This window comes from Panulirus ornatus, chromosome 50 (assembly GCF_036320965.1).
Source record: "Panulirus ornatus isolate Po-2019 chromosome 50, ASM3632096v1, whole genome shotgun sequence".
NCBI lineage: Eukaryota > Metazoa > Arthropoda > Malacostraca > Decapoda > Palinuridae > Panulirus > Panulirus ornatus.
Genome location: NC_092273.1, coordinates 15621042 through 15765220, shown reverse-complemented (window position 1 = coordinate 15765220; position 144179 = coordinate 15621042). Strand labels below are relative to the sequence as shown.

The 144179-nt window shown below is 40.3% G+C and overlaps 3 protein-coding genes across 12 annotated transcripts in view; 2 read left to right on the top strand and 1 right to left on the bottom strand.

The window, feature by feature from the left end:
* LOC139764642 (cyclin-dependent kinase inhibitor 3-like) overlaps nucleotides 1–59119 on the top strand; it is a 1341657-nt gene extending 1282538 nt beyond the window's left edge. For 3 of the 7 annotated variants that reach the window (XM_071691493.1, XM_071691495.1, XM_071691499.1), the window contains 5 exons: nucleotides 17870–17943; nucleotides 29016–29116; nucleotides 42952–43174; nucleotides 49089–49224; nucleotides 57796–59119. In XM_071691493.1, coding sequence (XP_071547594.1) covers nucleotides 17870–17943; nucleotides 29016–29116; nucleotides 42952–43174; nucleotides 49089–49224; nucleotides 57796–57876 — 615 coding nt within the window. In that variant the 3' untranslated portion in view covers nucleotides 57877–59119. Of the gene's footprint in view, nucleotides 1–7516; nucleotides 7635–10812; nucleotides 11008–11462; nucleotides 11836–17869; nucleotides 17944–29015; nucleotides 29117–42951; nucleotides 43175–49088; nucleotides 49225–57795 lie in introns of those variants that run through there. The other 4 variants (XM_071691494.1, XM_071691498.1, XM_071691497.1 and 1 more) reach the window with 4 other exon arrangements.
* Nucleotides 59120–67459: 8340 nt separating this feature from the next.
* Nucleotides 67460–139394, top strand: LOC139764643 (meiotic nuclear division protein 1 homolog). Of its 4 annotated transcripts, none has more exons than XM_071691500.1 (6): nucleotides 67460–67716; nucleotides 113505–113614; nucleotides 117698–117834; nucleotides 124010–124115; nucleotides 124489–124635; nucleotides 138799–139394. In XM_071691500.1, exons 2-6 carry the CDS (start codon nucleotides 113525–113527, stop codon nucleotides 138931–138933), a joined length of 615 nt encoding a protein of 204 aa, XP_071547601.1. In that variant the 5' UTR covers nucleotides 67460–67716; nucleotides 113505–113524; the 3' UTR covers nucleotides 138934–139394. The 4 variants fall into 4 exon arrangements, with proteins under 4 accessions (XP_071547601.1, XP_071547603.1, XP_071547604.1 ...); XM_071691502.1 differs by lacking the exon at nucleotides 67460–67716 and adding an exon at nucleotides 107749–107870; XM_071691503.1 differs by lacking the exon at nucleotides 67460–67716 and adding an exon at nucleotides 111365–111383.
* Nucleotides 67732–104357, bottom strand: LOC139764645 (uncharacterized). Its single transcript, XM_071691504.1, has 3 exons — nucleotides 102983–104357; nucleotides 83973–84118; nucleotides 67732–74418 (listed from the first exon to the last, which is right to left on the bottom strand). The coding sequence occupies exon 1, from the start codon at nucleotides 104012–104014 to the stop codon at nucleotides 103667–103669; it is 348 nt and encodes a 115-aa protein (XP_071547605.1). The 5' UTR covers nucleotides 104015–104357; the 3' UTR covers nucleotides 67732–74418; nucleotides 83973–84118; nucleotides 102983–103666.
* Nucleotides 139395–144179: the final 4785 nt, after the last annotated feature.

Here is a 144179-nt window from a genome sequence, read left to right as displayed (position 1 = left end):
ATTCTGTACTCAGTCTCTCCTGGTACTTCCTCACACAAGTCTCCTTCCCAAGCTTACTTACTCTCACCACCCTCTTCACCCCAACATTCACTCTTCTTTTCTGAAAACCCATACAAATCTTCACCCTAGCCTCCACAAGATAATGATCAGACATCCCTCCAGTTGCACCTCTCAGCACATTAACATCCAAAAGTCTCTCTTTCGCGCGCCTGTCAATTAACACGTAATCCAATAACGCTCTCTGGCCATCTCTCCTACTTACATACGTATACTTATGTATATCTCGCTTTTTAAACCAGGTATTCCCAATCACCAGTCCTTTTTCAGCACATAAATCTACAAGCTCTTCACCATTTCCATTTACAACTCTGAACACCCCATGTATACCAATTATTCCCTCAACTGCCACATTACTCACCTTTGCATTCAAATCACCCATCACTATAACCCGGTCTCGTGCATCAAAACCACTAACACACTCATTCAGCTGCTCCCAAAACACTTGCCTATCATGATCTTTCTTCTCATGCCCAGGTGCATATGCACCAATAATCACCCATCTCTCTCCATCAACTTTCAGTTTTACCCATATTAATCGAGAATTTACTTTCTTACATTCCATCACATACTGCCACAACTCCTGTTTCAGGAGTACTGCTACTCCTTCCCTTGCTCTTATCCTCTCACTAACCCCTGACTTTACTCCCAAGACATTCCCAAACCACTCTTCCCCTTTACCCTTGAGCTTCGTTTCACTCAGAGCCAAAACATCCAGGTTCCTTTCCTCAAACATACTACCTATCTCTCCTTTTTTCACATCTTGGTTACATCCACACACATTTAGACACCCCAGTCTGAGCCTTCGAGGAGGATGAGCACTCCCCGTGTGACTCCTTCTTCTGTTTCCCATTATAGAAAGTTAAAAATAAAAGGAGGGGAGGATTTCTGGCCCCCCGCTCCCGTCCCCTCTAGTCGCCTTCTACGACACGCGAGGAATGCGTGGGAAGTATTCTTTCACCCCTATCCCCAGGGATAATATATATATATATATATATATATATATATATATATATATATATATATATATATATATATATATATATATATACATACACATACATACGCACATACACACACACACACACACACACACACACGCAAACACACACACACATATACATATATATACATATGAAAAATGTAAGAAATAATTTAGGAAACTGAAACTTCTAGCTTGAAATGAAATGAAAAAATGAATGTCACATAATGGTTCAACCTCTGGCTATATATATATATATATATATATATATATATATATATATATATATATATATATACATAGCGTTATGGGGATTGCCTTGATTAGGGCCTCAGCTGCCCGTACTGTCTCAGCTAACATAAAAAAAGTATTACCGCTACCAGAATCCAGCTTTCCATACCATTGGCCCAAGGAAACTTTCATAACAGCTAGCAATTCCACTACAATCAACACTCCATCTTTCCGTTAGAACTATGATTACAGTGTACCGTATTGGCATTGATACTACCATCATTTTGTTAAACTCGATGTCACATTGTATGAATATTGCATGTAATATCCAGCGGTGTCCATTTTAATATTCAGGACTGGACTGAGTAACGGGGGAGTAGCGCCAGGAATGGATGAAGGCAAGCAAGTGTAAATATGTACATGTGTAGATATGTATGTCTTTGTATGTGTATGTTGATATGTATGTATATGGGCGTGTATATATATATATATATATATATATATATATATATATATATATATATATATATATATATATATATGTATATATATATATATATATATATATATATATATATATATATATATATATATATATATATATATATATGTGTGTGTGTGTGTGTGTGTGAGTTGGGTGGCGCATTCTTCGTCTGTTTCCTGGCTCTACCTCTCTGATCCGGTAAACAGCTATTGAGCATGTATATATATATATATATATATATATATATATATATATATATATATATATATATATATATATTCTTTTCTTTTCTTTTTTTGCTTTGTCGCTGTCTCCCGCGTTTGCGAGGTAGCGCAAGGAAACAGACGAAAGAAATGACCCAACCCACCCCCATACACTCGTATATACATACGTCCACACACGCAAATATACATACCTACACATCTTTCCATGGTTTACCCCAGACGCTTCACATACCCTGATTCAATCCACTGACAGCACGTCAACCCCGGTATACCACATCGATCCAATTCACTCTATTCCTTGCCCTCCTTTCACCCTCCTGCATGTTCAGGCCCCGATCACACAAAATCTTTTTCACTCCATCTTTCCACCTCCAATTTGGTCTCCCACTTCTCCTCGTTCCCTCCACCTCCGACACATAATAGTGAAATTGGAAAAAATGTAGCTTAGACATTGAAGCTTATTGATACAGTGGTTAAATTGATGAGAACTGCTATTGACGTTTGTGTAAATAAATTATACATTTCCCTTTTCCATAGCCAGAGGTTGAACCATTATGTGACATTCATTTTTTCATTTCATTTCAAGCTAGAACTTTCAGTTTTCTAAATTGTTTCTTACATTTTTCATATGTTTATATATGTATATGTGTGTGTGTGTGTGTATATGTGCGTATGTATGTGTGTATATATATATATTATCCCTGGGGATAGGGGTGAAAGAATACTTCCCACGCATTCCTCGCATGTCGTAGAAGGCGACTAGAGGGGACGGGAGTGGGGGGCCAGAAATCCTCCCCTCCTTGTACTTTTTGATTTTCTAAAATGGGAAACAGATATATATATATATATATATATATATATATATATATATATATATAGGAAGAGAGGAAAGTGATTGGTTCTCAGTGAATGTAGGTTTGCGGCAGGGGTGTGTGATGTCTCCATGGTTGTTTAATTTGTTTATGGATGGGGTTGTTAGGGAGGTGAATGCAAGAGTTTTGGAAAGAGGGGCAAGTATGAAGTCTGTTGGGGATGAGAGAGCTTGGGAAGTGAGTCAGTTGTTGTTCGCTGATGATACAGCGCTGGTGGCTGATTAATGTGAGAAACTGCAGAAGCTGGTGACTGAGTTTGGTTAAGTGTGTGAAAGAAGAAAGTTAAGAGTAAATGTGAATAAGAGGAAGGTTATTAGGTACAGTAAGGTTGAGGGTCAAGTCAATTGGGAGGTAAGTTTGAATGGAGAAAAACTGGAGGAAGTAAAGTGTTTTAGATATCTGGGAGTGGATCTGGCAGCGGATGGAACCATGGAAGCGGAAGTGGATCATAGGGTGGGGGAGGGGGGCGAAAATCCTGGGAGCCTTGAAGAATGTGGAAGTCGAGAACATTATCTCGGAAAGCAAAAATGTGTATGTTTGAAGGAATAGTGCTTCCAACAATGTTGTATGGTTGCGAGGCGTGGGCTATGGATAGAGTTGTGCGCAGGAGGATGGATGTGCTAGAAATGAGATGTTTGAGGACAATGTGTGGTGTGAGGTGGTTTGATCGAGTAAGTAATGTAAGGGTAAGAGAGATGTGTGGAAATAAAAAGAGCGTGGTTGAGAGAGCAGAAGAGGGTGTTTAGAAATGGTTTGGGCACATGGAGGGAATGAGTGAGGAAAGATTGACCAAGAGGATATATGTGTCGGAGGTGGAGGGAACAAGGAGAAGTGGGAGACCAAATTGGAGGTGGAAAGATGGAGTGAAAAAGATTTTGTGTGATCGGGGCCTGAACATGCAGGAGGGTGAAAGGAGGGCAAGGAATAGAGTGAATTGGATCGATGTGGTATACCGGGGTTGACGTGCTGTCAGTGGATTGAATCAGGGCATGTGAAGCGTCTTGGGTAAACCATGGAAAGCTGTGTAGGTATGTATATTTGCGTGTGTGGACGTATGTATATACATGTGTATGGGGGTGGGTTGGACCATTTCTTTCGTCTGTTTCCTTGCGCTACCTCGCAAACGCGGGAGACAGCGACAAAGCAAAAAAAAAAAAAATAAGTATATATATATATAAGATAATCAGCAGGTAGATAATTCAAATATATTTTTTCTGTTGTATAATTATATTTTATGTTACTCGTAGGTAATAAATATCTTGTTTCTAGTGAGGTGATAAGCATTTCAGAAAAAAGAATTACGCCATAGGCTAATCTACAGCAGATTTAAGCACTGTAAGCCTAGCTGAAACGTAGATTTAGGAGTTGATAGATGTACGAAAAGCCAAAGGTTTATGAAGTGACAGGTTTAGAACATCTAAAGGCATGTGATTTGCCGATTAGCATGTTTGTAGAAAATGACGAGACAGTATTTTCATGATATTTTGAATGTTTGCAGAGAAGTTAATCCTAGCCTCCGTAGAACTAAGGGTTTCGGTTCTACCTAGTTTTCAAACTTTGTTTACATCACCTTACGCCATTCACAAAAACACCCAGAACCAATGGCAATAAAGCTAGCAACACTCCATCAGTACTAGCACGGCCATCAGTTACCCTAGCACCATCACCAACATATTCCTCACTAAAAGTATCAGCGTCTCTCGACCAGGAACTAAGTCTGACATATCAGTTCTCCAATACCTGTGAAAGCTACAAGGAAATTTCCTTACCTTATACCCTCTCTGATATTGCAGGTTATGCTGAACATTTATCTCAAGTCAATAAGGAGTTCAGACAACTGGTAACACAGATATTGGGGAAAATTACGAAAAATTAAAAGACAAGGAAGCGCTGCTTGCGTAAGAAATCAATGTTTGATTTACCAACGGATAGGTTAGCTTGATCGAGGATTTGATAAGACTGCCCATGCCAAGCAAGCAAGCTGGTGAAGCAGCTGATATTAAGAAGGCTAGTACGTGTTGTAGTATAATTTCATTGTGCAAAAGCCATGTAGCCAACTTGGTATATTCATAATGCTGTCATGTTATGTACATCCGTTATGCCCCAATATGTTGTGGCAGCTGTGGTCGTTTTCCATTATTAGTACACAGCGATCTAGCCACCTGACTTAGCAGTTGGAAATATTTGCCTGAGTTACGTACCACTGGATTTCTTGAAAGGCTTACCTGAGTGGTACTGCACTTCCACCACCTGTTTGTGCCAGTTTCAGTAACGAGTCCACTTACACTACCGCAGTATGAGCATGTCTAGCGAAATCTCATTTACACACGAGTAATGAAGCTCCGGTGGGCTTGTTTTACTTGTCGTGTCTGTCTACTTAACTTCGTCTCCTGGCTGTTTTTTTTTTTTTTTTTTCGAGAGAAGAGGAATGTAAGAGAGGAATAGACTTCGTGAAAAGCAGTGGATGTAGTTGGTGACACAGTGACGACTTTTTGAAGACTGGAGATCAACTGCAGAAAAAAGTATTCAGGGGTTATATTCATAAGTGTACCGTATGGCTTGAGAATTTAGGTATCACGGTAGAAAAACTTTGAGTAGCCTCAAGGTACAGAAAAAATGAGGTTGCCAAATGTGATGGTAAACTTCCGAAATACTTTACGGGTGTAGACGTCATTATTCTGGTTTAGACTTTCGCCGTACAGAACACCAACGTCTGCCTTTTGCTGAAGTATATATCTTTACTGTAGAATGGAGCACCATGAAACCTGCCGTAGAGAAATACAAAAACATTCTAGATATTAATATGACTGAGAGTGAGGCAGAGTGTCTTGCATGGAAACAGATATGGATGAAAAAAAAAAGAAAAACATTATTGGAACTCTTCACGCTCGTTCCCGTTCTTGCTTGCTTGCCTGTGACAGCCGCCAAAAAAACAAAACGTGTCCTTTCGAAACTGTTCTCAATTCCATTCGCGACACCATGATAATCGAAGTTTGGAGTTGAACCGCTTTTTTAGGGAAACTTCTCTCTCACTACGAGGATTACCGACACAAACTATGCCTGACAAATTCAGACGCAGTGGCTCTCGTCCTATGGAATTCAAAATAATTCTTGAGTGTTTGGTTGTGTAAGTTAGCTAGAAATTCTATTCGTTTTAGAAGAGGTACGAATAATAATTCAATATTCTTTTGATATCTAAATATTGCTCTGTTCGGATTACTAAGATTTGTTTATATTTATATAGGTATAGTACAATAATCTGCCTTTAATTTCTTAATAATTGTCTGTAGTATGTACTTATATGCTATGTAATATTGTTGCAGAGAGGGGGGCTCAGTCCTCGCTAATGCGAGAAATGGCGAATGTGTATGAAAAAAGAAAATGGTCATGGCTGCTTGCCAACCTGCAATTTTTTTTCTACTTTCATCGGTTACTTATGTTTCTCTTTTTTTTTTTCAACCTCCTTAAGTCACATAACATGAGCTGTATTCGTTATATCTTACTGTAATTGCTGCATTTTATAAAATCTTATGTTTCTTTTTGTATCTGCTAATTTTGTCAGGTGGGTTGATATAGGCTAAGGCAATAAGATCAGAACCCATTGGGATCAGTAACCAATTACTTCTTTTTTCCCCCCCAAGTGTATCATGCCAAACATTAAAAGCCGATCATTCCATAATGCACAGATGTGTGGAGTTCCAAGTTTCGTTTCCAGTATTGTGTAGCAACGTGTTACTCCCCTCCATCTCGCAGATTGCCCTAGTATTGCATACTCCATGCTCAGGCCGTTGAGCAGTGTGGCTGTGTGTAGTGTGAAGCTTCTAGCATATCTGTGTTCATGGCCTTCCATTCTGCTTGGAAAGGATAGGGGACGCACACGGCGGCACAGAAGCTGTCATCCTCAGAATTGAAAATCCCTGTAACTTGTCTGACTTAATGACCCATGTGGCAGTCGGCAGACATTAATCTGTCTTGACCCCATTTTTTTCCAGCTATCTCTTACAGGGATGATGAGCGTAACATAGTTTGTGGTACATGATAATCGTATGTTATCCTTGTGACAAATGTCGATCAGATGTTTTATATCGTTTCCGAATCATTGATAGATAAATAGATAAGTATATACAAGTCCCCTTTCCCCTCATAGCATTACAGGAGAGTTTAAATCCACATGACCGCCACCGGTAGCCTAATATTCCAACATGAAGTTGGGATTGTATGACAAGGAGCCTGCCTCACACCACGCATCCCAGCGTCCAGCCCACCACCAGGAGAACACTTAGAGGGATACACATACAGTGATCCCTTCCTTCTCCACTAGGTTGACGAGTGATGAGGAGGAGCCGGCGGAGCCGTGTCCAGCACATCAACTTACTCCTGCAACAGAGAGAGAGAGAGAGAGAGAGAGAGAGAGAGAGAGAGAGAGAGAGAGAGCTCTGCTTGATCCTCCCTGATAATGGAGCAAACGCTCGTTAAGGATGTTACAGGCAGCATTGTTAGAGCAGCGATCGTAATTACAGAGTGAAGAGCGTCTGGCAGATCCATTCTCCCACTGAGTAGTTGGTAAGCGGCTTTCGTGACCTCACTGCCAAAAAGTAATTGCTCTCCAGATTGCCCCCATTGTACCCTTCAAGGTTGTGTTGGAGTTTGGGGCTGTACCAAGGCTGGCGAAGAGACACTGAGGTTCGCCCGATGTGAAGGAAGCTTCCTCCTCCATCTGCCGGAGTTAACACAACATGGCCATTCCCGAAGTGGAAAGCAGTTGGCATAAACATCGGATCAAGGTATGTCGGGCACAGAGCAAGGCATATGAGATGCATGTGTACTGTTCACTCCATTTCATATTGTTCACCAGCTCACCCCATTGGTATTGATTACCATATAGTGTTTCCCAAACTTTCTTTGGACGTGACTCAAACACACAATTTTTTTTTAGGCCTGGCCTGGCGACCCTCAGGCGGAAACATAGTTTCAGTGTGTCTTCATTGTGTTTTGTCCAATGAATTTTACTGAATTTTACTTTAATTTAATAATCAGCAAAGTTCGATGTTTCTTACGTCGATCGAAGAAAATGGAAGGCACAATTTCTTGCAAATGTAATTTGTTGCAAAATTAGGCGAGCAAAGAAAAACAAATTTTTGCCTGGCAACTATGACATTGCTTCATGAGTGAGCCCGGCCTTCTGACTATTAATTCTTGGCTTATAAATCTATAGTAAACAAAAGTTGTGGTTACCATGATGATGCTTTTCTGTGATCACACAAATGACAAGGCATTTGATCATTTCTTTCTTCAAATGGACTTCACGGCAAAGAATTTGAGAGGAAGAAAATATTTAGTATCTTAGTGGCTACCGTGATGTTCCTTTGTTTTGTGGGCGAGTTCTTCCAGATTCGGCTTCACGTTGGTAGATGGAACACAGCGCAAATCAAGCCGAGGATGCAGACGGTTCCTTGCTTTAGTCCTGATCGTCACAAGAGCCGAGAATCCTTGTTCATATGGTTGGAAAAGACAGAAAAGCCTTTTCAGCCCCACGAGTCAGAATAGGCTTATCCTTGAGTTGAGCTTAGAATTCAGTGTACCACTTCGGCTTCTTAGCAACAGGCAACACACAGTCGAAGGAAATGTTGTTTGAAGAGAGAGGGGAACGAAGTTGTCAGTCTACACACACGTTTCCAGCGAAGGTTCGTCAGTCGCACCTTAGGGATGTGTGACATTGTTTTCGTCTCGTTGCTTCAGGATATCGAGGCCCTAACGTGACATCAGAACAGAGATTTGGTTATATGGACAGACGAAGACATGGAATACGACATGTACGGTAAGATATACAACACAATCTATTGGAATGTCTGAAGGTAGAGATATTGCTGTCATGGACCCTGGACACGTTCCCAGATGTTGAGATAAACATGAAAAGTCCACGTACTTGAACTTTTAAACAAACAAAGAGAACTACCAGCGTGTGCCGGAGTAAATAACAAGTAGCCATCTAACAGAACCGTAGCTTGCTTCCGCAAGATTTCCCGTGGTAAGAAAAGATGGCATAACACATGCAAACTTCTGTACTGTGACGTTTCCTTTTTGTTTTACCTGAACAAGACTACCTCTCAGGGGACTGGAGAGCTACGAGATTAGGTTTTCTGTTGTTTCCCGTGGAGGAGTCCCACAAGGGACTTCGCTGCAATATCAGCAACTGGACGGCGAGTTGTTTTGCGATACCCCACCAGCAGAGCGGAGGTGTCGTCGCTGTGGACGACTCGAGAACTCTCTCTCTTGTGCCGAATCCAGTGGTCGAGCCAGATCAGACGTCGTCGCCTGGTAAAGTGTATTTGCTCTGCAGGAGTCGCTGGTCAATACAACCGATACTCCTGCGGCATCTGTCACCCACGAATAAAAGCATATCTTACACATCGGCTCCCTCGTATCTTCCAGCCGTCAACGCTGCATAGATGCAGTCAGCACCCGACTGCTTTAATGTGCCCACGCCTTCTGTCGTCTGCCGGTAAAGAGATGGCTTGAGAGCACTTCATTTTTCTCTTAGGGACCAGACTTGGAGCGATGTCAGTATTTCTTTGGCCTCAACGTAATTCATATATCCGGAGATGAACTCATTATATACACTCGGTGAAACCTAGTCTACATCCGGAGATGAAATTATATACACTCGGTGAAACCTAGTCTACATCCGGAGATGAAATTATATACACTCGGTGAAACCTAGTCTACATCCGGAGATGAAATTATATACACCCGGTGAAACCTATTCTACATCCGGGGATGAACTCATATACACTCGGTGAAACCTAGTCTACATCCGGATGTGAACTCATTATATACACTCGGTGAAACCTAGTCTACATCCGGAGATGAACTCATTATACACTCGGTGAAACCTAGTCTACATCCGGAGATGAAATCATACTTTCTGTGAAACTTAGTAGTTAGAGGGAGCACGTTTAACCAGTTGTTGAAGGTACAGTTACCAATACTTAGCCGAATGGCTCGTGTTAGGATCAACTTCATTATAGGTTCCAGGAGTAACTGGTGCAGAACTGTGCCCCATCCACGAATTCATTCGTCGCGTGAATAGATTTTTGTACATACTAGGATACTTAAAGCTTTATTCAAGAGAAATCAAACATTTTTGATGACTGAAAAAAGAAGTGATGAATAGCTGTGCAGTTACATTTACCCGTACATGAAGTATAGTTTTTAAAGATTTACAAATTTTTCATCAAAACATGTATTACAATCGGTCTGCAATATAATATTAGCCATTTTAAAAAGCATGATTGCATTTAGCATAGTTTCACTTTACTTTCATTTTCTCTCATGTTTTGATTAGAAGAAAACTTGAAAATTTGTGGATTTTGCCGTTTGGGATTTTTATTTTTTTAAGATGTACAAATTACGAATAGCAGAGATGAGATCATTCGTCTTATGAATCAAAACGAAATCAGATTATTCTTAAGAAAAGGAGTATTCTTATATATCAAATGAATATTCACGACATCAATTCATGTCGGTTTCTTTAATATTCTCATAAAAAGGTAGAAATTTGAAAGTTGTTATACAGTTGTCAGCTCCGAGAATGCTAATTAAAATACGTTATAATACAATTAATGAATATGGTGGGGATTACCTACTGACATTTGTAAACCTTCATTGATGATGTCAATCTTCTGAGGCATTGCCCTGAAAAGTACTGATATATTGTGGTCAAACTCAGATGCTGTGACCCAAATCCAACTTGAATAGCCTCAGGTTTAGTATCTCATGGATAATATAATCGATATGTTACTGTGCACATTATTTGCCTATTGATATAACGCGATGGTCAAAATATAGAGGTACTGTAAGAGTCTTTAACCCTTGTGGGGGCATAGAAGGAACAGCTGATGGGTGTGCACAGAAAACGCATGTTTACCAACATGGCCGACGGATGACAACGTGTACACATCTTGTTTCACACACGTAACGGTACTTGCACCAGTAATGGGTGCGCCGTGATTCTTAAAACGTTGTTTAAAGATGAGCGCACGCGCAGGAAATTAATGGGGAGGCAAGAGGTGTCTTTCACTCTTCTAAAAGATTATCTGGAGACTAGAATCACCGCCTCCACTTGTGCCTAACCCAAACCCCTGTTCCAACGCAACTGTAAGTGATACACAGCATAGTATAAGCTGCCACAGCAATAGATTTGTAATAAATCTACAACCTTCAAAAAACTTTAAAAAAAAAAAGTCATCCTCGGTGCCAGTACGTGCTGTATTGAGCATATGGCATTGGAGTTACACACGTTTCATCAGTATTACGAGTTCAGGTTTATTTCCGTATATTTTCATATCTTTAGAACCACAAGTCATCTCATATCTTTGGTTATTATTCAGTTTTCTGTTCATCTCATCTTCAAATGTTTGTTAAACGAAATTGGGCCATTGTGTTCTCGTATAAATCTCAGCCAGAACCAGGATTTTAGGTACTAGTATCCCAAATGTAATGCTTAGAAATATTGGGTGTTAATAGATAGTATTAGTGATATTGTGTACAAAGGAATGGATGAGAAATGTGTGTATTTAGCTTTGAATTTCCAATTTCTTATACATAATCTCCCTGGAAGAGAGAGATGGGCGGCATCGATCAGCTGCTTTTGGCACTTAAGGTTGTTGACGTTTTGTGTACTGTTTACACTGAAAGCTTCCTGGAAACTCAGGTTTGAGTTACCCTTTACCGGAGGGCAAACCGAAATAAAGGGGATAGATGCAGTAGTCGGAGACAAACTTTTGAGTGAAATACCCAACGAAAAGGGCGAGACTTCGCTGAGAAACGAGAGGATCTGGCATGAAGTGAAACTGACCTTTGAGTCATATGCGGTCCATGATATTTATGTAAATATATTGACGTTTGAGGCAACAGTTAAGGCTTATCGTACACAAAGACTTGCACATCAAGTTCATTTTGATATTTTGAAGTGAGGTAACTAAGGTTTGTTTTTAGATAAACATCGCCATTTGTTCTTTTAATATAAGTTGATTATTCATGTTCCCGGACTCTGTCTACTCGAGGTTACACTCGAGTCACCTTTAGCAAGACTGTGTCTTTATGTGTCTTTGAGAGTACAGTCTTGTTACTGGACTTATCACTCCAGAGGAGTCCACCTGTTCCTGCAAAAAAAAAAAAAAAAAAGCACACCCTTATCCTACAGGAGCCTTTGGGAAAGAAAATCATGGCTAACCCCGTGTCTTTTTTTTAAGAAACTGATCCTGGGATAATTATATCTGATGGAAGCCACATGTATAGTCTAATGTGCTGTACTACAATGATAACAGTGATGTAAGGGTTGGGCATCTTAGTCATCAGGGACACATGATAAAGTTCTAGTTAAGAGGCACCACATGAATAACATGGATATTTCTGGTATATTTTGACAATAATATTGAAAATTAAGATCTCAGCTGCTGTTGGAAATTAGGAGTGGTTTCCATTGGTGCTGTTGATTTTTTGTAACTGTTTCACCTACTTTCTTTGTAACCCCACATTTTCCCTAGTCTTCATAGCATTCCCCCCCTGCTGTCTATCTCTCTGACACCTGTGTCAATTGGAACTCCCTCAAAGGGGGTGGCCTCGCCAACTCTCCATAACTGAAAAATTCCAGTCCTGCTTCTTAGCCTTTATTCCTCACCCTTAACAGGCCACTGGCAGCGGGCAAGTCTAGCACAGTGTTTGCAGAGGCTCCTATCAAATGCTACTTATGAGTACTTCTATCTAATGCTCCTACCTACTGCTTCTACCTAGTGTTTCTACACTTTAATCCTGTCTAAATGGTCCTACCTACTACTTCTTATTCTGCCTCTACCATTTTACCAAAAGGCAGGGATAGCAGGAAAATCCAGAGTTACAAAGAATGAGCTGCATGAGTTAAGTGTTGTCAAGATAAGATAAAGATACCCCTAATTGGTCATTACTAATCTAATTCAACATTATTAATTATAAAGAGTCCAGTGATATACATTACCAATTATGAAGATATTTTTTTTTATTATACTTTGTCGCTGTCTCCCGCGTTTGCGAGGTAGCGCAAGGAAACAGACGAAAGAAATGGCCCAACCCCCCCCCCATACACATGTATATACATACGTCCACACACGCAAATATACATACCTACACAGCTTTCCATGGTTTACCCCAGACGCCTCACATGCCCTGATTCAATCCACTGACAGCACGTCAACCCCGGTATACCACATCGCTCCAATTCACTCTATTCCTTGCCCTCCTTTCACCCTCCTGCACGTTCAGGCCCCAATCACACAAAATCTTTTTCACTCCATCTTTCCACCTCCAATTTGGTCTCCCTCTTCTCCTTGTTCCCTCCACCTCCGACACATATATCCTCTTGGTCAATCTTTCCTCACTCATCCTCTCCATGTTCCCAAACCACTTCAAAACACCCTCTTCTGCTCTCTCAACCACGCTCTTTTTATTTCCACACATCTCTCTTACCCTTACGTTACTCACTCGATCAAACCACCTCACACCACACATTGTCCTCAAACATCTCATTTCCAGCACATCCATCCTCCTGCGCACAACTCTATCCATAGCCCACGCCTTGCAACCATACAACATTGTTGGAACCACTATTCCTTCAAACATACCCATTTTTGCTTTCCGAGATAATGTTCTCGACTTCCACACATTCTTCAAGGCCCCCAGGATTTTCGCCCCCTCCCCCACCCTATGATCCACTTCCGCTTCCATGGTTCCATCCGCTGCCAGATCCACTCCCAGATATCTAAAACACTTCACTTCCTCCAGTTTTTCTCCATTCAAACTCACCTCCCAATTGACTTGACCCTCAACCCTACTGTACCTAATAACCTTGCTGTTATTCACATTTCCTCTTAACTTTCTTCTTTCACGCTCTTTTCCAAACTCAGTCACCAGCTTCTGCAGTTTCTCACATGAATCAGCCACCAGTGCTGTATCATCAGCGAACAACAACTGACTCACTTCCCAAGCTCTTTCATCCCCAACAGACTTCATACTTGCCCCTCTTTCCAAAACTCTTGCATTTACCTCCCTAACAACCCCATCCATAAACAAATTAAATAACCATGGAGACATCACACACCCCTGCCGCAAACCTACATTCACTGAGAACCAATCACTTTCCTCTCTTCCTACACGTACACATGCCTTACATCCTCGATAAAAACTTTTCACTGCTTCTAACAACTTGCCTCCCACACCATATATTCTTAATACCTTCCACAGAGCATCTCTATCAACTCTATCATATGCCTTCTCCAGATCCATAAATGCTACATACAAATCCATTTGCTTTTCTAAGTATTTCTCACATACATTCTTCAAAGCAAACACCTGATCCACACATCCTCTACCACTTCTGAAACCACACTGCTCTTCCCCAATCTGATGCTCTGTACATGCCTTCACCCTCTCAATCAATACCCTCCCATATAATTTACCAGGAATACTCAACAAACTTATACCTCTGTAATTTGAGCACTCACTCTTATCCCCTTTGCCTTTGTACAATGGCACTATGCACGCATTCCGCCAATCCTCAGGCACCTCACCATGAGTCATACATACATTAAATAACCTTACCAACCAGTCAACAATACAGTCACCCCCTTTTTTAATAAATTCCACTGCAATACCATCCAAACCAATTATGAAGAGTCCAGTGATATACATTTCTTTCAGATCCATGAGTTATGTCTGGTGCCTCCCAAATTAGAATTTTGTTAATGGATATTGCCTCATGGGTTGTGCTTGGTACCAGTTGGTAGAAAGAATGAGAAGCACTGTTGGGATATTATCTTGTAATTCAACAAAGCCTATCATGACATTGATTATCCCAAGTTAAACATGCTGAAAATCTTATACTATTATGTATGAAATTTTGATCATGCTGTGTGAAACACTAGTCACTTTGTAAAACTTTACCAAAACATCTTAGCCTGACTAAATTAAGATTCTGGTTTTCTTCACTAGATGTGTTGAAAACTGGAAAGCCTTAACCTAAAGTGGGTTAGATTCATAAATAGCAGATTTTAGTATTGAGCCCAGTAAATCTGGTCATGTTTTACTTTCAACATGCTATCATATTAACAAAAGATTCTAAAATTGTTTTTGATTACTTAGGGTTTGTTGTGGAGATTGAATGAAGACCAGGAAGTGCAGTATTTTTTTTTTTTCTTTTTTTGATTCATCAGCTTTCAATGCATTAATAGTTGTGAGGGTTTATGAAGAGCCGGGAAAGCATTGGGTTGATTAACATTAAACTTGTTGATACTTTTCTGAAAATCACTAAGCCTGTGAAATGCCACCTGTATACCACATCTCCCCAGTTAATTCTTATCCTTTGTATGCCTTACACCATCCAGCATGTTAAGCCCCGAGCACTGAAAACCTATTTAATACACTTTTTCCTTCCTTGTCCACTTTGGTCTCTTTTTCTCCTTTTTCCCTCCACTTCTGACTTATATACTGTTCATCAACCTCTCTTTTCTCATTCTCTCCATATATTCAAACAGTTTCAGCACACCCACTTGGCTTGCCCAATCATATTCTTATTACATCTCTCTCTTACCCTGTCATTTTTTACTTGATCAGCTCTTCACACCACATATTGTCCTTAAACATTTAATTTCCAACACATTCACCCTCTTCCATACTTTCTCATTTAGAGCCCAAGCCTCATATCCATGTGACATTGTTGGGCCTGCTGTTCCTTTAAACATGCCCATCCTTGTCCTTACAGAGAGTGACCTCTCTTATAAGATATTCTTTCACTGTGCTCAGGACTTTCATCCACCCTATGACTCACTTCATCCCCCATTTTCTTGAAAACATTACTACCTCCAAGTTGTCTTCATTCAAACTCACACCCCACTTAACTTTGCACTGCTAAACCAAATTACCTTGATTTTGTCCACTGTACTCTCAAATTTCTTCTTTCACACACACTCCCAAACTCAGAAACTAGCTTCTTCAGTTCCTCACTCAAAACTGCCACCAGCACCATGTCATCTGTAAACATCAACCGACTCGCCTCCCAAGCCCCCTGATCCTTGACAGGCTGCAGATCTACCCCTTCCTCCAAGACCCTTGCATTAACCTCTCTCACCTCCCCATGCATTAATAGGTCAAACAACCATGATGACATTACACACCGTTGCCATAGGTCCACCTTCACCTTGAACCATTCACCCTCTTCTATACCTATTCACACACACACACACCTAACTCTTTTGATAAAAACTCCTCTCTGCTTCTGATAGCTTGTCTCATACATCGTATATTTATAACACTTAGCACAAAGCATCTCTATCAACCCCATCCTGTGCTTTCTCAGGATCCATAAATGCCTTATAAATCCTGCTGTTTTCTTGGTATTTCACACAAATTCTTCAAAGTACATCCTCTGTCACTCCTTAAATTACATTGTTCCTCCTCAATCTGATGCTCTGTACATACTATCACCCTGTGAGTCACCACAATCCCATACAACTTACCAAGTACACTTAACAAACTTATACTCTGTAATTTGAACATTCATCTTTGTCTCCCTTTATATAATGGCATTTTTCAGTCATTCCACCACTCCTCAGGCACCTACTATGATCCATACATACATTGTAAATCCTAACCAACTATTTACAGAGTCACCCAATTTCATAAGAAATTTGACTGTAGTATCATCCACTCAAGATGCCTTGTCACAATTTATCTTATGCAAGGCTTTTACTACCTTATCTCTCTTCACCAAACCATTTGCCAAGATGCACATCACATCTCTCCCTGATCCAAATGCCCCACATCTGCCACCTTATTTTGAAACATATTTAAGTCATTCAGAATACTCACTCCCTGTTTTCACTTCATACAGCTGTTACCACTTTTTCATTTATTCTCCCTATTGTCTCAAATCATTAACCTTCATGCAAAACATTTTCTTATTCTCCCTAAAGTTTGCTGATACTTGCTCACCTCAACTTTTATTTGCCTTCTTAGTCAGCCCCTGCACCTTCCTCTTGACCTGCTTCTTGCTATTGTACATCTCTCTATTACTTGCATTCTTTTATTCAAATCTTACCCATACATCTCTCTTTTCTCTTTCCATAGCAACTTAACTTTGTTATCCCAGCACGCATCACTGTTTCCCACATTTCCACCTCCCACTTGCCACACACGTGTAAGTGGTACTTCACTAGATACTCCCCATTCACCACCCTTTTTCTTTCCTTATCATTTTTTAAGCTTCTACAAACCTTCACCACCGGCTTCAACAGGCAGTGATCAGACAAATCACCAGCTTCCCCTCTCAATACAGTCATATCCAAGAATCCTTCCATTGCACACTTAACATTCATCATAATTTAAATAATCCAATATTGCCAGTTTTCATCACCCCTGCTCATCCTTGTATACTTATGTAAGTCTCTCTTTTTAGACCAGTTATTCCTAATTATCATTCCTTTTCAACACTTACCCTATGTGCTTTAATTAAAAGTTTGTTGATATGGCTCATAAGTGAATATTAAGTAAAACTTTGCTCTTATGTCCTAAGCAACTTATATTGAGCATTATAGTTTTCAATGCCTTTATTGTCATTTATCAGTCGGTCATGATGTGCAAATATTCTACTTGTTACCCAAAGTAAATAACATAAGTATTAATTATGTTTGATGCCCAGTCCTTCTGGGATCTCCCATCAAGGGATGGCCATGGTAAAAGAATCTCCACTTATCCCAGTCCTTACATACCTCCCTTGCTGCTTGCACAACTCCATGCATTCTTCCCCCATTTCTTTTCTTCCAGTGCTCTTGCACTCTATTACCCCATGTCCATAAGATGCTAATTCATAATCACCTCTCAAACAATTGCCTGTATTGTGTTCTTATTTAGGTGGCAGCATTGGTGTCATTCAGTGAAAAGAACAAGATTATGTAAAACTGTTTAATCTGCATTTGATTAATATTTCCAGGAAAAAATGTTCGACTCATCAGATTCAGATGATGAATCAAGCCAAGCATCAGTTCAAGCACTTAAGATAGATTGGTAAGTAAAATACATTTATATTTGATAAATGATAGTTACAGGCAAACCCTACAAATCCAGCACCCTTGGGACTTGACAGTAGCTAGTTTTTGGAAACCTAAGCCAATTGCCTATTTCCATGTATAGTCTGTCATTCCATAACATCATATGTTTTTGTTTTTGCTCATTACATTATGTTTCTTATTTCTTTTTTTATGGTGGCTGAGATGGCGCAGGCAATTCTATGCCTATTTATTGTATTAGTTACTTTCAGCCTTTTTCACTGAAGCACCTGAAGAATTTATCACATGTTGTAGAACCCTTCTCCCATTCTTACCCCACTTTGTGCACCCCAGTTACATATTATATTCCCAAGACTTTTTATGATATATATCGTTGTAGGCATTTTTAGAATTATTTATCTGGAGTACAGGACTATATTGATATATCGTTGTAGGCATTTTTAGAATTATTTATCTGGAGTACGGGACTATATTGTAGCACCCTTATCCCATATTTGCCTCAGTATGTGGGATCTGTATTCCATATTATATCCCATAGACTTTTTATGATTTACATCATTGTAGGCATTTCAAAATTATCTATTTGAAGTATAGGACTATTTTTATGTAGTATCAAAACAAACTACTGTCAGATATGTGCCATAATGTAAAAGAAAACCATTATGTCACTGTATTATGATTTATGAGTGGATATTTTTGTGATCAAAACTACTAATACACTCACTCAGCTGCTCCCAAAACACTTGCCTCATGATCTTTCTTCTCATGCCCAGGTGCATATGCACCAATAATCACCCATCTCTCGCCATCCAATTTCAGCTTTACCCATATCAATCTAGTTTACTTTCTTGCACTCTATCACATACTCTTACTACTCCTATTTCAGGAGTAGTGCTACTCCTTCCCTTACACTTGTCCTCTCACTAACCCCTGACTTTACTCCCAAGACATTCCCAAACCACTCTTCCCCTTTACCAATGAGCTTCGTTTCACTCAGAGCCAAAACATCCATGTTTTTTCCTCAAACATACTACCTATCTCTCCTTTTTTCTCATCTTGGTTACATCCACACTCATTTAGACACCCCAATCAGAGCCTTCGAGGAGGATGAGCACTCCCCGCGTGACTCCTTCTTCTGTTTCCCCTTTTAAAAAGTTAAAATACAAGGAGAGGAGGGTTTCTAGCCCCCTGCTCCCATCCCCTTTAGTCGTCTTCTACGACACGTGAGGAATGCATGGGAAGTATTCTTTCTCTCCTATCTCTAGGGATATAACGAGACCGGATTATAGTGATGGATTTTTGAATGCAAAGGTGAATAATGTGGCAGTTAAGGGAATAATTGTTGTACATGGGGTGTTCAGTGTTGTAAATGGAAATGGTGAAGAGCTTGTAGATTTATGTGCTGAAAAAGGACTGGTGATTGGGAATACCTGGTTTAAAAAGAGAGATATACATAAGTATACCAATGTAAGTAGGAAAGATGGCCAGAGAGCATTATTGGATTATGTGTTAATTGACAGGCACACAAAAGGGAGACTTTTAGATGTTAATGTGCTGAGAGGTGCAACTGGAGGGATGTCTAATCATTATCTTGTGGAGAAGGTGAAGATTTGTAGAGGTTTTCAGAAAAGAAGAGAGAATGTTGGGGTGAAGAGAGTGGTGAGAGTAAGTGAGTTTGGGGGAGACATGTGTGAGGAAGTACCAGGAGAGACTGAGTACAGAATGGAAAAAGGTGAGAACAAAAGACATAAGGGGGGTTGTGGGGGAGGAATGGGATGTATTTAGGGAATCAGTGATGGCTTGCGCAAAAGATACTTGTGGCATGAGAAGCGTGGGAGATGGGCAGATTAGAAAGGGTAGTGAGTGGTGGGATGAAGAAGTAAGATTAGTAGTGAAAGAGAAGAGAGAGGCATTTGGACGATTTTTACAGGGAAATAATGCAAATGACTGGGAGATGTATAGAAGAAAGAGGCAGGAGGTCAAGAGAAAGGTGAATGAGGTGAAAAAGAAGGCAAATGAGAGTTGGAGTGAGAGAGTATCATTAAGTTTTAGGGAGAATAAAACAATGTTTTGGAAGGAGGTAAATAAAGTGCGTAAGACAAGGGAACAAATGAGAGCATCAGTGAAGGGGGCTAATGGGGAGGTGATAGTAAGTAGTGGTGATGTGGGAAGGAGATGGAGTGAGTATTTTGAAGGTTTGTTGAATGTGTTTGATGATAGAGTGGCAGATATAGGGTGTTTTGGTGTGCAAAATGAGAGGGTTAGGGAGAATGATTTGGTAAACAGAGAGGAGGTAGTAAAAGCTTTGTGGAAGATGAAAGCCGGTAAGGCAGCAGGTTTGGATGGTATTGCAGTGGAATTTATTAAAAAAGGGGGTGACTGTATTGTTGACTGGTTGGTAAGGTTATTTAATGTATGTATGACTCATGGTGAGGTGCCTAAGGATTGGTGGAATGCTTGCATAGTGCCTTTGTACAAAGGCAAAAGGGATAGAAGTGAGTGCTCAAATTACAGAGGTATCATTTTGTTGAGTATTCCTGGTAGATTATATGGGAGGGTATTGATTGAGAGGGTGAAGGCATGTACAGAGCATCAGATTGGGGAAGAGCAGTGTGGTTTCAGAAGTGGTAGAGGATGTGTGGATCAGGTGTTTGCTTTGGAGAATGTATGTGAGAAATACTTAGAAAAGCAAATGGATTTGTACGTAGCATTTATGGATCTGGAGAAGGCATATGATAGAGTTGATAGAGATGCTCTATGGAAGGTATTAAGAGTATATGGTGTGGGAGGCAAGTTGTTAGAAGCAGTGAAAAGTTTTTATCGAGAATGTAAGGCATGTGTGCGTGTAGGAAGAGAGGAAAATGATTGGTTCTCAGTGAATGTAGTTTTGCGACAGGGGTGTGTGATGTCTCCATGGTTGTTTAATTTGTTTATGGATGGGGGTTGTTAGGGAGGTGAATGCAAGAGTTTTAGAGAGAGGGGCAAGTATGCAGTCTGTTGTGAATGAGAGAGCTTGGGAAGTGAGTCAGTTGTTGTTTGCTGATGATACAGTGCTGGTGGCTGATTCGGATGAGAAACTGCAGAAGCTGGTGACTGAGTTTGGTAAAGTGTGTGAAAGAAGAAAGCTTAGAGTAAATATGAATAAGACCAAGGTTATTAGGTACAGTAGGGTTGAGGGACAAGTCAGATGGGAGGTAAGTTTGAATGGAGAAAAACTGGAAGAAGTGAAGTGTTATAGATATCTGGGAGTGGATTTGGCAGCGGATGGAACCGTGGAAGCGGAAGTAGATCATAGGGTGGGGGAGGGGGCGAAAGTTCTAGGAGTGTTGAAGAATGTGTGGAAGTCGAGAACATTATCTCAGAAAGCAAAAATGGGTATGTTTGAAGGAATAGTGGTTCCAACAATGTTATATGGTTGTGAGGCGTGGGCTATAGAGTTGTGCGGAGGAAGGTGGATGTGCTGGAAATGAGATGTTTGAGGACAATATGTGGTGTGAGGTGGTTTGATGGAGTAAGTAATGAAAGGGTAAGAGAGATGTGTGGTAATAAAAAGAGTGTGGTTGAGAGAACAAAAGAGGGTGTTTTGAAATGGTTTGGTCACATGGAGAGAATGAGTGAGGAAAGATTGACAAAGAGGATATATGTGTCAGAGGTGGAGGGAACGAGGAGAAGTGGGAGACCAAATTGGAGGTGGGAAGATGGAGTGAAAAAGATTTTGAGTGATCGAGGCCTGAACATGCAGGAGGGTGAAAGGCGTGCAAGGAATAGAGTCAAATGGAACGATATGGTATACCTGGGTTGACATGCTGTCATTGGATTGAACCAGGGCGTGTGAAGTGTCTGGGGTAAACCATGGAAAGTTCTGTGGGGCCTGGATGTGGAAAGGGAGCTGTGGTTTCAGTGCATTATACATGACAGCTAGAGACTGAGTGTGAACGAATGTGGCCTTTGTTGTCTTTCCTTAGTGCTACCTCGCGCACGTTTGGGGGGAGGGGGATGTTATTTCATGTGTGGCAAAGTGGCGATGGGAATGAATAAAGGCAGACAGTATGAACTATGTACATGTGTATATATGTATATGTCTCCATGTGTATATATATGTATACGTTGAGATGTATAGGTATGTATATTTGTGTGTGTGGACGTGTATGTATATACATGTGTATGTGGGTAGGTTGGGCCATTCTTTCGTCTGTTTCCTTGCGCTTCCCCGCTAACGCGGGAGACAGCAACAAAGTGAAATAAATAAATAAATAAAGGTGTCTAAATGTGTGTGGATGTAACCAAGATGTGAAAAAAGGAGAGATAGGTAGTATGTTTGAGGAAAGGAACCTGGATGTTTTGGCTCTGAGTGAAATGAAGCTCAAGGGTGAAGGGGAAGAGTGGTTTGGGAATGTCTTGGGAGTAAAGTTAGGGGTTAGTGAGAGGACAAGAGCAAGGGAAGGAGTAGCAGTACTCCTGAAACAGGAGTTGTGGGAGTATGTGATAAAATGTAAGAAAGTAAATTCTCGATTAATATGGGTAAAACTGAAAGTTGACGGAGAGAGACGGGTGATTATTGGTGCATATGCACCTGGGCATGAGAAGAAAGATCATGAGAGGCAAGTGTTTTGGGAGCAGCTGAATGAGTGTGTTAGTGGTTTTGATGCACGAGACCGGATTATAGTGATGGATTTTGAATGCAAAGGTGAATAATGTGGCAGTTAAGGGAATAATTGTTGTACATGGGGTGTTCAGTGTTGTAAATGGAAATGGTGAAGAGCTTGTAGATTTATGTGCTGAAAAAGGACTGGTGATTGGGAATACCTGGTTTAAAAAGAGAGATATACATAAGTATACCAATGTAAGTAGGAAAGATGGCCAGAGAGCATTATTGGATTATGTGTTAATTGACAGGCACACAAAAGGGAGACTTTTAGATGTTAATGTGCTGAGAGGTGCAACTGGAGGGATGTCTAATCATTATCTTGTGGAGAAGGTGAAGATTTGTAGAGGTTTTCAGAAAAGAAGAGAGAATGTTGGGGTGAAGAGAGTGGTGAGAGTAAGTGAGTTTGGGGGAGACATGTGTGAGGAAGTACCAGGAGAGACTGAGTACAGAATGGAAAAAGGTGAGAACAAAAGACATAAGGGGGGTTGTGGTGGAGGAATGGGATGTATTTAGGGAATCAGTGATGGCTTGCGCAAAAGATGCTTGTGGCATGAGAAGCGTGGGAGATGGGCAGATTAGAAAGGGTAGTGAGTGGTGGGATGAAGAAGTAAGATTAGTAGTGAAAGAGAAGAGAGAGGCATTTGGACGATTTTTACAGGGAAATAATGCAAATGACTGGGAGATGTATAGAAGAAAGAGGCAGGAGGTCAAGAGAAAGGTGAATGAGGTGAAAAAGAAGGCAAATGAGAGTTGGAGTGAGAGAGTATCATTAAGTTTTAGGGAGAATAAAACAATGTTTTGGAAGGAGGTAAATAAAGTGCGTAAGACAAGGGAACACATGAGAGCATCAGTGAAGGGGGCTAATGGGGAGGTGATAGTAAGTAGTGGTGATGTGGGAAGGAGATGGAGTGAGTATTTTGAAGGTTTGTTGAATGTGTTTGATGATAGAGTGGCAGATATAGGGTGTTTTGGTGTGCAAAATGAGAGGGTTAGGGAGAATGATTTGGTAAACAGAGAGGAGGTAGTAAAAGCTTTGTGGAAGATGAAAGCCGGTAAGGCAGCAGGTTTGGATGGTATTGCAGTGGAATTTATTAAAAAAGGGTGACTGTATTGTTGACTGGTTGGTAAGGTTATTTAATGTATGTATGACTCATGGTGAGGTGCCTAAGGATTGGTGGAATGCTTGCATAGTGCCTTTGTACAAAGGCAAAAGGGATAGAAGTGAGTGCTCAAATTACAGAGGTATCATTTTGTTGAGTATTCCTGGTAGATTATATGGGAGGGTATTGATTGAGAGGGTGAAGGCATGTACAGAGCATCAGATTGGGGAAGAGCAGTGTGGTTTCAGAAGTGGTAGAGGATGTGTGGATCAGGTGTTTGCTTTGGAGAATGTATGTGAGAAATACTTAGAAAAGCAAATGGATTTGTACGTAGCATTTATGGATCTGGAGAAGGCATATGATAGAGTTGATAGAGATGCTCTATGGAAGGTATTAAGAGTATATGGTGTGGGAGGCAAGTTGTTAGAAGCAGTGAAAAGTTTTTATCGAGAATGTAAGGCATGTGTGCGTGTAGGAAGAGAGGAAAATGATTGGTTCTCAGTGAATGTAGTTTTGCGACAGGGGTGTGTGATGTCTCCATGGTTGTTTAATTTGTTTATGGATGGGGTTGTTAGGGAGGTGAATGCAAGAGTTTTAGAGAGAGGGGCAAGTATGCAGTCTGTTGTGAATGAGAGAGCTTGGGAAGTGAGTCAGTTGTTGTTTGCTGATGATACAGTGCTGGTGGCTGATTCGGATGAGAAACTGCAGAAGCTGGTGACTGAGTTTGGTAAAGTGTGTGAAAGAAGAAAGCTTAGAGTAAATATGAATAAGAGCAAGGTTATTAGGTACAGTAGGGTTGAGGGACAAGTCAGATGGGAGGTAAGTTTGAATGGAGAAAAACTGGAAGAAGTGAAGTGTTTTAGATATCTGGGAGTGGATTTGGCAGCAGATGGAACCGTGGAAGCGGAAGTAGATCATAGGGTGGGGGAGGGGGCGAAAGTTCTGGGAGTGTTGAAGAATGTGTGGAAGTCGAGAACATTATCTCAGAAAGCAAAAATGGGTATGTTTGAAGGAATAGTGGTTCCAACAATGTTATATGGTTGTGAGGCGTGGGCTATAGAGTTGTGCGGAGGAAGATGGATGTGCTGGAAATGAGATGTTAGAGGACAATATGTGGTGTGAGGTGGTTTGATGGAGTAAGTAATGAAAGGGTAAGAGAGATGTGTGGTAATAAAAAGAGTGTGGTTGAGAGAACAAAAGAGGGTGTTTTGAAATGGTTTGGTCACATGGAGAGAATGAGTGAGGAAAGATTGACAAAGAGGATATATGTGTCAGAGGTGGAGGGAACGAGGAGAAGTGGGAGACCAAATTGGAGGTGGGAAGATGGAGTGAAAAAGATTTTGAGTGATCGAGGCCTGAACATGCAGGAGGGTGAAAGGCGTGCAAGGAATAGAGTCAAATGGAACGATATGGTATACCTGGGTTGACATGCTGTCATTGGATTGAACCAGGGCGTGTGAAGTGTCTGGGGTAAACCATGGAAAGTTCTGTGGGGCCTGGATGTGGAAAGGGAGCTGTGGTTTCAGTGCATTATACATGACAGCTAGAGACTGAGTGTGAACGAATGTGGCCTTTGTTGTCTTTCCTTAGTGCTACCTCGCGCACGTTTGGGGGGAGGGGGATGTTATTTCATGTGTGGCAAAGTGGCGATGGGAATGAATAAAGGCAGACAGTATGAACTATGTACATGTGTATATATGTATATGTCTCCATGTGTATATATATGTATACGTTGAGATGTATAGGTATGTATATTTGTGTGTGTGGACGTGTATGTATATACATGTGTATGTGGGTAGGTTGGGCCATTCTTTCGTCTGTTTCCTTGCGCTTCCCCGCTAACGCGGGAGACAGCAACAAAGTGAAATAAATAAATAAATAAAGGTGTCTAAATGTGTGTGGATGTAACCAAGATGTGAAAAAAGGAGAGATAGGTAGTATGTTTGAGGAAAGGAACCTGGATGTTTTGGCTCTGAGTGAAATGAAGCTCAAGGGTGAAGGGGAAGAGTGGTTTGGGAATGTCTTGGGAGTAAAGTTAGGGGTTAGTGAGAGGACAAGAGCAAGGGAAGGAGTAGCAGTACTCCTGAAACAGGAGTTGTGGGAGTATGTGATAAAATGTAAGAAAGTAAATTCTCGATTAATATGGGTAAAACTGAAAGTTGACGGAGAGAGACGGGTGATTATTGGTGCATATGCACCTGGGCATGAGAAGAAAGATCATGAGAGGCAAGTGTTTTGGGAGCAGCTGAATGAGTGTGTTAGTGGTTTTGATGCACGAGACCGGGTTATAGTGATGGGTGATTTGAATGCAAAGGTGAGTAATGTGGCAGTTGAGGGAATAATTGGTATACATGGGGTGTTCCGTGTTGTAAATGGAAATGGTGAAGAGCTTGTAGATTTATGTGCTGAAAAAGGACTGGTGATTGGGAATACCTGGTTTAAAAAGCGAGATATACATAAGTATACGTATGTAAGTAGGAGAGATGGCCAGAGAGCGTTATTGGATTACGTGTTAATTGACAGGCGCGTGAAAGAGAGACTTTTGGATGTTTATGTGCTGAGAGGTGCAACTGGAGGGATGTCTGATCATTATCTTGTGGAGGCTAAGGTGAAGATTTGTATGGGTTTTCAGAAAAGAAGAGTGAATGTTGGGGTGAAGAGGGTGGTGAGAGTAAGTGAGCTTGGGAAGGAGACTTGTGTGAGGAAGAACCAGGAGAGACTGAGTACAGAATGGAAAAAGGTGAGAACAATGGAAGTAAGGGGAGTGGTGGAGGAATGGGATGTATTTAGGGAATCAGTGATGGATTGCGCAAAAGATGCTTGTGGCATGAGAAGAGTGGGAGGTGGGTTGATTAGAAAGGGTAGTGAGTGGTGGGATGAAGAAGTAAGATTATTAGTGAAAGAGAAGAGAGAGGCATTTGGACGATTTTTGCAGGGAAAAAATGCAATTGAGTGGGAGATGTATAAAAGAAAGAGACAGGAGGTCAAGAGAAAGGTGCAAGAGGTGAAAAAGAGGGCAAATGAGAGTTGGGGTGAGAGAGTATCATTAAATTTTAGGGAGAATAAAAAGATGTTCTGGAAGGAGGTAAATAAAGTGCGTAAGACAAGGGAGCAAATGGGAACTTCAGTGAAGGGCGCAGATGGGGAGGTGATAACAAGTAGTGGTGATTTGAGAAGGAGATGGAGTGAGTACTTTGAAGGTTTGTTGAATGTGTTTGATGATAGAGTGGCAGATATAGGGTGTTTTGGTCGAGGTGATGTGCAAAGTGAGAGGGTTAGGGAAAATGATTTGGTAAACAGAGAAGAGGTAGTAAAAGCTTTGCGGAAAATGAAAGCCGGCAAGGCAGCAGGTTTGGATGGTATTGCAGTGGAATTTATTAAAAAAAGGGGGTGATTGTATTGTTGACTGGTTGGTAAGGTTATTTAATGTATGTATGACTCATGGTGAGGTGCCTGAGGATTGGCAGAATGCATGCATAGTGCCATTGTATAAAGGCAAAGGGGTTAAGAGTGAGTGCTCAAATTACAGAGGTATAAGTTTGTTGAGTATTCCTGGTAAATTATATGGGAGGGTATTGATTGAGAGGGTGAAGCCATGTACAGAGCATCAGACTGGGGAAGAGCAGTGTGGTTTCAGAAGTGGTAGAGGATGAGTGGATCAGGTGTTTGCTTTGAAGAATGTATGTGAGAAATACTTAGAAAAGCAAATGGATTTGTATGTAGCATTTATGGATCTGGAGAAGGCATATGATAGAGTTGATAGGGATGCTCTGTGGAAGGTATTAAGAATATATGGTGTGGGAGGCAAGTTGTTAGAAGCAGTGAAAAGTTTTTATCGAGGATGTAAGGCATGTGTACGTGTAGGAAGAGAGGAAAGTGATTGGTTCTCAGTGAATGTAGGTTTGCGGCAGGGGTGTGTGAAGTCTCCATGGTTGTTTAATTTGTTTATGGATGGGGTTGTTAGGGAGGTGAATGCAAGAGTTTTGGAAAGAGGGGCAAGTATGAAGTCTGTTGGGGATGAGAGAGCTTGGGAAGTGAGTCAGTTGTTGTTCGCTGATGATACAGCGCTGGTGGCTGATTCATGTGAGAAACTGCAGAAGCTGGTGACTGAGTTTGGTAAAGTGTGTGAAAGAAGAAAGTTAAGAGTAAATGTGAATAAGAGCAAGGTGATGAGGTACAGTAGGGTTGAGGGTCAAGTCACTTGGGAGGTAAGTTTGAATGGAGAAAAACTGGAGGAAGTAAAGTGTTTTAGATATCTGGGAGTGGATCTGGCAGCGGATGAAACCATGGAAGCGGAAGTGAATCATAGGGTGGGGGAGGGGGCGAAAATCCTGGGAGCCTTGAAGAATGTGTGGAAGTCGAGAACATTATCTCGGAAAGCAAAAATGGGTATGTTTGAAGGAATAGTGCTTCCAACAATGTTGTATGGTTGCGAGGCGTGGGCTATGGATAGAGTTGTGGGCAGGAGGATGGATGTGCTGGATATGAGATGTTTGAGGGCAATGTGTGGTGTGAGGTGGTTTGATCGAGTAAGTAATGTAAGGGTAAGAGAGATGTGTGGAAATAAAAAGAGCGTGGTTGAGAGAGCAGAAGAGGGTGTTTTGAAATGGTTTGGGCACATGGAGAGAATGAGTGAGGAAAGATTGACCAAGAGGATATATGTGTCAGAGGTGGAGGGAACGAGGAGAAGTGGGAGACCAAATTGGAGGTGGAAAGATGGAGTGAAAAAGATTTTGTGTGATCGGGGCCTGAACATGCAGGAGGGTGAAAGAAGGGCAAGGAATAGTGTGAATTGGATCGATGTGGTATACCGGGGTTGATGTGCTGTCAGTGGATTGAATCAGGACATGTGAAGCGTCTGGGGTAAACCATGGAAAGTTGTGTAGGGCCTGGATGTGGAAAGGGAGCTGTGGTTTCGGGCATTATTGCGTGGCAGCTAGAGACTGAGTGTGAACGAATGGGGCTTTTGTTGTCTTTTCCTAGTGCTACCTCGCACACATGAGGGGGGAGGGGGAAGGTATTCCATGTGTGGCGAGGTGGCGATGGGAGTGAATAGGGGCAGACAGTGTGAATTGTGTGCATGGGTATATATGTATGTGTCTCTGTATGTATATATATGTGTACATTGAGATGTATAGGTATGTATATTTGCGTGTGTGGACATGTGTGTGTATACATTGTGTACAGGGGTGGGTTGGGCCATTTCTTTCGTCTGTTTCCTTGCGCTACCTTGCAAACGTGGGAGACAGCGACAAAGCAAAATAAATAAATAAATAAAATATATATACTTTTTTTTGACATAAGTATCTTACATTTTTTCAGGTTGGATATGTCATTTATGGGCTGCCCACAGAGTGTTGCTCTTAGTGGTTTACCAGGCTGCCGCTTCAGAAATATCCATCAGAACTTGAATATGGACTTGAGTAAGTTACATGAATTATGGTTACACTTATAGGCCAAAGTTATTTGAACTTGTTAAATGTTCACAAAGTTTTAATGAAATGAGCATATTTCAATGCCGTTTGATAACTTTTTTGCATTCTCATTGGTAAAGAGTGAATTATTTACCAGTCATTAGTGTTCAAGTGGTTACCTCTAACTTATTTCAAACCATATACATCTTCCCATGATTTAAGGACATCCTTTTTACTAATACACTTCTGTAATATTATCCACTTGCCTTTTCAGTCACTTTCAAAGGTATTACCCTTGCTTGTCATACTTTATATCCATTATTCTTTTTTCATAGTGATAGTAAATCATGCTTGGATATTTTTGTGTAACATTATAAACATTTTTAGAATAACTGGTTCAGTTTGGCTTTAGGGACACAAAAACCAGGCTGTTTTTATTGTTCAGCTGATATTTTTCTTGGCTCATGAATGCTAGATATTTTTGAAAACTCACTGTTTATCATTAATTTGGAGTTTGTAATGTATATTCCTTGTGAATGCATCCATAAGCACAAAACTTAACCCTTTCATTGCACTGTCTATCCGTCTGTCTCTGTCTCTGATGCCTGTTCTCTCTGAGAACTCCCTCATTAGAGTGGCCAAGGCAAAAAAGTCTCCATGACTAGTGAAATCCAGTGTCACTTCGTGGCCTTTAGTGCCTTATCCTTAACAGGCCCTGGCAGAGGTTAAATTTAGCACACTGTTTCCAGAGGCTCCTACCTAATGTTCCTACAGACTACTACCTAATATGTGTACCAAGTGTTCCAACATACTTCTTCTATCCAATGCTCCTACTTAATGTTCCTGCCTAATGTTTTTGCTTATTGCTCATGCTTAATGTTCCTATGTGCTACTTCTTTCTGCTGCTCTTACTGTTTTGCCAAAAGGTAGGCTAGTACATAGCAGATACTGCAGGAATATCACAAAGAATGAGTTGTATGAGTTAAGTGTTTTCAAATGTTTTGTGACAAGGAGAGATTGTATGTTTGTGGACAGAATGCCAGCAGTCCACTTGTGGGTAAGGCAAAAAGGAAAGACAGCTACCTAGGTCAGGGGAGTGCATCTTGACAACCACTGAAGTGCTGGCTTACTATGCAGCTGTCACTAACCCTCCTGATACCCATGCAGTTAGAACTGGTTATATACATTTCTGTTCAGTGGATGCCTACTAGTTATTACTAACTGCTTTCCTCCTGAAATGTCATTTGTCCCTTGTGCAAGAATATTGAAGTTCTGAAAATTTTTAACCCTTCTGGAATATCTTTTTATAAATTTTTGAAGGAAATATCAGAAAAAGTAGTGTACTTTCCTTTATATTAATGTAGAAGGGTATGGGAAGGTGTACTGTGTGCCCTGAATGGTGGCATTCATTATCTGTATTTATGTAAGTATATGATGATTATGGGAGGAGAGTCCACTATCCCTGGGGATGGGGAGAAAGAATACTTTCCGTGTATTCCCTGCATGTCGTAGAAGGCAACTAAAAGGGGAAGGAGCTAGGGGCTGGAATTCCCCCCATTTTTTACTTTTCCATAAAGAGGAATAGAGAAGGGGCCAAGTGAGGATATTCCCTCCAAGGTTCAGTCCTCTGTTCTTAATGCTACCTCGCAAATGCGGGAAATGGCAAATGTGTATAAAAGAAAAAAATTATTTTAGTTTTTTCAAGGTGTGATATTCTGCATACACCTGAGCACTTCATATACTTTATGGTTTTTGTACCAGGCATGATTTCATGTATCCCTTCTATATCAATTACTTTTTTTTACATAAACATGTTTTAAATTTTATATGCATTATTACATTTTTTTCACTGGATATTCCAGTCATTGACAAAAGCTCACATAAGTGCCAGGCCTTAATTGAAATATCAATAGGTTAATGAAGAGGAAAAAGAAGATACAAAGAAAAGCATTTACAAGTTTTTTAGGAAGTGAAAAACCTGTGTTTTAAAAACTTCCAGGTCATAGCTGTTCTGGAAGACATGAAAGGTGTAAAGAAAGAAAGAGTAATTGGAATAGCCCACTCTTCAGTTGCCAGTGGCCACACTGTAATCATATGATGCAACAACTAGCCTAGTCTTGCTTGGTCTAGTTAATGATGTGGACATACAAACAGCCAACTCTCAAGAGAAAAACAGAGACAAAACATTATATACATAACATGTCGAAAGATAACATAATTATCATTAATTTTTTTTTTTCTTTTCTTTTTGTCGCTGTCTCCCGCGTTTGCGAGGTAGCGCAAGGAAACAGACGAAAGAAATGGCCCAACCCACCCCCATACACATGTATATACATACGTCCACACACGCAAATATACATACCTACACAGCTTTCCATGGTTTACCCCAGACGCTTCACATGCTTCACATGCCCTGATTCAATCCACTGACAGCACGTCAACCCTGGTATACCACATCGATCCAATTCACTCTATTCCTTGCCCTCCTTTCACCCACCTGCATGTTCAGGCCCCGATCACACAAAATCTTTTTTACTCCATCTTTCCACCTCCAATTTGGTCTCCCACTTCTCCTCGTTCCCTCCACCTCCGACACATATATCCTCTTGGTCAATCTTTCCTCACTCATTCTCTCCATGTGCCCAAACCATTTCAAAACACCCTCTTCTGCTCTCTCAACCACGCTCTTTTTATTTCCACACATCTCTCTTACCCTTACATTACTTACTCGATCAAACCACCTCACACCACACATTGTCCTCAAACATCTCATTTCCAGCACATCCATCCTCCTGCGCACAACTCTATCCATAGCCCACGCCTCGCAACCATACAACATTGTTGGAAGCACTATTCCTTCAAACATACCCATTTTTGCTTTCCGAGATAATGTTCTCGACTTCCACACATTCTTCAAGGCTCCCAGGATTTTCGCCCCCTCCCCCACCCTATGATCCACTTCCACTTCCATGGTTCCATCCACTGCCAGATCCACTCCCAGATATCTAAAACACTTTACTTCCTCCAGTTTTTCTCCATTCAAACTTACCTCCCAATTGACTTGACCCTCAACCCTACTGTACCTAATTACCTTGCTCTTATTCACATTTACTCTTTAACTTTCTTCTTTCACACACTTTACCAAACTCAGTCACCAGCTTCTGCAGTTTCTCACATGAATCAGCCACCAGCGCTGTATCATCACCGAACAACAACTGACTCACTTCCCAAACTCTCTCATCCCCAACAGACTTCCTACTTGCCCCTCTTTCCAAAACTTTTGCATTCACCTCCCTAACAACCCCATCCATAAACAAATTAAACAACCATGGAGACATCACACACCCCTGCCGCAAACCTACATTCACTGAGAACCAATCACTTTCCTCTCTTTATACACGTACACATGCCTTACATCCTCGATAAAAACTTTTCACTGCTTCTAACAACTTGCCTCCCACACCATATATTCTTAATACCTTCCCCAGAGCATTTCTATCAACTCTATCATGTGCCTTCTCCAGATCCATAAATGCTACATACAAATCCATTTGCTTTTCTAAGTATTTCTCACATACATTCTTCAAAGCAAACACCTGATCCACACATCCTCTACCACTTCTGAAACCACACTGCTCTTCCCCAATCTGATGCTCTGTACATGCCTTCACCCTCTCAATCAATACCCTCCCATATGATTTACCAGGAATACTCAACAAACTTATACCTCTGTAATTTGAGCACTCACTCTTATCCCCTTTGCCTTTGTACAATGGCACTATGCACGCATTCTGCCAATCCTCAGGCACCTCACCATGAGTCATACATACATTAAATAACCTTACCAACCAGTCAATAATACAGTCACCCCCTTTTTTAATAAATTCCACTGCAATACCATCCAAACCTGCTGCCTTGTTGGCTTTCATCTTCCGCAAAACTTTTACTACCTCTTCTCTGTTTACCAAATCATTTTCCCTAACCCTCTCACTGTGCACACCACCTCACCCAAAACACCCTATATCTGCCACTCTATCATCAAACACATTCAACAAACCTTCAAAATACTCACTCCATCTCCTTCTTTCATCACCACTACTTGTTATCACCTCCACATTTGCGCCCTTCACTGAAGTTCCCATTTGCTCCCTTGTCTTACGCACTTTATTTACCTCCTTCCAGAACATCTTTTTATTCTCCCTAAAATTTAATGATACTCTCTCACCCCAACTCTCATTTGCCCTCTTTTTCACCTCTTGCACCTTTCTCTTGACCTCCTGTCTCTTTCTTTTATACATCTCCCACTCAATTGCATTTTTTCCCTGCAAAAATCGTCCAAATGCCTCTCTCTTCTCTTTCACTAATAATCTTACTTCTTCATCCCACCACTCACTACCCTTTCTAATCAACCCACCTCCCACTCTTCTCATGCCACAAGCATCTTTTGCGCAATCCATCACTGATTCCCTAAATACATCCCATTCCTCCCCCACTCCCCTTACTTCCATTGTTCTCACCTTTTTCCATTCTGTACTCAGTCTCTCCTGGTACTTCCTCACACAAGTCTCCTTCCCAAGCTCACTTACTCTCACCACCCTCTTCACCCCAACATTCACTCTTCTTTTCTGAAAACCCATACAAATCTTCACCTTAGCCTCCACAAGATAATGATCAGACATCCCTCCAGTTGCACCTCTCAGCACATTAACATCCAAAAGTCTCTCTTTCGCGCGCCTGTCAATTAACATGTAATCCAATAACGCTCTCTGGCCATCTCTCCTACTTACATACGTATACTTATGTATATCTCGCTTTTTAAACCAGGTATTCCCAATCACCAGTCCTTTTTCAGCACATAAATCTACAAGCTCTTCACCATTTCCATTTACAACACTGAACACCCCATGTATACCAATTATTCCCTCAACTGCCACATTACTCACCTTTGCATTCAAATCACCCATCACTATAACCTGGTCTCGTGCATCAAAACCACTAACACACTCATTCAGCTGCTCCCAAAACACTTGCCTCTCATGATCTTTCTTCTCATGCCCAGGTGCATATGCACCAATAATCACCCATCTCTCTCCATCAACTTTCAGTTTTACCCATATTAATCGATAATTTACTTTCTTACATTCAATCACATACTCCCACAACTCCTGTTTCAGGAGTAGTGCTACTCCTTCCCTTGCTCTTGTCCCCTCACTAACCCCTGACTTTACTCCCAAGACATTCCCAAACCACTCTTCCCCTTTACCCTTGAGCTTCGTTTCACTCAGAGCCAAAACATCCAGGTTCCTTTCCTCAAACATACTACCTATCTCTCCTTTTTTCACATCTTAGTTACATCCACACACATTTAGACACCCCAGTCTGAGCCTTCGAGGAGGATGAGCACTCCCCGCATGACTCCTTCTGTTTCCCATGTGTCGTAGAAGGCGACTAGAGGGGACGGGAGCTGGGGGCCAGAAATCCTCCCCTCCTTGTATTTTTTAACTTTCTAAAATTATCATTAATTATATAACAAAAAATTCAGAAGAAACTACTACTTTTACTGAATCAGATCTCTCTTTATAATGATGCAGTTACATCCTTAACAATTTGTGAGTGATTGTAATGGATTATATTATTTCTGGCTGTGCTTTTAAGTTTTAAGTGACTTCTGGGGATAAGATGCAGGATTATACATCATTTGGGAATTTGGATGAGAGTTTGAAAGTTTAGGGCTACAAATCCACAAATGTGGTTGGTTGCACCATACCATGTCCAGCCATAAATTTGGCTTAGCACAATGAGAGGGTTACACCTGTTGGGTACAGATGGTTACTTATAAGATATATGTAATTCATCTACATGTATTATACCTCTGATCTTAAGGTTGTTTGGGCCAACATTGTATTACAGTATCCTAAGTGATTGATACGAAATACTGTTTTTATAATAAATGTAAAAGGATTTGTTGATTATGAATGTGGTTGTTGTCATGATATTTACAATGATTTTATTTGACTTGAAATATAAAAGCACACATCATTGTCCTGAAAGCTTATGTTCTAGCTGGGAGCAGAATTCTTCTGAATTCTGAACTGGAAAAATTACTTTTCATGCTTTATAGAAGTAGGTCAATAATTCCTGAACAAATTTTGTAAAAATATCACAAAATGCTTGTCAGAATCATGACAGTAGACATGAACCACAGGGATTAGCTGAATCCAGAACATCTGCATATTTATCACATTCATTGTAGGAGTATATGAGTAGATTAATCCAGGAGCTGAACATCTTGTAGATGATCTGGAATAGCATTTGTCCAATTACAAGGACATCAGTAGCCATGCTGCAAGGCTGCTTTGTATTTACTTACTACTTTGCTACAATCACATGATGCATAGTCACACTTCACTTCTTTAATGATTGAATTTTCATAAATAGAAATTATTTTGCAGCATTAGTATAGGAATATCATATAGATGTCATAAATCAAAATTAGATTCTTTATGACTAAGTATCTTGTTTCTTAAACTCCATTCCTATATACATAGGTAGATTCAAGTGAAACAACACTTCATATCACTCATACTGCTCATCCCATCTTCCAGTATGCTATAATTGAACTCTGATGGCTAATGTAAGTACTTATTACTGTTTCATTTAGTTTACAAAGCTGATTTGTCACTTTGAGACTAAAGTGTCCTTTTACACCTTTACACACAAAATGTTACTAATGCACCTAATCAAAAATAATTCATCTTTAATTGTAAGCAGTTTTCTAGCTACTTCTGTTCATCTCATCCTTGGTCTACCTCTTCTTGTATCATTAGCTCTACTGCTGTGTGTCTTCTTGACTAACATATCATCTACCACATGTTCCTCATGATCATACCATATTTAAAGACTTTCATCAAGCATCTTTTTAATGATTTCATCTTGTTAATCTTGTCTTCATTTTTTTATAATAATAATTCCACCTTCATTATGTAAACAATCAGACTCTACAACTGTTACTTTTTTCTCTTGATTCCATTTGTAAGATATTAGATATCAGTTTTTACTTCTCTTGTTTCTTCCTGTTTTGATTAGTAGAAACTAGGGTTTTACATTTGTTTGATATCAGAGAGCAGACATGATTTTAGGGTCTCTGTATTTAACGTCTTTTCATTCACAAGAGCTTTCTGTGCTCCTTTTAAATTGCCCCATAGAAGACTCTTCAAACTTTTCATCGGCAGTCCTTATGATAATCACTCTCAAATACCTACTTCATATGCAACTTCCAGGTCTTCCCCATTCAAACTGATCTTACACTGTGACAGCCCATGTCTTGAAAAATACTTACATATTTTGATACTCATATGATCTCAGCACCCTCCTACACACATCAGAGCAGCCTACCATTTTATCTGCTTCCTCCTCTAATTCATGTAACAGAACAGCATCATCCACATACAAAAGATTTGTTTCACCATGGCTTGGTAGTACACCACTATTACCTTACCTCTCTCATATCTCGTCTATTGCCTCATCCATTGTTTTTATTTTTTTTGTACTTGTCCATTATTTCCTGCTCTAGTGATTATTATTCAGTTATTATTATTATTATCATTTCATATTTATTATACTTAGTCGCTGTCTCCCGCATTAGCGAGGTAGCGCAAGAAAACAGACAAAAGAATGGCCCAACCCACCCACATACACCATGTATATACATAAACACCCACACACACACATATACATACCTATACATTTCAACGTTTACATACATATACATGCACAGACATATACATATATACACATGGAAATATCCATACTTGCTGCCTTCATCCATTCCTGTCGCAACCCTGCCACACATGAAACGCTGTCTCCTGCGTTAGCGAGGTAGCTCAAGGAAGCTGATGAAAGAATGGCCCAACCCACCCACATACACATGTATATCCATAAACACCCACAAACGCACATATACATACCTATACATTTCAACGCATACATACATAGACGTACACAGATATATACGTATATACACATGTATATATCCATACTTGCTGCCTTCATCCATCCTGTCGCCACCCTGCCACACATGAAATGGCACCCCCTTCTCCCTGCGCGCGCAAGGTAGTGTTAGGAAAAGACAACAAAGGCTACATTCATTCACACTCAGTCTCTAACTGTCATGTGTAATACACCAAAACCACAGCTCCTTTTCCACATCCAGGCCCCACAAAACTTTCCGTGGTTTACCCCCAGACGCTTCTCATTCCCTGGTTCAATCCATTGACAGCACGTTGACCCCAGTATACCACATCGTTTGAATTCACTCCATTCCTTGCACGCCTTTCACCCCCCCCCTGTATGTTCAGGCCCTGACCACTAAAAATCTTTTTCACTCCATCCCTCCATCTCCAATTTGGTCTCCCACTCCTCCTCGCTCCCTCCACCTCTGACACATATATCCCATTTGTCAATCTTTCCTCTCTCGTTCTCTTTATGCGACCAAACCATTTCAATACACCCTCTTATGCTCTCTCAACCACACTCTTTTTATTACCACACATCTCTCTTACCCTTTCTTTACCTATTCGATTAAACCACCTCACACCACATATTGTCCTCAGACATCTCATTTCCAACACATCCACCCACCTCCACACAACCCTGTCTATAGCCCACGCCTTGCAACCATATAACATTGTTGGAACAACTATTCCTTCAAACATACCCCTTTGTGCTCTCTGAGATAACGGTACCGCCTTCCACACATTCTTCAATGCTCCTAGAACCTTTGCCTCCTCCTCCACCCAATGATTCACTTCCTCTTCTATGGTCCCGTCTGCTGCTAAATCCACTCCCAGATATCTAAAACACTTCACTTCCTCCAGTTTTTCTTCATTCAAACTTGCATCCCAATTGACTTGTTCCTCAACCCTACTGAACCTAATAACCGTGCTCTTGTTGACATTTACTCTCAACTTTCTTCTTTCACACACTTTGCCACACTCAGTCACCAACTTCTGCAGTTTCTCACATGAATCAGCCACCCGCGCTGTATCATCAGCGAACAACAACTGACTCAATTCCCAAGCCTTCTCATCCACAAAAGACTGCATACTTGCCCCTCTTTCTAAAACTCTTGCATTCACCTCCCCAACATCCCCATCCATTAACAGATTAAACAACCATGGGGCCATCACGCACCCTTGCCACAAACCGACATTCACTGGGAACCAATCACTTTCCTCTTCCTACTCGTATGCATGCCTTCATCCTTGATAAAAAAAATTTCACTGCTTCTAGCAACTTACCTCCCACACCATATACTCTTAATACCTTCCACAAAGCATCTCTATCAACTCTATCACATGCCTTCTCCAGATCCATAAGTGCTACATACAAATCCATTCGTTTTTCTAAGTATTTCTCTCATACATTCTTGAAAGCAAACACTTGATTCACACATCCTCTACCACTTCTGAAACCACACTGCTCTTATTATTGAATAATCATAGGACCCCTTTCAAAAAATCCAGGGGTTACTTCATTTTCAAGGCCCCATTACACCTAATAGGATAGACCAGATGGACTCTTTTGCATCAAGAAGTTTTTCAGAAACTGGTGATTCAGCCTTGCCAAAGGTGAATCTCACTCACAGTTTAACCTCAGGCAATTAATGCCAGTAATACATTCCCTCATCCAAAAAATTATTAGACAACTATGTTGATTGTAAATGACAGTGATTGAAACCCACTATCATTTCATTAATCTCATTTACTCTTGCACATGTACTGTTTCCAATGTAACTCTTAACAGCATTTTAGACTCTTCTTTGCAAATGTTTTAAATTTGTGATTGCCTAGACTCCATCATATCTTTCCAAAATCCATAAATGCTACAAAAACATTTATCTTTTTCTCAGACTTTGCTGGTGTTAGCCTGCTACAAAACCCTTGTGCACATTTCATCATCCCTTCTTAAATCTACCATGTTCTTTACTTATAATTAGTTCACTGTGCTAACACAGTTAGCCACACTCTTGCCATAGGCCTTGTCAGCTAGGATTTGATCCTTTGGAATTTTTACAAGAATATTTACTTCCTTTACCTAAAACAGGGGTACATTTGCTGCTCATTAGGCACACAACCATTTTTTTCATATACAGTTTCCGAATCATTTGATAGGAGTTTTACCTCCATTCCTCATCACCTTATTGAACATTTTCTTCCTATTCTAGCTTTTCCATAAAGTGCAAGTGTTATTGCTCATCTCACCTCTTGCTTTAAAATTTCCATCTTCCTTTTTCCTCTTCATTTAAATGACCAAAGCTGGAAATGAATCCTTGTTTCCATGACCTGGGTTTACCAGAATATTTGATAAGAATACTCAAGAATACTCTTGTAATTTAATAGGAAATATCAAGAAAATTTGCAGTAAAGGGAAAATCTTGAAAATTATCCATGTTTGTTGGTGTATGACCATTTACATTTGGCGTGCCATGCAAGCTTGACTTATTGCGTACTTGCTGACTTTTGCTGATTCGTACATCTTCATGTCTTCACCACCATCTGGTACACAAAAAACTTTCCCAGTGCTAAGAATGCAACATCCACCAAATCATTATCACTGTAATTAGTGTTCCAAAGACTTGCTAATTAGCTACAAATTGATATGGGTGTATGCCAGTGTTGTACCTTTCCCCATCATGTATGGGTAAATAAGACACTAGGATTCTTTTCCATTGCTAAGTTTAGTTATTTGTGATGTAAGGCATCTCTACCTACCAGTAAAGTATGCCTTTCAATTTGAAGGAAGGTGGGAAAAGGCAACCCTTACAAATGCAGTTAGTGTCCCCACAGGACAAGACACTACACTGTATAGGTAATTATAACTCAGGGATTTTTTTGCTGGTACTAATTACAGTTACTTATGACATAAGGCACTTCTTCATACTGATAAAGCATGCCTCTTACTGTAAATGAAGGTTGGAAGAAGTGTCTGCAAGTACAGCTAGGGTCTCCATACCAGAAAACATGACTAAGGTCCTTTAGGTGTCAATCCAATTGCACAAGTAATTGCATTATTCATACCATCTTATCTTGTTTATAGATGGAAGCATTATTAGAAGTAATTTCTGCTATTTTTCTCAGTGTACCTGTGGTATGATTTCTGGTACTGTACTTTACATGGTTGTGAAATTTCTCATTAGCATAAGTTTATGGAAAATTATGGTCTTAATGTTTGCAAAAGCAAATTATTGAAGCTACATTTTACTTCTTAATTTTATTGTTGGGAGAAGGTATTGTAGAGATATGGTTGCAGATCATTTGATGAATGAAAGAAGAATAAGGAAGAAAAATGTTCTAAAAGTTATTTGGGTGTATCAGAATTACAGTTACTTGACATCAAACTGTATGTCATTGTTTTAACATTAACTCAGTAGGAAGCATAAAATGATTTTTTTTTTTTTTTTTTTTTTAATTCATGAAAGGTGAACACTTGTTTGGGATAAAACTTATTAAAGATGGAGGCTAGAACACTATGGTAATTCTTTTGTTTTTAGATGCTAGATTTTCAGTTTTGAAGGAGGTAAATTGGTAGATGATGGTGGGCTTAGGAAAAGTGGAAATGACATAGATGTGAACGAATTAATGTGAATAAGTGAACTTGCAGAAGTGGCCTATTTTCAGAATTACAAAAAGAGGTTGAGTGAGGAATGGAATTGGGTGAGAGTAAACGAAAGTGGGATAGAAAAAAAAATATTGCTGATAGAGGTGACTGGTGTGAGGAAAGAAAAAGAGCAAATGGGGGACAGTGGGGAAAGCAGATGGAGAAATCATAGCAGGTAAAAAAGGTGTGAAACACAAATGGACTTAGTATTTTGAGGACTTGCTGAATCTTTCAGGAGATATGGAGGTGGATATGTTTTGTTTGGGATGAAGTTTGTGAAGTGAGAGAGCCATGGCAAATGTTACTAATGAAAGAGAGAAGTCAGTGAGAGCCTTTATAAGAGGAAGTGTGGTAATGTATCAGGGTGGAAGGAATTATAGCTTAGCTTTGGAAGAGAAGGGATGACATTGTTGTTGATATGTTAGTAAGGCTGTTCAGCATCAGTGTGTCCTAAGTGAGGAGCTCGAGGATTGGTAGAGTGCATGTATACAGTTCAGTACGATGGTAAGTGGGACAAAAGCGAATGCTTGTTTTACAGAGGAATAATTCTATTGAGTGTACCTGTTCAGATGTCTGGGAAAGTGGTGATTGAGAAGTTGTTGACGTGCTCAGAGCATCTTGCCAGAAAGAGCATTGTGGCTTTTAGAATATCTAAGAAATTCATGGAGAAAGAGAATGGCTGGTATATTGTATTTATGGATTTGGAGAAAACATATGGAGGATGCAACGAACCTATGGAGTGAACGTAAAGTTATTAATCCAATGAGGATTTTTTACTTGGAATGTAACGCATGTGTGAGAGTAGAAAGGAAGGAGAGTGACTCATTCCCAGTGTAGATGGTTCTCCATTAAGGATGTGTGATGTCATCATGGCTGTGTAATTTGTTTGTAGACAGTTTGGTGAGAGAGATAGATATATGGGATTTGGAGAGAGCATTTAGACTACAGTGTGCTGGGTCAGGGATGTCGGAAGTGAATCGGTTGCTGGTTTCAAATAACATAGCTGTGGTGGCAGACTCCAGAAAAAAGCTCCTGAAGCTAGTAACAGAGTTTGGGAGAATGTATAAAAGGTGAGAATAAACGTAAAGAAAAGCATACCGATAAGTTACAGTAGGAGACTTTGAGTGTAAGGTTAATTGAGGACCTCAAGAAGTAGACTGGTTTAGGTCTCTGGGAATGGACATGGTAGTGGATGAAACAAGTCATAGAATGAAAGGGTCCCAGATGTATTAAGGAGTAAGTGGAAGGAGAGGTCACTGTCTAAAGGATAGAAATGGATGTTTTTGAAGGTATAGAAGTCCCAGCAGTGTTGTATAGATGTGAGTCTTGGGTCTTGAGTACAAAATTAAGGAAGAGGGTGGATATGTTAGAAATAAAGTGCTTAAGGATGATATGTACCATGGGATGTATTGACTGTTTAAGGAATGATATTGTCAAAGAGAGACGTGGAAGTAAGTCTGTCTGATCAAAAGAGCCAGCCAGATTTTGTTGTAATGGTTCAGGCATATGTAGAGCGAGTGAAGAAAAACTGACTGAGAGGATTTGTGTCAGAAGTGAGGAAGCAAGAGGATGGGGGAGACTGAGAAGAAAATAGATTGATGGAGTGAAGAAGAATTTGGAGTATTGGGTATAAGTGCTGTCTGGTTGATAGGACTATCTGAGATGCATTTAAATGACTCATGCATATGGAGAGAATGAGTGAAGAAAGACTAAAGAACAGGATTTGTGTCTGAAGTGGAGGAAGCAAGAGGGAGAGGAAGACTGAGGAGTTAGAAGGATGGCGTGAAGAAAGCTTTAGGGTCTTGGGACAGGCCTTTCAGGAGGGTGAGAGGCATGCATTGGATAGAATGAATTGGATCATTTTGGTATATTCGCTTAGTGACATGCTGTCAGTGGGCTGAACCTGTATATATGAAATGATCAAAGTGAACAATAGAGCAGTCTTTGCGGTTAGACTGTAGATGATAAGTTTTAATTTCATACATTATATACACGGCAGCTAGAGAATGAATATGTGCAAATGATGCCGTCATTGATTTATTCCTGATGGTATCTCATTGAAATGGGAATGGCAGTTAGGGATAAAAACTATTCTGCTAAGTCTTGTATAGTTTTTCACCACCTTTTCAGTTTTAGGCAAATGTCATCATCCTTATAGTACTTACAGCATATGCAATTTATTGCAGATAAGATAGAAGATCTAGGAATCTCAGATATAGTGATACTTGTTACAAAGGGGGAATTACGAAAGTACCGAGTACCTAATTTGATGAACGAGTATGAAATGCGAGGGCTATGTCTTCACCACTATCCATATCCTGATGGCACAGCTCCTTCAATTGAAGATGTCATGGCAATCATTGATACAGTTCGACAAACAATAGAGGAAAACCGGAAGATTCTTATTCAGTAAGTGTATATCATTGTTACAGAGCAGCTACAGTAAACTTCATTTATGAATAACTGATGGAGAAGGAAAGTTTGTTGAAATGCTGAAATCTTTATTGATAGATTTACTTGCTGTCTGAGGACTGAAAAGATTAGCTAAACACGGGACAAAGCTTGTAACTCTTTTAGTTGTATTATTGGGATAGATTCTTCATTTCAGCTTGTAGAAGAAATTGTTGATAGCAAGATACATATAACATTTACCTAAGGGTGTTGTTTTTTATCATCTTGCTAGTGGTATGAACTTTGCAGGTTGCAGTGCAAAACTGTAATCATGATTACTGTGACTGTTTCAGTATTCAAATGTACATGTAGCATAGTAGAGAAACACCATCAGATTGTTTCAAAATCCATCTCTAACCCTATTTAAAAATGAAATTTGGCCAACTAGTTGTAGTGATTTTCATTCTACAATTGTGTCTAAACAGATGCCTTTAGGGATGGTTATGATAAACATACAGCAGTAAAATGAATGTGAATCTAGTTTAGCTCCTTACCACACACCTGATCCACAACTGACAGAATACTTTACCTCTTCTTCTTTCCCTAAAACAGTGCCTCCTTTTTTTACCCATTTTAACAAGTGGGATGCTCCCTTTTTAATGACTAAACATCCTCAGCTCCTCAAAATATCATGAAACACATTTTAAGAAGTCATATCCAGTCGTAGCAATTAGACCTAACATGGAACCCTGAATTTTTATTTTCATGCTTAATTGTTCTTCCTGCCATAGCCAGGTGACATTAGCTGCCTCATATGTACTGAAACCAGAGCTCACATCCATGGTCAAGCCCCACGGAGTCTTCCATGGTTTACCTTAACCTCTTCACATGCCCTGGTTCAGTCCATATGCCACGTCAGTCCAGTTCATTTGATCCCATCCACTCCTCTTGTGTCCTTGTATGTTTATACCCCATTACCCAAAAGCTCCTTTTACTCCATCCTCCATCTTCTCAGTCACCTTCTGCCCCTTGCTCTTCCCACTTCTGACATGTAGTTTATTCCACATGTCCAAACCATTTAGGCACACCTTAGTCAGCTCTCTCTTTCAGACTGCACATACCAACATACCTTGCTCTTTTATTATCATTCCCTACACACAGTCACCTGCCTCATGCTACTGATTATCTTAAGGCATCTCATTTCTACCACATCCACTCTCTTCCTTCCTTTTGCAGTCAAGGCTTAAGGCACATCCATATATCATCACTGAGACTATTGTCCCCTCAGAAAGACATTGACTGTCTCCTCATACATGCACTTTAAAGTGCCCAGGACCTTAGTTCCCTCTCCCATTCTATGCTGCCCTTTCCACTCCCAGGTACCTAAAGCAGTCCACTGCTTGCAGGTCTTCCCCTTTCCAATTCACATTCAAACCATCCTTTCTCACCTGTGCTACACCCAATTACCTTAATTTTGTTCCCATTAACTCTCAACATCCTCCTTTTATAGTCTCCTTAACTCATACACTAGCTTCTGGAGTATCACTTTGGAGTCTGCCAACAGAGCTATGTTATCTGCAAACAGCAAGTGATTCACATCCCAGGCCCCTCCATTTTCAGCACACTGTAGGCTTATCCCTCACTCCAGACCTTCACATATATCTCCATCACCACCCTGTCTGTGAACAGATTAAACAGCCTTGGTAATACCACACACCTCAGATGGAGACCCATTTTCACCTAGAACCATCCTGCCCTTTCACATTTTACTCTTGCACACACCTTACTCTTCTCCATTTAGTAGCTCTCTTTCCACTCTGTTTTTTTGCAGCACCTTCGAGAGGGTATCTCTGTCATCCCAGTTATACCTCTTTTCCAGGTCCATAAATGTCATGTACAAATCCCTCAGTTTCTCCCAGTGTTTCTTTTGTGTCCCTCATTAGGAGCATAGTATAGGAGACAAAGTATCCTCTGGCAAATGTTAGTATTGCTGATAAAATGGGAACCTAATTTAGGCTGGGTTGTGTGGGTGTGTGTATACACACATGGGAGTAAAGACACAGTACATATATACATGGGTAAGGGACAGTGTAACACAAATTTAAAACTTTCTCCTGGTAACACACTCAAATGATCATAAGATTTGATTCGTAGAATTAAATAGTATGTGGTTCATAAATGTTATTTGCTCAATTACTGATATTTCTTTCATAAACAAAAAAGTGTATTTGATATTTTTTAATGTTATAGGTTTTTACCCAGCTAATGAATTTAGTCAGTTCCAAAATAAAATCGCATCTTATGCATAAGCTGGCTCTGTTTCCTTTATCATCATCTTTACTAGGAAGTTTCTTAAAATCATGGATTACCGAACAAGTTTGAACTTACAAATCTTTTGGAAAAATGCTGAAATCTCAATATTTGATTTTTGATTATTACACTGGGGATGGGCACCAGAAGGTTGAGCAAGCCTTATGCTACAGGAGCCATGTAGAGTAATTAATGCAACCTCCCACTGTAGGTGAGTTTTGGTGGAATGCTTGTGGAGACATAGCCTACAGTTGCTGTGGGTATTATCTAATGGTGCAGGTATGTGCCATTAGAGCAAAACAAGCTTTAATGATGTGGGGCATTGCAGGGTGACTGAGCAAGCCTTGTTATGGATGAGCAATGTAGGGAGCTGCAGAGCAGTGTTGATGGAGCTGAACAAGCAAATCCTGGTGGAAAGTTGGGATGTGTAAGAATCAGGGTTCCCTGGATGGAAAACCATGCCAGAACCAATTCATAGCGCAAGGAATAGAGTGAATTGGAACGATGTGGTATACTAGAAAATAGAAACTTTTGCAAGTAAAGTTGTCATCTGTGCCTTGAATTATATTTTTCTCCAACATTTATTTTTTCTTTATTTGCTTTGTCGCTGTCTCCCGCGTTTGCGAGGTAGCGCAAGGAAACAGACGAAAGAAATGGCCCAACCCACCCCCATACACATGTATATACATACACATCCCCACACGCAAATATACATACCCATACATCTCAATGTACACATATATATACACACACAGACATATACCTATATACACATGCACACAATTCACACTGTCTGCCTTTATTCATTCCCATTGCCGCCCCGCCACACTTGAAATAACATCCCCCTCCCCCTCATGTGTGCGAGGTAGCGCTAGGAAAAGACAACAAAGGCCCCATTCGTTCACACTCAGTCTCTAGCTGTCATGCAATAGTACCCAAAACCACAGCTCCCTTTCCACATCCAGGCCCCACACAACTTTCCATGGTTTACCCCAGACGCTTCACATACCCTGATTCAATCCATTGACAGCACGTTGACCCTGGTATACCACATCAATCCAATTCACTCTATTCCTTGCCCGCCTTTCACCCTCCTGCATGTTCAGGCCGCGATCACTCAAAATCTTTTTCACTCCATCTTTCCACCTCCAATTTGGTCTCCCACTTCTCCTCGTTCCCTCCACCTCCAACACATATATCCTCTTGGTCAATCTTTCCTCACTCTCTCTCCATGTGACCAAACCATTTCAAAACACCCTCTTCTGCTCTCTTAACCACGCTCTTCTTATTTCCACACATCTCTCTTACCCTTACTTTACTTACTCAATCAAACCACCTCACACCACATATTGTCCTCAAACATCTCATATCCAGCACATCCACCCTCCTGCGCACTATTCTATCCATAGCCCACACCTCACAACCATACAACATTGTTGGAACCACTATTCCTTCAAACATACCCATTTTTGCTTTCGGAGATAATGTTCTTGACTTCCACACATTCTTCAAGGCTCCCAAGATTTTCGCTCCCTCCCCCACCCTATGATTCACTTCCGCTTCCATGGTTCCATCCGCTGCCAGATCCACTCCCAGATATCTAAAACGCTTTACTTCCTCCAGTTTCTCTCCATTCAAACTTACCTCCCAATTGACTTGACCCTCAACCCTACTGTACCTAATAATCTTGCTCTTATTCACATTTACTCTTAACTTTCTTCTTCCACACACTTTACCAAACTCAGTCACCAGCTTCTGCAGTTTCTCACATGTATCAGCCACCAGCTCTGTATCATCAGCGAACAACAACTGACTCACTTCCCAAGCTCTCTCATCCCCAACTGACTGCATACTTGCCCCTCTTTCCAAAACTCTTGCATTCACCTCCCTGACAACCCCATCCATAAACAAATTAAACAACCATGGAGACATCACACACCCCTGCCGCAAACCTACATTCACTGAGAACCAATCACTTTCCTTTCTTCCTACACGTACACATGCCTTACATCCTCGATAAAAACTTTTCATTGCTTCTAACAACTTGCCTCCCACACCATATATTCTTAGTACCTTCCACAGAGCATCTCTATCAACTCTATCATATGCCTTCTCCAGATCCATAAATGCTACATACAAATCCATTTGCTTTTCTAAGTATTTCTCACATACATTCTTCAAAGCAAACACCTGATCCACACATCCTCTACCACTTCTGAAACCACACTGCTCTTCCCCAATCTGATGCTCTGTACATGCCTTCACCCTCACATTCAATACCCTCCCATATAATTTACCAGGAATACTCAACAAACTTATACCTCTGTAATTTGAGCACTCACTCTTATCCCCTTTGCCTTTGTACAATGGCACTATGCACGCACTCCGCCAATCCTCAGGAACCTCACCATGAATCATACATACATTAAATAACTTTACCAACCAGTCAACAATACAGTCACCCCCTTTTTTAATAAATTCCACTGCAATACCATCCAAACCTGCTGCCTTGCCGGCTTTCATCTTCCGCAAAGCTTTTACTACCTCTTCTCTGTTTACCAAATCATTTTCCCTAACCCTCTCACTTTGCACACCACCTCGACCAAAACACCCTATATCTGCCTTTTTATCATTAAACACATTCAACAAACCTTCAAAATACTCACTCCATCTCCTTCTCACATCACCACTACTTGTTATCACCTCCCCATTAGCCCCCTTCACTGAAGTTCCCATTTGCTCCCTTGTCTTACACACTTTATTTACCTCCTTCTAGAACATCTTTTTATTCTCCCTAAAATTTAATGATACTCTCTCACCCCAACTCTCATTTGCCCTCTTTTTCACCTCTTGCACCTTTCTCTTGACCTCCTGTCTCTTTCTTTTATACATCTCCCACTCATTTGCATTTTTTCCCCGCACAAAATCGTCCAAATGCCTCTCTCTTCTCTTTCACTAATAATCTTACTTCTTCATCCCACCACTCACTACCCTTTCTAATCAACCCACCTCCCACGCTTCTCATGCCACAAGCATCTTTTGCGCAATCCATCACTGCTTCCCTAAATACATCCCATTCCTCCCCCACTCCCCTTACCTCCTTTGTTTTCTCCAACATATAGATGCATATTGAAAATACTTGCTTCTGGAAAATTTTCAATATATCTTGATTTAGCTGACTTATAAGTGATTGGTTTATACATATGATTCTTCTGACCTTTGATTTATTGTGTATTTTCAACAGAATTTTTAAATGTGATTTATTTGCTGCTTATCAAAAGTCGAATTAATTTTGCAGGAACATAATTATTTACGTGCATTTTCATTGCTTATCATTGCTCTGTACATATATAAAACCTTTAATTCAGATGATATTCACTATCTTGAATAGCGATGTGAAATATGTAGCAGTTGTTTTCAATGCAAGACAGCATGCCATCATTAGTATCTTAATATTTTAAGTAGGAACAAAAATTTCAGTGCATTGCATATAGTCAGGGAGATTATCTGATTACCATATTTATTGCATATTGCTGATACTCTACTTTGATTCTAGAGTATAAATTGATCTTTAGAATTTAATACAGCATTTCATTATGGTATTTTTTTTATACTATTTCAGTTGTATGGGTGGACTTGGGAGAGCCTGTGTTATAGGTTCTTGTCTGCTGCAGTACTTTGAAAACTCTCTCACTCCAGACCAGACAATCTTCCTCCTAAGAGACCTAAGAGGAGCATGTGCAATTCAGACTGTCAAGGTCAGCATGATGTATTCTTTAATTCCCATTATATTTTGCTGAAGGTGACCTTTATGTAAACGTTTTTAATTATACTTGTTCACCATTTCCGTCATTAATAAGGTAATGCCTGGAACAGATGTAGATATTGCCCCATTTTCTCACATACATTCTCTGGTTGTCAAAGATAATGCACTGAAACTGCAGCTCCTCACTCCACAACCAGGCACCACAGACCTTTTCATGGTTTCGCTTGGCGACTTCATATGCCCTGGTTCAGTCCATTGATAACACTTCATCCCCTGTATACCTCTTCACTACAATTTCATCTGTCGCTTGCGTGCTTCATATCCTCTTGCATGTTCAGGCCCTGAGCACTGAGAACCTTTTCTACCCTGTCCCTCGAATTCAGTCTCCCACTTCTTGTTTCCTCCAATTCTGACATTTACATCCTCTTCGTCAATATTTCCTCACTCATTTTTTCTGTGTATCTGTCTATATCTGTGATGCCTATTCTCTTTAGAAATTCCCATCATGGGAGTGGCCACAGCAAAAGAGTCTACACTTTTTTTCCTTACATGCCTCCCTCATGTACACCATTCCATACATTCTTCCACTCATTTTCACCATATATCCAAACCATTGCAGCAAACTCTTCAGGTCTCTCAACCAAACTCTTCTTATAACCACACCTCTCTCTTACCTTATCATTTTGTTAATGGATCAGCACTCCTCATACCACATATTGTCATCAAACATTTCCATTCAGACACTTCTTTTCTAAAACATTCACCCTTTTCTTTACATTCAGATCTACAGCCTATGCCTTGCACATATACAAAACAATTTGGATTGCTTTATTTTCAGACATACCTATCTTCTTCCTAGATGTGACCATTGTTTCCACGCATTCCTCATTGCTCTTAGGACCTTTGCCCCCACACCCAACGTATATCTCCCTTCATCTCCCAGGTATCTAAAATGTTTCCCTTCCTCCAAATTACTCCATTCAAACTTACACCCCCGCCAACATATCTTTCTCCACTGCTGAAGGTAATAACCTTGTTTTTATTTATTTTTTACTCTCAGTACTCTCCTCTCACTCAGCCTCCCAAACTCAGACTCTAGCTTCAGCATTATCTGTCTTGAATGTACCACCAGTGCTGTGTTATTAGCAAGCAGGTGACTCATCTCCCAGTACCCTCCAACAGACTGCATAGCTGACTCTCTTTCCAAGACCCTTGCTTTCACCTCCTTCACCAACCTATCCATAACAGATTAGACAACCCTGCTGCAGACCCCTGTAGACTCACCTTCACTTGGGATCACTTACTCACTCTAACTGCTTGCATACGTCCCTTAGTCTCTTGATGAAAACTCCTCAATGTTTGTAATTATTTCCTCCCACTGTACATTCTTGATACCGTCCACAAAACATCTCTGCCAATCTTATCATGTGCTTTCTCTAGAACCTTAAATGCCACATACAAATCATGCTTTCTTCAGATCCTTAAGTGCCACAGGCAAATCCTTCTGTTTCTCCCATACATTCAAAGCAGACACTTGATCCACACATCCTCTATCTTTCCTCACACCACATTATTTCTTCCCATTTTGATGCTGTCTACATGCCACCCCCCTCTCAGTCACCACTTTCTTATAAAACTTACTGGGTTTACCTATCAAACTTAACCTATGTAACTGAACATTCATCCATGTACCCCTTGCCTTTATACAGTGGCACTAAACAGGCCATGTATATGGGGATAGGAGGTTTTATTGAGTTCCTTTTCCCACATAAACTATCATAATCACAGTATACACTCAGATCAAGTATTGAATTGAGTAGTTACATAACACATCTGTTTTTATCAGATTTGATATTAATCCAATACTGTGGTCTCGTAGCTCCATTCCTTATCATGTTGCTCACAGTTCTGGGAAGCTGGGGAATTTTTCATCATTTCAACATGAGGAAATATCAGGGAATTTTTCTGGCAGTGAAATTTGAAATTTTGTGAGAGGTCAGAAAATGATTAGGCAATTTTGAATTTTTTATTAAAATATGAATGGATAAGAACCGTACACGCAATGGCCAAGGTTTTCTTTATATTTATTGTATAAACTCAGAATGTTCGCAAAGGAAAGTAACCCTTCTGCAAGTGATAATGTCTTTTTGTTTTTTCTCAGATATATTTTGACTAATGTGAAAATAGTAATGGTGTGAGTGAAGTACAGTGTCCACAGAAAGCCATGTTTACCCCCATAGATGCATGGCTAAGGTTCTTTGTGGGTAAAAGCATATGATGCTCTCAGGGTGAAAGCATCATACATGTGATAGCTGAAACTAGTGTTTCTAATGGTGTGAGCACCAGCAACCTGCCTCAGTGTGTTTCAGGCAGTCTTGAGGAATGACATCCTTTCTTACTCTTCCAGGCTGTCACTTCATTTTGGGAACTTCTTTTCTTGGTGCTGTATTTCTTCCACATTGCTTCAAGATGGTTGGCTCTTGCCTATTTAAGGAGGAGAAAGCCCAAATTCTCACCTGGAAACAAGAAAATGTAGGTATACATGAGATTTCTAGGTGGATGCCCAGATCACACGAACATGTGATTTACTTCCTGCAACACCTTATCAGTGCCTTGCCTGATTCAGATCAAGACCCTATGGGCTCTAAACATGGACCTAGAATACTTCAGGAACCTTGTCAGTTCCATTTCCAGACATCTGCAGATGGTAATCAAGGCCAAAGGAGAGATGACAGAGTAATAGAATGTAAGTGTGACATCATCTTTGAAAATGCATGGGGAGCCAGACAAGGTTTCTTCCAGACATTGTACACAGTTTAATCAAGTATGGTTAAAGGATGAAGAACTATAGACTGGTAGGAAAAGAACCAAAAGCAAGATTCATAGCTCATTGCATTTTGTGTAGAGTAAATGTTGAGCTGGCAAGTATGGGGAAGAGATCCCTTTCTAGTCATTCCCAAGGAAAAAACAACAAATGAAATTATCGTGAACTGCCAGCTGAAATAAAGAAATCCATATGTACTTACAGTTATGTCAAGCTAGGACCGTCTGATGAGCACAGTGGTATGGAACTGAATGCTAATGATTTGGTTGTTTCAACCTCACCCCTAGAATTTTAGAGACATCAGGCACACAGCCACTTAGAAATTTTGTCTCAAATGAACATGTACTAACTTTGAAAATTTTGTTTGTTAATAAAATGTTAATTTTCATGTTCATCAAGTTCTACAACTGATGAGCTCTTTCAGCATATGTTTCTTAATAGGAGAATAGCAGATCAGTTTACTCACAACCAGTTTTCCTACCTTCAGGGCTGCCACAGGTTTTGAAAAAAGATTTTTTTTTTTAAGGTTAGGCAAAAAGTCAGGAAATTTTGATCTGGGTCACAGACAAAGCTATTGTGAAGAGAAGTAAGCAAAAATTATCCTTGGAAAAAAAGTATTGATCTAGAAAGAAAGATTGCAAAGAAAAATCAAAGATCAACAAGGCAAGACTTTTTGCTGACATTAACAGCCCATCACAGACAGAAAGTAAGCTACATGAGTTGATTCAGATTCAGGCCCTCTCAGCATGTCTAGCTTTTTGGCAGAGAGGGTTGAAAATAGCTTTTATACAACAGTATCCTTAAGTTGGCCAAAAATACTAATTTTCATTGGACTGGAGAGCTCTACGAATACTGGGAAATCAAATTGAAGTAATACCTTGAAAATAACACATGATGGTCAAGATTTTCATTTTTATAGATTATGTGAGAAAAAATGCCTAGTTTAGGAGGGTAACTTGAAGTTTATTCCTTTGATCACTTTGGAAAACAGCCCCCTTTTAGTCTCAAATCTAGATAAGTATCAGAAAAGTACTGTAATATCTGTTTCATTGCCAATTGTAATTTGTATTTTCAGAACTGTGTTAATGGTAAAAGATGGGCAAGTGCACAGTGTTTACTTATGAATGGGTTAGGGACACTGAGTTTCCTCACTGGGTTGCAAAATAAACTACTGATATTCACAAAGCTTGTTGTAGCCTTTACAGAGAGAATAGTAAACTTGGAAAAGTAGGCAAAAAGGCCCTTACATCTCATGCATGTAGAAGTAAACACAAGATTAAAGGAAAACATTGGTTGAGAAGGCAAATGACGAGGTCAACCACTTAACATTCATTAGCTTAGTACAACTGACGACAAGCTGCATATTGGTTTCAGTTTTACCATCAAAAAATACAATTAACAGCTCTCATGGACAGGATGAAGTCAGTACTTATGCCACAAAGGAAGAACACTGTGGAACTGTTAGTTTTGCTTCTGTCACTGCAAGCAAGAGCACTCAGATAGATATCAGGGGCAACAGAGGCCCAGAATGATTTTTCTTCTTTCATGTTAAAGATGTTGTTTTGGAAGCATCCTAAACAACTTACTTAGAACTTTCAAAACAGAAGTGGAACATTGATAACCTCTGTAGATTCCTTTATTGATTCTTGAAGACTCTGTCAAGACAATTTGCAACAGACTATTTCCATCAAAACTCTGTTCAGTATGATGGCTGGATGGTGCTTCTGCTGCAGAAATAACCTTAACAGTATAGTCAGACATAGTCTTGTATATCATGGAGATAGTAAAAGGACCAAAATTCTGACTACCCAATTCCCAATTCTTAATCACCATTTAAGCCAATACACAACTGTGAAGCTTCAGTTCTTGTAACCCATACAAACATGTTCCTTCTTTATCTGTGGATGTTTTAGTGGACAGTCCAGTGGCAGTGTTTGTGGCAGAGGATTTGCACAACATCCTCCAGAATGCATTGTCTCAAAGACCATACACAGCCACGTCAGAGATGATGCATCCTTAGTATCTAAGCTGACTAAATTAGATGTTGAGGAAAAACAGTACTTATTTAACCCAAAGAAGGTTGACATGGGATTGGAGTGAAGGCCAATTAAAGAAGAGCCATAATGTCCACCATCATATAATAACTGAAACAATGGGATTCTTTCCCCATGCTGATTTTAGTTATAAGGCATTTCTACATATGGGTAAAGAGTGCCATTCAGTTTAAATGATGGTGGGAAAATGCAACTTATAGAAGCATAGCTAGGGTCCCATAGTTTGTCACACAAGGACTTTTTCCTAGTGGTAATTACAATTCCTTATGATAAAAGCCACCTCTTCATACTAAAAAAAGTGCATCTTCAAATTCCAATGAGGGTGGAAGAGGTAATCCACACACATGTGGTTAGGGTTTTCTTATATGATGTACTGTTAGAGCTAGAATCATTTAGGGGTTAAGATGATTAAATAAACAGGGGGAAAAGACAGCTATAGAAATGGTTAAAGGCCTTTTTTGTCTTTGATATCTTCATTTACTCAGGAAAAATTCAAGTTGGTCAGAAAAAAAGTTGGGGAATTTTAAAGAATGATCATTATGGCACCCCAGATTTAAAAAGGAGTTGCTCGGGGAAGTCCAGGAACAATGTTAAGTTTCTTTTGCTGAAACATAGGATAGAGTGGTGCAAGATGAACTGATTGCCTTACAGTTGTGCCTCTGGGACAAAGAAAAGAAGCTCTAGAGAAGTGCTTTGATTCAGGCTTTCTTAAGACATACTAGATCAAATGATCTCTTGACAAAATTCAAGTTTAGACTAACATTATCACCGAAAATGAACTATGTTTATGCATGAAGCCACCAACAGCTGGAAGTATTTCAGTTATTGGGAAAAAAGTGTCAATCTTAATTTGGGTTTTGAAAGAGCTGCTCATTGTGGTTTGCAAGCAGTACATGGGGAATGTAAGTATGTTGAAACTAAGACAGGATAGAAGCAAGATAGTGTGTTATGTTCACTCTTTATATGTTTTAGTGGAACTCCATATTGAAAGCAGGATTACTTCCTTGCAAGTAAAGGAGAGCTTTGTTCCTTTTAAAATTTTGTGGGAGTCAGTGGCTTGAAGACATAACTTATGTAGAAAGGGCCAGTGAAATATAACACAGTCTTCATATTGGCCCAATAAAGTGTTTCTCTCACCAACAAGGTATGCTTTTTATTCCTTGTTGGTTTCCAAACTGAATTTCTCACTTAGAAAAATGGTAAAGCCTTTCTTGGAGATGTTTCAAACCATATGCCAGTGATGCGTTTTCAGGCCCCGGAACTTGAAACACTTATGCAAGTAATGATGTTTGTAATTGTCAATAGATCTATAATTGATCTGCAAAGAGTGTAGATTACCTGGTCAAAACAAATATACAGAATAGGGATAGTCTTGTTTCCCACAGTAAAGTAGAGGTAGGATTTGATGTAAAGCAGGGAATTAGAATGGCATAAAAGATAAATGGGTAGTCAGTTACTTTATCTTTTTGTAGCATTTGTGTGTGAAAAAATTTAAAAGATATCTGTTGTAATGTCCTCTCATGGGATCACTTTCTACCTTAGCTCCAAGATTGATGCTTAAAAACCCTGACCAAGCTATTCAAGAGTTTCAAGCCATTTTAGGTACACTTCTGCAGTTTGAGTAATTACTAGCAGGAAAATGTGACTGTATAATGTAAAAGAGTTTAAATTTTTTATTCAGGAACTGCAAAACTCTCACATCTGGGAATTTAAATCCTTTGATTTATATTGCAATATGGTTGGTAAAAATGCTTTCAACAATTCCTGGGGAATTATTGGAATGATTATACTCTCCTGTTGGTAGTTATCAGCTGAAAGTGGATTTTCAACAAACAAGGATATTCCAGTAAATATGATGAAGAGTCTCATAACTGTCAACAGGATGCTGTTTGAGGAAATCAGGGATGATGAATGATTTGAGATACATAACTGTATGTATGCATGCAGAAGGGTTAGGATGAGGCATCAGTCATGTCAAGATGATAAAAAGAATGATGCCATTGAAAGGAGGAAAAGAAAGCAAAAATTGAAAGAAGGACTACGTTGCCTAACATCTAAGGAGAGGGAATTCCAATCAACCTTGGAAGGGGTGTGAAAAGAATCCGATGGTCTCTGTGTACAGTCTGATAAGAAAATTGAAATGGTTCTTGTTGTAATGTCAGACATACTCAAGTGCAAAGATTGACAAAAACACAAGGAAATTAAGTTTGCAGATGAGAAAAGTAAATCTCTTGAGAAGCATCTGAAAGAGATGGAAATGCATCTAAGTATATACAGTACTGTATGAAGTTGATCTGTGTTAGGTAAAAGTACTTAGATTATCAGCTGGATATAATTTGGGTGTGCTACTGAAACATGTTTGTATAGGAATGGGCACATTATATACATTACACGCATCTTGTCATGTTGTGATAAATAAGGATTTTATATACACTAAGTAGGTGTACTCTCACCTGTTTAGCCCAGTATCATCAGTTCTAGGCCTCTCAGAGAATTATATATATATTTTTTTTTTTTTTTTTTTTTTTTTTTTTTTTTTTAAACTATTCGCCATTTCCCGCGTTAGCGAGGTAGCGTTAAGAACAGAGGACTGGGCCTTTTTTGGAATATCCTCACCTGGCCCCCTCTGTTCCTTCTTTTGGAAAATTAAAAAAAAAAAAAAAACAAGAGGGGAGGATTTCCAGCCCCCCGCTCCCTCCCCTTTTAGTCGCCTTCTACGACACGCAGGGAATACGTGGGAAGTATTCTTAATCCCCTATCCCCAGGGATATTATATTTATATCTTTTATTTTGTTTTTGATATAGGTAGGGAGATTTGCCCATAAGAACACCTCATTTCAGCATGATTTAGTATTTATTTTTTGTGAAGAACTAAGTTATTTGTACATTATGAAAAAAGAATTCCCAAAAGATTTTAATCTTGTGATTGCTCATGGTGTACATTCTTCATAACATTTATTTCAGTATATGCTTTCTGATTTCCAAATTAGTTCATGTATATCGTATTTGAAGGAAATGATTATAGATACAATTGATAACTGTAGTGTTGATCTTTCCATGTAATTTTATCGTGAATTATTATAAGAAATGCAATAACTGAAGTTTCCAGTAGTTTTTTCTAAAGGAGCAAAAGTAGAAAGAGACTGGTTGTAAGGGGAGAAGTGGAGGCCTACTTTGTAACTTTCCTTTGTTTAATACTTTCACACATCCAAGAAATGCATACTTAGAGTTTGAAGTGTTTCATATGCAAATGTATCTCAGAAAATGTTTTATGGGCTCTGAAAATTGCTTATTTAGGGAGTCATTGAAAGTTTATATCCTTTCCATTTTGGTCAGGGGAAGTTAGGGATTATTGAATTGCATCTTACTAATTGAAAAATCTTATTTCACCTTGTAACAGTCTTCTTGTTACACATTACCACAAAACATATGACAGTCTTCCCCTATTCATTCTGGCAAGTTAGTTATGGGATTATTTTCTTCACCTGTAGTTTTGGAACGTAATTCTGCTGCTGTTATTCAGTAGATGGTCAGATGTTCATTGTTGGTAGAATATGTGCTATTTTGAAATCATTTAAACTGATAGCATGTAGTGAAACAGAAAGGTAAATGTTAGCAAACTGTATGATGTGAAAGTTTGTTTATGAAACTCTCTGAATACATTTTAGTTTCACATTCATTTCAGCAATACAACTTCATTCAAGATTTTAGAAGCTTATGTGAAGCATGGATGGATGAGGACATAGAAAGGTCAGTGTCCCGATGACAGTCTACCTGGAAATGAAAGATTTCACTTTATCCACAAGTAAATGAATGATAAAAAGCATCTGTAGAGTAAAGGGTTTTTTACGTTAGGTCGCAAAGAAAACTGTGAGATTTATGAAATGGCATGTGAAGTGTGGGGATAAATCTTGTTTTTGTGTGTTGGCACTATATGTGATTGTTGACACTAGAAAGAATAGATCTCTCATGGTGTCATAATTCAGTCCCTGAAATTTCTCTCGTGTACAACAAACAATGTAAATCAAAATGAAATTCTCTTGCATCCTCTAAATGTAATTTCATGCTTGATACTTTACATCAGGTATATGGCATGGCTTTATTTTTACGGTGTGTGAAACTAGTCAGTGAGCTAAGGAAAAGTTGAACATTTCCTTTTATGAGTACTCTTTTTGATACAAGTCACTGTTATATGCATAATTGGGGTTTATTATATTTGAGAGTGCATGGCACAATAAACATTGAATGAGCTACTATTTAGCTTTAATACAGAAAAACAATAACAAAGTATTCCTTATCATCAGGTTGTTCATGTGTGGCTAGAATATGCCTTCTTCATTTTTATTGTAGGTCATTTGACTCTGGTCATGCTATATTTGAGTCGTTCACAGCATCAGCAAGCTGGATACAAAGAACTGTACCAAAGATATCATTAAACCTGTTAAATTGCTTCTCAGAGGACCTGTATGCAACTGAATAACCTCATACTAGTATTGCCAATTCATGGCCAGACTTTTACAAAGTCATTTGTTCTTATAAGGACTGTTACCTCAGTGCTGCATGTTGTATGTATATAAGATATATTGCTATATAAACTATGGTTCTGTTGCACATGAGTTATTTCGGTATCTGAAAGTGTTCAGGAAATGTTCAGCATCATAGAGTAATAAGGATATGATTTCATGAAATAATTGGTAAATTTTTCTGGGTACAAACATCTGTTTTTATAAATGAAATACATATTATATATGTCATACATGATGGAAGGTTAATTTGATGTAGTAAAAGTTTATGATTTCTTAATATGTTTGAAACTGATTTTTATTAAATAGTCTTTTCATGCATTCAAAGCATTATACTGCATGTAGAATGTTTACCCATAATTTTTGGTTTAACATCAATGAATTTTAGTGATATTCATTAAGAGTTTACCTGTAATGTATTGGGTTTCCATTGAGTGAATTTTGAGAATGACTCATTGCTGTACATAATAGAATTTGTAAATTATTTCAAGTTTTTCTTTATCAAATAGAAACATGGTAAAAGCAAAAGAAGACTTCCATGAAATGCAACTGGGAGTATGAGTTACTCAGAGTATTTAAAAAGTAAATCTTAAGGTAAGGAGTGTATGTTGTATACATTTATATTCATTATTTATTTTGTGTCAAAGGGAAAAAGAAGAATATTTTCTCTTGAGTTGTAGGTATGTATAAGTATTTCTAAGGATTGTTGAATGTGTTAGATGACAGACTGACAAATATGGTGTGTTCAGGAGTACCACTCCACTACACACCACTCCCATCCATAAAGGACTACTCAGAGTTCTGGGCATGCCACAACCACTTGGACAGAAAGACCCAAAGCAATCTCCCAGACCATCACACAGTACACAACCTCACTCTGCACAAACTATCCAGCTTTTCCAAAAAGCCACAACCATAAACTAAACATCTTACAGTTCACCACCAATGACATCAAAATCAAACACAAAGAAATTCTTAACTTATTCCAAGAACAACATACATATAACCCTAATCCAATAAAGCAGTAACTTTTCTTCAAACATACACCCCAAAGATATGACAGAGAGCAAGTAGGAAGATTCATAACACTTGTTCACCACATCAGCCCATTTACTGATACAATTCAGTGCTCAAAATAAATCTCAAACAGTGACAACACTCTTGAAATACATAGAAATAAAATTACCCAGCATTTAGTATGACATATTCAACATCTACATACCTCCCATTCACCACATGCCCTCTCATTTACACTGCCCATCTGTAAATCCTGACCAACACCCAACACCCATTGTGTGACTTCCCAGGGTAAACTACTCATAAACTAGCTGCATCCTTTCAGCATCCTCATCCAATGCAACCAGCCAACCAGACTTTCAACCCTCAGTCTCCAGCAGCCAACCTCACCAGATATTACTATTTTCATGCTAGCACTGCACACAAGGATCACTTGGAGCACACTATATGAACTATCCTCAAGACCACTTACCCATTCTGATAGCAATCCACCTGGCCTGCCCAACTCATGCTCCTACTGAAATGACACATAAACTGCAGAAAAGCTTCTCTCTAGCTCTCGCACAATGCATAAAATTTAAACTCCAAAACTTCATCATGGATATTTTCTGTCCCCAAACCATACTACCTCACACCTCCTCGTCATTACCAACCAAACCAGCAAGAAGCACATACCAACTCTTAGATTCCTGCAAGATAGTGAACTCTGTCTTAAACAAAAGGGAAACCTAGGTGGATAGTTGCACATAGAGTGCCAGAAAGCATTTAACATTGTACTGCACAGGAGGCTGATTAAAGGACAGATGTTGGAGGAGCCCTCTCCAGATGGATGGGAGTGCAGCAGGGTTCTGTTCTGGGAACTTTATGAAATTCTCTCATATGCAGATAACCTCACAATCATATCACAGCATTCTAACACTAACACTAAATGTATGGAGGAATGTGATAAATGGTGTATGCAAGGGAAGCATGTAATGGACATCGATAAGTGGAGATTTTTGCCATGGCCACTCCCTTGATGGGAGTTCCTGGAGGGAACAGGTGTCAGATAGATAGGTAGATTGGCACTAGCTGATCAGTAACAAACTTGCAACACTTCATCATTCAGACAACTAGAACACTAGCTCATCCAAACCAGGTTTTTTTATCACCACAGGAGTCTACTGTTACTCCTAAGCCCCTGACAAACATGAATCCAACTTACACCCTCTTATCACCCTGAATAGCCAACCACTCCTATTCGTCTAAACTCTAACCATACTAGACGCTGCACACGCAACACTCACTACCCATTCTTCGAACATGAAGGCCATAAACAAACTAAATACCTTAGAACAAGATAGAGAATCTCTTTTTATGCTCTACAAGCAACTAGCATGCTTCACCTGCTTGGTGACCCACCCTTAGAAAAGCAAATATAATAAAGCTGCAAAGCACACAAAACAAAGTGCAAAGAACAGTCACCAGCTACTGAGCAACTGCAAACATTCATCACTTGCACCATGACACAAAAGGACTTTCAATGCAATATCATCTCACTATACTTGGCACTCAATTATTATGGAAACCACTCCATGATCAACCACTGACTTCAGAAAAAAATAAAAAACTTACCCCTACCTCACTCTGCTGAAGCCTTATACTGACAGTTACCCCCTGCTCCAACTGACTTAGCAATGACGAAAACTTATACAGCAAAATGACTCACAGAGCACTGAACCTTCTAACCCAGTTTTGAAAACCACCCCACCAGACATAATGCCCATCTACATGTACAAGTTAACCTTTCCCATATCCGTTCTGTTCACCACATATTGCTTCAACATTATAAAGCCATTTCAACAAATCAGAAAATTGCTCCTGCCCAGCATGCAACTTCTACAATGAAGACATTGAATGCTAGCTCCCTCCAGTTTCCTTTCTTAAAGACAGGTATGATGTTTGTTTTGTCCTATTCCATTCCCATAGCACTTGACCTTTCTCTAGTGGTATCTTGAGCAGTCTGAAGTGTATCTGTACACATCTTCAGCATATATGAAAATATTTCATGAGAATAATGATCCTTAGAATGAATCAAGGCCCTGTAGCATTTTGTTTGTCTTTTCCAGATATTTCAGTGCTTTCCAAAACCTCTTTTCCATTCCATTTCCCAGATGTTGGAGCTACAGTGTCTTCCATTTTGAAATCACTTTCAAGCTTGTTATTCAATCCCTTGCCAGTGTGTATTTTATCATCTATTGCTCCCTAACTGACAGTTCACTTCTGATGGATATGTGGAATAATTTTAGATTGTCTTCAGCTTCATCCACAATCTTCTTTTCAAAGTTTTATGTTCCTCCTTTCAGTATTTTATATATTAATTTCTTGCTTTATGTTCTTTTTTTAACCATACATCAGTATTTAAGGCTAAAGATCATCATGTTCCTAATCCTTCTACGTAAATTTCACGAAACCCTTCTATCACAGAACCAATATTGATATAGAAATTTTGTATTTGTATAATCTGACTCACTCCCATGAGTCAGATTTCATTGCTGTTCTTCCTTTCTCATTTGTGTGTGATTACTCTTTTTTGTGTGAAATTACCTGTTTTTTTGTAATTACCTATTTTTACTGTATGGGTAGGGAGTTTTATAAGACTCTTGGGGCCCAATCTGCTGACCCTTCATTACTGTCAAACAACTTTTAGAATTTTTCTTTGCTGTGCACATTCACCACATTCTCATTTTATTTCATTCTTCCAGCACTCTTAAACTATAAAAGTACTGCTTCATACCTATCTTTACAAGTTTCTTGCTTAATTTCATGCTACATCCTCTGGTTTTTCTGTCGCTATATCTTTTGAAGAATCTTTCACCGTTTGCATCATCAGTTTGTTCAAAAAACTTAATGGTCACAGTCAGGTTACCCTCCTCTTTTCCATGGTAGCCATATTTAAGGACTCTAGTGCCTTTCGCTGTAACTCAGCTCTCTTAATTCTAGTACTGTCTCTTTTGCTCTCCTATTGATCTTCTTTATAAGCTCTATGCCTTCTTCATGTATTAAGAATGATGTAACAGTATGTATTGAACATTATTGTATATGATACAGCATGCCATGCGCTATCTTGTGCATCCTATGCATTAGTTTTTGGGGCTGTGATCTACCCCCAAGACTCTCGTATCTGTGATGAAGCTTGCCTAGTAAAGGCCTGGTCCACTAGACTATTTGGTGCTGCAACCTTACATTTTTGTTAATGTTATGTAGCAGGGGAAGTTATATTGTAGAGGAATTCATCTAATATCTTCTTGACGAAGCTCAGTTACACCTTAGTGTTAGTGTACTGTTGCCACTATAGTTGTCTCCAGTGAGTAAAAAAGTTCATTGCCCTTACCAGAATCCAGAGACACATTCCTTATTAGGTCCCAAAACTCCTATTTATTATTTTCAAAGATAATTCTCAATACTTCAGATAACTTCAGATGGCTGGAGACGTGATGAGGGCATTAATGTGGGAGCTGGTCTTGCCGTGGTGGAGTCGTAAACCTGGTGTGAGTATTGAAGTGTGGATACACATGTTGGAGTGTATGTATGGAGTTTGCCAATCATTGGAAACATGCTGGGCTGTACTTTACCTTTCCAAAAGCTGTTTGGTTATACAGACAAGCAGCATGCACACACTCACACAAACACACTCACACATTTATATGCATGTTAGTCTGATACATGGTTGATGCAGTTCAGCCCAGGGAGATACAATAAGCATCAACCACAGTGAAAGAAAGCCTAGATATGTGTGGTGTGTAGCAAGAGATAAGCAGCAGAAATTTGTGTGAGATGGACTTGGGAGTCGATATCATCTCTAACCTGTTGCCAGACTCCCACCTTAGAAGAATAGTTAAGAAGACCAACTACTTGCCAGTAAATATTAGAATTGCATTCAATTTCATGGATAAGGAAATTTTTAGCAAGCTGTCTATTTAAGGTGAAAACTTGAAAATGCTTGTAGTAAAGTTTTATCAATGCACCAAAAAATAAAGAGATCTAATAGAGAAGGTTTAGAGGAGGGCAAGAAAGATGGTACCAGAAATGAGAGAGCTAAGAGCAAGGGGTGACCTAGTCCATACTGTTTTTAAAATAGATGTTGTAGACAATGAACAGTTCAAAAGATGTAGGAAGAGAACAGCAAAAGCATAAAACATGAAAATAAGCAAGTAATTTATTTTTCAACATTTACTTATAGTATTTCATAGTGGTAGCTGAATGGAATAAAGTGAATGCAGACAACTTATGGAAATTTAAAGATGTATGATAATAGAGAAGGGCAAAAGAGATTCCTCCAATCCCCCTGCCCCCCATATAAGATATTATTGAAAGGTGAAACAAAAATATCTCCAATCCCCCTATCCCTCCTCAGGAATCAGTGTGGTTCTCTTTCTGAATCCGGTGGGAGAGAAGGGTGTTCTTAATCCCCTGGTCTGTTCATGACTCCTAAGAAGTATTTATTAGACTCTTTCCCTTTGTATTTGTAGTCTATCCCTGTGGGTGTGTTTGGGCCTGAAGGGGATCCACATCTTTTTCTTTCTCAAGTCATGTACCATGGTTACATGACCAGGCCACTTGGGGATTGATATTATTGGGATAGAATGGTTGGGGTGCTTGGGGAATAATATTAGTGAGGAAAAAAGACTGGGGCATCTGGGAAGTAATATAACTTGGGTACAATGGTTGTGGCACCTGCAGAGTGATACAACCAGGGTACAATGGCTGGGGCATCTGGGAAGTGATATAACGAATACAATGAATGGGATACCTGAGGAGTGATATCAGCAGGGTAGAATGACTGGGGCATCTGGGGAATGATGTAAGTAGGGTATAATGTTTAGGGCACCTGGGCAATGGCATAACTGGGGTGCAACGGGCTGGGGCACTTGGGGAATGACACAAGTAGGATATCAAACCATGGGAGTGGTATAAGAGGGTTGCAATAGCTGAGGCATTTGGAAAGTGACATTTTTGGTGTAGCTCAACTGAGAGAATTGGAGAACAGTAATATTGGGGTTGTCAACCATAAACCCATTGTGTCCGTTCACTGGACTTGGCTAAATATAGTTAGTGTATGGGTCAACATCCATTGGTTTGATTTTATCTTTGAAACAGGATTTAATCCATCCTGATTAATTAATATCTAGGGAACACAACCCTCAGGAGAGGATTAGTTCTTATTCACCAAGTAATGGTTGACCACTGGGTTTCCTGGTATTGCTGGCTGGTTGGATAGCACCATCATGATTATATGCTGAAGTGTATGGCACCCTTAGCATCATCTGGCTGATCATAATATCCAATGTGGAAATTTTACTTGGCTCTTGATACTTTATTAGTTGTGAATATATATATTGTGGAGCTATAATAATAGACTAATGTGGTTTCATATTTGTGAAGATATTGTGGAGCCATAGTATTGGACATACTGTAGTGTCATTGTGGTGCCATAGTATTAATGTGGTACCATATTTGTGAAGATATTTTGGTGCCATAGCACTGGACATACTGGTGTCATAAAGTATCATTGTTGTGCCATAGTATTGGACATACTGTAGTGTCGTTGTGGTGCCACAGTTGTGGTACCATAGTTTTGAAGATAACTTGGTATATATCTACGTATAACATTGCATACATCTACGTTGAAGTCCATTTCCCATGTCTCTGACCATTATTTGTAAATCACTTTGAATCTTGAGGCAATCTTCATTTGGTTGAGGTACGTTTTCAGATTTTGTACTGTCACCAGATGTTCAAATTCAAAAGGTGATTGTTGTCTCATTGTTGATGTAGATTACGGGAAGTATGGGTCCAAGGACAAAGCCTTGTAGTATCCCTCTAAAATCGTGTGAAGTCAGTCGGACACTTCCTCATTTAATTTTTTTTTTTTTTTTTTGCTTTGTCGCTGTCTCCCGTGTTTGCGAGGTAGCGCAAGGAAACAGACGAAAGAAATGGCCCAACCCACCCCCATACACATGTATATACATACGTCCACACACGCAAATATACATACCTACACAGCTTTCCATGGTTTACCCCAGACGCTTCACATGCCTTGATTCAATCCACTGACAGCACGTCAACCCCGGTATACCACATCGCTCCAATTCACTCTATTCCTTGCCCTCCTTTCACCCTCCTGCATGTTCAAGCCCCGATCACACAAAATCTTTTTCACTCCATCTTTCCACCTCCAATTTGGTCTCCCTCTTCTCCTCGTTCCCTCCACCTCCGACACGTATATCCTCTTGGTCAATCTTTCCTCACTCATTCTCTCCATGTGACCAAACCATTTCAAAATACCCTCTTCTACTCTCTCAACCACGCTCTTTTTATTTCCACACATCTCTCTTACCCTTACATTACTTACTCGATCAAACCACCTCACACCACACATTGTCCTCAAACATCTCATTTCCAGCACATCCATCCTCCTGCACACAACTCTATCCATAGCCCACGCCTCGCAACCATACAACATTGTTGGAACCACTATTCCTTCAAACATACCCATTTTTGCTTTCCAAGATAATGTTCTCGACTTCCACACATTCTTCAAGGCTCCCAGAATTTTCGCCCCCTCCCCCACCCTATGATCCACTTCCGCTTCCATGTTTCCATCCGCTGCCAGATCCACTCCCAGATATCTAAAACACTTCACTTCCTCCAGTTTTTCTCCATTCAAACTCACCTCCCAATTGACTTGACCCTCAACCCTACTGTACCTAATAACCTTGCTCTTATTCACATTTACTCTTAACTTTCTTCTTTCACACACTTTACCAAACTCAGTCACCAGCTTCTGCAGTTTCTCACATGAATCAGCCACCAGCGCTGTATCATCAGCGAACAACAACTGACTCACTTCCCAAGCTCTCTCATCCCCAACAGACTTCATACTTGCCCCTCTTTCCAAAACTCTTGCATTCACCTCCCTAACAACCCCATCCATAAACAAATTAAACAACCATGGAGACATCACACACCCCTGCCGCAAACCTACATTCACTGAGAACCAATAACTTTCCTCTCTTCCTACACGTACACATGCCTTACATCCTCGATAAAACTTTTCACTGCTTCTAACAACTTGCCTCCCACACCATATATTCTTAATACCTTCCACAGAGCATCATTTAATATCCATAATTTTTTTCCCGCCTGAGTTGATTTCCTGTGTCGTGACGTGAATCAGCTGGCCATTGGGTGAGGTATGTGTGGCCCAGGTTAGCTGAGACGAGGGTTCTATGGTGTGGGTCAATTGAGACGAGTCTTAATTGACCCAGATCAGTCTGGTTTAGTAAGAGGGGGATGTGTGGTTTTGAGTCAGCAGAGTCGAGATGGGACGAAGGTTGTTTTTCTTAAAGTTCAGCTGGGACATGGGATGTGTTTGGTGTCAGCTGTGTCGAGGAGTGTGTAGCCTGGGTCAGCTGAGACAAGAGTTGAGTAACTTGGATCAGCTGGTGGAAAGGGTTGCGTGGCCTGGTTTAGCTGGGACCAACATAAGAGTCGATTTATACAATTTTCTTTTTTTCTTCTTAGGCTGAGGTCAGTTGGGATGAGAGTTGTGTGGCAGCTGTGGCTTTGGTAAGATAGGACAAGGGATGTGTGGTCTGTGGTCTGCGAGGACGATGTTTATCTTGTTTGGATCATCTGGCACAACGGTTCTGTGCTATGCGTAAGGCAGCATAAGGGTTATGTGGCTAACGTAGTATTGACCAAAGACTTCGATATCGACCCAATAGATGGCAGCATCAATAATGTAAACAGTAGATCATCCGTCCGATAGATGGCAGCACGATGGATGTAAACAACCAGTTGGCGGGCTCATTCGAGAAGCTCGTGTAATATTTTCCTTGTGTTTGTGTAACTAGTAGTGTTAGAGGAGGTTGTGGAGGTGCTTGCAGAGCTACAGAAGGAAGTCGTAACCCCAACGAATGTCCCACATAACCAAGTGGACGGTGTTTACCTCTTCTTACCTCGGCGTGAAGGTTATATACCGAATTTCTCCCCCCCCCCCATCCCAAGCTCTCAGTAATTAGGTAAGTGAATGATTGTTGAGTAGTTTACACATATGTCGTTAATCAGACTAACCACAGAAGAGCAAGGCGACACATGCACGACTTCTGTTAGTGAAAACTTTTTTTTTTTAATGGATACTCACCTTTAAGTGCTCTTTAGGATTGTTAGAAGTACCTGTCGTCACGTGGATGGTCGAAGTCTCTGATATCAGAGAAATATCATGATATATGCAGGGGTTTTTAGATTCAGATAAAGTTCCAGTTAAGGAGAACTACAAATGTTATTTACTGGATGGATATGGATGAACGTCATGTTAGTTGTCGTAAGTGATGCTGGCAGGGATTTGAAGATGAGGGAAATTGGGGTAAAATTACTGAAAATAAATGAAATTTAACATGCATCAAAAACCTAATCTAACATAGCCTGCCCTGCTTAGTAAAAGTCAAGTTTAGTAATGCATTACTGTTACCTTTGTATATTAAAATGACTGCATTCTTCTGTGCTAGCATGTTTAGATAGAGTTGTGCGCAGGAGGGTGGATGTGCTGGAAATGAGATGTTTGAGGACAATGTGTGGTGTGAGGTGGTTTGATCGAGTAAGTAACGTAAGGGTAAGAGAGATGTGTGGAAATAAAAAGAGCGTGGTTGAGAGAACAGGAGAGGGTGTTTTGAAATGGTTGGTCACATGGAGAGAATGAGTGAGGAAAGATTGACCAAGAGGATATATGTGTCAGAGGTGGAGGTAACGAGAAGTGGGAGACCAAATTGGAGGTGGAAAGATGGAGTGAAAAAGATTTTGAGTGATCGGAACCTGAACATGCAGGAGGGTGAAAGGCATGCAAGGAATAGAGTGAATTGGATCGATGTGGTATACCGGGATTGACGTGCTGTCAATGGATTGAATCAGGGCATGTGAAGCGTCTGGGGTAAACCATGGAAAGCTGTGTAGGTATGTATATTTGCGTGTGTGGACGTATTGTATATACATGTGTATGGGGGTGGGTTGGGCCATTTCTTTCGTCTGTTTCCTTGCGCTACCTCGCAAACGCGGGAGACCGACAAAGCAAAAAAAAAGAAAAATGTATATATTTATTCTTAAACTCCATGCAGCCTTCTTAAACCACACTCCTCAAATGTATTCAAGTTACACTTTCCGTTGTGGATACCACCTAAATCTACAGCTTTACGAACACAGAATCATTATGCTTCATGCCCAAGATGCAGCTTCTGTTATGAAGATGCCAAACACTTATTCCTAAATTGTCCTGCACTAGCCTCACACAAACAGTTATACAATTCCACAACACACCTTGATAACTGTGATCTTACCTGGTGGCTGTGGTTCCTTTCATAGAATAGGTTTCATGAGGAAGGAAAGTAAAGGTATCCTTGGTGGCCTTCAGCATAGGGGAGAAAAGTTACTACGCATGTATCCCATGTGTGAAATTGGAGGCACTTACTTGATAGGGGCAGGGGTGGGGGTGTGGAGGCTGGAAATCCTCATCCCCATTTTAACTTCCTCAGAAGTGGAGAAGGGATGATGTGAAGCAAAAATTTTTTGCAGGGGCTTGGCCATCCATTCCTCGTGCTGCCTCCATTTGGAGGAATAGGTGAGCAGTTACCACGCAAAAAAACGGATGAAGGTGCTCGTCAAGGTTAGGAAGTAAAGATACAAGTTGAGAATATGATTCCTCTTGGAGAATTTGCCAGTCCAGATGTTTATTGAGATTTATTCCTAGACACTTTCATTTTCAAAGAGGGCTGTAATTAAAGAAAATGAAAATCATCATATGTTATTAATTTATTTTCAGTCATAAATTTGTACAGGTGGTCTTAGTGGTGTTCAGTCATATTGACACCATCAGGATTCATAAAGATTGCATTAAGTCCAGTAGAATTAATTCCTATCATAGCTTTACTGGTGTTTTATAAGTACAGGTACAGGGTATAGTTATTATCAGCATTATTCAGCATGTTTAAGGGCATCCTTTGTATGCACTGGTTGGAATACATTTTATTGTCAACAAGGATACTGTACCTGCCTCAAAAGGTACAGTTGCCTTGGGTGGCTTTAATTCTTTGAAATGTATATTGACTATGGTATTTTAAGGGTGGATGTGTTGAAAATGAAATGTTTGAGGACAGTACGTGGTGTGAGGTGGTTTGATCGAGTAAGTAATGAAAGGGTAAGAGAGATGTGTAGAAATAAAAAGTGTGTGGTTGAGAGAGCAGAAGAGGGTGTGTTGAAATGGTTTGGGCATATGGAGAGAATGAGTGAGGAAAGATTGATAAAGAGGATATATGTGTCAGAGGTGGAGGGAACAATGAGAAGCAGATTAGTGAGGAAAGATTGATAAAGAGGATATATGTGTCAGAAGTGGAGGGAACAATGAGAAGCAGACCAAATTGGAGGTTGAAGGATGGAGAGAAAAAGCTTTTGAGCGATTGGGGCCCTGAACATACAGGAGGGTGAGAGTTGTGCAAGGAGTAGAGTGAATTGGGATGACATGGTATACCTGGGTTGACATGCTGTCATTGGAATGGACCATGGCACGTAAACCATGGAAAGGTCTGAGAGGCCTGGATGCGGATAGGGAGCTGTGGTTTCGGTTCATTATACATGACAACTAGAGACTGAATGTGAACAGATGTGGCCTTTTTGTCGGTTTTCCTAGTGCTTCCTCACTGAAGAAGCGGGTAGCATTCCATGGTTCCATTGACAGCACATTGATCCCAGTATTCCACATCATTCCAATTCACTCTCTTCAGTGCATGCCTCTCACCCTCCTGCATGTTCAAGTCCCAATCTTTTCATCTCCAATTTTGTCTTCCTGTTCTCTTTCTTCCCCCCTTTTCTGACACATATATCCTGTTTGTCAGTCTTTCCTCACTCATTCTCTCAATATGTCCAAACCATTTCAACAAATATTTTTTTCTTTCTTTCATTCTTGATTGTTGTTTCCTACATTAGTGAGGTAGTACCAGGAACAGATGAAGAAAGGCCACTTCCAATCACATCTCTCCTCTAGCTGTCATGTGCAGTGCTATGTATATATGGCATTATGTGATACATCTGTTAGTGTAAATATGCTCTGCTAAGATTTTAGGCTGGCTACTGTGCCTTTTTATTTTGTCTTGATACAATAGTGCCAGTGGGGTTAATATGTACAAATTAATGCTCGTCATAGGACACTTTTCTAGGATGTACCTGCTAATGGATATCCAAAAAGATTAGGATTTTGAATTTAGTGTTACGCATGTACTAACAATGTCATTTGCTTGCCTTAATCCTTAAATTGGTGATGAAGATTTAAAAGATAATTGTTTTATCGTGAATTAGAAAAAAATATCAAATACTACAGCTGTTGATGTCATCCATAATGAATAACATGCTTTGTTTGTGATGATCATGCTTTGAAATGAATAGCGCTGTATTAATGAAGATCACCCTAACTTGGTAGCCTCCATGTATTCATTTTTTAAGCAATTAAGAGCATCTTCTTGCAAAAATAAAGTTTTCTGATAAAGTAAAAAAGTCTTAATTTGTTTGATTTATTTTATTCAAATGATAATGTCTTTCTCTGATTCTTTTCAAGTAAAGGGACTGTAGCCTTGAAAGTACATTAATTTTGCTCACAGAGTGCAGGTCTCATGCTCATGTTGGTATCATTGTCAATGATAGATATTTCATATGCTCATACTTTATTCATGTTATCAAAACATAACACAGGAGGCACTTGCAGTTTCTTGTAATTTGATTTGTAGGATCATTCATGGAATACATTCTGTGGCAACTCACTGTGGCATTTCCTTTGTGATTCCAGGTCATAGGCATGTTGCAACAAACCTCAGGTAGACTTTTCCACCATTGTGTCAGTGGAAGTAGAGTGATTTATTTTGATTGTTTTTCATACTTGATCACTTCCCACATTAGTGAGGTAACACTTGAAACAGATGAAGAAAGGCTGCATCTGCTCATATTCCTTCTCAAGTTGTCATGTGTAATGCACCAAAACCACAGTTCCCTATCCACAACCAGACCCACAGACCTTTTCATGGTTCACTAGTTCACCACAGGCACTTCACATGCTGTCCATGTACAGCATATCAATCCTAGTGTGCCACATCGTTCCAGTTCACTCTCTCCTATGAACACCTTTCATCCTCCTGCATGTTCAGGACTTGATTACTTAAATCATTGATACTGATATGAATTTATAAAAGTGCTTTGTGCACCAGCCAGCAAAGATATAACCAAAGAAATTACATCTGGATGTATTTCTGATTATTATATGTGGATTAGGTGAGTCAGTGGTTAGTGATCAGAGTCTCTTTCTTCACATCAAATAATCCTGGAATTGTTTGTTGCTGTCCCAGAGTCACTCCAGTGATATGATTGATCACCTTTGTTTCCTGGTACTTGGAAACAAATTTATATATTTTGGATCTTGATTGTCCCATATTTTTCATGTTGTAATTATCCCATATTTCTCTCTATATTGAGTAGTTATTTGTATTTACTGTATGTTGGCATGAAATGATAACATTTTAGGAGATGATGTATGGTCTATATTAAGGCCTCCAACATGAGCAGCAATTTTGGAACATGCCCTTATTGTACTCCTAAGTCATTCATCTTATTGCTGAAATATTGTAAATGAACATTACTAGTCAGTTTTTTTTTTCACAATGGAATGCATATTAAGTTAAACTGAGCAGGAAATTTGAAAAAAAAATATCGCTGAGGATTCCACTAGAGTATATCCAAATGTTGCATATGTTTTATCATACTACATCTGTTAAAATTTTGAGAAGGAAGTCTGGTAGAAAATATCCCTGCTGATTCAACTAGAGTATATCCAAATGTTGCTTATGTTTTACCAGACTCAGATTGCTAGTGACTGCAGAAGTCACCATCCGCAATGGATGGAAATAAGTAACTTAGGACTTCTTCAGCCAAAAGGAGTTTGTTATGAATTGCAGCCTCAGAGCTGCAGGATCTCCAGAAAATGAGTCTTTTGATTGTGTATTGATAACATTATTTTCATTTTTTGTGTGAGGACAGTGCTTTAAACCATAAGAGATCCACATGGCTATGCCCCTTTTAGTTTTGAAAAAGAGGTAGTGAGGCTCGTTTATGTTTGTTCATTGTGTAAAAACCAAATTTTTATGAATTACCCCATGAGAATCTTGAACTACTGTACATGCCTGCTTTATAAAAGCAAGAGAGGTAACATGCATACCAAAAACACTGTTAACCTACTCATAATTTATTTCTTACAGTTAACTTGTAAAAACTAAAAAATACCTGTGTTAAAAACCTAGTACAAGTCATGAGGCACAGCCTTGTAATTTCAATGATGATTGACACCATGTGCATACAAAATATGGAACTTGCTTATATGGTTATTCATAGTGTGATTTATGTTGCAACTTAGCTACATCAAACCTCTGTTCCATGAGAGACATCTCAACCTAGGACTGGAGTTTAGAGTTAAATATCTATTATAATTTGTGATATTTTCCACATCTGGAAGTAACATTTGTAAGAAATAAGCAGACTAATCCATGAGGGCTTTGAACCATGGTCCTTTGATTTCAGAGTCATCAGATATAGTGAATACTCCAGATACATCATATTTTCTTTTGAAACTAAAATCAGATTTGGACTGGAATTCAGCCTGTCCTTACTCAAGGAAATGCTAAACCACAGTAACCACATTAGAAATGCTGCATTATAAGCTAGTGTTGATCATAAGAGATGATACCGAATTGAGTGGGCCATCATTTTGTCACTCAATGTATGTGAACAGAATGCCCTTATCTTGCATTCAGCAATTAGTAGAAAATACTTTAATACTTACATAATGGTCAAGGAACTTGCTGGCTTCATGGGTCCAAGTGTGTTGTGGGCCTTCCTGGATGATTAGTATTGTTTCCAAATCTCACACCCAGTCTCAGTTACCATGCAGAGCTCAGAATTAGTATCTGCATCATAGAATTATAGTGCTTTTCTAAATGTCCATTCATGTTTTGCTTTATTGACAGTGTAATCTGCTGATGCACTGTATTATCATGAAAAACCTAGAAAAGCATAATTTGTATCTTTATTTTATTGTTTATCGAAGTCTTTTATCAGTATACACTAGTCATAAAGAAGGGAACCCTGGCTTACTGGTTTATGCCTGTAGTGTTATGACATTAGCTTTTATTACTTTTGTACCCTCTTTTAGCTCACAAACTTTGATGCTGCTAAGATGATAATCATTCCAACTTTATTCATATTTTCCACATTCAGGGTATTTGGAAAAAGTAAAGGCCAGTTTCAATTTTCTCTCCATTTCCTTTCTGGAAACAACCTACTAAACCATCAGCCTCTTTTCCTTCACTCTTTCATCATTGTATATGCCATTACCATTACTGTACCATCATCTAGCACTTTTGCCTTAAAGTCTTGTAACAATGTAAACCACAAGCTTCTTTCTATGGAAATCTTTTATTGTCTGCTATATGAGTCACTTTCCACTGACTAATGTACATCTCAAAACTTAGCTTTCATTACTTCCCTATTAACCCACCCTATTATGACCTGGTTTTGATGTGAAGTAGATGTTCATAGTGTTTTCTGCCTGGTACAGGCAGTTATCCCGGCTTATTGTAGTGAATGTTAAAACCTTTGTCCATTTCTCTGCCTTCCTGTTGGGTAAAGTCAAGCTGCCACATCTGAAACATACACAGTATTATGAATAATTGTTGGGGCCTGTACAAGAAAGCAGGGCTGTATATGTTGAGTGCATGGTAGTATCAGTGACATCACTTTCTATTACAGTGTTTAACACTTTTAATATTCATCTGTGTATCCTAAACTTTGCCTTATTTTGTGAGGAGGAAGAAACCAGTGCATAATGGTGCACTGAGATGGATGAACAACAGTGCAGCTTATTAACTTGCCTTTCTGATTGCACTATTACAGTACTTCTAGACTATCATGTTTGTGTTTTGGTGATACTAGCAAAGCAATCAGTATTTATTACCAGACCCAGAAAGGTGTGCAAATGATTTGGGACCTCCTTTTGGATGTAGCACTAGATGCTACATCTAGTAGTATACAACAGTACTTTTTTCAGTTTTAGAGTATTTCACATGTATTTTACTTTGATGAACCCTTGTTCATATAGCATATAGATTTGGTTTCTCTCTTTAATATTGCTACCAAAATACCAGATTCACATGTTAAGATATTGTTACCAAAATTCCAGATTCACAATTATGAATTAACAGGAGAACAGTTTGAGGAAGTGGAATTTGCTGGCCAAATGTTTAAAATGCTAGTTTTGCTTAAAAAATATAGTTAATTTCAACCTCAGAACTAAAACATTTCAGGAAACCAGTTTCTCAACTAAGTAGATTTTATTAAGAGAGTTATATATGGCTATGGTGCTTTAAGGTATATCTAGCCACTGCCAGTTAAGATGATTTAAACCCATTTTTCCTCTTGGTAAATTTTCCTTTGAATTAACTTAAAAACTGTTCGTAGTGGTCAGTAACGTATCCCCCTGTCCACGACTGTTATCTGTTTTACATGGTTGTTTTTACTTGATAATTTTCTATAGATCAAACTCAGGCTAAGCTAGTGTCTTATGGAAGATTATATTGCACATACATCCCATGTGAGCATGGATTATATTTTGTTAAAAATATACACTTTCTGCTCAGAGTTGTCCTGGCTTTGTATATCTACACAACACTTCCTTGTGTGTATTATTGTTAGCCCAGAGTTGTGACGGCTTTGTTTCTTTAGAGAACTCTGATTTTCCTAGCATATATTACTGTCAGCCCAGAGTTATACTGACTTTGTATTTCTGGAGAACTCTGATTTTCCTAGTATTTATTACTGTCAGCTCAGAGTTATACTGACTTTGTATTTCTAGAGAACACTGACTTACCATGTTTATTGCTAAAGTGCCATGGATAGTTAGATCATTGTTGTTTCTGTGCCCTGAAAAATTTTACTGTTTTCATCATTACTCTGCCCTTCACAATATCACCCTTTTTTTTTTTTTTCCGCTGTCTCCCGGTATACCACATCGATCCAATTCACTCTATTCCTTGCCCTCCTTTCACCCTCCTGCATGTTCAGGCCCCGATCACACAAAATCTCTTTCACTCCATCTTTCCACCTCCAATTTGGTCTCCCATGTCTCCTCGTTCCCTCCACCTCCAACACATATATCCTCTTGGTCAATCTTTCCTCACTCATTCTCTCCATGTGCCCAAACCATTTCAAAACACCCTCTTCTGCTCTCTCAACCACGTTCTTTTTATTTCCACACATCTCTCTTACCCTTACGTTACTTACTTGATCACACCACCTCACACCACACATTGTCCTCAAACATCTCATTTCCAGCACATCCACCCTCCTGCGCACAACTCTATCCATAGCCCACGCCTCGCAACCATACAACATTGTTGGAACCACTATTCCTTCAAACATACCCATTTTTGCTTTCCAAGATAATGTTCTCGACTTCCACACATTCTTCAAGGCTCCCAGGATTTTCGCCCCCTCCCCCACCCTATGATTCACTTCCGCTTTCATGGTTCCATCCGCTGCCAGATCCACTCCCAGATATCTAAAACACTTTACTTCCTCCAGTTTTTCTCCATTCAAACTTACCTCCCAATTGACTTGACCCTCAACCCTACTGTACCTAATAACCTTGCTCTTATTCACATTTACTCTTAACTTTCTTCTTTCACACACTTTACCAAACTCAGTCACCAGCTTCTGCAGTTTCTCACATGAATCAGCCACCAGCGCTGTATCATCAGCGAACAACAACTGACTCACTTCCCAAGCTCTCTCATCCCCAACAGACTTCATACTTGCCCCTCTTTCCAAAACTCTTGCATTCACCTCCCTAACAACCCCATCCATGAACAAATTAAACAACCATGGAGACATCACACACCCCTGCCGCAAACCTACATTCACTGAGAACCAATCACTTTCCTCTCTTCCTACACGTACACATGCCTTACATCCTCGATAAAAACTTTTCACTGCTTCTAACAACTTGCCACCCACACCATATATTCTTAATACCTTCCACAGAGCATCTCTATCAACTCTTATCATATGCCTTCTCCAGATCCATAAATGCTACATACAAATCCATTTGCTTTTCTAAGTATTTCTCACATACATTCTTCAAAACAAACACCTGATCCACACATCCTCTACCACTTCTGAAACCACACTGCTCTTCCCCAGTCTGATGCTCTGTACATGCCTTCACCCTCTCAGTCAATACCCTCCCATATAATTTACCAGGAATACTCAACAAACTTATACCTCTGTAATTTTAGCACTCACTCTTATCCCCTTTGCCTTTGTACAGTGGCACTATGCACGCATTCTGCCAATCCTCAGGCACCTCACCATGAGTCATACATACATTAAATAACCTTACCAACCAGTCAACAATACAGTCACCCCCTTTTTTAATAAATTCCACTGCAATACCATCCAAACCTGCTGCCTTGCTGGCTTTCATCTTCCGCAAAGCCTTTACTACCTCTTCTCTGTTTACCAAATCATTTTCCCTAACCCTCTCACTTTGCACACCACCTCGACCAAGACACCCTATATCTGCCACTCTTATCATCAAACACATTCAACAAACCTTCAAAATACTCACTCCATCTCCTTCTCACATCACCACTACTTGTTATCACCTCCCCATTTGCGCCCTTCACTGAAGTTCCCATTTGCTCCCTTGTCTTACTCACTTTATTTACCTCCTTCCAGAACATCTTTTTTATTCTCCCTAAAATTTAATGATACTCTCTCACCCCAACTCTCATTTGCCCTCTTTTTCACCTCTTGCACCTTTCTCTTGACCTCCTGTCTCTTTCTTTTATACATCTCCCACTCAATTGCATTTTTTCCCTGCAAAAATCGTCCAAATGCCTCTCTTCTCTTTCACTAATAATCTTACTTCTTCATCCCACCACTCACTACCCTTTCTAATCAACCCACCTCCCACGCTTCTCATGCCAAGCATCTTTTGCGCAATCCATCACTGATTCCCTAAATACATCCCATTCCTCCCCCACTTCCCTTACTTCCATTGTTCTCACCTTTTTCCATTCTGTACTCAGTCTCTCCTGGTACTCCCTCACACAAGTCTCCTTCCCAAGCTCACTTACTCTCACCACCCTCTTCACCCCAACATTCACTCTTCTTTTCTGAAAACCCATACAAATCTTCACCTTAGCCTCCACAAGATAATGATCAGACATCCCTCCAGTTTCACCTCTCAGCACATTTACATCCAAAAGTCTCTCTTTCGCGCTCATGTCAATTAACACGTAATCAAATAACGCTCTCTGGCCATCTTTCCTACTTACATACGTATACTTATGTATATCTCGCTTTTTGAACCAGGTATTCCCAATCACCAGTCCTTTTTCAGCACATAAATCTACAAGCTCTTCACCATTTCCATTTACAACACTGAACACCCCATGTATACCAATTATTCCCTCAACTGCCACATTACTCACCTTTGCATTCTAATCACCCATCACTATAACCCAGTCGCGTGCATCAAAACCACTAACACACTCATTCAGCTGCTCCCAAAACACTTGCCTCTCATGATCTTTTTTCTCATGCTCAGGTGCATGTGCACCAATTGTCACCCATCTCTCTCCATCAACTTCCAGTTTTACCCATATTAATCGAGAATTTACTTTCTTACATTCTATCACATACTCCCACAACTCCTGTTTGAGGAGTAGTGCTACTCCTTCCCTCGCTCTTGTCCTCTCACTAACCCCTGACTTTACTCCCAAGACATTCCCAAACCACTCTTCCCCTTTACCCTTGAGCTTCGTTTCACTCAGAGCCAAAACATCCAGGTTCCTTTCCTCAAACATACTACCTATCTCTCCTTTTTTCACATCTTGGTTACATCCACACACATTTAGACACCCCAACCTGAGTCTACGAGGAGGATGAGCACTCCCCGCGTGACTCCTTCTGTTTCCCATTTTTTAGAAAGTTAAAAATAAAAGGAAGGGAGGATTTCTTGCCCCCTGCTCCTGTCCCCTCTAGTCGCCTTCTCACCCCTATCCCCAGGGATAATATATATATATTTACATACACCCACATATATACACACACACACACACACACACACACACACACACATATATATATATATATGGATCTGTCAGTGGATGGAACCATGGAAGTGGAAGTGGATCATAGGGTGGGGGAGGGGGCGAAAATTTTGGGAGCCTTGAAAAATGTGTGGAAGTCGAGAACATTATCCCGGAAAGCAAAAATGGGTATGTTTGAAGGAATAGTGGTTCCAACAATGTTGTATGGTTGCGAGGCGTGGGCTATGGATAGAGTTGTGCGCAGGAGGATGGATGTGCTGGAAATGAGATGTTTGAGGACAATGTGTGGTGTGAGGTGGTTTGATCGAGTAAGTAACGTAAGGGTAAGAGAGATGTGTGGAAATAAAAAGAGCGTGGTTGAGAGAGCAGAAGAGGGTGTTTTGAAGTGGTTTGGGCACATGGAGAGAATGAGTGAGGAAAGATTGGCCAAGAGGATATATGTGTCGGAGGTGGAGGGAACGAGGAGAAGAGGGAGACCAAATTGGAGGTGGAAAGATGGAGTGAAAAGGATTTTGTGTGATCGGGGCCTGAACATGCAGGAGGGTGAAAGGAGGGCAAGGAATAGAGTGAATTGGAGCGATGTGGTATACAGGGGTTGACGTGCTGTCAGTGGATTGAATCAAGGCATGTGAAGCGTCCGGGGTAAACCATGGAAAGCTGTGTAGGTATGTATATTTGCGTGTGTGGACGTGTGTATGTACATGTGTATGGGGGGGGTTGGGCCATTTCTTTCGTCTGTTTCCTTGCGCTACCTCGCAAACGCAGGAGACAGCGACGAGGTATAAAAAAAAAAAATATATATATATATATATATATATATATATATATATATATGTGTGTGTGTGTGTGTGTGTACATATGAAAAATGTAAGAAATAATTTAGAAAACTGAACCTTCTATCTTGAAATGAAATTTAAAAAAATGAATGTCACATATATATATATATATATATATATATATATATATATATATATATATATATATATATATATATATATATATATTTCCAGCGGGGGGCTGGAAATCCTCCCCTCTCGTTTTTTTTTTTTTTTTTTTTTTTTTTTTTTTTTTCCAAAAGAAGGAACAGAGAAGAGGTCCAGGTGAGGATATTCCCTCAAAGGCCCAGTCCTCTGTTCTTAACGCTACCTCGCTATCGCGGGAAATAGCGAATAGTATGAAAAAAAAAAAATATATATATATATATATATATATTTGGTAAACCAAATGATATACATTTGGTAAACTAAATGGTGTCCTAGCTTCGTCTCTTCAATGTATATCAACTGACTTATATTTCTCTCTTGTGTCTTCCCTTGATGATGTGATAATTGCATGAAAGTGCACTTGGGAACTTTTCGTGTTTCATTTTCCCCGTGGACTCATAGGAATATCTTGATCACGCGCAAAATTGTGATTTTTTTTTTTTTTTTTTTTCCAAAAGAAGGAACAGGGAAGGGGGCCAGGTGAGGATATTCCCTCAGAGGCCCAGCCCTCTGTTCTTAACGCTACCTTGCTAATGCGGGAAATGGCGAATAGTTTGAAAGAAAAAAGAAAAAGATATATATATATCTTTGTGTGTGTGTTAGTGGATGGGCCATTCTTCGTCTGTTTTCTGGCGCTACCTCGCTGACGCAGACAGAATTAAGTATAGTAATGTGTCCTTTGTTGTCTTTTACAAGCGCTACCTCGTGCCCACGCGTGGGGGGGGGGGGGGGGGGGTGCCATTTCATGTGGCAGGATGGCGACGCGAATGATTGAAAGCAACAAGTATGAATATGTGCATGTGTATATATGTATATGTGCGTGTGTAGGCGTGTATGTATATACATGTGGATGGGTTGGGCCATTCTTTCGTCTGTCCTTGCGCTACCTCACTAACGCCGGAGACAGCGACAAAGTATAATGAAATAGATAAATATATATATATATATATATATATATATATATATATATATATATATATATATATATATATATTATAATAAAACATAAATATATTTATTAATCTGTTTATATAAATGTGAAAAAGAGCAAGATTGTTAGGTTCAGTACGGTTGAGGGACAAGTTAATTGGGACGTAATTAGATTGAATGGAGGAAAACTGGAGGAAGTGAAGTGTTTTGGACATCTGTGAGTGGATTTGGCAGCGGGTGGAACCATGGAAGGGGAAGTGAATCACAGGGTGAGTGAGGGGCGAAGGTTCTGGGAACGTTGAAGAATGTGTCGATGGCGAGAACGTTATCTCGGAGAGCAAAAAGGGTATGTTTGAAGGAATAGGGGTTCCAACAATGTTATATGGTTGTGAGGCTTGGAGGAGGTGGAAGGATGGAGTGAAAACGATTTTGAGTGATCGGGGCCTGAACATACAGGAGGGTTGAAAGGCGTGCAAGGAATAGATTGAATTGGAGCAATGTGGTATAACGGGGTCGACATGCTGTCAATGGACTGAACTAGTGCATGTGAAGCGTTTAGGGTAAAACATCGACAGCTTTGTGGGGCCTGGATGTGGAAAGGGAGATGTGGTTTCGGTGCATTGCACATAGGAGCTAGAGACTGAATGTGAGCGAATGTGGCCTTTGTTGTCTTTTCCTGCTGCTACCTCGCACACGCTTGGGGGAGCGGGGGCGCCATTTCATATCTGGCAGGGTGGCAATGTGAATGGATGAAGGCAGCAACTATGGATATGTACATGTGTATATATGTATGTTTGTATGTATATGTATGTATACGTCCTAGCTTCGTCTCTTGGATGTATATCAACTGACTGTTATATTTCTCTCTTGTGTCTCCCCTGATGATGTGATTATTACACGAAAGTGCACTTGGGAACTTTTCGTGTTTCATTTTCCCCGTGGACTCATAGGAATATCTTGATCACGCGCAAAATTGTGATCCTTTCCAATATATATATATATATATATATATATATATATATATATATATATATATATATATATATATATATATATATATATATATATATATATATATATATATATATATATATATATATATATATCATCTTGGTTACATCCACACACATTTAGACACCCCAGTCTGAGCCTTCGAGGAGGATGAACACTCCCCGCGTGACTCCTTCTTCTGTTTCCCATTTTAGAAAGTTAAAAATACAAGGAGGGGAAGATTTCAGGCCCCCCGCTCCCGTCCCCTCTAGTCGCCTTCTACGACACGCGAGGAATGCGTGGGAAGTATTCTTTCACCCCTATCCCCAGGGATAATATATATATATATATATATATATATATATATATATATATATATATATATATATATATATATTTTATTATTATTTATTTTTATTTTGCTTTGTCGCTGTCTCCCGCGTTAGCGAGGTAGCGTAAGGAAACAAACAAAAGAATGGCCCAAGCCACCCACATACACATGTATATACATACACGTCCACACACGCAAATATACATACCTATACATCTCAATGTACACATATATATACACACACAGACATATACATATATACGCATGTACATAAATTCATACTGTCTGCCTTTATTTGTTCCCATCGCCACCTCGCCACACATGGAATAACAACCCCCTCCCCCCTCATGTGTGCGAGGTAGCGCTAGGAAAGACTCACTATATATATATATATATATATATATATATATATATATATATATATATATATATATATATATATATATATATTTTTTTTTTTTTTTTTTTTTTTTTTTTTTTTCATGCTATTCGCCATTTCCCGCATTAGCGAGGTAGCATGAAGAACAGAGGACTGAGCCTTTGAGAGAATATCCTCACTTGGCCCCCTCCTCTGTTCCTCTTTTGGAAAATTAAAAAAGAAAAAGAGAGGGGAGGATTTCCAGCCTCCCGCTCCCTCCCCTTTTAGTCGCCTTCTACGACACGCAGGGAATACGTGGGAAGTATTCTTTCTCCCCTATCCCTAGGGATAATATATATATATATATATATATATATATATATATATATATATATATATATATATATATATATATATATATATATATATAGGGAGTTGTGGTTTCGGTGCATTATACATGACAGCTAGACTGTGTCCTTTGTCTTTTCCTAGTGCTACCTCGCGCACATGCGGGATGAAGGGGTTGTAATTTCATATGTGGCGGGGTGGCGACGGGAATGAATAAGGGGAGACAGTATGAGTTATGTACATGTGTATATATGTTTATGTCTGTGTGTGTATATATATGTATACGTTGAGATGTATAGGTATGTATATGTGCATGTGTGGACGTGTATGTATATACATGTGTATGTGGGTGGGTTGGGCCATTCGTTCGTGTTTCCTTGCGCTACGTCGCTAACGCGGGAGACAGCGACAAAGTATGATAAGAAAATGAAGTGTATATATATATATATATATATATATATATATATATATATATATATATATATATATATTGTGTGTCTGTGTCTGTGTGAAAAATTTGATGATACATATTTAGATTATACGCAGGAAGGGAGTTTATTTTTTTGCATCAACGTGTGCCTTGTAAGAAAAATATAGGTATAGTTTTACTACCTTACTGTTCTAATATCCATCTTATGTAATTGCTATATTTTTAGAATGAAATTTGTTTGATGCAAATGTTATAAAACAGACTGGCATATAGTAAGTGGGGGAATAGGATTTGTCAATTTCACGTACATTTTTATTTCTAAGGAAGTGGCAGGCAGGCAAAAAGTGCATTGTCACCACTTGAAACATATTTTGCTGACCATGAGCAAGATATTGCGCAAACACATTCTCAGTTTAATATTTATACTCATTGTTAGAAGTAACTTTCAAAATAACGTAGACCATGGAATTAACTTTAGGATGAAGACTTTAATGGATTGCCAGGGAATCCAACTAGAATTTGAAAACAGGAGAATGATAATGTGATTAATACTTACATAGCACATTTCATGTGTAGGTGAATGAAATCATGTCTTGGAATAAGAGGAAAATGTCAAAAAGCTCATTATTCCCAGAGTAATAAGTTGAACAGCATTTTATTAGGAGACCTTGCATGGGTGATCATAAACATCTTCCCAGTAGACTGGGATTGTACCTGGTGTGGGTGTCAGGATGTCCTTTAGGTGGCACAGAGTGTGTGGGGCTTTCAGAAGAGTGACTTGTACAGAGTTTCAGCTACTGCCCGATGCAACAGTTGGTATAAGTGATGAAGCCATTACAAATCCATCCTCTCCCACACCCCTGCAACACACAAATGACCATCACAATCTTACATTATCTAATAAGATATACGGTTGATGTACATGATAAAGAAAATGTATAATTGGCATGTATTGTAATAGCCTCTTTCATTATCAGCACATATGACTTTGTTATTTAATTTTAGTGTGTTTAATCTGTAGGTAGATATTTTCAACCCAAACCATTATGGTCGAAACATTTTTTGTAAAGCAAGCCATCCTTTTCAGTTGTGGGTCTTGTTTGAACATTACTGAGGTGTATATATATATATATGCCTGCCTGGGAATATAGTTTGTACATCCCCATAGAGGGGTGTTATAACCTTTTAGAAGTACAAAGATGCATAATTTTTCAGGAGGGGTATGCCTAAGGTGAGGTGGGGGTTAGTGCCCTGTCCATCTCAAAACATCCACCAGCCTTACACAAAGGGAGTTTCTCCTTTGCTTGATTTGATTGCTTGTTGGTTTCCTTACATGGTAGTTTACATGCCATGTCTGTTAAATAGTACTACTACCTTGTGGTTTATAGAGCATTTTTCCGTTGAACCTCTCTTGAAGATAGGCCCATCAGTTGGCTAATGATCCCTCCTCCAGCAGTTGCAAGCCGCATCCATAAATTGGTTGTTACCACACATTCCCGAGTTCATAGTGTGAGTTACCATCAAGGCATTGCACCATTTATCAGGGTTTCACAATCTTTTTACTTCTCGGGCAGCATCGGGTGGACTGAATCATTAGCTCGGCACGCAGATTATTTACATACCGTGATTTCTAAACTTCCGTTTCAAATATTGCCTTATTTTTCTGTTTTTTTTTTAAATGCAGTGGAGCTACATTTCATAATCTACAATAAACTCTTAGTCACTGAAAATCGATTGAATGGGTTTTATTGTTCATTTGGCCTAAACGTACACATCGAAAAAAAGGTACCATTCAGAGAATGGCTTCTTGGTGTTACTCTTGGCTGTGCATTTTTTTAATCTAAGGTTGGCGTTTTTTTGGGATCAAGTTTTGTTGTTCCCGGTAGCACAACATGACGTAGATTGGCGTCATTCAATCTGTGCCAAGCGTTTGACGTGCTAAGATTCATGTAAACGAATGGTTTTCAGAGATGATAATGGAGCCGAATAAGGATGCTCATAACAGCTGCCTTCTCATGCAAGTCTGGTTACTGATCTTGTGGCATTTATAGAAATGCAGCCCTTGGTAGTTTAATGATGTTTTGCGGAATCTTACCCAAGGCATCCAGGCTGCACGTCATGTAGATGAGGGTTGCATGCGGCCTACGGACCGCCTACTGTGCATTCCTGGTGTAGTTCCATCAGAAGCCCACGTACTTCTCGTCTGATCATCTCAAGTGTTCTCTACAAGTCTTAACCCATCACAATTAAGGTAATGTTGAAGGCTCCAGGTCCTTCTCTCGTTAGACTTGGGGAAATAATTGCAGAACATGTCTTTGAATTACGGATTTACCCCCCTGACACGCGTACTATTTGTTTTGCTGTACTTTCAAGGTTTTTCTAATTATCTGTATTTTACCGTACAATTTGCTGCTAATGGACTTATGGAACGATTTAGAATTTTAATTTGCATTATTTGCACTTTCTAACGTGTTATCGTGTTGACAGAACTCGTAGGTCTTGTCATCACAACACATAAGTCTTGTCCCCGTAGCTAACAAGTCTTGTCTCTAGAATTCTTAAGTCTTGACTCCAGAATTCATAAATCTCGTCAGAATTCACGAGTCTTGTCGCCAGAACTCACAAGTCTTGTTACCAGAACTCGTAAGTTTCGGTACAAGTTCCGTTACCAGAACACATCAGTCGTGTCCCGGGAACTCGCGCGTCTCCTCTCCAGCCAGAACTTACAGGTCTTTCCTTCGTCTTGGATCCAGAGCTCGTATATCTAGGTTGATGTCTCAGATGTTTGTTCATTATACATACTCTCTTTTTTTCGGTACCACTTTCAGTCCTGCTCTCTCTCTCTCTCTCTCTCTCTCTCTCTCTCTCTCTCTCTCTCTCTCTCTCTCTCTCTCTCTCTCTCTCTCTCTCTCTCTCTCTCTCTCTCACTCAGTAGGCAGCCACAAACTGGAAAAGTTCAACCCGCTAGCGTAGCATTGGCAAAGTTTACGGCTGTGAACTTTTTTTCTTTTTTTTTTTCATACAGAGGCATCTGGCATTCAGTCCACAGACATACTGTGTGAAACATAAGACTTGACGTCGTGCAATTCACACGACTTGTTCTCCATGAATGTTACGTACTATAACCCTACCGTTTGGTTCAGTTATGTTTATACGCGTAAGGTTTTCTCACACTGACAGACGTCACTCCAGTTTCTAAAAAAAAAAAAAAAAAAAAAAAAAAAAAGATCATCGAATTGCCCAGCATTTACCGTCCTATTCGCTTCGCAATCAATTATGCGTAAACCTCCGAGTCGATTATTAGATGAAATTGTAGATTACCGGGAACAACACACAGTCTGATCAATCATACACAACCTGGTTTTAGAAGGCGCAGGCCATTCCTCTCAAAACTCCTTGAATTTGATCATAGATTATTCGTTACCCATGACGAGACAAAAAAAAAAAAAAAGATTAAATTTCTAGACTTCTAGAAAGCATTCAACAAAGTCCTTCCATGTTAGATTTATGTATAAAGTCCGGGATATGGAGATCAGTAGTTGCATAGGAAACGGGGTAGAGGCCTATTTACGTGATACGAAGCAGAGAGTAAATCATTCCTGTGGTCATCCGTTTCTGTTGGGGTTCCCCAGGGATCCGTACTTGGGCCCATGAATTCCATCATTTATATGAACGGTATTGACGTAGGTAGGGCTGAATGAATTTGTATACAAATTTGCAGACGACGAAAAGATCGGTAGTATGGACCCTAGGGGTGCATGTCTCCATCATCTTTAGATTCTCCCAGCATTGTCGTGAAGCTGCCAAAAAAGTAATAGGGTGTGAGGCTTTTATTAACATTTTTTATTAACTTTTTATTAACTTTTTTATTAGCTTTTAACTTTTTATTAACTTTTTTATTAGCTTTTAACTTTTTTATTAACTTTTTTATTAGCTTTTAACTTTTTATTAACTTTTTTATTAGCTTTTAACTTTTTATTACTTAACTTTTTTATTAGCTTTTAACTTTTTATTAACTTTTTTATTAACTTTTCATACAAAAGCAAGGATGTGATATTGGCACCGTATCCCCAAGTCTAGTTAGACCCCACTTTGAATATGCAATGCAGTTTTGGGCCCCCGTTTAAGCAAGGATATTCTTAAATTGGAAGCAGTGTAGCGAAATGCAACTAAATTTGATTCCTTCCTTGCGTAATAAACCATATGATGACTGATTGCGAGAAGAGGTGCCACCAGGGTAGATTGATAGAATGTTTTGAAATAGGTTCAACAACGTCGGTATCGAAAATTCACTTATTAGTAGCTCCACCACTACCAACGAGAGGAAATGGACTAAGACTTAAGAGGTCGCCGAGTTAATTGGGACTGTACGAAATATTTGTTAACCATCGACGTTATTGATGCATGGAGTCAGCTCTCAGGAAAATGGTGTGAAGTGAAGGGGTGCATGACGTTGGTGATGGGATGCATGACTTATTCACGTTCTTAATGCCTTATGGCTTTCCTATTAGAATTGTACTTCAGACACATTAATCCTGCAAGTTGTATTTTCCCACCTGTTTTCCGTCCGGCTTGTTGCCAGAGGTGGGGAGAAAGCCTTTTGTTTTGCTATTCTTTTCTTCTACCACTTTTAAGGGGATTGCATTTTTCTTTTGTTTTTTAAGTAGTGGTAAGTTCAGACCATCTCGCTTCGACCTTGGGTCTCTCTCTCTCTCTCTCTCTCTCTCTCTCTCTCTCTCTCTCTCTCTCTCTCTCTCTCTCTCTCTCTCTCTCTATATATATATATATATATATATATATATATATATATATATATATATATATTATATATATATATATATATATATATATATATATATATATATATATATATATATATATATATATATGGAGAGAGAGAGAGAGAGTGGGGAGCCACCTTTGGTGAGGCTATCTCATAGGAAGTGCTGTCTCGTCAAAGGTCCTGTCACTCCAAAGGACTCTACGTTTCTCTGCTCCTGGAAGCAGCGTATCCCTGAGTTGTAGGAGCCTGTAGAAAGGTCCTGGATAACGCCATTGTGATTGGTCCTGGGAGTTAGTTAGGCAGCCGGTTGGCTTAAGATTCACAGCTGAGTTATAACAGCTATTGCAGAACGGAGAGGTCATGACAGTTGCTTGATAACTAATCATGGAAGAGCTTAAGAGTAGTGTGAGCTGGATATATCCACACTTTGGATTAGCATATATGGGTGAGTCACGTCAGTATAAACAGGGTGGCAAATGTACTGGGATGTTTACTGAGTAGATAGTATGGTTTATGCATTCTGAACGTGATTGAACACTTAAGTGATGAATAGTTACAGTAGAATAGTAGTAGTTGACATACCACATAGCGTAACTTAAAGGAAAATCACCAGTTCGCGAGCATAGCTGTGCACTTGCTCATAGATTGTTTATGAGGTTCACGGTGGTAGGTACAGGACTGTTATGTCTGTCTGTACGAGCTTTAATTGGAACAAGTCGATTCTGGTAACGAACGGGGGCCCTGGTGGAGGGGCGTCGAGTGGGAGGGAAGAGGTATCTCTGACGAGGGGGGGATAGAGGAATATCAACAGCGTATTGCCAAACTGCCGTGTGAGCCGCCGGTGTTGGTTGGAGAGGGTGGACAGGTTCAGTGAGATGAGGGCCTTATTGGTAGTTGGTGTAAGGTGGACCCCGGATGATTCTGCATGCCCTTATCTGAACTCTTTCTAGCTGGTCCTTCTGTGTAGCTGTTAGTGAGGAGGACCAAGCTGGGGGGGACGACGCATATGTGAGCTTCGATAGAATGAAGATAGTCGAGACATTCCCGAGTTCAGTTGGTGGGACACCTAGTGACTGAGATGGCAGAGAAGGTACAGACAGTATGAGGAAGGTTCGAGGATAGCACTGACATGACTATTCAAACTGTTGTCTATAATGACACCAAGACGTTTGAGGTATCTTACTACCTAGAGGATGTCTGGGCCTAGTGTGATAATAGGAGGCAGGATGTTGTCTGCACCCAGGTTGATTCCCCCCTGATACCACAGTAGGCCCCTGGTATCCTCCTGCCAGCCAGAGACTTCAGAACTAATTGATGTGGTTCGTGGTGACGTCGCCGGCCGTAATTCACTTTTGAAAGTGTGTGTGTGTGTGTATGTGTGTGTGTGTGTGTGTGGGTGTAGATATCTTCTCTGGCAGGTTGAAGTCTCGGACGTTGATGAATTAGCTAATCCGAAGATTTGAAAGTCACTGGATGACTCCAGTCACATAGATTATTTATCCAGCTGCTGCTGGAACCCTCCAGGTTAGCTGACAGCCTCCAGGCGGTGTGGCGGGTTACGTGCCACAGTTCTGCTCGATCGAAAATGGGGTGAGCAGTGCCTCATTCTTGGGTTGAGGGTTGTATTGGACCTGAATGTGATTGAAATGTCATTTATATGATTCTACACATGGAGAATCTTTCTTACCTTCCCTTCCCCATTTGTTTGATGACGTGAAAGCAAGTAGAGCAGCTGGCGGAGGAAGAACACATACACCTTGAGCCAGCTGAGGGCCTGGGGTGTGTACCTACCGCCCCGGATTGCTGTGTTGAGTCTCAGCCAAGGGCTTAGGCCTCCTGCAGGAGGATTCTTCCTTCACGTCATCATCGTTGTCCTCGGCCGCACGAACCACTGACTGTCATGTTAGGATCCTCCAGAACCTGTCATGTTAGGATCCTCCAGAACCTGTCATGTTAGGATCCTCCAGAACCTGTCATGTTAGGATCCTCCAGAGCCTGTCATGTTAGGATCCTCCAGAACCTCATGTTAGGATCCTCCAGAACCTGTCATGTTAGGATCCTCCAGAACCTGTCATGTTAGGATCCTCCAGAACCTGTCATGTTAGGATCCTCCAGAACCTGTCATGTTAGGATCCTCCAGAACCTGCCATGTTAGGATCCTCCTGAACCTGTCATGTTAGGATCCTCCAGAACCTGTCATGTTAGGATCCTCCAGAACCTGTCATGTTAGGATCCTCCAGAACCTCATGTTAGGATCCTCCAGAACCTGTCATGTTAGGATCCTCCAGAACCTCATGTTAGGATCCTCCAGAACCTGTCATGTTAGGATCCTCCAGAACCTGTCATGTTAGGATCCTCCAGAACCTGTCATGTTAGGATCCTCCAGAACCTGTCATGTTAGGATCCTCCAGAACCTGTCATGTTAGGATCCTCCAGAACCTGCCATGTTAGGATCCTCCAGAACCTGTCATGTTAGGATCCTCCAGAACCTGTCATGTTAGGATCCTCCAGAGCCTGTCATGTTAGGATCCTCCAGAACCTCATGTTAGGATCCTCCAGAACCTGTCATGTTAGGATCCTCCAGAACCTCATGTTAGGATCCTCCAGAACCTGTCATGTGAGGATCCTCCAGAACCTGCCATGTTAGGATCCTCCAGAACCTGTCATGTTAGGATCCTCCAGAACCTGTCATGTTAGGATCCTCCAGAACCTGTCATGTTAGGATCCTCCAGAACCTGTCATGTTAGGATCCTCCAGAACCTGTCATGTTAGGATCCTCCAGAACCTGTCATGTTAGGATCCTCCAGAACCTGCCATGTTAGGATCCTCCAGAACCTGTCATGTTAGGATCCTCCAGAACCTGTCATGTTAGGATCCTCCAGAACCTGTCATGTTAGGATCCTCCAGAACCTGTCATGTTAGGATCCTCCAGAACCTCTCATGTTAGGATCCTCCAGAACCTGTCACGTTAGGATCCTCCAGAACCTGTCATGTTAGGATCCTCCAGAACCTGTCATGTTAGGATTTTCCAGAACCTCATGTTAGGATCCTCCAGAACCTGTCATGTAAGGATCCTCCAGAACCTCTCATGTTAGGATCCTCCAGAACCTCTCATGTTAGGATCCTCCAGAACCTGTCACGTTAGGATCCTCCAGAATCTGTCATGTTAGGATCCTCCAGAACCTGTCATGTTAGGATCCTCCAGAACCTGTCATGTTAGGATCCTCCAGAACCTGTCATGTTAGGATCCTCCAGAACCTGTCATGTTAGGATCCTCCAGAACCTGTCATGTTAGGATCCTCCAGAACCTGTCATGTTAGGATCCTCCAGAACCTGTCATGTTAGGATCCTCCAGAACCTGTCATGTTAGGATCCTCCAGAACCTGTCATGTTAGGATCCTCCAGAACCTGTCATGTTAGGATCCTCCAGAACCTGTCATGTTAGGATCCTCCAGAACCTGTCATGTTAGGATCCTCCAGAACACGTCTGGTGATTTGCCGTGAAAAGGAACGGTCGATGAGAGCGGGACCTGCGCTTGGTTTCGATCGAGCGAGACTGTCGCAGTCCAGAAGGATTTGTTCAGTCTGATGAGACGGGAATGCTTGAGTTCTATAGCCGGGAATCGTGTTTCATTTTTTTTCATTTTTTTTCATTAGGTTCTCGACTGCCAGGATGGTTAAAAAGCCATGGTCATCCGTGTTGTGACCGCCTTGTCAGAAAACCTTGATTCCTTTTTTTTTTTTTTTTCTTATCAGGTGTTCATGGTAATTCTCTCTTGAAAGATGTTTTTCAGGTGTTCAAAGTATTTTTGTATTCTTGAACAGTTTGTCTTGTGTTTACGGTAATTCTATGCAGAAAGATGTTTTTCAGGTGTTCAAAGTAAGTCTGTCTTGAAAGGAGTTTTTCCAAGGAAAATCTGTCTTGAACAGTGTTTTTCAGCTGTTAAAGGTTATTCTCTCGTGACCAGTGTTTTCAGGTGTTCAAGATAAATCTGTCTTGAACAGTGTATTTTCAGGTGTTCAAGGTAAATCCGTCTTGAACAGTGTATTCCAGGTGTTCTAGGTAATTGTGTCTTGAACAGTGTGTTCAGGTACTCAAGGTAAATCTGTCTTGAACAGCGTATTTCAGGTGTTCAAGGTAAAGCTGTCTTGAACAGCGTATTTCAGGTGTTCAAGGTAAAGCTGTCTTGAACAGCGTATTTCAGGTGTTCAAGGTAAAGCTGTCTTGAACAGCGTATTTCAGGTGTTCAAGGTAAAGCTGTCTTGAACAGCGTATTTCAGGTGTTCAAGGTAAAGCTGTCTTGAACAGCGTATTTCAGGTGTTCAAGGTAAAGCTGCCTTGAACAGTGTATTCCAGGTTTTCAACGTACATCCGACCATCCACACTGCATGTATGGCCCGTGATATTGGTGGGTTTTTAGGTCGACCCTTCTAGAAGTGTTCTAGAAATGTTCTGGAATCACGAGTGTTTCATGGCATCTGTTCACTGTGTAGCTTATGCTTCACATACACCCGGTAGATAATCACCCAGTACGAAGGAGCTCGACGCTGTTTGTCTAGTAATCATGGCTGAGATTAGCTGGGTCATCGCCAGCAGTGAGGGGAAGTTTTTTTTTTTTTATCCTGCTTCATGTTAAGGACACACACACACACACACACACACACACACACACACACACACACACACACACACACGTGGTGTAGAGGTTAGCGTTACTGCACGTCACTCGCGCAAGGGCCGCCTGACGTCAGTCCCGCATAGGTTCGAATTTGGTCGCTGCAGCCGGTCCACAGTCCACCCAGCTGTTCATCCTCACATAGGGGCTGGTCGATTAAAATGGGCACCTGGCGTGGGCTAGAGTGTGTGCATGTATGTGTGCCTACATAAGAGTAAAGACATAGAGGACATATATACAAGGTTGAGACGGGGCGACAACACGAGCGTAGAAACTCTCTCTCTCTCTCTCTCTCTCTCTCTCTCTCTCTCTCTCTCTCTCTCTCTCTCTCTCTCTCTCTCTCTCTCTCTCTCTAATACACACTTATAGTAACTACAAAGACACGAATTTCCTCCATCTTTCTCGTGGAGCCGATCCCTTCATGTTGTGCCACCGTTGCAGCCTCTTATGATCTTTTGACCTTCCTTTATTATTTTGATCCGTATGCGTGAGACCTGTGAGGCAAACGAAGGATGATCTAATGTTATCTTTATTGTTACCCTGTGTGATATTACCGTCAGCTCAGCAAATTGGTTATGATACGATTCATATCATTGTTCGTTTGGTTTAAAAGTACTTGGTGAAACATTTTCGTTTCCTTTTAGAATTGTGATCATTCCATGTTATGAATTGGTCAACAGAGGGCATTTTCTGATTCAGAATCATTGAGAGTCTTACTTAAGTACTCGTACAGGACGCATTAAAATGATAACCTTATTCAGGTAAGAGTCCCGACTATCTTCTGTGGGACTCTTGCTGCGCCAGGGGAGTCTGCCATTTCCACCGGGCTGGACCACAAGTCATGGAGTTTAGCGGTGCGTACGTTTGTTGTGTGAGGAGAATGCCGGGCAGCTCAGTGTGTCCATATACTGTCGTAGTTGCATCGAGGGCGTGAAGGGTCCCAAGTTGAATCAGTGTTTATCATGTAGGTGTAGGTAATGTCCATAGTATAGATGAGAAAGTGTATCTCTTTTATGTCTAGGGAGTGTGGTTTCAGATGGGTGTACGTCTTGGTGGGCTGGCGTTCAGACTTGAGTTTGGAAAGCGGTTGTTTAGTATTCGTAGGGTAATTTCAGTGTGTTTTGTCACTACTATATTTGTTGAGGGTGGGTAGGGAATGTGCTGAAGTCTGAAGCAGAGGTTAGGGCTTTTTTTTTATTTATTTCTACTTGAAAGTTGGTCGTTAGTTATGGCGTGGTTTGGATGGGAAGGGCCAAGTGTTTTTGCTAAGAATTGAGTGCAGAGCATAGGCTTCAAAAAGTCGCTCCCATTTATCATGTATAGAAGTGGATAAGAAATTACTAAAGGTTGTAGTATATTTTGACCCAAGAGCTGATGATGAGTTGTAGGTGGCCATTTCACAACTGAGAGACGAGTCTTCTTTTAAGGAGAAGTATGTACGTACATCTTCCCTAGAAGCGTGTTCGCTCTCCTGTCACTTGTTCACACCAGTGCTGAAGATGAAAGAATATTCAATGTCAGGTAGAGAAAAACTCCTCTGAATGTCGCCCAAAAGTCTTGGCACACAGACATATCAGATTTCCTTACCTAGAAAATGTATAGCTTTGCTAAAAAGAAAGAAAAAACAGTTAACGAGTGAAGTTCAGTGAAAGGCTTCTGGAGAAGTTCAAACAGGCAACCACTGCTTCATAAGAAAAAGCTCTCTAGCCAGGACTGAATATGTGTGGACAAACAAACATTAGAACCTCTGATGACGTGAGTTCGAGAACCGAAAATGAAACGCTACTGAAGAGGTACTTTGTTGGTTTTCAAGTGAACACTTGTGGACTATGTACATACATGTAGTACATGAACGAATGGAGGTAACAGCTTGAGCGCTGGACATCACAATTCCGTGTATTGAAGGTGCAGACTGTATTGCGCGTCGGTGTAAGTTTCGTTTTGCAGAATTCCTCTATTTTTGCCATCCATGTTCCTTTTGTGTGTGTGTGTGTGCGAGTTTGTTTGACAAAGTTGGCAGTTATGAGAATAGCATAGAATTCTGTATTTGTAAGAGGAATCATTCAGCAAGCTGTTCACGTCCAACATTAAGGAAGAACTAGTGAATGCTCTTCATGTTTGGTCACAGAGAACTCATGGAGAAGGTCCAGAGGAGGACAGCGAAGACGGTACCATAAATCAAGAGAGCTGAGGTGCACGGATAGGCTGGAGGGCTTTATGTTTGCTCACCGTGGTAGAGAGAAGACCGGGGCGTGTGATGACCTGATGACAACCTTTTAAGCTTTTTAAATCAGCTTGATGACGTAGACAGTGAGCAGGTCTTGGTAAGGTGTAGGGATAGTATGACCAGGAGACAGCATAGAATCAAAGAATAAACTCGTTGGAAAGAAGGTAAATATGTGTTTTTTATAGAATGAGAGTAGTGGGAGAAGGGAATAGATTGGCTTATGAGATTGGGAATGTGAAAAGTATGTAGAAATATAAAAAGTTGTATGATAGTAAAGTTCAAGAGATGGTGACTCCACGAGTGTATGACTCCCTCCTCGTGCAGCGCAAGTGGGTAATTACACTTGGCTGGGTGGCTATGTTAGGCAGGATGAGGTATGCCACGCTTGGAACGGGACGGAATGGTATCCTAGCCACATAACCGTATCCGTTTACCAGAGTCCACGTCCTCCCTCTGCCGCTCCCACCCGACCCACCCTCACCCTCCTCCACCTCCACTCAACACACACACACACACACACACACCTTAATCCATAGATGCCTCTGTATTCATATGTACGAGTGCGTTATGAATACTCGAGTACATATTACAGACGGCCCCTGAAATTATATGTTATTTATTTATTATACTTTGTCGTTGTCCCCCGCGTTAGCAAGGTAGCGCAAGGAAACAGACTAAAGAATGGCACAACCCACCCATATACACATGTATATACATACTCGTCCACACACGCACATATACATACCTATACATCTCAACGTATACATAAATACACACACACAGACATATACATATATACACATGTACATAAGTCAAACTGTTTGCCCTTATTCATTTCCGTCGCCACCCCGCCACACATGAAATGACAACCCCCTCCCCCGCATGTACGCGAGGTAGCGCTGGGAAAAGACAACAAAGGCCATATTCGTTCGCACTCAGTCTCTAGCTGTCATGTATAATGCACCGAAACCGCAGCTCCCTTTCCATATCCAGGCCCCACAAAACTTTCCATGGTTTACCCCAGACGCTTTGCATGGCCTGGTTCAATCCATTGACAGCACGTCGACCCCGGTATACCACATCGTTCCAATTCACTCTATTCCTTGCACGCCTTTCACCCTCCTGCATGTTCAGGCCCCAATAACTCAGAATCTTTTTCACTCCATCTTTCCACCTCCAATTTGGTCTCCCACTTCTCTCGTTCCCTCCACCTCTGACACGTATATCCTCTTGCTCAATCTTTCCTCACTCATTCTCTCCATGTGACCAAACCATTTCGAAACACCCTCTTCTGCTCTCTCATCCACACTCCTTTTATTACCACACATCTCTCTGACCCTTTCATTACTTACTCGATCAAACCACCTCACACCACATAGTGTCCTAAACATCTCATTTCCAGCACATCCACCTTCCTCCGCACAACTCTATCTATAGCCCACGCCTCGTAACCATATAACATTGTTGGAACCACTATTCCTTCAAACATGCCCATTTTTGCTTTCCAAGATAACGTTCTCGACTTCCATACATTTTTCAACGCCCTCCGAACTTTCGCCCCCTCCCCCACCCTATGATTCACTTCCGCTTCCATGGTTCCATCCGGTGCCGAATCCACTCCCAGATATCTAAAACACTTCACTTCCTCCAGTTTTTCTCCATTCAAACTTACCTCCCAATTGACTTGCCCCTCAACCCTACTGTACCTAATAACCTTGCTCTTATTCACATTTACTCTCAGCTTTCTTCTTTCACACACTTTACCAAACTCAGTCACCAGCTTCTGCAGTTTCTCACCTGAATCAGCCACCAGCGCTGTATCATCAGCGAACAACAACTAACTCGCTTCCCAAGCTCTCTCATCCACAACGGACTGCATACTTGCCCCTCTTTCCAAAACTCTTGCATTCACCTCCCTAACAACCCCATCCATAAACAAATTAAACATCCATGGAGACATCATGCCGCAAACCAACATTCACTGAGAACCAATCACTTTCCTCTCTTCTACTCGTACACATGCCGTACATCCTCGATAAAAACTTTTCACTGCTTCTAACAACTTGCCTCCCACACCATATATTCTTATTACCTTCCACAGAGCATTTCTATCAACTCTATCATATGCCTTCCCCAGATCCATAAATGCTGCATACAAATCCATTTGCTTTTCTAAGTATTTCTCACATTCATTCTTCCAAGCAAACACCTGATCCACACATTCTCTACCCCCTCTGAAACCACACTGCTCTCCCCATTCTGATGCTCTGTACATGCCTTCACCCTCTCAATCAATACCCTCCCATACAATTTCCCAGGAATACTTAACAAACTTATACCTCTTCAATTTGAGCACTCACCTTTATCCCCTTTGCCTTTGTACAATGGCACTATGCAAGCATCCCGCCAATCCTCAGGCACCTCACCATGAGTCATACATACATTAAATAACCTTACCAACCAGTCAACAATACAGTCACCCCCTTTTTTAAATAAATTCCACTGCAATACCATCCAGTGTGTGTGTGTGTGTGTGTGTGTTTTTCTATTATACGTATTTGCTGTATTAACAGATGACTGAGCCTTAAACGGATAAAAGATAAAAGAGAAATCCTCTTGACACTTTCTTTTTTTGCTTTTGTAAAGAAATACAGAAGGAGAGTATTTCCGTTACCGCCACTGTTACTCGCCTTCTACGACACGCAGGGGATACGAGCGTAGTGGCCGTACTCCGTACTGTGAGATGTTGAATTATATGTAGCTAGGTCTCTAGATAAGCCAAGGCTTTTACATTATACATAGCTGACTGATGACCACAGAAGACGGAAGCACCAAAAGACCTTTGAAGCTAGTAGAGAACTGAATGAATTATGAATCTCGTCTGATTCAGATGTTTTTAATGTATTTTTTAATACCAGCTTCGACCCTAGAACTTTCGTCACCAGAACCACACGCACAGGGTGGAGGAGGGGGCGAAAGTTCTGGAAGCGTTGAAAAATGTGTGGAAGGCGAGAACATTATCTCGCAAAACAAAAATGGGTATGTTTGAAGGAATAGTGGTTCCAACAGTGATAATGGTTGCGAGGCGTGGGCTATAGAGTTGTGCGGAGGAGGGTGGATGTGTTGGAAATGAGATGTTTGAGGACAATATGTGGTGTGAGGTGGTTTGATCGAGTAAGTAATGAAAGGGTAAGAGAGATGTGCGGTAATAAAGAGTGTGGTTGAGAGAGCAGAAGAGGGTGTTTTGAAACGGTTTGGTCATATGGAGAGAATGAGTGAAGAAAGATTGACAAAGAGGATATATGTGTCAGAGGAGGAGGGAACGAGGAGAAGTTGGAGACCCAATTGGAGGTGGAAAGATGGAGTGAAAAAGATTTTGAGTGATCGGGGCCTGAACATGCAGGAGGGTGAAAGGCGGGCAAGGAATAGAGTGAATTGGATCGATGTGGTATACCAGGGTTGACATGCTGTCAGTGGATTGAATCAGGGCATGTGAAGCGTCGGGGATAAACCATGGAAAGTTGTGTGGGGCCTGGATGTGGAAAGGGAGCTGTGGTTTCGGGCATTATTGCATGACAGCTAGAGACTGAGTGTGAACGAATGGGGCCTTTGTTGTCTTTTCCTAGCGTTACCTCGTACACATGAGGGGGGAGGGGGATGGTATTCCTTGTGCGGCGAGGTGGCGATGGGAATGAATAAAGGCAGACAGTGTGAATTGTGTGCATGGGTGTATATGTATGTGTCTGTGTGTGTATATATATGTGTACATTGAGATGTATTGGTATGTATATTTGCGTGTGTGGACGTGTATGTATATACATGTGTATGGGGGTGGGTTGGGCCATTTCTTTCGTCTGTTTCCTTGCGCTACCTCGCAAACGCGGGAGACAGCGACAAAGCAAAATAAATAATATATATATATATATATATATATATATATATATATATATATATATATATATATATATATATATAAATATATATATATGTGTGTGTGTGTGTGTGTAAGTCGAGAACATTATCTCGGAAAGCAAAAATGGGTATGTTTGAAGGAATAGTTGTTCCAACAATGTTGTATGGTTGCGAGGCGTGGGCTATGGATAGAGTTGTGCGGAGGAGGATGGATGTGTTGGAAATGAGATGTTTGAGGACAATGTGTGGTGTGAGGTGGTTTGATCGAGTAAGTAACGTATGGGTAAGAGAGATTTTTTTTTTTTTTTATTATTATACTTTGTCGCTGTCTCCCGCGTTTGCGAGGTAGCGCAAGGAAACAGACGAAAGAAATGGCCCAACCCACCCCCATACACATGTATATACATACGTCCACACACGCAAATATACATACCTGCACAGCTTTCCATGGTTTACCCCAGACGCTTCTCATGCCTTGATTCAATCCACTGACAGCACGTCAACCCCGGTATACCACATCGATCCAATTCACTCTATTCCTTGCCCTCCTTTCACCCTCCTGCATGTTCAGGCCCCGATCACACAAAATCTTTTTCACTCCATCTTTCCACCTCCAATTTGGTCTCCCTCTTCTCCTCGTTCCCTCCACCTCCGACACATATATCCTCTTGGTCAATCTTTCCTCACTCATCCTCTCCATGTGCCCAAACCACTTCAAAACACCCTCTTCTGCTCTCTCAACCACGCTCTTTTTATTTCCACACATCTCTCTTACCCTTACGTTACTCACTCGATCAAACCACCTCACACCACACATTGTCCTCAAACATCTCATTTCCAGCACATCCATCCTCCTGCGCACAACTCTATCCATAGCCCACGCCTCGCAACCATACAACATTGTTGGAACCACTATTCCTTCAAACATACCCATTTTTGCTTTCCGAGATAATGTTCTCGACTTCCACACATTCTTCAAGGCCCCCAGAATTTTCGCCCCCTCCCCCACCCTATGATCCACTTCCGCTTCCATGGTTCCATCCGCTGCCAGATCCACTCCCAGATATCTAAAACACTTCACTTCCTCCAGTTTTTCTCCATTCAAACTCACCTCCCAATTGACTTGACCCTCAACCCTACTGTACCTAATAACCTTGCTCTTATTCACATTTACTCTTAACTTTCTTCTTTCACACACTTTACCAAACTCAGTCACCAGCTTCTGCAGTTTCTCACATGAATCAGCCACCAGCGCTGTATCATCAGCGAACAACTGACTCACTTCCCAAGCTCTCTCATCCCCAACAGACTTCATACTTGCCCCTCTTTCCAAAACTCTTGCATTTACCTCCCTAACAACCCCATCCATAAACAAATTAAACAACCATGGAGACATCACACACCCCTGCCGCAAACCTACATTCACTGAAAACCAGTCACTTTCCTCTCTTCCTACACGTACACATGCCTTACATCCTCGATAAAAACTTTTCACTGCTTCTAACAACTTTCCTCCCACACCATATATTCTTAATACCTTCCACAGAGCATCTCTATCAACTCTATCATATGCCTTCTCCAGATCCATAAATGCTACATACAAATCCATTTGCTTTTCTAAGTATTTCTCACATACATTCTTCAAAGCAAACACCTGATCCACACATCCTCTACCACTTCTGAAACCACACTGCTCTTCCCCAATCTGATGCTCTGTACATGCCTTCACCCTCTCAATCAATACCCTCCCATATAATTTACCAGGAATACTCAACAAACTTATACCTCTGTAATTTGAGCACTCACTCTTATCCCCTTTGCCTTTGTACAATGGCACTATGCACGCATTCCGCCAATCCTCAGGCACCTCACCATGAGTCATACATACATTAAATAACCTTACCAACCAGTCAACAATACAGTCACCCCCTTTTTAATAAATTCCACTGCAATACCATCCAAACCTGCTGCCTTGCCGGCTTCCATCTTCCGCAAAGCTTTCACTACCTCTTCTCTGTTTACCAAATAATTTTCCCTAACTCTCTCACTTTGCACACCACCTCGACCAAAACACCCTATATCTGCCACTCTATCATCAAACACATTCAACAAACCTTCAAAATACTCACTCCATCTCCTTCTCACATCACCACTACTTGTTATCACCTCCCCATTTGCGCCCTTCACTGAAGTTCCCATTTGTTCCCTTGTCTTACGCACTTTATTTACCTCCTTCCAGAACATCTTTTTATTCTCCCTAAAATTTAATGATACTCTCTCACCCCAACTCTCATTTGCCCTTTTTTTCACCTCTTGCACCTTTCTCTTGACCTCCTGTCTCTTTCTTTTATACATCTCCCACTGGAAATAAAAAGAGCGTGGTTGAGAGAGCAGAAGATGGTGTTTTGAAATGGTTTGGGCACACGCGGGAGACAGCGACAAAGCAAAAAAAGAAAAAAAAAAATATATATATATATATGTATACAGAGAGAGAGAGAGAGAGAGAGAGAGAGAGGAGAGAGAGAGAGAGAGAGAGAGAGAGAGATCGTAAATGATAGGATGATCAGAAGATCGGTCACCGGTAGTAACCATGAATGCTGACAATGAACAGACGTGCGCGGGATATGGTGATACTGACCCGCGCCACGCCATACACACCCCTGGCTATAGGGAGGGCTGTTTTCACCAGGCCGCCCCGCTCACTGCTCAACCTGTATCCATAGATACTTATTACTGATTAGGGCACGAGTAATGATCACGACTCAGGATCAAAGTCTTTGGCTGTCTTCATTCCTAATGATCGTACCGTCGTGCTCAAAGGTCGTGTCCATGTGTTCAAGGTGTCGCACCGTCGTGTTTATTATTAAGTAGGTCGTGGGAATCGCAGTGGTGGTGAAGTCAGAGGGGGTTCGAGTAAGGGGATTGAATCCCGTGTCAGTGGGAGAGTAGGATCGGAGGAGGGTATAGAAATGTATTGAACAACCAGGGTTCGTAAACGTAGGATCGGTAATTGTATTGGTAATGGTAGTCACAGGTATTGTGGGTGGGAAGGTCAAGGCTCATGGTAGAAACACAATAATACAGTACAACGAGGGAAGAATAATCATGGTAGTGTGGTAGAGAGGTCATGGTAGATACAGTTTAGTTAAAAATGGGGTGGTCATAGTAACCGTGGTAGTGAAGTACTGGGGGTCGGGGTTAAGGTCATATAAGGTCATGGTGCGTAAAGTACTGTCTGCATATACGTTGAACGTATATTGGAAATGTATTGTAACTATCATTTTTTTTATATATATATTTATGATATTCAGTTTCTGTACAGGAGTTTGATCATAGTTGATCAACTGCCTTACACACGTCGCTCACTCTAAATGTCCACTGTAGTGGTATGGAGTACATACGTATGTAGGGAGGGGGTCACATGTTATAGTAGTGGCACCAGGCGCGTGGTTGTTATATTCATTTGTGGTAGTGTGAGGTACACGGGAGTAGTTCTGGACTCATCTGTGGTAGTGTGAGGTGCACGGGAGTAGTTCTGGACTCATCTGTGGTAGTGTGAGGTACATAGGCGCTGTGGTTGGACTCGCGTATGGTAGTGTGAGGGTACTACATGGGTGAGCGTATGACTCGCGTATGGTAGTGTGAGGTACTACATGGGTGTGCGTATGACTTGCGTATGGTAGTGTGAGGGTACTACATGGGTGTGCGTATGACTCGCGTATGGTAGTGTGAGGGTACTACGTGGGTGTGCGTATGACTCGTGTATGGTAGTGTGAGGTACTACATGGGTGAGCGTATGACTCGCGTACGGTAGTGTGAGGGTACTACGTGGGTGTGCGTATGACTCGCGTACGGTAGTGTGAGGGTACTACGTGGGTGTGCGTATGACTCGCGTATGGTCGTGTGAGGGTACTACATGGGTGTGCGTATGACTCGCGTACGGTAGTGTGAGGGTACTACGTGGGTGTGCGTATGACTCGCGTATGGTCGTGTGAGGGTACTACATGGGTGTGCGTATGACTCGCGTATGGTAGTGTGAGGGTACTACATGGGTGTGCGTATTACTCGCGTATGGTAGTGTGAGTGAGTTGCGATGGACTCATCATAAAATAGTGTTGTGGGTTACCTGAGGTGACTGTGTGAGGTTGGTAATTGTGATGTAGGAACCACCATGAGGTTGACCCGGCTCAGCAGATGAACAGCAGTAGGAGAAACAGCAGTGTGTGGTTAGTTCCTCACTTCTTTGCCTGCTTGCTCCACTGCTCTTGTGGACCTGCTTGCTCCACTGCTCTTGTGGACAAGCAACATTGATCTGTGGGCCGTTTTTTTTTCCCCCGTGCACACTGTGTGTGTGTGTGTTCACCAGCTTGGCTTCCTGACACTGGTGGATAGCAAACCAGTTTGTGACGTTTTTACACCACTCGACCAAATTTCTATAAGTAGTGAAGTGTACTTAAGTGTATTAATCTCTCTGAATCACCACATGAACACTGTTTGGTCGTGTACATTTGTCGCGATATCAGATTTAGAAATCAGATGAACAAGTTTGATGTGGTTTATCAAAACGTGCTAGATATGATCCGGCATATATAATCGTCTCACTTCGCGATGTTCACTTTTATTTCGTCTACACTTTTAAGTACTTTATGTCCGCTCTGAGATTACACCACAGGGCCACTTTCGTAGTATCTTCGTCATTGAAGCGCAGTAAAGGGGCTGTGTTTTGTTGTCCTGAGTTAGTTCAGTGTCCCAAGGACATATCCAGGCTTAGGGCAGCCGGGAGTGTCCCTCGACGGGGGCTGGAGAGGAGTCAGTGTCCTAAGATGTCCCTCCAGCTCTTGGCTGGGATGTACTGGCTGATCTTCCCCTTGAAGACCAGCTTGTTGAGCAGCACCAGGAACAGGTTGAAGATGAGGGCGAAGAGCACCAGGGCGGCGAAGCCCTTAATGAAGATGGTGAGGAGTCTGCCTATAGCCTGGAGCAGCCCTTGCTCCCGCTCCACCTGGCAGAGGTTGGCGGAGGAGCGTTTGCTGCTCTGCTGCTGGGGGTGGTGGTTGACGGAAGCCTTGCTGTGCTTGCTGTTGTGCTGGGGCTTGCTCGCCTTCGCCCTGCCGGAGCCGTTGGCGCTGTGGCCTCTCTTACGCGATGCGGCCGACATGGCGATGGGCGAGGACTCTGTGTGTGTGTGTGTGTTTGGATTATGTATACACCGCCAGCAGGAAGGACTTCGATGACTTCCCCCGGCGTGCCTCACTCACCGACCGTCCCTGTCTACAGGCACGCAGTGCTTGCCATAACCCTGGCGCGTGCTGCTCGCTTGTTGGCTACACCTGCGTCCGCCTCTGTGATCCGAAGGTGGGGAGATGTGTGGTTGGTGGTCTTCGTCCCCAGTACACTGTACTGCCCAGCTGAGCAGCGGTGGTGGTGGTGGTGGGTCGGGAAGGTGCGAGCGACCGGCCCGGGCGATGGGTTGACTACGAGTGTGTGTGTGTGTGTGTGTGTGTGTGTGTGTGAGTTGGTGCCTGACACCCAGAGTCGCGTGTCATGCCAGGGGACTGACTGGAGGGAGGGTCGGGTGTGAGGCTGGAGGACTGACTGGAGGGAGGGTCGGGTGTGAGGCTGGGGGACTGACTGGAGGGAGGGTCTGGTGTGAGGCTGGGGGACTGACTGGAGGGAGGGTCTGGTGTGAGGCTAGGGGACTGACTAGATGGTGCTTGGTGTGTGAGGCTGGGGACTGACTGGGTGGGGTGTTATGTGAGGCTGGGGACTAACTGCAAGGGGTCAGGTGTGTGTCTAGGGGACTGATTGGAAGGGGAGTTATGTGACGCTGGTGACTGACTGGAACGGGTCTGGTGTGAGGCAGGGAGACTGACTGGAGGGGATCTGGTGTGAGGCTGGGGGACTGATTGGAAGGGGCTGGTGTGAGCCTGGGGCTTTCTGGAGTTACTGGAGGGAGTCTAGTGTGAGGTGGGACTGACTGGAGGGGGTCTGGTGTGAGGTTGGGGGACTGAGTGGAAGGTGTCTGGTGTGAGGCTGGGGGACTGATTGAAGGGGGTCAGGTGAGGTTCTGGGACTGACTGGAGGGGGGGTCTGGTGTGAGAGGCTGGGGACTGACTGAAGGGGGTCTGGTACTGCTGTGTTGGAAAGCAACATTTACTCTAGTATCTGTTTTGTTAATTTAGTTATTTTTAGAAATAATTTTGTAGTAGATATTTCATGATGCCGTGGGAAAAAAAAAAAGAATCAAATGCAAATATTTCCACTGTTTTGAATGTTCAGAGTATCTACCATATTGACATCTGGGAATCATTTCTGTTCAAGTATTAATGAATAGGTAAGATCCTGTTAAGCAGTCAGCTATTATGAATTACGTGACTTAGGCTTGAAGATACATGGTTCATGCTATTTAGCGCACGTTAATTATAAATGGTATACGTGTTGTAGACGCACAAATGTTTACTTTAGTAAAAACCCGGTATCTAAGCAACCTTAGTTACCACCCTTATGTGTCGTCGCGTTGTCAACACCACCGCGCTCAGGTGACGTCATGTTGCTCCCCGCCACTTGCTGGCCGAAGTCAGGGTGACGTCACGTTGCTCCCACCACTTGCAGGCCGAGTTCGCGATGATGTCACTTTGGTTCCACCAATTGGAGACGGAGATCATGATGACGTCACTTTGCTTCCACCACTTGCTTGCCGAATTTAAGGTGTGACGTCACACCAACAATCGTGCGCGGTAACCAGTGGTGATGCAGCACGACGGTGTGAACACGTAGCACATGTGATCACACGCTCCACTATTACTATGGTAGCATTGATCCAACGCAAATTGAGCATGTCGCCAGCACTGCGGGAGGCCGTCACACCATACGGGTCACTTTACGCAGTCCGTAGATCCTAAACTGTGCATGCGTATAATCGTAATTGTAATTTTCCAATTTGCAGTCAGGCGGGGGGGGGGGGGGGGGGAGTCTACACTCGTGGGACCCGACATCATTATACATTTTTCCTGAAATTTCACTTTTCTACCGTCACTTCTGGTTGTTCTGTTCTTGCATCTTCGAAGAGCTGGCCACAAATCTCTTAACAGATTTGAAAACTTGAAAGTTTAGATCAAGTCACCCATTGACTCTTCTTTCTTCCTTTGTGGACTAGTGTCTAGCCTCTTAATCTCGCCCTGTAATTCAGCTCACATAATTCTGATACCAACCTTGTTACCTTCCTATGGACTTTATTTACTGTGTGTGCATCCTTAAGTATACGAATTTGTGAAGCATAGTCTAGTTTTGACCTATCGTAGGATGCGAACAGTGCGTTTGAATATTTCCTTTGTCGATGTTCTTGAATGCATTTGTAATGTCTGCCAGCCCTACAGTTGGTCTCGCATTCAATTCTCCCAATGTGGAACTCTGGCGACAGGTTAGGGACGATGTCAATTCCCAAAGTCCCTCTCAGATTCCTGTAAAATTGGTTTATGATATTCGTATCGAAGCCTGATGCCACAGTATCCCGCCATCTGTGCTTTGTATATTAACTCGAAATCGCATCAAACGCGTATCAAACCAACTTAGCAGTTTGTCTAGATTCCTGTGCTTTAAGATCTCTAGCAGTTATTATGGTAGCTCTAGATCCTGATCATGGTTTATCTCAAATTCTTCATACACACATGGGCCACCGTGGTTTACTGGTTAGCGACGGGTCCACTCTGGAACGGGCCCGCGTGGGTTCGAATCCAGGGCGCGGCAGTTATCCTACACCCAACCCAGGTGGGTCGGTGCGTTATGCACTACCCCTCATGACACTAGTCCTTTTAAGTCTTTTACTTAGATTAAGAAGAGCAGTGATCCCAGGATTGAGCCCTGTGGCACGTTACTTGTGAACTCTAACCCATCCTGAGAAGGTTCCTCTGTCACGTGGCCTTAGTTTCCTTCCTCGTAATTAATTTCTCAATTATCACGGGAGTCTCCTTCTCATCCCTGCCTCTGAAGATCCATCTTCGTTACCATCCAATTAAGTGGTATTGTGTCAAATGCTTTCCGGTGGATAGATACAAACTATCTCTCCAAAGTGTTTTTGTTTTATGGAGCTCACTTTCTCGTAGAAGTTAAAGTGGTTTGTTCCCCATATCTTTCCTAGAATTCTTGTTGCCTCTTGCCTTGGTAGTTTATCCTCTCCAGTTTGCTATACATTCGTTTTCTGATTATCTTTTCTCATATTTTACAGACCATACTCATCAGATAAACCCATCTGTAGTTGGCTATCCTTTCAAAAATAGGTTTGAAATTTGCCCCTTTTTTCCATTCGTTAGTCACTTTACCTTCCTCCAGTTACGCCCTAAACGATCTTTGAAGTGGCTTATCAAGTGTTATCTGCACATGTGGCACTATAGGGAAAACATTTTTTCAGGGCTATGAGTAAACTCATTTTACCTGAGTTCTAGCGTGCAGTATTCTCGTCGTGTTCTGTTGGCCACTTATATTTTGTTTGTCGTGTTGTGGGGACAGCTTATAAGACATGTTCTTGTAGCTTGTGATATGACACAAATAGGAAGACACTGTTATCTCCTTTTGTAATTACCTGTTGATAAGTTCGCCATTTTAGTTTTAAAGTTGGCATCATTGGCTGATTCGCATACATTTAAAAAAAATTGTCTATCTTTTTCCATTTTTATTTTTTTTATTTGTTGGATTTGATTATCGATTATCTGACCACTGCAGCATTTTGTAAGGGTCTTTCTGAAATGTGCTTGCTCAGTACTTACTCCGCACTTCATTCTTAAGTTTGCCATAATCAGCAAAACATATCCAGGTATGAAGCAACAGCAGTATCCTACACACTAGGACGGTGGCAGCAGTGCTCCACACACTAGACAGCAGCAGCAGTACTCCATACACTGAACAACAGCAAGAGCTTCACTTTCTTCTGGGATGCCGTTTAGATGTGAAATAACAGTGGTCCCAGCACTGGGTCTCGAGGGACCCCCCAGGAATTTACCATAGCCTAGCGTGAAAAGGTAGTTCCCCTGATAGTCCCACTTTCTCTCGTATTTAAGTAGCTCAGGCAACTTTTGTTCCTTTTAAGTAAACCCCGTCTCCTCCTTTCCGATATTAGCCTTGAAACTAACTTCATTAGTCCCTTGTGAGAAACAAAAATGAGAAAAAATAAATTGGCTGCCCGTGCTCTCTCATCTGTTCTTTTTAAATGTTATGTTTATATACTTTTTATAAGAGATTAGTCACCTGAATCCGTATTTTGCTCCTTAACCCACCCAGAAAATGCTCTTTTCTTTTCTAATTTTCTTTTCCAGTCGCTTGTTGAGTATGCCTCGTATTACAGATTCTGTACCATCATAATACGGCCCTCTTCCCGTCACCTGTTACCGATATATGACTACGCTTCATCGCTGCTCGAATACCATCCACCACCGATTGCTTATGTGATACCTAACCGAACCTTTTCGGAAGATTGTCTTTTTAGTACCTTGCTAGCCTATCTGGTAGATTGCCTCTCTATCACCTGCCTAAGACTATCTGGCGTATTCCCTCTCGGGTTCAAATGGTGTGTTGTTCAGTGGTTTATAAGCCATATAGTATTAACGGATCCACCGCTTTACTGAATCAACATAAGACTGTTGAATGTCAGTGCTTCGTAAGCTAATGCTACGATAATTACCCTGTGAAACTTGGCATTTAGCTCATTACGTTCACTTTTTTTTTTTCCTACTTGAGAGTATTCATTTATTTGAGCCTCGGCATCTAATTTGCACCTTGAAAATGTATGAAATTGTTTTAGATTCATTCTGTATCAGCAATATTGATGTTCCCACCTCTTAATCGAAATCATTCCTTGCCGTATGACTTTACCATCTTTGTAAGCACTGGCCTGTCTCATAGGTCAGGTTTCTACATATGATTCTGAGACTTCACTTGAGGTAGACGTGCCGCATCAATCCACAAAGCTGAATTTTCAATGATTCCAGTATGTCTAGATTAGAATATTGAATCTGTTTAGCAGAGTTTTTCTTATGATGCTAGTTATCAATATGTCGTAAATGGTGATCTGCACATACGTTGTATGTTAGTGTGATATATTGTTAGTCTAATATTTAGTCCAATATGTAGTCTAGTATAGTCCAATATTCCCCCCCCCCCCTTTTTTATTTGTTGAGCATAGCGTAACATTTTGGAAAGGTCAGTCTTTTCTAATTCTGGATGTATTTTCCCCTCCCTTTTTTGAAGGGATCGTCCTATAATTACTATGATTATGATTAAACACTATAGTATTTTACGCCAGCTTTCCATATATATACGTCTTGGGGCGGCTCGGCCGCGTCGAGTTGTGGATGAATGTTTAAAAATAATCGGTGTTACCAAACGTTAAGGCTATGGCCCAATATATCAATAGGTTCGCTTCGGCTTTTGCCTGTGGGCTGATTTATGGAGTGAATTGTGTGTGTGTGTGTGTGTGTGTGTGTGTGTGTCAGTTGGGCCACTTGAAAAGGTCACTGCGATCTTTCGTTTATTTTTGTAGTTGACCTTCGAAGGGTGGACCTTGGAGATGGCATCATGATGTGCGCCTAGCCTCTCCCCAGCTCGATGTGACATAACCTCTTTGACCCAATTTAAGACAGGTTTTTTTTTTTTCTTTTACGCTTTTTTTTTTTTTTACGTTTTTGGCATTGACATAGGAAGTGAAAGTGTCGTAAGGTAATACGTTTGGGACTTCCAACAGCATGGGTGCCTGTATAGTATTGTGACCAGTTCTACAGAATTCTGGAAATCTCATATCAAAAAGTGTTCCTCTCTCTCTCTCTCTCTCTCTCTCTCTCTCTCTCTATATATATATATATATATATATATATATATATATATATATATATATATATATATATATAAAGGGTGTTTCCCTTTGTGTTCCCAGTCACTACGGTTGGGAATCATGGCGGTGTCAGCTTGCTTGTTATCAATAACTGTCAGCGGTTTATTGTGAATATCATGACAGCATCAGCAGTCCATGGTCTTGGGTGACAGTAGCGGGAATTCATTATGTGGGTGACGTTGTCAGCCGTTGATAGTGTGTTTAACGTGACAGCCAGAAGGTCTATTATGTGAATTGGCATGACATTGCCAGCTACTCTTACTGTGTTGGACATGACTGTCATCCGTCAAGTAATGTGGATGACAGTGTTGGCCGTATATCTGAGGTAGCGTGTGGGTTGAATATTCATACACGGATGTCTAGCATGTGAGGTTGAATATTTACACACGGATATTTGATGGCAGGAGGGAGCCAGTAAGGTTGGATGTTCCGCGGTACCAATCGTTAGTGAGCTACCTGTCTGTAGTCCTAGTCGATACGGCTACGAGCGATCAATATCCATTTGGAAGGAGGGATATATGTTATATTTATACCTATTGACAATCTTTCTTTTTTACCTGCCTAACGCGGAATTCCAAGAGTTGAGGTGATCCTTGGTTATATACTGCGAATTGACACATGTTTGTTGATTGCTTTATAGTAACGGGAGAGGTTTCCACAGTTGATGTCTTAGAGAGTTAGTTGAGTGGTAGTGTGATGAGGTTAGGTATATTGGGATGGTGGTAGTACGTGGTTGTATGATTGACTGACACGTTTATTGAAATGAAAAAAAAATCGAAGGGTCGAGGTGATACAAGTCATCCCACCCAAGTCCAACAATTCCCTCCAGGGACCACATCACTTGTAAATAACGAAGTTATGTTATAGGTGCAAAATCTGTTTTACCATTGTTACACATCCATTCAATTTGCTTGGTAAGATTATCTATATGTGCATTTCTGTATTCTTTAAAATATTGACAGTCCATTACATAATGGGGTATGCCTTCCATGTTTGATTTGTATGAAATTTGTATGGTTATTCAAAGATTGCATGAATGTTTTTAAATTTCGACAGAACATTGTCGAGAGCGAAACTTATTCATTTGACAAGATTTGGCAATAACTTTTACCCCATTTTGTCGACATTTGAGGTGTAAGTTAGCAACTCCCAGTAGGATGCCTCCTGCTGGGACGTAAAGCTTGCATTTTTATTTCAGTGACTCAGTCCATAATAAACAGGTATCAAGGTACTCCATGGTTATAATAGTAACTGTAGGCAGGCCCACCTATAGGGTGGGGATTCCACCTGTGTCGGGACCTCATGAGGGAGAGAGGGATTAAGAGATAACACAAAAAATAGTACTGAAGTTACTGATATAAAGACAGAACTTAAATAATAGATATTTATCTTATAGATTATCATTTCATGAAGTCTTTCCTGTTACCTTACTGTCCCGGTGGCCCTGGGAGCTCTACCCTTCCTTAGGATCCGTGTCATCTCTTGACAGCCTCAACTATAGGTCTCAAGAGGAGGAAATGTAGCAAAGTAAATGTTGTCACCAATGTATAAGCAGAAGGATGTGCAAAACAAACTATCCGGGTGAACGAGCTTGGCAATCCCCCAGCAAACCAACCTATTGGCAGAATGATTTTCTAAACACTCACTGGTAATTTGCCTAATATTGCAGGCCTGTTTATCACCTCTGTGAATCAAAGGTAACGCCTTTACACGTTTTAGGGCACAGTATGAGTTAACACTCTTGCCGGCCACAAACAAATTATGCATGTGAGCCAGCCTCTGTGCACGCATGAGCACAGTCATTCTCTCCTTTGTTTCCATTGTGCTAGCTAGACAGTGAATGTTCACCTAGTGCAATAAGAGTGTTTCTTGGTAAGTAACGCCAGAAGAGTCCAGTCTTATATGCACCGTAAACTTCTTAGTAAGGTTTTCACCTTTCACTAACTTGAAGGACATCGACGTGTTCCATTCAGCAGCGTCTTTGCATGCTGAGACTTTCTCACAATTTGTCTTCATGTCGCAAGTATCATATAAAAAGAAATAATGAATCATTCTCCTGAAAATTCAAAAAGTATCCCTTTCTTTCTCTAGTTTACTCCCCACACTCTTCTTTTACGTTTAGATTCATTGGATTGGGACTGTCTGCCATGATAGTTCGGCTGAACCATGAATTTTTCCCATGGTATTTGACGTGAATCAGTCGATTTTCTCTCATTTGTACCATAGATCACTCGTTTCTGCCATTCCCCCATAAACCCGAATTTCCACGTTTTACCCCTACATGGGAAGGAGTGGATACTCTCAGAAACGATTTGCGAGAGAAATGAGGGTCAAACTACTCTGAATCACATCAAATCAATCGGTAAAACACATAGCTCGCCAAAAAGTCCCTGAGGAGCGGAAACTAGAATTACCCAAAATTTTTATTCATGAATTTTATAGTATCCATACTAAACGACCCAGAAGTAGGTACATACTCACTGCTATTTTGTTGAAATCATTCATGCACAAGTCTGTAAAGGTTGGGTGATCCCTCTTCGTGCATTGATTTACAGTTAGCAATGCTCATTTCATAATCACTCTTAAAATATGAAGGGCTTTTCATGCTGACTCTTTGTGAAAATTTTTTGTCTTACAAATGACATGACAAGGAGGTAAGGTAAAGTGACCAACACCTTAAACTCATTAAGGTGAGGCTTGGAAACATGCTTACTGTACCTAATATTTGTAATACTTCTACTTCCTCCTTTTAGCACTGAGTACTCCATCTAGCACTGTTATTTGGATACCATTGTACAGATAGAGTTTATCTAGGTATGACACAGATAACTGGGAGATGCTAAGAGCATTACTCCCTCACATGCAAACTGCAAAAATAGTGGTGTATGGCTACTGATTCTGAAAACATAGTTTTAGTTAAATCTTTAATGCCCAGGATTACAAATTTGGGAATTCTCATTTTCTAGATGTCTAAATTTTCCAAATGGCCTGTGTATGGTCACTTTTATTGGAGAGCTTCATATGATAAATTTTCCCTTCATGCCAGAAGGCTTACTCTTTTTCACAGTTTTGTTGTAAAAAGGTTTCTCATACCATGTACATTATTCTGGAACTGTATACAAAAGTCTCTTTATTCATTATGCATGGCATCTTTGGTCTTAGACATTCAGGAAAAAGTTGTGTGAATGGTGGATGGAAAAATATAAACTCCGAAGAATATATGAAGGTTATTTCATGATATGCTTTTACTTCAGTACTCTTTAAAGTAAATGTATTGTATATTCATAATGTGTTTTCTCATAGCATGCTTTTACTATTTAAATGTACATTTATAATGCACTGCCAACTTGTTGCCTCAAGATATGCTTTTACTACATAACATTCATTCATATTACACTAGTAACCTGTTATTTAATGTCCTTTTATTTCTTTAATGTGCCTGCATTATACATAGATATGTAAGGTAATATATTTTATCCCATGTTTCATGTGTTTCATAGTACTATAACGTAACTTCCCTAATTTTTTTTTTCCCTGAATAACATACTCTGGAGTCTGTTGTGTACAGTCATGAGCACAATGCAAAGCTCAGGAATGGGGAAAACCCAGTTAACATTTCTGAATACAGAGCATAGAAAGATATACACGTAATTTAAGTTAGCTTATAAATGTTTGCTTGACAGTTTCTCACTGGACTTTGTTTGCAAATGTTATGTTAAAGTGTAAAAAGTTAGAACATAATGAAATTTGTGTTCTGTTCATTTTGCAGGTTAAGAGAAACTTCTCAAAATGTCCAGGCGTAAAGGTTTGAGTCATGAAGAGAAGAGAAAAAAAATGATGGAGCTCTTTTATGAAAGGAAAGATTTTTTCCAGCTCAAGGTATATACCTTTCTTTTACCTTTGGTAGTATGTTGCTGCTTTAGTTTTTTCTTGATTGATGTTAAGATTATGCCATTTGATGTGATACACCTGCTTATCACTGAAGTGGTTCACTTCAAGATTTTTTTTTTTTTAAGCAATAACTGGAAAGGTTGGTTCTTAGTAGATGTGCATGATTGTATGTTTGTGTTGATAGAGATTTTGCTTCTAAAGCTTTTGAGATATCATTGTGAAACTTCAGCAAAAAGCTTTCATTTTTCCAGTTTTCTAGTAAATACATATGAAGGCATTTAATCCTAATATGGTCTTGTTGTCAACGTATTTACCACAGTCTTTGAAGATATCTCATTAGTTGTGAGGGAATATATGAAACAGCATCAAAATTTACCATTTTGTGCATTTTATTCACTGACACTTTGTCAGCATACTCATCGTAAGGCTATCTTCAAATTTTTATTTTTTTTTAAGTTACATGTTAGTCGATTTATAAAGATTTGTTGCCCTTCATTTTAGCTTTAGACTGCCATACTGTAGACTGATTTGTTGCAGCTGAATCATGAATCAGGCATGATAATGTCATAAAGAAAGGTATAAGATTAAAATTTGGATTTTTCTGGGGTAACCTCAGACATTCTCTGCAGTGCCTGTAAGAAAATTGCAGGGTAACTTTAATTTCATTTCATGATATTCCATTTTTTTAGAATAGATTTTTGATATTATTAACTGGTATACTGTTCTGAATTTGCTGTGCTTGACATTCAAATTTTTTTTCACTTTTGTTTCATTGAACAGTATCACTTGTCATTAAACTATATGAGCCATGATACCTGTGGAGATTGACAACTTTGCTAAGTGGCCCCAGCCAGTCAAACACCATCATTTCAAAGTGCCATCACAGCCTTCTGATGATTGTGTTGTTATGAGGAGAATCTTATGCAAGAGGGGTTGGAATGGTTTTCATGACATCTGTATGAACAGGGATGCTGCTAATGCTTCTAATACTGAGGTAGCAGAATGGCAACAGAGCATGTAAAGAAAATTATTGAAAAATGAGGGTACAAACCTGAATAAATCTTTCATGGGTTGTTTTGGTAAACAATATCAGCTAGGATTTTTATTAGCAAGTAAAAGAAGAGTACTCCAAGGTTTCAGGCAACCAAAGATCACTTAATGATTATACTTGAAGGAAATACTGTGGGAGATTTAAGCTGAAGCCCTTGTTAGTGTTTCATTCAGAAAATCCTAGGTCTGTGAAGAGGTATGTAAAGTCAGCATTACTTGTGATTTTGCATTCTAACGAGGGCTTTGGTTACCTGAATACTTTTCATGAGTGGTTTAATGGCTCCTTCTGTACATGAGGAAAGTGTTACTGTGTTGGGAATTTTTATCATGCTAGTTCAACATTTCCTGAGTTAGCAAGTTAGTGCTAGGAACACACAATGGTGTGATTTTATCACATCAACTCTTGCTTGTAAGATGTTCCAAAACCAAATTGCCCTATCCACCACCTTATCCCATAGACCTCTCAGTGGTTTCCCCTGACCGCTTCACATGCCCTGATTCAGTCCATTGATACCACATATACCTCTGTATAGCAAGTCACACCAATTCACTCATTCCCATGCACACCTCACATCCTCCTATATACTTAGGTCCTGAACACTTAAAGCAGCAGGTCCCACCTTTAGCAGGACTACTGCCAGTGGATATTTTTTTAAACTGAGGGGTTAGTTAATACTGGGGTGGTGCTATATTTTTAATTTAAGAATATGTGAACAAGAAAGAAGCATCGATTGTTTTCAGAATATACAAATCAGCTTTCCGTCCATTAACCTCGGTGCAACATTTGATTGAGAGCTTGATGACCCTAGGTGATAATTTTTGATATTTGTATTAGATCACTTCTTAACCTTTTCTTAGTTGAATGGATTCAAGTCATTTAGTCAACTCATGTGGAATTTGTTCCTTTGTTCAGGAATCATCTTGGTAGCTCAAAGCTGTTCATTCTCCATTCTCTCTTATGTCTTGATGTTTGCTTTGTCATATGTCTCTTGATTTTTTTAAGTGAAATTACATTATTTACTCTATCATGTTGATTATTGGTCTCTTTGATTTTATAGACAACTGGCACTTCTTTATATCATTGTTCCATTCCCTTGGCTTCATTATGGAGATGGACCATCTAATACACTGTGGCGCATTTATTACCTCGACTGCTTTGAAAGTTATACTAAAGCTTTCCAAGGACGCTCATGTTGTTTTCATTGACCTTGTCATCCTTATCATTTGCAGGTTTAAATACAGGTATTCTTTCATGACTGTCATGTTGACTAACTTTATATGCAGTGTCAAAAGTGACCTCATAAGTAATTTGTCGATGATCACTTGTACCAAACATTTCACCAACTTCAGTATTTTTTATGATCTGCAGTTGTAGTCAGATTTAAATCTAATATAATCTTGTTGCAAGTAGGTTTTTTTACCTGTAGGATTAGGGTATTGATGTATCAAGCAAATTTAGGTAGAGTCCACAACTGGAACTGCTTGAGAGGGATTGGCCCCACTGAGATATCAGTATGTTAAGATCTCAAACAGTGATAGATCTTGTTCATGACAACAGATTTCATCTAAATGATCATAAATTCATATGTCTACCTCTCATATTTGTATGCTGGCCAGTAAACTAGTTCAGCTGTTATTTTGTTATTAAGCTTATCCTTAATTTCTACAAAAGTGAAGATGACATTCTCAACAGCTGCAACATTTTTCAGTACAGAATTGAAATGAGCTGTAACAAAGGGCAAGACACCATTTCCTACATTGCATTTTCCTGTCACTATTAAACAGAGTTTACCTTGGAATTGCATATTTTTATACCTAACCAAGATTTGGAAATAGCAGTCAAATGCATCGTTCCCTTCTGATGCTGTTATCATTAACTGAATTTTACTCCAAGCATTAACAGTAGATGTTTTTAGATGAAATTGAGACCTATTTCAAAGAGTGCTTGTGGAGGGGGATGGGTCTGCTTCACACAGACTGTGTTTTGTAACCAAAATACATGTATAAACTCACAAAGGAGCCTACCAGAATGCACACCTCCCAGTTCATTCAGGTGTAGTCCGTTCTTCATAAACATATCAAATTGCATGTAGAAATGCTGCCACAAGTGTATAAACTCAACTACCTCCTGAAAACAAAGGTTCGCTTTTCTATTATTTAGACTAAATGCCCTACTAAAGATTGCATTTCCTGTGCAGTTCCAGGGAAGAACTCACTAAGATCATGATACTATTAGTTTTATCTCAGAAATGATTAATAAGCTGGCATTATTTCTTAAGCAGCTCCTCCAATTCTCCTTCAGTATATTGTTATTTTTACATGACAAATAGCAAGCACATTATCATTAGTCCCACCACATATACCTCCTTTACAGGGTTGGCAATCTCATTTACCTGCAAAATGAAAACTTTTGCTGATGCAAAAAAGAAGCTTACTAATGTGCTATAAGATACATATAAGTTAAGTGTTTTTGTCTTAGCTTTTTTTTTTTTTTTTTTGTTAAAGAATTTCTCTCTGACGCTCTTCTTCCATGTTGGTCTGCCTTCACAGATCACTAAACAGACTGGGTTTGGAGTGAAGTTGAGTTTTGAATAATGGAAAGCAAATTTTCAGGTGGTTGCTGGTTGGCAGCCTTATTTGGGCTGAGGGCTGCAACCACTGAAAAGCATTTAGTGAAGGGTGAGAGGCATAAGCCACACCAGTGGGATCTTAAAGAATTTCTTACAGCTTGAGGGTCACTACCTTGGGGAGAAAGCTATCTTTTCTTAAAAATTTACCTTTGAATGTTTTCTGTAATGATTGATGTCCAGTGAAGTGTTCTTGTTAGAGTTAAGGTTAGTCAACCTCTGTAATTGAACACAGTGAGAACAAAAGGGAATAATGAAACCTGCATTATTCTGTTTGTTACACTAAATTTATCCTCACAATTTGTTCCATTCTAATATATTTCAGTTTATATAAACAGTGCTTCCCAGTTTATAATGGGTCTTTTTATTTTGTTCTTCTTTTGATGAACCTTAGGAACTTGAAAAGATTGCACCGAAAGAGAAGGGAGTTATCTCACAAGCCGTGAAGGATGTTGTACAGTCCTTGGTGGATGATAGTATGGTAGATACAGACAAGATTGGCACATGTGTCTACTTTTGGGCTTTCCCCAGGTGAGATGAATTATTATTACATTAGCTGTATTAAAGACTTATAAATAAAAGTGACATAAGAAAAATAAATAGAATTTGCAAATGATAAAGGAAGTGAAAGATCTTAGTAGAGAAAGTCTGTGATCACATTTAGGAACTCACACTTACACTGAAAAAACTTCATAAGCCCAGGGAAATGTGGGATGAGATCAGATGCACATCATGATTTTTGTATTAGGAAGCCAGTATTTATTTCATTTGTTAGTGTAATGTAAGTGATCAGTTTGGTAAACAACTTGTGCAGAGAAAAGAGAAAGTAAATTGAAAGTGGAATTTGAATTGTTGTGAAGGATCGACTTGATAATAGAGTGGCACTGTTCATATGACTTCCTTCATTCCACTTTGTGAAAATGAGCTTGGAAAATGATATGTTGCATGCTTCATACACAAATATTCACAGTAGTTCATCCTGTCTATCATCACAATTTAACTCTGAGAAATCAGAGTGAATTGATATATCATTAAAGAGGGAGGCCAGATGTCAAGAATAAGTATTCTTTCTCTCCCTTTCTCATTCATACATAGATATACCAGTAAATGAATAAATCTATTTTTCTATATCTCTGGTGCCCGTTCCCTCCGGGAACTCCCTTCAAGGGATGGCCATGGAAAAGTCTCCATTTATCCCTGTCCTTACATGCCTCCCATGCATACACCATTCCACGCATTCTTCCTCTGTTTCTCTCCCTCCAGTATTCCCCCACCATATTTGCCCATGTCATAGGTGGTCTTCCACTCACACCAACCCCTTTAATTGTACTATCATACACTCTCCTTGTAAACTCCCAGTCTTGCATTCTTTCCTTACACCCAAACCACCTCAAAGTATTATGTTTCACCCATTCTTCCACTCCACAATTCATTCCCATTGCATTCCTCGCCGAACCGCATCTCTCATAAACCCTTTCAATTCTTTCTTCATTCCATTTAGTCACACCACATGCTCTTCTCAAGTAGCTCATTTCCATAGCACGAACTCTGGACTCTTGACCTTTGTGCCTCATTCCAAGTCCATGTTTTATCTCCATTTATCCCTGTCCTTACATGCCTCCCACGCATACACCATTCCACGCATTCTTCCTTGGTTTCTCTCCCTCCAGTATTCCTCCACCCTATTTGCCCATGTCACAGGTGGTCTTCCACTCACACCAACCCCTTTAATTGTACTGTCATACACTCTCCTTGTGAATTCCCAGTCTTGCATTCTTTCCACATGCCCAAACCACCTCAAAGTATTATGTTTCACCCATTCTACCACTCCACAATTCATTCTCATCGCATTACTTGCCATACCACATCTCTCATAAGCCCTTTCATTTCTTTCTTCATTCCATTTAGGCACACCACATGCTCTTCTCAAGTAGCTCATATGCACAGCCTGGATTCTTGACCTTTGTGCCTCATTTCAAGTCCAAGTTTTATCTGCATAAATCAGGGTTGGTAGGTCTTACACCTCTACCCTTCATGATTCTATTAAGGGACCCATTGACCTCTTGTACCCTGTAATGCTCTCTCCCTTATTTCTCTTTTCATATCAACACAGTTGCCCAAGACAGCTCCTAGATACTTAAATTCCCTCACTTCTTCCTGTCTAGTTTCCCCCATATCCACAGCACAGTTATAATGTGCTGAGAGGTGCAATTGGAGGGATGTCTGATCATTATCTTGTGGAGGCGAAGGTGAAGATTTAAAGAGGTTTTCAGAAAAGAAGAGAGAATGTTGGGGTGAAGAGAGTGGTGAGAGTAAGTGAGCTTGGGAAGGAGACTTTTGTGAGGAAGTACCAGGAGAGACTGAGTGCAGAATGGAAAAACGTGAGAGCAAAGGACGCAAGGGGAGTGGGGGATGAATGGGATGTATTTAGGGAAGCATAATGGCTTGTGCAAAAGATGCTTGTTGCATGAGAAGCGTGGGAGGTGGGCAGATTAGAAAGGGTAGTGAGTGGTGGGATGAAGTAAGATTATTAGTGAAAGAGAAGAGAGAGGCATTTGGACGATTTTTGCAGGGAAATACTGCAAATGATTGGGAGATATATAAAAGAAAGAAGCATGAGGTCAAGAGAAAGGTGCAAGAGGTGAAAAAGAAGGCAAATGAGAGTTGGGGTGAGAGAGTATCATTAAATTTTAGGTAGAATAAAAAGATGTTTTGGAAGGAGGTAAATAAAGTGCGTAAGACAAGAGAACAAATGGGAACATCATTGAAGGGGCTAATGGGGAGGTAATAACAAGTGATGATGTGAGAAGGAGATGGAGTGAATATTTTGAAGGTTTGTTGAATATTTTAGATGATAGAGTGGCAGATATAGGGTGTTTTGGTCGAGGTGGTGTGCGAAGTGAGAGGGTTAGAGAGAATGATTTGCAGAAGATGAAAGCCGACAAGACAGTGGGTTTGGATGGTACTGCAATGGAATTTATTAAGAAACAGGGTGACTGTGTTGTTGACTGGTTGGTAAGGATATTCAGTGTATGTATAACTCATGGTGAGGTGCCTGAGGATTGGTGGAATGCATGCATAGTGCCATTGTACAAAGGCAAAGGGGATAAAAGTGAGTGCTCAAATTACAGAGGCATACGTTTTGAGTATTCCTGGGAAATTTTATGGGAGGGTATTGATTGAGAGGGTGAAAGCATGTAGAGAGCATCAGATTGGGGAAGAGCAGTGTGGTTTCAGAAGTTGTAGAGGATGTGTGGATCAGGTGTTTGCTTTGAAGAATGTATGTGAGAAATACTTAGAAAAACAAATGGATTTGTATGTAGCATTTATGGATCTGGAGAGGGCATATGATAGAATTGATAGAGATGCTCTGTGGAAGGTATTAAGAATATATGATGTGGGAGGCAAGTTGCTAGAAGCAGTGAAAAGTTTTTATCGTGGATGTAAGGCATGTGTACGTGTAGGAAGAGAGGAAAGTGATTGGTTCTCACTGAATGTAGGTTTGCGGCAGGGGTGTGTGATGTCTCCATGGTTGTTTAATTTGTTTATGGATGGGGTTGTTAGGGAGGTGAATGCAAGAGTTTTGGAAAGAGGGGCAAGTATGCAGTCTGTTCTGGATGAGAGAGCTTGGGAAGTGAGTTAGTTGTTGTTCGCTGATGATACAGAGCTGGTGGCTGATTCATGTGAGAAACTGCAGAAGCTGGTGACTGAGTTTGGTGAAGTGTGTGAAAGAAGAAAGTTAAGAGTAAATGTGAATAAGAGCAAGGTTATTAGGTACAGTAGGGTTGAGGGTCAAGTCAATTGGGAGGTGAGTTTGAATGGAGAAAAACTGGAGGAAGTAAAGTGTTTTAGATATCTGGGAGTGGATCTGGCAGCGGATGGAACCATGGAAGCGGAAGTGAATCATAGGGTGGGGGAGGGGGCGAAAATTCTGGGAGCCTTGAAGAATGTTTGGAAGTCGAGAACATTATCTCGGAAAGCAAAAATGGGTATGTTTGAAGGAAGAGTAGTTCCAACAATGTTATATGGTTGCGAGGCATGGGCTATGGATAGAGTTGTGCGCAGGAGGGTGGATGTGCTGGAAATGAGATGTTTGAGGACAATATGTGGTGTGAGGTGGTTTGATCGAGTAAGTAATGTAAGAGTAAGAGAGATGTGTGGAAATAAAAAGAGTGTGGTTGAGAGAACAGAAGAGGGTGTTTTGAAATGGTTTGGTCACATGGAGAGAATGAGTGAGGAAAGATTGACCAAGAGGATATATGTGTCAGAGGTGGAGGTAACGAGAAGTGGGAGACCGAATTGGAGGTGGAAAGATGGAGTGAAAAAGATTTTGAGCGATCGGGGCCTGAACATGCAGGAGGGTGAAAGGCGTGCAAGGAATAGAGTGAATTGGAACGATGTGGCATACCCGGGTCGACGTGCTGTCAGTGGATTGAACCAGGGCATGTGAAGTGTCTAGGGTAAACCATGGAAAGTTCTGTGGGGCCTGGATGTGGAAAGGGAGCTGTGGTCTCGGTGCATTATTACATGTCAGCTAGAGACTGAGTGTGAACGAATGGGGCATTTGTTGTCTTTTCCTAGCGCTACCTTGCACACATAAGGGGGGAGGGGGTTGTTATTCCACGTGTGGCGAGGTGGCGATGGGAATAAATAAAGGCAGACTATGCATTATGTACATGTGTATATATGTATATGTCTGTGTGTGTATATATATGTGTACATTGAGATGTATAGATATGTATATTTGCATGTGTGGACGTGTATGTATATACATGTGTATGTGGGTGGGTTAGGCCATTCTTTCATCTGTTTCCTTGCGCTACCTCACTAACGTGGGAAATAGCGACAAAGCAAAATATGAATGGATAAATAAACATAAATGCCTATACATGCACATATACATATACATATCAGTATATACTTACATATACATACACACACATACATATATACACATGCATATATTCGTACTTGCTGCCTCCATTCATTCCCGTCGCAACCCCGCCACACAGGAAATAATTGTGTGTTTTTGTATATTTGGAATTGTTTCTCATATCTTTTGTATCAGTGATATAGATATTATTGTTTTACTATTATTGTATAAAGATGATATGTAATTGTTAGTGAGGGTTGTGATCAGTCTTTTAATAGTACTTCTGATGTGTGATAGTCTGGGTTTTGATAAATGTGGCATTTTTATTACAAATGTTATTGAGTTGGGATGATTTTTTTTCTGGTTGCCATAAAAATCCCATATGGTAAAGTAGAACCACAGAGAAAGGGAAAACTGTGGTGTGCCAGAGAATAGCTGTGCTATGATCTTTGTTTCATCCACAAAGGAGTATCAGGAGAACTGGTGTTTTCCCACAGGTAGATGAGCATATGGTGATCTGGTAATCTCCTTTAGGCAGAGGTGTGTATCTGCATATGGAGACTTCGTGTTCTGCTGTAGGCAGCTGTTGTATGGGTACCTAGTGTTCTCTAGTTGAGAGTTTGGTGAGTGTGGAGACCTGGTCTTTTGAGAATGACATGGTGTGTGTGTGGAGACTGGATGTGGTCTCCCATGGACAGGTCTCCATTAGATAGCAAGGAGCTTCATGTGGAATCCAGGACAGACTACAGTGGATCTGAATTCTGTATTGAGACGTAGCTTGTCAGATCACCTGAATATATCATCCCTAAGGAAGATTGCATGGTATGTCACACAGCGATCTTAAGTCAGCCACAGTTTCCAGATACCGCAAGGTGCTGTCAAACTGTGAAATAGGTTATTTTGTGTACAGAATTAGGGTAAATATTGTCTAATGAATTTGTTGTAAGATTGTTTTTCTACATGATAGAAGTTGCTTATTATTGAATGAGATTTTGTATGTTTTTGTTTATATGACCCCTTCACATTGTAAAGAGGTTGAGCAAAGACAAGGCCTTCTTGTCTGCTATGTTGCTACTGACCTTAAAATGGAGCTAAAACACCGTGAAATTAAATAATTTTAAGCCCATATGATGATTAGGCAACACAAAAATACACCATTGATGAGGGCTGATGGCTAGGTGTTTAATTGTTTGTAGCCTTTGTTTTTCAACAAAAGATTGGAAGATAAATTGATACAGATACCATTACCCAAAAGGTGCCATTTATAAATGCACAGTATCATTGTTGTGTATCAGAATCATAAATCCAGATACAAAGATTTTAATCACATTTATTTAGTAAAAAAAAAAAAAGGGCCAAGCATTCTTTTAAGGTCAAGATTTATTAGTCCATTCATTAAAATGAAAACATGGGTTTCTAGTGTCAACCTTTTTTTGTTTCTGTGTAGGGGCAGTATGTAGAAGGAAAGAAGTAATGGGAAAAAGTGTTGAGGGACTTTTTATGATTAATGTAATTCTTCTAATATGAATGATGATAGATTTATACATTATGGGGTAGAAGAATAAGCTCTTAATTAGATATGTCTCATTTGTAATGATATATGTTTTCTAATTTGATAGCACACACACAATCTTAATCAAATATTTCATCCATAGAGACACTATTGCACATTAGGTAACCATTAACATCTTTTGGGACATTTGTCAAATGATTATGGATATTGTTCATATCACACTAGTGAGACATTCATCTTTTCTTGCATGATAAGAACTGAAAAGATATTAGAATAAGAATTTGTATCATGCTAATGGCTTTTGTTGCTTTTTTGACCAGTAAAGCTATCAGTACACGAAAGAGAAAGATAGATGATCTGAATGGCCGACTCCAGGAAATGACTAAGAAACTTAAAACATCTTTGTCTAAGTTGGAACAGGTCAAGGTATTTATCCATTTTATTTATTCATTTGAATGAATGAAGTGCTATGTCGTACCATGTATGCAAGTCCATACCTGTAACATATTTTTATCATACAGCAGAGATCATGTGAGCAGTCTTTTAGCACAGTAATTTAAGTGCATTGTATGATCTTTAATTTACCATACTTTTTCTATCTCTACAATACTGTTAAACATTACCTTTGACAAATGAAAATGTTCAGTACTTTCCCTCTTGTGTGTATGATATATTGAATACCTTTAAATAGTATTTACCTACAATTAACTGCAGTTAGAGCAGCTTTTAATTAACAGGTATTTCCATTTTGTTTTCATAAAAATCATATTTCAGTTACATCCCTTGTAAATATTGTCAGGTGGGCCGTGAGGAATGTGAAGGTCGTGAGCAGGTTTTAGAACGTCTTTCACAGCTGGAGAGTACCAAGGTCCAGCTAATGAAGGAAATACAGAAGTACCATGACTGTGACCCAGAAGTGCTAAATCAGATGAAGGAGGACTGTAAGGTAATGTTGACAAAGGACTTAAAATGGATTTCTTATTGATTATGCTGAATTGCATTATTTTTAAGTTATATTTGTTAAGTGATTTATTATGAGTTTGTTTCTTGTGGTCTAATACAGTGTAGTAGATTTTTTTTTATTTACAGCGGTCGTGTTATAGGGACCTTAGTTGTCTAACCTCTTGGTCATACATTTGTATTGCCTGTTGGACAGCAAACTCAGTTACACAGCAAAATTATCATGAAACCATTCTCAAACATCTTGGTAACTTGCTTTCATTCAGTTATGGAACCATGGGGGGTGAAGTGAGTCAAAAGATGGAAGGGAGGGCTGAGGTCCAGGGGACTTCAATCCCTAAAGGACCCTAACTGTACTTGTTAAGTTTCTGGTATGGGGACCCTAGCCGTACTTGCATGGTTGGCATCTTGTTTCCTTCCTTTAGATTCAAATAGTTGCTTCTTCGCTATGTGAAAATGCCTAAGGCCTCAGGCTACAGTGATTAACACTGGGAAAAAATTTTGATGCAAGTTACCTATATAACACACATAAAAGAAATTGGGGGGGGGGGGATGATTCAGCCCTGTCATTGCCAGGCAATTGCCTGGGTAAATTATTCACAACAGGTGTGCATGCTCGGTACAGCTCAGCAAATTGTGATACTCTCTGAACGCTAATCTTTGTGTTAATGGTTTGATGAATGTTAAAGTGGCTTCATTACAAGAACATAATTTGGATCATGATGATAAGAAAGTGACCTTAATTATGATATAGCAAATATAAAATATAAGTGAAATATTCTAGAACATTGTGCTTTAAAAAACTGTTTCAGATTACCATGCTGATACTATTTCAGTTTACCTCACTGAAAAATTACTGACACATTGTGCTGTGAATAACAACACTGTGTATAGCATTATGAGAAATGCTCTGTACATACACATTTGGGGTGGTTATAGTCTGCATCCTTACTTGACAGAGTTGAGTCAAAAGCAGTCCAACTTATCAACTCTCCCAGGCTTACCTCAAAACTTGACTCACTTGAGTTACACTGCAGTGTTGGTTAACTTTCCCTCTTCTATAGATATTACTTTGGTTTTTGCTCCCGAGAGCAGTTGCAGTACTCAGCAAGCTGTTGCATTTCATAATTACTGTATATCCTTAGGCAACTTAATGGTGGACCATTTGATAGTCGTTTCTTTCCCTACACCTTGAAGCCTTGGAACTCTCTTACCTCCAACGTAAAAAAGATTACTTATATATTTCTGAAAATTATGTAAATAACAAGTATTAGGTTAATGAAATATTGGAAAACTATATAAGTAAGTTATATATTAGACCTGTTGTGGGTAATGAAATGTTGTTCATGATGTTTTATTTTTCAATTATGGCTTATCAAGTTACAAAGATTCTTGAAAAGTATGAATTTTGCAGCTTACCACACCCATATTACCCATGATGTGGAAGGATTGTACAATATTTTCCTCATGTTCCCTTAAAGCAGGCTACACAGATTGATCAGTCTTAATAAGTTACTGGAGCTTGGATAATGTGAGATCAGTGGTTGAGAAGATAGTATAATATACCACTATGTTATAATGATTATTTAAAAGAATTATTCAATACCTGAGAGTGACAGGTGATGATCAAGCCTAATTTTAGATATATGAACTGTTTTATCTGAAAAACATACTCTGGGAACTTTGTTATGTGTGGATAATGTCTTTGATAAAGAAATATTTTGTGCAGTCTAGATTTACTCATTGATCTCCAAGTTTTAAACTGTTCCCTCGTTTTGGTAGCATTGGCGTGAAAGTAAAGTTTTCTATATCACCATTGTTCAGTCCTTTAACTACTTCCAAACATTCTGTTAACTTGCCTTAAAGATGCTTCTTGGTTAGAGAGAGCAAATTTAAATCTCAGTCTTCTTCCTTATGATAAGTAACATAATGACTAAATGAATTTAGTTGCTCTTCACTTCACTGCTTACAGGTCAAGAATATCCTTAGTTTTAATGTTGTTTGGTCAAGATGAGGTTTGTCAGAGCAAGTGGTAGTAATATTTTATTGATTTGTTGTAGATTGTAGTCGTAGCTAGAGTTGTGAATGTTTAAACAAAAAGGAGAGAAATGGAAAAGTAGAAGAAAAGTATAAAACTTAACTTTTAAGAGAATTAAATCAAGCCAGAGAGAATCCAAAACAGTTAAAGATCTAGTTAGGCGTGATGTTTTGTCAGTATTATAATTAAAGGTTGCCTCACACATATTGACTACTGGCATTCTGTCCACAAACATACAATCTTTTTGTTACACTTGACACTAAACTACACTTAACTCACACAGCTCATTCTTTGTAACTCTGGATTTTCTTGCAGTGAGCACTATGCACTAGCTCTGCCTTTGGCAAAATGGTAGGAGCAGTAAGTAGAGGCAGTAGGTAGGAGCATTAGGTAGAAACATTAGGGACAAGTAGTAGGAAGGAGCGTTGGGTAGAAGTAGTTAGTAGGATCATTAGGTAGGAGCCTCTACAAACTCTGCACTAGAGTTGCCCTCTGCCAGTGGCCTGTTAAGCGTGAGGTACTAAGGCTAAGAAGCAGCACGGGAGTTCACTGGTTATGGAGACTGTACTGCCATGGCAACCCTCTTGAGGGAGTTCCAGTTGGAACTGGTATCAGAGATACAGATAGATAGAATTGCCATGGGGATGTGATGTATTGTTGGTGTAGGGAGTGGGAGGAGAAGTATAGTGTTGAGAAATCATTTAAGGAATTTGTTCAGGATGAAAGAGTGTAGAAGAAGGTGAATCAACAAGATATAATGAGGACAAGAATTAAACCATAGCAGAATTAAAAAGAAGACATATATGAAGAAAAGGGAAATGAGTGAGACCTTGAGAGAAAAATTACATATATATTTATCCTAGGGAACACGGATAAACCCTGCAGGGAACAGAGGTAAATGGTATTCACATACCTCCTGCAGGGGCAGGAGTTGGTTGGCTTATAAACCTCTCCTGTTTCATTACTATAGAATTTGGAACAGATGAGAAGCCAAGTGAGGAATCATCCTTTGGAGTTCATATCGATCAACTTTTCCCGTTCAAAGTAGTCCAAGCTTATTAGCAAAGCAACTCAGGGATATCAAAGGCTGAAACCATGGGTATCCAGTAATGCCTGTGATACCTTTGTGTGGAGTTGGTTACATAAGTTTGGGTAATCCAGTGGATATGGAGAAAAAAATGATGGCAGCAGTGGAGAATGAAAAAGATCCAGGGTATGGCTTAAATCTTTCCTTAATCTGGCTTTTCCACTTCATTTTCCTCTCAAGCATATAGTTTCCTTTCCAGTCATTCCAATGTAGTATTCATTGATGGAGTGACCTTTCCCCTTTTAGCCTGTCAATGGTGGACCTTATCACTTATCATTTTGCATGAACAATCTCTTCATCCTCATTTATCTTGTCCTAGGACCTGTAATGCAGCTCTGTGGCACTCAGGAAGTCAGCCTCATCCATCTCTTTAGCTCATGTGGCTTAATGAGGTATGCTTTTGCCTCTGCCATGATCACCACTATTAAAATGGAAGATAAAACACTTATCCTCCCCTCCTTTTCTCCTGGCAAAAGATTCTCTGCAGTTAAATTTTATATGACCCCATATATCTATAGCACCTTCCAAAAGTCATCTATGTTAGTCTTTTCATATGTGTTCTGTCACAGTTTACACTCTACTTTTCCTGAAACGACATCGCTCTTCCCAGTCAGCTGCTCTGTTCATGACACCTCCCCACTCACTACAGTCACATACTCCTTACCAGGTATACTCAACCGATTCACACCTTTTTTGTAATTAAGATGTTTATATTTTCTTTATGCTTTCTATAAAGTCACTGTACATGCATTCTGCCAGTCCTAAGGCACATCACCTTATCCAGTACTTGCATGAAACAACCTAACTAACCAGTCATCATCACATCTCTATAGAAACTTAAATGCAATTGTATCCACTCTAAATATCTTTACGCATTTTATTTTGTGGCAAGGCCCTTATGTCCTTTCCTCTTTTTACCATCCCATTCACCATGGCTATCTCACTCCACATCCCACCCTATCTCAAACGTCTCACCTCTGCCTTCATGTTATCTAACATTTTCAGGTGTCCTTTAAACCAATCACTCCATTTCCTTTCACGTTGTGTAGTCTTGTTTCTTTGTTCCCACACAGTTCACCTCCTTTCTCAAAAAATATTTAATTCTCTCTGAACTTATCATCCATCTCCCTTTAGCCCCCACCCCCCTTTTTTTTTTAGCTCCTGTACCTTTCTCTTGTACTCCTTCAAATCACTTGAATTCTGCCAATACTTTTATTATAGAGAATTTTCCTGTACTGTGTTTTTAAGTTTTTATTTATAATTTTTTTTATGTATTTTGTTTCACTCTGTGTATCACAGTAGCCTGTTCAGATTTGTTTTCTTGGATTAACTTTGTATAAACTTATTTTGTGGATGTTTTATCCTGCTTATCATCAAAGTAAACCAATTTAAAGCTTGTCCCTATTCATTGCAGTAATTACCTGCTTTAGGGGACACAAAGATACTATCCATTTGTTTAATATCATCATTAACTCCATACTCAGTTCCATAAATCTGATCAGATGCGTATAAACCTTTAAAATCGTTCATACATGTCCTTATTTCATGGCTATTGTATTAAAGTGAATCAGACTTCCACACTTATAAAATAGCTCTTTACTATTGCATAGTACACTGTTGATTTTTCAATTAAGCTCCGTTATCTACATTTGCAGTACTTCTACCTGTGCACACAGCATACTTCCCTTGCATCCAATCCTGAGTCATTCCTCTAGTATTTTCGTCTCGTATATCCATAGCCCTAATCACTTCTGCCTGCATCTGTCCAAATCTTTTGAAATTTATGTATCGTTTTAGCCTTTGACTGTATTGCTGTTCTGTATGCCCATCTACCTTACGTTTTTCTCCATGACCATACTGCTTTAAAAGTCTTTCATCTATGCATCTTTTGTGATGATTTCTTCATACTACATATCTATCTCACTTCTTCATTTTCTGTTCATCTAGTTTCAGCTGTGCTACACAAATTACCCATCTCTTTTCTTGACCTGCATGACTTTGGGTTTCAGATCCTTACATTAGCATTGGGACAAATTGTCCATGCAAGCTTCTTCATATATCTTTCCTGAAATTATTTCCCTGCACCAGAGCTACTTCACCTCCAGTTTTTCTCCCTTGCCTGGCTGTATTCTCAGGTTCAGCTTACACACCATCCTTACTGGATTGGACTCCCAGAAATCTAAACTTTTCCACAATTTCCAATTCCTCACAGTACAAACTATGATATTACCTGGAGATCTCCAATCTCTTTTAAAGACTTGAATCTCTTGTTCGTTCACATTCACTCTCAGCATTCTCTTCCTTATATAAAACATCAGAGGGGCCCACCATTTTTTTCAGATCTTCCATGATTTAGCTAACAAAACATCATCTACATATGGCATATTTAGCATCTTCCATATTGTGCTTCATTGATTATTGCATCTTAGTCATCCTACTTTTATCATGTGCTGTGCCTCATCCATACTAGCATTAGATGACTACAGTTGCATCACATAACCTTGATATACTCCCAGGTTGATTTCAAAACTCGTTAATACCAGCACTCCCTGCCATGCACACCATTTTCATATGAAAACTCTTAACAAGACTCATAGCTCATCAGTGCACACCACAGAGAGCAAAAACTTCCTAGAATTTTCATATTCACTCTGTTATATGCCTTTTGTAAATTCTCAAATGCTGCATATACTCTCTGTTGTACCTGAGTACTTTTTCAACTATTTGAAGTGCAAAAATGTGATCCACACACCCTCTTCCCTTCCTAAACCTGCTTTTTTCTTCAACAAGGTTAACACTAATCCATTTAACATTATCAGTCTGTGTCCTAATGTTCATAATGCCTATGTAATTTATAGTAATTTTTCCTATCTTTTTCTTTATGGAGCTACTTCCTCCATCCAGTGATCAGGTGCTGGACAACTTTCCCATGTTTCTGTGCACACTTGATAAGTCTATTCAACAGCATTTCAGCTCTTCACCATTTCATTCATTGCTCCATCTTCATCCCCAGCATTTCTCTTCTTTAAGAGCTGTACTACTCTGTTTACTTTCACCTTTGTAATGCCTTCCAGTTCTTTTCAGTACTTTTCTGCTATAAGAGTATATAAATGAAAATCTAAGATCAGAACAGTGCAAGTTGAAATTGAGATATGTGTAGTATTAGAGGCTGCCATGGAGGTGTGTAGCACTGCACGTATAGGTTATAGGTAAGAGATGTGATATGGTGAAATGAAGATTTAAGAAACTTGAATGAGGACAAAAGAGTCTGGAAGGGAAAGCATGATCTGCTAGCAATGGATATAGAACCAGTAGTTATTTTATTTTGCTTTGTTGCTGTCTCCCGCGTTAGAGAGGTAGCGCAAGGAAACAGACGAAAGAATGGCCCAACCCGCCCACATACACATGTATATACATATACGTCCACACACGCAAATATACATACCTATACATCTCAATGTACACATATATATACACATACAGACATATACATATATACACATGTACATAATTCATACTGTCTGCCTTTATTTGTTCCCATCGCCACCTCGCCATGCATGGAATAACAACTCCCTCCCCCGTCATGAGTGCGAGGTAGCGCTAGGAAAGACACCAAAGGCCCCATTCGTTCACACTCTGTCTCTAGCTGTCATGTAATAATGCACAGAAACCACAGCTCCCTTTCCACATCCAGGCCCCACACAACTTTCCATGGTTTACCCCAGAGGCTTCACATTCCCTGGTTCAATCCATTGACAGCACGTCGACCCCGGTATACCACATCGTTCCAATTCACTCTATTCCTTGCACGCCTTTCACCCTCCTGCATGTTCAGGCCCCGATCACTCAAAATCTTTTTCACTCCATCTTTCCACCTCCAATTTGGTCTCCCACTTCTCCTCGTTCCTTCCACCTCTGACACATATATCCTCTTGGTCAATCTTTCCCCACTCATTCTCTCCATGTGGCCAAACCATTTCAAAACACCCTCTTCTGCTCTCTCAACCACACTCTTTTTATTTCCACACATCTCTCTTACCCTTACATTACTTACTCGATCAAACCACCTCACACCACATATTGTCCTCAAACATCTCATTTCCGGCACATCCACCCTCCTGCGTACAACTCTATCCATAGCCCATGCCTCGCAACCATACAACATTGTTGGAACCACTATTCCTTCAAACATACCCATTTTTGCTTTCCGAGATAATGTTCTCGACTTCCACACATTCTTCAAGGCTCCCAGAATTTTCGCCCCCTCCCCCACCCTATGATTCACTTCCGCTTCCATGGTTCCATCCGCTGCCAGATCCACTCCTAGATATCAAAAACACTTTACTTCCTCCAGTTTTTCTCCATTCAAACTTACCTCCCAATTGACTTGACCCACAACCCTACTGTACCTAATAACCTTGCTCTTATTCACATTTACTCTTAACTTTCTTCTTTCACACACTTTACCAAACTCAGTCACCAGCTTCTGCAGTTTCTTACATGAATCAGCCACCAGCACTGTATCATCAGCGAACAACAACTGACTCACTTCCCAAGCTCTCTCATCCACAACAGACTGCATACTTGCCCCTTTTTCCAAAACCCTTGCATTTACCTCCCTAACAACCCCATCCATAAACAAATTAAACAACCACAGAGACATCACACACCCCTGCCGCAAACCTACATTCACTGAGAACCAATCACTTTCCTCTCTTCCTACATGTACACATGCCTTACATCCTCGATAAAAACTTTTCACTGCTCCTAACAACTTGCCTCCCACACCATATATTCTTAAAACCTTCCACAGAGCATCTCTATCAACTCTATCATATGCCTTCTCCAGATCCATAAATGCTACATACAAATCAATTTGTTTTTCTAAGTATTTCTCACATACAGTCTTCAAAGCAAACACCTGATCCACACATCCTCTACCACTTCTGAAACCACACTGCTCTTCCCCAATCTGATGCTCTGTACATGCCTTCACCCTCTCAATCAATACCCTCCCATATAATTTACCAGGAATACTCAACACACTTATACCTCTGTAATTTGAGCACTCACTCTTATCCCCTTTGCCTTTGTACAATGGCACTATGCAAGCATTCCGCCAATCCTCAGGCACCTCACCATGAATCATACATACATTAAATAACCTTACCAACCAGTCAACAATACAGTCACCCCCTTTTTTAATAAATTCCACTGCAGTACCATCCAAACCTGCTGCCTTGCCGGCTTTCATCTTCCGTAAATCTTTTACTACCTCTTCTCTATTTACCAAATCATTTTCCCTAACCCTCTCACTTTGCACACCACCTCGACTAAAACACCCTATATCTGCCACTCACCACTCTATCATCAAACACATTCAACAAACCTTCAAAATGCTCACTCCATCTCCTCACATCACCACTACTTGTTATCACCTCTCCATTAGCCCTCTTCACTGAAGTTCCCATTTGCTCCCTTGTCTTACGCACTTTATTTACCTCCTTCCAAAACATCTTTTTATTCTCCCTGAAATTTAATGATACCCTCTCTCCCCAACTCTCATTTGCCCTCTTTTTCACCTCTTGCACCTTTCTCTTGACCTCCTGCCTCTTTCTTTTATACCTCTCCCACTCATTTGCATTTTTTCCCTGCAAAAATTGTCCAAATGCCTCTCTCTTCTCTTTCACTAATAATCTTACTTCTTCATCCCACCACTCACTACCTTTTCTAATCAACCCACCTCCCACATTTCTCATGCCACAAGCATCTTTTGGGCAAGCCATCACTGCTTCCCTAAATACATCCCATTCCTCCCCCACTCCCCTTACCTCCTTTGTTCTCACCTTTTTCCATTCTGTACTCAGTCTCTCCTGGTACTTCCTCACACAAGTCTCCTTCCCAAGCTCACTTACTCTCACCACTCTCTTCACCCCAACATTCTCTCTTCTTTTCTGAAAACCCCTACAAATCTTCACCTTCGCCTCCACAAGATGATGATCAGACATCCCTCCAGTTGCACCTCTCAGCACATTAACATCCAAAAGTCTCTCTTTCATGCGCCTATCAATTAACACATAATCCAATAACGCTCTCTGGCCATCTCTCCTACTTACATACGTATACTTATGTGTATCTCGCTTTTTAAACCAGGTATTCCCAATCACCAGTCGTTTTTCAGCACATAAATCTACAAGCTCTTCACCATTTCCGTTTACAACACTGAACACTCCTTGTATACCAATTATTCCCTCAACTGCCACATTACTCACCTTTGCATTCAAATCACCCATCACTATAACCCGGTCTTGAGCATCAAAACCACTAACACACTCATTCAGCTGCTCCCAAAACACTTGCCTCTCATGATCTTTCTTCTCATGCCCAGGTGCATATGCACCAATAATCACCCATCTCTCTCCATCAGCTTTCAGTTTTACCCTTATCAATCTAGAATTTACTTTCTTACACTCTATCACATACTCCCACAACTCCTGATTCAGGAGTAGTGCTACTCCTTCCCTTGCTCTTGTTCTCTCACTAACCCCTGACTTTACTCCCAAGACATTCCCAAAGCATTCTTCCCCTTTACCCTTTAGCTTTGTTTCACTCAGAGCCAAAACATCCAGGTTCCTTTCCTCAAACATACTACCTATCTCTCCTTTTTTCTCATCTTGGTTACATCCACACACATTTAGACACCCCAGTCTGAGCCTTCGAGGAGGATGAGCACTCCTCGCGTGACTCCTTCTTCTGTTTCCCCTTTTAGAAAGTTAAAATACAAGGAGGGGAGGGTTTCTGGCCCCCCGCTCCCGTCCCCTTTAGTCGTCTTCTATGACACGTGAGGAATGCGTGGGAAGTATTCTTTCTCCCCTATCCCCAGGGATAGTATGGAGTGTAAAGTCCTGAACAGAAAAGTTACAAAGATGGTATACATGAATTAAAGGAAAAAAGTTAAGGATCTCAGGAAGTTATTGAAATAGAATGATGAGAGTGGAAGATGAAAAGAATTTTTAAGGAAGTAATTGGGAGAGTGATGATAATTGACATATGTCTGTTGGTACAATAGGATTAAAGATAAGGAGTGATGGATACAATATACGTCCAGCATACATGGTATCTTCAGTTAAATGCTTCATATTCCATTCTTGAGTCATAATGTAAGTTAGTATTAGAAACTAATTAACCTTATATATTTGACATCTCTTTCCATGCCTTATTACCTTATTACACTTAGTTGGAGGTTACAAGGTTGGTATTACAAACAGTAGATAGAGGTAGTGGGTTGGATCACTAGACAGGAGCATTAGGTAGAAGTAGTCGGTAGAAACATGAAGAGCATTAGATAAAAGCAATGGGTAGGAACATTAGATAGTTGTAGTTGGTAGACACATTAGGTATGAGCCTCTGAAAACTTTGCACTAGAGTTCCCCTCTGCCAGTGGCCTGTTAAGGATGAGGTACTAAAGGCCAAAAAGTGGCAGTGGAATTCACTACTTATGGAGACTTACTGTAGCCACTGGCCTTGAGGGAGTTCCCAAAGGGAACAACTGTCATAGATATAGATGGATGTTATTCCCATTACACTTGTTGGGAAAATTTAGAATCTTTTCATTTTGTTTTGACTCCTAAGTAGGTGACTCTCACATCATCCTATTACATCTTTCCCAGTTTAAGAAATAAACCATTTTAGTTTATATACTTTTAAGTGCTTTTCTCTTCAGAACATTGTATAATAAACACACACATTACCATAATTTTGTGTTTGTAATTGCATGTTCTTGTCCACAGGGAGGGAGCTACCCACTAAAAGAGTATGTCTATGAATGTAAACTTACAAGTACTTCTTCACATATTCAACTCTCTCCTTGTCTAGGCATTTGCTGATGTTTTGATTATGCTTATATGATTACATACCCAAAACCCTAAACCATTTTAGGCCAATAAGGTGTGCACATCTTTTTATGACATATGTGTATGGATTACTTGTAGTTCACATGTACAGAATAATTTCTTTTTTCATACTGGTTCACTGTTTCTTACATAACAAGAAAGTGCTAGGAGCAGACCAAAACTAAGACTCCCATACATAATACACCAGAACCAAGGCCCCTAACCGCAGCTGAGGTGTACAGATGTATCCATGGTTCCCCTGACCAGTTCATTTGCCCTAGCTCAATCCTTTGATTGCACATCACTCTCTGCATACTGCGTCAATCCATTCTGTTCTAGCCCATGCATGCCTTACACCATCCTTCATGATCAGGCCCCAGTAACAAAGCTTCCATTGGTGCCCTAACAGATAGTGCCTTTCTTTCCATACAACCCTTATTACATCCAAGACCTTTTCCTCCTCACCACACTATGATTTCCTTTGGCTCCCATAGTTCTGCTGAGGTATCCACTCCCAGGTATATAGAACACTCCACTTTTTCCACATTCTCTTCATTCTTAGTCATGCTCAAACCAACCTGTCTCTACCCCTGCTGTACCTCATAACCTTAGTTTTATTCTTATTAACTTAGTTTCCTCCTTTCATACACAATTCCAAACTGAGACATGAGCTTCTGCAGTTTCTTAGTCGAATCTGCCATGAGAGCTGTGTCATCTGCAAACAGCAGCTGACTCAGCTTCATGGCAACCACACTTTCAGCATGCTGTAGACCTGCCCAACTTTTCAAGACCCTCACATTTACCTCCCTCATCACCCCATCCATAGAAAGATTAAACGGTCATGGTGAAATGACACACCTTTGATGCCAACCACCTTCACTTGGAACCATTTGCCCCTTTTTCTTCCTGCTCTCTCACACACACACACACACACACACACACACACACACACACACACACACACACACACACACACACATCATACTCTCTTGTTAAAAACCCCTCTACTTTTAGTAGCTCTTCCTCCATACTATATATTAGCAATACCTTTTTCAGGGCATCTCAACCCTAATTTATGCTTTTTTCAGATCCATAAATGCAACACACAGATCCCTCTCTTTCCCTAAGTATTTTTCACACAAGTTCTTCAAAGCGAGCACCTGATCCACATATCTTCTGCCACTCCAAAAACTACATTATTCCCCAATCTGATGCTCTCAATCACCACACTTTCATACAAATCCTACATTAAGTGAGCACACTTATACATCTGTAATTCACGCATTCACTTTCATCCCCCTTGCCTTTTTATAAAGATGCTATACATTCATTCTGCCCATCCTCAGGCACCTCACCTTGAGCCACACATGCATTGAAAATCCAGGCTAACCAATTACTAACAGTGGCACCCCCTTATTTGAGAAATTAAGCAGCAATTCCGTTCATTCCAGCTGCTTTGCCACACTTCGTCTTACATAAGGCTTTCAGTGCCTCTTCTCTTTTCACCAAATGATTTGCTATGACTCTCTTGCTCTTTATGCCTCCACATTCCAAACGACCCACATTAATCACCCAGTCATCAAACGGATTAAGCAATCCTTCATAGTACCCACTCCATCTCTTCATTTCTTCATCTCTGCCTTTTACGATTTCCTCATCTGCTTCCCTCAGTGATGCTCCATCTGTTCCCTTGTTCTCCTTACATTCTTCACCTCCTTCCAGAGTATTTTAGTGTTCTATAAGTTTGCTAGTACTCTCTTACCCCATCTGTTATTTGTACTCTTTTTCAGCCTCTGCAGCTTTCTTTTGACCTCCTGCCACTTTCTCTTGTACATTTTTCAGTCACTCACAGTCCTTCCCTTTGGGCAATGCTCATACACCTCTCTTTTCTTTTTCTTCTTTCCCAAACTTCCATCTCCCACCTTCCAGTTGCCACACACATCTGCACATGTAAGCAGTGTTTCCCTGAATGGCTTCCATTCCTTACCCAGTCCCCTTGTTTCATTTACACTCACCTTATGCTGTTCCTCACCCAATCTCTCTTGGTATCTCCACACCCTTTTCCAAGCTTACTCATTTTTGCCACTCTTCCCAGCCATCATTTCCTTTTTTCACAAAAACCACTTCAAATTTTAACACTACCTCCACCAAATGATCATGCTTCCCATCAGTAACCCCTCTCAGCACATTTACATCCGTTGTCTCTTCTGAGTATCACACTTTACTCACCCACCTATATGTATGCACCTCTTTTCACACCAATTATCCTTAATCTCCAGTCCTCTTTAGTACAGATCAGGCTGTTCACTATTTCCATTTATACTGCGCACCCATTGCCCCCAGTCATAACCCCAACTGCCACATCATCCACTTGCATTCAAATCAGAAATGCTGACACACTCTCGGCTCCATCCAGAACACTCACTTCTTGCTGCACTTCTCTCACTACTGGATGCATAAGCTCTGACAATCATCCAATTCTTGTGATATGCTTGTATTCTTACCCATTTCAGTCTGTAACTCACGTCCTTACTTTCTTTAATACCTTTGCAGAACTCCTTCAGCAGAAGTACAACCCAACCCCCCTTTACTCACCCTCATATTAACCCCCTTTAGACATTCCTTAACCATTCACCCTGTTCCCTAGAGCTTTGTTTCATTCAGAGCCAGAATATCCAAGTTCATTTTCTCAAACATGCTACCTATCTTTCCCTTCTCATCTTGATTACATTCATAAACATTCAGACACCCTGGCCAGAGCCATTGAGGAGGATGAGTGATCCTTGCTTTCACCTTTAGAAATTAAGGTACATGGAGGGAAGGGTTTCCAGCCCCTTGCTCCCACTCAGTTTAGTCACCTTCTAGATACATTGAGGGGAGGGTTTCTAGCCCTCTGCTCCCACCCCATAAGAGATATAAGGACAGTGTTCCTTCTCCCAAATCCTGAGAATCTCAGTAATAGTATATTTGTAAACTAAAGCAATACAGTTAAAGATCATGTCAGTATGAGTATTCTGCTTTTCCCACACAATATCCCTTTTATTTATATTTTTTTAAACTGTACTCCTTCTCCATTTAACATTTCCTAAGAACTTATGTTTTAGATGGTTGATGGCATCGTGTATTGTTCAGGTTGCTCAAGCTGCTGCCAACCGTTGGACAGAGAACATCTATTCAGTAAAAAGTTGGTGCAAGAATAAGTTTTTCATTGAGGAAGAAGTCTTAAACAAGCAGTTTAATATTCCAGAGGAGCTAGATTACATTTAGATATATTTGAAGGTAAACCTGGTCATACTTTTGTAGAAATGAAGACTTTTATGAAGTAATGCTATTGAATGTTATGGAAACTTTAATGAAATTTGAAAATACCGGAGAGGATATGTTGGCATCAAGGAACTACATTTAGTGTAGTTTTTAGAAAGATGTTATTCCATATTATTATATTTTGATATAACTCAAAAGTGGTATTATGAATGAACACAGACATATATTCAGTGGCATACCAAAGTTGATTTTGTCTTACTGTAAGCAGAGGACTTCATTAAGATTTTAAAGTAAGATTAGATGTGTTTTTGCAAAATGGCTGTTGGTCTTTACTGTCTTTTTCATGACCTTTATGAATAAATTCTTGGCCTGAAAATTTTTTTCTTTTGAAATGCATGAATTATACATAGTGGTACAATAAGATAATACTTTTGTACGCAACAGAATAAAATTACAAAAAACTTTTTTGTGTATCTATTCTCAGGTCCAGTATCATCTTGGACAAATATTTTATTTATTTGTTTTGCTTTGTCGCTGTCTCTCGCGTTTGCGAGGTAGCGCAAGGAAACAGACGAAAGAAATGGCCCAACCCACCCCCATACTCATGTATATACATAACACGTCCACACACGCATATATACATACCCATACATCTCAATGTACACATATATACACACACAGACACATACATATATACCCATGCACACAATTCACACTGTCTGCCTTTACTCATTCCCATTGCCACCTCGCCACACATGGAATAACATCCCCCTCCCCCCTCATGTGTGCGAGGTAGCGCTAGGAAAAGACAACAAAGGCCCCATTCGTTTACACTCAGTCTCTAGCTGTGACGCAATAATGCACGAACCACAGCTCCCTCTCCACATCCAGGCCCCACAGAACTTTCCATAGTTTACCCCAGACACTTCACATGCCCTGATTCAATCCATTGACAGCACGTCGACCCCGGTATACCACATCGACCCAGTTCACTCTATTCCTTGCCTGCCTTTCACCCTCCTGCATGTTCAGGCCCCGATCACTCAAAATCTTTTTCACTCCATCTTTCCACCTCCAATTTGGTCTCCAACTTCTCCTCGTTCCCTCCACCTCCGACACATATATCCTCTTGGTCAATCTTTCCTCACTCATTCTCTCCATGTGCCCAAACCATTTCAAAACACCCTCTTCTGCTCTCTCAACCACGCTCTTTTTATTTTCACACATCTCTCTTACCCTTACATTACTTACTCGATCAAACCACCTCACACCACATATTGTCCTCAAACATCTCATTTCCAGCACATCCACCCTCCTGCGCACAACTCTATCCATAGCCCACGCCTTGCAACCATACAACATTGTTGGAACCACTATTCCTTCAAACATAGCCATTTTTGCTTTCGGTGATAATGTTCTCGACTTCCACACATTCTTCAAGACTCCCAGGATTTTCGCCCCCTCCCCCACCCTATGATTCACTTCTGCTTCCATGGTTCCATCCGCTGCCAGATCCACTCCCAGATATCTAAAACACAAATATATATTCACAAATATTATCTCTTTATTTTATATTCTTTATCTCACAGACAAGTTGTTGGCAAAGGCAGGAGCTTTTCCATTTTACCTCTCCATACCTTAAAGTGTTAAAAATCCAGTAGTATTGCTGGAAACGTGTTGGTATTTGGAGGCACGTTGGAATTTGAATAAGCACTGATCCTTTTTTTGAAATGATATTATGGAGAAGATTATTGTTGGAGATGTGAAAGGGGTTAGAGAGAACATCTTTAGTTGTTAAGAGAGGTGTTGATCAAATGATGTTCATCAGGGGGGAGGTGACTAGACTGATCACATATGTTGGTGAAATGAATTGAAAAAGTCAGTCTTGGGAAGGTTCATAACTGGTGCTGTACTGCCTGAGCCCTTCATCTCATTGGAAGCAGAGACAGGCAAGAACCAGGAGGTTCACAGCACCCTATGATGCTGGGGACAAAGAATTGGGAGTTCGTTGGAATTTACCATACCAAGTATAGCAGAGTTCTGTTTCTCTTGGCTGCTGTTCTGCATTCACAAGTACTGTTAAGTGCTAAATAGTGTCTTTGAAGTTATTGTGTACGGTCACATAATTAGTGGTTTGCTGATAGTTACTAGTTATGGCTTATTTACTGCTGGATATTGGTCTTGTATCAACCTTGATTATTTGATGAAACATGGTTGTTTTTACCATCACATTCACCATGGAAAGGTCTGTGGAGCCTGGTTGTGGATAGGGAGCTGTGATTTCGGTGCATTAAACATAACAGTTATTGAATGGATGTGAGCACATGCAGCTTTTCTTCTCTGATCCTGGCATTACCTCACTAACATGGGAAATGGCGATCACTCATGAAAAGTGAACTATACAAGACTAGGTAGCGTGCATGCTCACCCTGAAACATGAAACTAGTCATAAGTGTCCTTGAAGTTCATGTTGTGTGGATTTCTTGATCTGTCAGACTGTATTGAGCCAGTTTTCATTCTCAGTGCTTTTGATTTTATATTTAAGTGTAAAAATATAAATCTAGCCAGTCTTGTTCCACATAATTTACTTTTCTCTGTAATTGCATACTGGAGCATCTCACAGGTGCTTATAAAGAAGTAAATGTGGCTTGAGGTGCAGTATTACTACACACAAGTGAATAAGCTATGCTGTGTTTGCTGGCCTTTACATCATACCCTTTACTTTGAATTATTTATTTATTATACTTTGTCGCTGTCTCCCGTGTTAGTGAGGTATCACAAGGAAACAGTCGAAAGAATGGCCCAACCCACCCACATACACATGTATATACATACACGTCCACACACGCACATGTACATACCTATACATCTTAACGTATACATATATACACACACAGACATACACATATATACACATGTACATAATTCATACTGTCTGCCCTTATTCATTCCCATCGCCACCCCGCCACACATGAAATGACAACCCCCTCCCACCATATGTGCACGAGGTAGCACTAGGAAAAGACAACAAAGGCCACATTCGTTCACTCTCAGTCTCCAGCTGTCATGTATAATGCACCGAAACCACAGCTCCCCTTCCACATCCAGGCCCCACACAACTTTCCATGGTTTACCCCAGATGCTTCACATGCCCTGGTTCAATCCATTGACAGCACTTCGACCCCGGCGTACTACATCATTCCAATTCACTCTATTCCTAGCACGCCTTTCACCCTCCTGCATGTTCAGGCCCCAATCACTCAAAATCTTTTTCACTCCATCATTCCACCTCCAATTAGGTCTCCCACCTCTCCTCATTCCCCCCACCTCTGACACATATATCCTCTTTGTCAGTCTTTCCTCACTCATTTTCTCCATGTGATTAAACCATTTCAAAGCACCCTCTTCTGCTCTCTCAACCACACTCTTTTTATTACCACACATCTCTCTCACTCTTTCATTACTTACTTGAACAAACCACCTCACACCACATATTGTCCTCAAACATCTCATTTCCAACACATCCACCCTTCTCTGCACAACTCTATCTATAGCCCACGCCTCGCAACCATATAACATTGTCAAAACCACTATTCCTTCAGACATACCCATTTTTGCATTCCGAGATAACATTCTCACCTCCCACACATTTTTCAACGCTCCCAGAACTTTCGTCCCCTCCTCCACCCTATGACTCACTTCCGCTTCCATGGTTCCATCTGCTGCCAAATCCACTCTCAGATATGTAAAACACTTCACTTCCTCCAGTTTTTCTCCATTCAAACGTACCTCCCAGTTGACTTTACTTTGAAATGCTCAAGATTTTTAGGAAACCATGTTTTATAGATTTCTTTAAACTGTGACATGTATTTTTTCAAAGATGTTCTTACAAAGTGCTAGTTTTCATGATTTAGTGAATATTGGGAGTTAGCTATGAATCTTTCAGCCCAATTTATCATCTCTCATTTTATAGGAACCAAAGTGTTATATCACTACTTCAGTTTATATGTTAGAAGACACCATAGAAATAACACCCATGAGTTAACTATACTCTGCTGGCTTGCTACTATAATGCCCTTTCAAATTTGACAGCAAAAAAAAAATTATTACGATGTACACTCGGTATGTTTGTTTTCCCAGATATGAGTTGTCTTTTGTTGGTTAGTCTTTTACAAAAAATTTTTTCTTCGTGTAACCTGAGGAAAACTAAGATATGGCCAAATTTTTTTCCCTTTTAATTTGCTATTTTTTTCTCCATAGGTATCAAACATTAATGATTACAAGCATTGTATTAAAGATATGATAGTATGATATATTCCAGCAGGAGTTTGAATTAAGGGTGAATTTTCTGAGGTTTTTTCTTGTGCTGTGAGTGAAAAGTCACTTTGGCAAGGCTGTTTCATCTTCATTTGACATAAGTCTCTATGGAACTTCTCACTCCAAAGAGTCCATCATTTTCCTACCACTGGAAGTAGTGCAGTCTTGAAGCTGAAGGAAGCCCCATCACACACACACACACACACACGCACGCACAGAAGCGAGACAGACAGACAGACCAGTAAAGGGTCTTAGCTGCATAAATGAAACATCAACTTGCTGTAGTAGTTGCAGGGGAAAATTTTTGTTGAAGTCGTTTATTCATCCAAACAGGAGAGGTGAGTGAGGCCAGGTCAGGCCATATTACATGTCGTGAAGGTGAATTCTGATGGAGTCATAACACTGGTCAACAAAATTTTCACTTTTTGTCCCACAGACTAATATAGGTAGACCTTATAGTACTTTTTATGCTGGATTCGAATCTTTTTAAAAATTTTCTATCAGACATGGTTTTTAAGTGACAGAGCAATCAAATTTTTCAATGTGTATATTACTTATTCATAAATAAGGTTGTTATTACACTTAAAAACTTACCTCTAAAATGTAAAATTGTATGATTTTTGGATATATTTGGCCTCAGGAACAACCCTCCTTAATGTCTAGCAGTAATCTGCCAACATAGAGGGGCTACAATATCCTTAGTATGGCTTTGCTATGTCCATAATGTCCTGGTGAAATCTTTTGCCATGCTCATCACTGAATGCTCCAAAATTTTCCGAGAAAAGGTCTAAGTACAAGTCCAAACAGTGAATTTTTAGACTCCTATTGCACCCTAGAGCTTTAAATGAAGTCAGTTGATCTTTTACAACATCATAGTAGTTTTCTGATCAGATTCCCAAAAATCTTTGCAAACTGTCTTAAATGATAGCCAT

Coding starts and splice junctions, on each gene's coding strand:
- LOC139764645 (XM_071691504.1), bottom strand. CDS start 104,014: ATGTCGGCCGCATCGCGTAAGAGAGGCCACAGCGCCAACGGCTCCGGC.
- LOC139764643 (XM_071691500.1), top strand. CDS start 113,525: ATGTCCAGGCGTAAAGGTTTGAGTCATGAAGAGAAGAGAAAAAAAATG. Junction 124,116..124,488: donor CTAAGTTGGAACAGGTCAAG/GTATTTATCCAT, acceptor AAATATTGTCAG/GTGGGCCGTGAGGAATGTGA. Junction 124,636..138,798: donor AGATGAAGGAGGACTGTAAG/GTAATGTTGACA, acceptor TGTATTGTTCAG/GTTGCTCAAGCTGCTGCCAA.